This window comes from Fistularia commersonii, chromosome 12 (assembly GCF_037954325.1).
Source record: "Fistularia commersonii isolate RoL2024-O1a breed Wild chromosome 12, RoL_Fcom_v1.0, whole genome shotgun sequence".
Classification (NCBI taxonomy): domain Eukaryota; kingdom Metazoa; phylum Chordata; class Actinopteri; order Syngnathiformes; family Fistulariidae; genus Fistularia; species Fistularia commersonii.
The window spans coordinates 12,591,137-12,735,315 of NC_141295.1; the positions used below are offsets into that span (position 1 = coordinate 12,591,137).

Below are 144,179 nucleotides of genomic sequence, written 5' to 3' on the forward strand. Positions count from 1 at the left end.
TCACCGTTGTTTAAGGACGTATCACAATACCGTCGTTCACGTGTAAATAAGTTCTTACTTTAACTCGAATCTCACATCTCCACCGGAAGACACATGGGATTTCTGTATGTCCCCTCAAGGCACTCACACTTGACGGATAATCATAGCTTTTCATCCTCCATCACTCAAGACCCGCGACATTCCTCTCTGTCGCGTCAGCAACATATTCATTTCATGTAACATTTTGGGGGAAAAAAGATAGAAATAATGGCATCACGACGACGTTTCCCTGAATTTTGAGCGCTGCTTGTCATGAAGAATAATCCATTATGCTTACATCATGCATTTCATTCATATTTATCAATCATTTTTAATTTGTGACAAAGCGAATAAGATTATTTAGGATTGAAAGAAAGCTCTCTCAGCCTCTTACGTTTACCCGCAATTCACATTATCAGCGATCGTACGGTTGTTAGCCCTTTCAGCAAAGGCAGCCGCCATGGCATATTAGTATGTGCGTGGGAGATAAAGGCCAGTTCGTGACAGGAGTTAGCAGGTCATTGTACTCGATGACCTTTGGAGATAAGACGGCTTAATTTCTCCTCGGGAGAGGGTCCCCCAGCTTCGCTGCATTCACACGATTACCACGTTTCTGTGCTCGCCCAGGAGACATCAATACTGCATATAAACATGAGCGTTCACCCTAATTGGGGAAAAAGAAAATGTATTGCCCACTCTGCAAGAATGCAATCGCCGTCATATTGTTCAGAATGAGCGACTCCTCTGCTGAACAAACTTACAAAGTGGCCATCGGCAGTTTACTGAAGACGTCAGCAGACTGTAATTGCATGTCCGCCGCGCTCCGTCACGCCCTCCTTTCCGCGGTGAAACTGCCCGAGAATGTCCAAAATGTATGCGGTGTGAATGAGTTGTTTTAGAGTTCGTAATGAAAGGCAGCAGCGTGGTTGATGGGAACGCTGGAAAATAGATGATTTTTTCTTTTCTGTGCTTTACACTAATGAGTCCACAGCGATAAACACGATTAGCTTATTCACCGATACTGATGTTTTCCATGCAAAACTTTTATGCCTTTTTTCATTTTTTTCACCTCAATGTGCGCGCCTGTCGGTCAGAATAATTCGGAATCGACAGAAACACTCCCTTATTTGCGGTCGGCGTCCTCGGAAATCAATTTTCCCAGAGGCCTGCAATGAAGTAAAAACATTATCACGGTTGGGGAACCTGTCACAGTCATGTGTCGCAGCGGAAGTCAGAAAAAGGCGCACGTTTCCATAGTGTTTCCCCAGAAGTCGCGGCAGCTTGAAAAGTGGGGGCCTGAAGCTTCGGCTGAAATAACTGAGGTGGTGACAACTGTGTCCTCTAGAGATTTGTGTTGTAACCTGATTACACCGGGGTTTACAATAAGCCTTTAGTTTCTTTTAATTTTAAGATTATATTCCCTAGTCAGTGTTATTTGCTTGATCAGCACAATGAAATCTTTTTGTGGGACTGATATCCAAAGAACGTTTGCATTGAATCACGTATCAAAGAAGCGCAATCACTAATTTATACAAACGGAAATACGAAAGGTGATGAGTCCTTATGCAGAACTCCAAGAATATATAACATTTTAGATAGGAGAAAGTCAATCAGAATGCGGATATTTGGTTTTCTATTGTTGACAAACAAGAGTAGATAAGTGCAGGCTTAGAAATAAGCCGAGAGCCCACGAGGTAACAAACTGAGACGCTTTTCAAACAAAAAAAAGGCCACGCCTACCGTGACGGTGCGCAGACAGATGCGATAAAGCAAATCTGACAGATTGTACGACGTAACTAGTTCAAGGACAACTCCCAAAGGCTCAGCCAGAGCGAGAGCTTCTCTTCCAATGCAGATACTGTACACCTAAAGAATTTGTTTTCATCTCTCTGAACAACCCACAGGCAAAGAGTAGGTACATATCAAAAAAAAAAAACATCATCCACCCTTTCTTTGTGTTTACTGCTTATCTTGCACTTATGGTTGATTATTGGGCAAAGGCAGGGTTCACCCTGAACCGGGAGCCCGTCAATCACAGAGCAACGTAGACAAATAACCGTTCACTCACCTTGCCAATTCGAGGTCTCTCGTGAACCTCCTGTATGTTTTTTTTCGGACTGTGGGAGGAAATCGGAGGAAACCCGATGCAGACACGGGGAGGTGATGGAGGCTCCTCTCAGAAAGGGCTCCCTGTCGAAATCGAACCGCGGACCTTTTTGCTATGAGGTGAAAGCGCCAACCAGCGGGCTATATAAAATATTTAAAAAGCAACTTTTTGTCTGATATGATTTTTAGCATTTTTAGTTATCGAGAAGCTGCAGGTGTATCGGATTTTAAACTACGTCTTTTTGAATGTGGCTAAACAGCGAAATCAGCACTGGCTCGCAAACAATGTTGACAGAAACTATGCATCCATTTTTAGTACACTTGCTGCATCGAGTAAAAATACCCAGGTGAATTTATATTCCCCTGGAGCACGCAGAGGAAATATTCCCAGCTGTTTTTTTTTTTTTCTTTTCCTCTTATTTAAATCTTTGAGATGCTCCACAATGACAGGAAAGACACAGTACAATGTTAGCCCTTCCAGCGTTATCCACAAAAACACGATGATCAAATACAGGTCGGGTTTGTTTTCTAGACAAATGCTGTTCAGTGTCCAGATCGGAGATACTTCAATTCATCCGAGGGAACCAAAAAGGCAAAAATAGTGCTTCAGCTTATCAACACGTTCTAATGAGTAAGCGGGAAAGAGGCAGGATGTTCCCTTCGACCAATCACAAGTTGATTATCAGTCCACTCATCCAGAGTTCACCATCACATTCACACCAATAGACAATTTAGAGCAATCAGTTGAGCCGCTGCTTGGTTTTGTGTTTCAGGAAACCGGAGAACAGAGAAGGAACATGCTGTATCTCAACAAAGAATGACAAAGAATGACAGAAGACCGCAAATACGGCCCTCAGTGTGTCATTCGTCATGTAATTAGCCAAAGGTATCTGTATATAATGATAGAAGCAAAAATGAACCAAATAGGATTCCAACTGTGTTTCACACTCTGGATTTTGAAACAGGTTTATTAGATTTGTATAACTTTTGAATTTGTCCGTCATAAATAGTAGGTTCTGCTTCTCAAACCCAATGGACTTGGCTGCACTTCACAGCTTCCCTCCCCTCTGATCCTCTTCCCCGCCGGAACGATTTACATAAATAAATCTACTGTAAATCCTACCAACTGAATGAAGGCCATGGCCGGGCTTATTAAGCCAAAATGTAAAAAAAAAAAAAAAAATATATATATATATATATATATATATGTGTGTGTTTTGTGACAAATGTTTCATTTCATTGCAGTAGTTACTTTAAGGTCATGGCCTTATTTGACTCCGGTGGATTAATCAAATATAAAATGCTGTGAAGTCCAATCTGATAACTGTTCTTGCTTGTGTGAAATATGGATTCTTGACTGCATCAACTGATGTAGAAGAATTGACGTCGACTCACTTTCAGGTCAAAGCAGCCTGCTGTCTATTTGCCGTCTTGCAGTGACTTCCAGGCAAAACTCACTCCACAGTCCACTACGAATGGGATTAGACATTATCAGGAGAAACGCTGTCTTTTTTTCATCCATTCATTCATTATCTATCCCGCTAATCCTGCACTCGGGGTGAGGGTTCAACCTGGGCCAATCACAGGCCAATCACAGATAAAAAACCTTTCGCTCATTCATTCACACATAATATGGAGACATACAACCATTTACTCTTTTATTTATAAGTCATACAGAGACATATTACCTTGAACACTGTAATTCCCAGAGCATGTGGAGACATGCAACCATTGTTGAGCCGCATTTTGTAATAACAGTGCATTTTGTAATAAACGTCCAAAATGTAATAACTTTTTCATTTCATTTTGTAATAAAGCCGCATTTTGCAATATACTGCCACATTTTGTAATAAACTGCCCCAACGCATTTTGTAATAAATTTTGCCGCATTATGTAATAAGTTATTACATTTTGAGAAGATTATTACAAAATGCACTTGCAACTTTGTTATTCTCTAGGAAATGTAATAACATGGAATTTATAGAATATTCTCTGTTAATGCAACCTTTGAATAGTGTACTGATAATAATTGCTAAGTACTGCTACTAGGCTAATACAGTGATACTAATAATAGTCCTAGCTTTTACAAATACTTTTAAGTAAAATAAAATACAATTAACAAACTTATGCTTTAGAATTGTTATTACATAATGCACCATGTTATTACATTTCCTAGAAAATAAAAAAGTTGCAAGTGTATTTTGTAATAATCTTCTCAATATGTAATAACTTATTACATAATGCGGCAAATTTATTACAAAATGCGTTGGGGCATTTATTCACGTAATATAGAGGCATTTGACTGTTCCCTTTTTCATTTTCATGCCATTTAGACATTTAACCATTCACTCTTTTTTCTCATCATACCTGGGCAATGTGGGGTTTCCAATGAAAACCGGAGAACCTGGAAACCGGCACAGATATGAGGAGAAGATGCAAAACCACACACACAAAGACCTCCAGTAGGAACAGAACCGGGAACCTTCTTACTTTACAACAAAATCCCTTAGCCTTCTTCTCATCTCATTTTTTCATTTGTTCCCTTTTTTGATTACGTTTATAATTATACGGTACGAAGGCAACACAAGAAACTGCCAGCGCCCTGTTGAACTTATTCTCCATACTGGTTTCTAAATGAAATGCATTTCGCGTGTAGACATCACAAAGAATGGCGGCGCACATGAGACGGCCTTTCTGATTCCTCTTCTGATGCAATAAACTCACAAGAATAGCAATTTTCATGACGCGTTTGATTCTGGATATTTCAACAGTAGACGCCCTGATATTTAGATCCCTTTGGCTAAGTTTCAAATAGGTCGGAGAACAAGCGACAGACAGGTCCGCTGTTGTCGGCGCGAGCGAAAAGAAAATATTTTGTCGATGTGAAAGCCATTGTTTCAGCGGCAGACTGCCGGTGTCATCATCAATCACAGTTTAAATTGTTAGATATTGGCATTGACGCTTCGCCTTAATCGGATAAACAACCCAAGCAAAGGCGTGAAATGGAAGACAATGATAGATTGTCTGACTCTCTATCAGCGCCGCCACAATTAGTTCAGCCGTCTTCACTTTGCAATAGAAAAAAAAGAAAAGTAGATGCTGAGTTTGGGGTTAATATAATTTGGGATTTAGTCGAAATCATGTCAAAACGTGGGAAACTCTTCAAAGGTCAAAGTATCACCGTACAATGATGTCAAGTTACAATTGCAGCTGCGGACTGTACGCCATAGTGACCTCATTAAAGGGTTGTTTTTTTTTGGGTGACGCAGAGGTGGGTGCATCTACCTCACGGCAAATAGGTCCATGGTTCGATTCCGACAGTGGGACTTTCCGGGGACGGTCTGCGTGGGTTTCCTCAGGGTTCCTCCCATTGTCCAAAAACATGCAGTCGGTTCATCCGAGAATGAGAAAGTGAATGATTGTATGTCTCTATGTTACATGTGAATGGTTTTCTATTCATATGACCGGATGGTACTGCAGCTGGGGTTCAAATGACGTAAAACCAATTGGTATTACGTTGGTGCGTAAGTGAACAGTCACCAATGGGGAGGGATGAGAAATAAACTTTATTCCTGAACTCCTGAATCAAAACTAACAAGGAAAGGCATTGGACCAGAAAACATCGCAGACCTAAACCTTGCCCCCAAGCTACAGTCCTATCGGGTGAGAGGCACCGCGAAATATGCCTCAATAAGACATGTGAGTGAGTGAAAGGTTGTCTGTCTATTTGACAGGTGAATGGTTTTATATTTATATAATGTGTGAATGACAGAGCGAGTGTTGACTTTATTAATATTATTTTTGTGATGAATAGAGCGAATGGTTTTATGTCTCTAGGTTGTATGAATGAGTGAGCAAATGGTTATATTGATCTCTATCAGGGGTGGGCAATTATTTTGACTGGTGGGCCACATTTCTTACTTAATTTCTATGTGTGGGTCAACTAGGTATCAGGTAAATTGATGAAAGATGAAAGAAGATGAAAGATGAAAATTGCAATTTAAATATTACACTCTTTTGCCATTTTATTTCAACTTTAAAATCATTAATGATCGTATAAATGTACCGACATTATTTTACATGTAATCATCCATACAAAATGAAACAAAAGAAAAAAATAAGCAGTTTCTCAAGTCAATATTGATTGAAAATAGTTATTAAAATATTTAAAAAAATAAGGAGTTTCTCAAGTCAATATTGATTGAAAATAGTTATTAAAATATTTAAAAAAATAAGGAGTTTCTAAATTCAATATTGATCGAAAATACTTATTAAAATATTCAAAAAAAGTAGTTTGGCGGCCTGGATGGGGGCCAGATGTGGCATGCGTAAAATGCCCAGGTGTGCTGTATATGATTAGTGAACATTGTCATGTTTTAATGTGTGAATGAGTGAGTGAATGGCTGTGTGTCTCTGTCGTGACCCTGTGATCGACCGGCGACCAGGGTGAACCCCGCCTTTTGCCCAATGATAGCTGGAATAGGCTCCAGCCACCGTGACTCCACGATGCTGTGTATAATGAATGAATGAATGTAAGTTAGATCTGGCCATCACTTTGCTGACTCTTGCGGTTGGAAAAGTTGTAACCGTGTTGAAACTGGAGAGAGAGAGAGAAAAAAAATGACTTGATCGTAATGGAAGTGGCCCTTTGTCCCGGGTCCGAAGGCTGTATCCTGGATATTCGCCACCCCTCACACCTCAATATGACTGAACTGCAGCAAGATAAAATATATATAATAAAATCGCATATTTGACATAAAGGGGGAAAGTAGTTACAGAGAAGAGACCCTTTTTTTTCTACACAGGATGAAACTGTGTTTACTCGCGCCGTGGAGTTGGACTCGACACAGCGGCCCGTGGCTTTCTTGCTTTCGAGGATATCCTTTTTTCCCCTCTGCTTCTGCCTCGGCTTTTTCTTTCTCCGATTCCGGAAAGCTGCACCTTGACTTCAACCGCAGCGCCATCCAAAAGCACTCTCTTTGAGCATCGCTCTTTTTTTTTTTTTCCTTTTTTTTTCAAATGACACTCCGTATCGAGACGACCGGCTTATTTTTACCCGATTGTCAGGCGTTGCCGTGTTCTATTTTTCAAACTGGAGAGCACCAACGCCCGACGACACCCCAACCCCCCACTCCACTCCCCTACACACCTGAATTCACAATACGCTCAGAGCGTTACAAAGCGATTGTGGTCCTTCTTCTCAGATCCGTTATCTAGATTTATGAGCCTCGTTCTTGCCGGTGAAGAAGAGAATACAATTGTATAAATTCATGGTGTTGTATGAACCCCTCCACCCTCTATCTCTACCTAACACACACTCACACTCACTTTGTTCTCTTGCTTCAGTGAATAATTGCCGTCGCTGCTCGTCGCTGCCCCAAATTGCCAGCTCGCGGGTGAGATGACGCCAGCAGCCGAGACCTCCTTTCTCTTGATTCATTGCCCCAATCACGGCGGCTCGCCGACCCCTTACCGACCAATGGTTGCTTCCTGACACACGACTGCATTCGCGGAGCCGTCGCGCCATTTGTCCTATTTAGGAGTTTCCACACTGGTGTGCTATTAGATATCAGAAGCGGAATGGCGAGTGCATTTGTTTCAAAAAGGTTTGTTTTCAGGTAGAGATGCCGATAAAGTAGTCCCGATAAGATGATTTTTATTTTGCACATCGTATATTCCTTAATTTTGAGAAAGCTTATACCGTAATTTCCGGATTTTCACTGAAACAACGATGCAGCTAATATATGGATTTTTTGGGGGGGCTAACGAGCTTCACGCCGCTAAAGTATTTATCCTCGTCACATCGGACCGATAAAATGACCGGGAAATTCTGAGTCCGCTCAACTCCGACACTGAAGAAGACGATTTTGACGGTCTTAGTGCGCAGGAGGAAGCACAAGATAGCGATCGGCTAGCCGTTGCGGCTTATATTGAGGTGCGCTCAATAGTCCGGATATTATGGCTGTTAGCCCCCGAGCTAAGCTACCACAGACTGACTCTGCTGAGGGATATCCCATGATGCACCTTTCTCATTCCTCTCACTCTTCATGTCCTGTCTGCACTCTCGTCCCTTCATCTGCCAGCAGCCACCATTTTCTCTTTTATGAATATTGTAATGTTAGTCTAGGAAAACACTTGGTTGGCGGTAAAACGTCCGTTTACTAAGCAATGACTGTTGTTGGCCACAGCCACGCTACACAAGACTCAATACAAGAAACTGTTCCTGCTCAATTCCAGGTAAAAAAACAAAACAAAACAGAATTCCTTGCATCCCAAACCACACCCACAAATTTCCCAGCAACCCCAAAATCACACAGAAAACAACACTCATGACTCGGTACAATATTAAAGCGAGTATATAATGCTAGCGAGAGCCATGTAACTGTCAGCGGCAACGTTAGAACTAGTATCAGAGCATTTGTGCCAGTCCCTCCCGATCTCGCTGATCTTCTCTTTCTCTTTGCACGCCCAGGCGGTTGAGGCAGAGGGCCGCCAGCATTGAGCTTGGTTACTGCCAAGCGCTTGTTCACGGGTGAACGTTCAGACCTGCTCTGCCTGGACATTGTCATGGGATTTGACGCAGTATAAATAAAATCTGAAAAATAGCCCAACGGAATGATGTGACTTTGTAAAATAAGTTTAGTTGTTTGGTGCCATTCTGCTTTGTCTGACTCTCAAGCGGTCGAAAATATCGCATCCACATCGTGAAAAAAAACACCAAACAAAAAAAAAATCAAACACATTTCATAAAGTTGTATTGGTTTTTTACATCGTTTTTTTTTTTTTGTATTGTGGCGGCAAAAAGTGAAAGGTGACATAATCAGTCTTTTGCCACCTCAAGGCTGAGATCTCGGAGGATCTCCGCGTTTTATGAATAAATTTCATCATATGCCGAATGCGTGGCTTCTTTCATGTGAGCGAAGTGAGAAAGACTCCGGCTTTGAAGGGAAACTCTTTTTAAGCTCATCTCGATGGCGGATTGCATGAATAAAATGGCGTTGTGTCTATATTGCTGCTGCAACCTCACTGCGGCACAGATTAATGAAACCAACGGCAAAGAAAAAAAAAAAAAAAAAGGATGTAAGTAGCTCAGAATATAAAGACTCACAAACCTATCCTTGTACGCACTGAGGAAGTCATCCTGCAGGAAAAGCAGTTCCACATGAAGGTCACTGGTTAAACATGAAACCACTCTGCTTTCCTCCCTCGCTCCGTATTGTGAGCATTCATTCAGCGCTCGCCCTCAATGGAAGCAGTTCAGCACATTATCCACAAACGTACCCGGGGATTACGGGCGAATCCACGCGAGGCTCTGGAGATGTAACCCCTCCCCGTGGAGTTTGGAACTACCGGGGGGATCGGAGAGGCTTCGGTGTCTGCTTACGACTCCCGGTTTGAGAGGGAAAGCAGCTCCTTAGAAGAGAAAACTAAACACTCTACAGAAGGTTTTGAGTTCTTTCTTGGCATTTTCTTGGTATTTCTTAAATAACAGAAGCCCTTTTTTGCACCGTAGGAACTCTTCACGGTACTATTTCAGGAGCCAGGCCGTCTCTCCGTGCATTTAGGCAGTTTGGGAACCAGGAACAGTGGACCGCAGTTCCTAGAACCATTTTAGCTCCCGCTCTGAGGGGTCTTTTTCAGCTCCATGGGAACTCATAGGTTATTGGTTATTGATGGAACTCCTAAGCCATTGAGCGCCATTTTTATCATGGTCACCGATTGGCTGTTTTTCTCGCGATAAAAGGGACAGGATCGTCGAGAAATGGAAAACGAAGAGGTTTAACCCTCATATTATGTTAAGGGTCAATTTGACCCATTTCACCCATTGACCCAATGGGTCAAATTGACCCTTAACATAATATGTTTCAAACGGCACCGTTTTGGCTGTAATATGTATGGAGTTAGCTAACGGCTAACGGGTTCTTCACACAGCGAAGCAGCGCAGGGAGAAAACACTTCTCGCGGTCCATGATTACTATTTCCACCATGCAGAACACGAAGGCTGTGGCAGCTTCACCCTCCGTGTCGTCCATGTCGTCTTCCTGTTCTTCTCGGTGGTTTGGTTTTGAGTTTGGCGCTTGAGGGACACGTCGCAGGTGCTTTTGTTACTGTAGGAATGCAAAGGTAACAGTGTCCTCCTGGGGGAGGGTAGTTCCTGGAACAAAAATTGAGTTCTGTCTGAAAGCAGCTAAAGAAACATGAGGAGTTATTTCTCACAATGCACTTGGATTATCAATTTCTTTGCAGAAACATCAATATTTATCTTTAAATCTCCCAATCTTTTATGACTTGGACGAGATGTTCTGACCCGCGTCTTTGCGGCGGTAGCGGCAACTTGCATGAGCGAGATCCCCCGGTCACCGATGGAAGGCGATGAAATCGGGCCCTTTGTCCGAACATGAAAAAAAAATAAACATTTCTCTAAACCAGCGCTGTACTTGGAATGTGTTTTCTCTTTGTGCTCCCCAAGTGACTGATAAAATGAGAAAACCAGACGACAAAAGAGGAGCAAGAAAAAAAGACAGGCCGCCTTTCACCGACTCCGCGTGGATACACACATCACAGCGGCATAAAAGTTTTATTTTGCTTATTTACCACTCCCGGTGCGTTCTGCCGTGGCGGAATTTATGCAGCGCTGCCGCTTCCTGACCTCTGATTTGTGTGCGACGGCCACCCAGAGTGGAAGATTTCCATTTGGATCACAGTGCAGGGATCAGCTCTTTCCTTTCCTCTTGGGAGACGCTTTGAGAAACTCATCACTTCTGTATATTCTTAGCTCGGTGACAGAGTAGGACTGTGGGCCTGTCAGTCACAGCTCCAGCCCTCAGTGGTCCCTCTGTCACGCCACATTCAGATGACTGCTTCTATTAAACCCAGGGTTCCCGGCTGTCAAAAGCACCCGTCGAACATGCATGGCAAACCCAAGCAGGTGCACGTGTCTCGCGTGAATCGCGTTTTAAGAGCTGAAACAAACAACGCTGTAAAGATTAGCGGTTGTGGGTGTACTTGGAGTTCTTGACTTGATGCCGTTTTCCGGGTCAGGCTGTACTTCAGGGGACGGCCACGGCAAAAGGTTGGCGGTTCAATCCCGACTCCTCCCATCTGCACGCCCAAAGTTGCCCCCGATGGCCTGGCCAGGGCACACGGTTCTGTGGTAGCGGGTAAATGCTATCCAGAGTAGCACGCTCTGACACCGCGAGCTGTGAAAGCGTCATTGACGTTGAAACCATTTACCGTGACTTTCTTGAAGGGTAAAACTATGGCTGCAGCTTTAATTTCCCAAAAGTAGAAGTTCAAAAGACCTTTTCTTTATTTTTCTTGATGCCGCCATTATTGGGATAATTTGTTTTAAAATGGCTGAATAGAATTCAGAGTAAAATGCTTTGAGGCCGCAATGCGTGAAAATGCTAAATGAGACAATTTATCACTATTATTATTAGTAGCAGGAGTAAACAACTGTGGCTCCTTCAGATACACATCATTTTCTGTACAAATTTTTGAAGATACGCGCCGTGATTTGAGCAAATTTTATCCTTGAAATATGAAACAAAAAACTCATGATACGAATACAAGAGCGAGAAAATCAAAATTTGAAATTTGCAATTACACTTCATGCATCACCGCTGCATCTTCTGAATCGGCGCTGTTCACTGCTCTCACCTTGATGGATGTCTCTTCCAGCATCCCTCGGCTATTTTTCCAGGTCGTTCGCACAGTACGCATACTTTATGTTGTGTTCCTTTCTCTTGTATGGCACAATTTTATATTTTTGTGCTTATTTTATGTATTTTTTAATCATCATCATGGGCCCTAACAAAGCAAGTTTACAATAACCGTGATTGTTCTTTTTGATGTCTCTTACATTATTAATGTCAGGGTATTTCCTGCATCCTTATTGGATTGGGTCGGAATGAATTCATTTGTTATTTTAAATGGGAGAAATTCATTTAAGATACGAAAAAATCAACATACGAACCCACTTCGGGAGCAAATTAAAGTGGTCTCTAAAGGGACCGCTGTATAACCATTTATTTTGCTTGATTGTTTTGTAATTGCAGGTAAGGGTTAAGACAGTGGGTTTTGTTGCTACAGTACAAATCATCCTCATAATGCAAAATTAAGCTTTTTTTTTGGAGCTGTTACTGCTTTGCACCTCAGCTGCTTCTGGCTTCACCTCTTGCACCGTTCACGAGTTAGCGATTGTTATTTTGTAATGATGCTCTCTCTCTTTTTTTATCAGCCAAATGTTTTCACCGAGTCATCGTTTTAATCCAAGTCTGTCTGTTCTTGACAGATTCATGGGTTTCAGATAAGATCAGACAAGATTATTCTTTATTAATCCTCCCGATGGGGAAAATTCAAATATGACAATATTGCAAAAAAATGTTATTATAAAAAATATCACACATACAGGCGGCATGGGGATGCAGTGGGAGTGGAAGGTCCCTGCTGTTGTGTCTAGTCTCCATATTCCCCCGGTATCAGCGTCGGCTTCCTTCAAATTCCCCCTTCTGTCCAAAAACAAGCAGGAAGTCAGTTTGAAACCCTACATTGCTCAGGCAATGTGAATAAGTGAATGCATGCTTGTTTGAGATGACGTGCGAATGAGAGGGTGAATGAACGGTTGTGTTTATATGACTGCATGCAGTCGGTCAGGGGGAGTGAATTCCCTGGTCGTGTTAATGAGGGAAGCGCATGTTTTTCTGTCTTGACTGTGAATGAGAGGGTGAATGATTGAGTGTATCCACTGTAATTCCCAGACTATTCAGCGCACCTGAATACAAGCCGCACCGACTCAAAATAACCAAATAATTGTATGTGTACATATATAGGCCGCACTTGTCTATAAGCTGTAGGTGTCGACGTTGTAACATGAGATATTTACATGGGAAGAAGTTACACAGAAACATTTTTTTTTTTTACTTTTAATTAAATACATACCGGTAACATCCACAAATACGTACTGGAAATGCCTTTCTCCACACAGTGCCTGTAAAACGAATGATGAAAAAGATTAATCATAAATAAATAATAAATAAGGAAAAGTCCATCCCTTTTTTCCCCCTGCGCAATGAAACCATCAAAATCGTCTTCTTCAGTTTCCGAATTGAACGGTCTCAGAATGACATTGTCACACACTTTCTCGGTCCCTCTTTTGTGATGTGTTTGGGTATTTAATTGGTCTGATGTGACGAGGCTAAATGTTTTGGCAGCATGAAGGTCATTCGCCCTTAAAAAAATCCATAAATGAATTAGCAGCATCACTGTTTAAGCTGCAGTGTTCAAAGCGTGGGAAAAAGCAGCAGCTTATAGTCTACAAATGATGGTATATGAAGCATAAATGAAAGAGTGAATGGCTATATGTTGCAAGATGAAATGTGAATGAGAGGGTGAATGGTTGCATGTCTCTCGCCCAATAACACCTGGGATAGGCTCCTCAGTGCAGAATAAGCGGCTTAGAAAATGAACGAATGACTGAATATCACACATATTCTGCATATGACATCAAGCTAGGTGGGTCTGATCTTCACCTCACCTCACATGATGAGATAAGATGAGATGAACTTTAACAACCCCATGCTTGGGAAATGGTTTCGCAGCAGCAGCAAGACATACAAGGACAAGACAAGCTAAAAAGACACATAAAAAAATAAATAAAATAAATAAACACTGAGGTGTAAAAGTATGAAGTGTAATCTAAAAAAAAAAATACTGATATACAGGAATAAATAATGAGCAAAGTGGCAAAGTGAATTAGACTGATTAGAGTGAGTTATTGTATAGGGTTCGTTCTGGTTCATTTTGAGAAAGTTGTCTCCGTCGGCATTGCAGTCTCACACAGAGATTCGGTGTACCTGTCAGTCATACGGTGAGGGATAGTCAGCAAGTGTGTGTGTGCGTGTGTGTGTGTGTGGGTGTCTGAACATGTCATACCTACAGGCGAAAGAAGTCAGTCTGGATTGTAATGAAAATGCAAATGGTGTTACTTGTGTCAACTTCCGCTGCCAGTCAGCACCGCAATTACATACAGCCCCCGAACGCCCCCCAATCAATCCGGGTAGAACCTGGACAAATCGCTATCCCGACTCATTTCCCTAATTCATCACAGATGAATCGATCCCCCTTATCGTTATGTTCTCTTCTCGTGTTCATTCTCCGCTTTCCCCATTGATTCCTGCCTTCGTTCCATTCATACAAACTGTTTTTTTTTCTCTTTTCGTCCGACGTGATCTTTCCACCCAATGAGAGGCGGGCTTTTGTAATTGGCATAAAAGTTGGATTGAAAACCAATGAAGCAAACGGGTCGCTACAGTCTGAGGAGATGATTAATGGGACGCGATTAACGCCTATGTTCGATTTTTCAGTTTCAGTTCAAAGGTGGACGGATGATTATCTTACTTGTTCCGCGCGACACATCGGGCCGTCTTGACACAACTATCTCAATCAGCCTTGCGCGCAGGGGCCCGATGCGGGGCAACGCCGGGGGAACTCGAAATATGCGGAACGTCTATGGGTGAACATGAATAAATCCTGTTTATGTATTTTATATTTTTGTCCTTCTTGTTGTCCTTTTGGTCATCTATTCGTACCCTTGCTGTTGGTTTTTCATTCTGTTGTCCATTTTTCTACTTGTTGTTCATTTTGGTGTCTATTTTTTGTGGATGTCTTTTGCTATCTTTTTTAATTTTCTCTTTTTTTTATATTCATACATATATTTATTGATATTATCATTGTTGCGCTACTGTGACAGAAGTATTTCCTAATGGGGATCAACAAAGTATCATCTCATCTTATCTCATCTCATCTCATCTTATCGTATGATGAATACTTTGTCTCACGGTAGATTAGATCTGCGTCAAGGGGAGGGTAATTGTCACAAACAAATGATTGGGGGGAAAAAGAATATGGACATTTGTGACCAAGAAGGCCAAATCCAGAGGTTAGCTTTAGAAGAAAAGAAATAACATCATCATCACATTCAATTAAACATAGAGAACAACATCAACATGAAATTTGTCCGCTGCACTGAACCCATCATAGATTAACCAGACCAGAAGGCAGCAGAGGAGCAGCGCCAGGAAAGCAGTTAGGAGTTCAGTGTCTTGCTCAGCAACACTTCAATCGGCTAGGAGACACGCGGGAATCAAGCCACGCTGCCCTGGCTTTGCACCTTTGCTTAGCACCTTACCATTAATGAAGCAATGTTCATTGGTTAGCGCTTTCACTGTAGAAGGGAACATGTTTCCAGACTATACATATGACAATAAACACTTGCGTGGATTTCCTCCTATGGTCCAAAGCCATGCAGCAGGTTCGGTGGAGATCCTAAATTTCCCAGAAATGTCAAAGAGAGAGTGAATGGTTGTATGTCCGTATGACACGTGACGGTAAATGGTTGTATCACTCTATGTGATCTATGCATGCAAGAGGGAATGGTTGTCTATGTTATGCTCAATGCAGTGAGATGCAGTCAGGGGAGGCAGGAGAGGCTGTGCCTCACTTGCCAATCTTGGAATGAAAAAATGTGAAATGAAAAAAACAATGAAATGGTTATATTTATTAGTGATTTGCACTATAAAGGTATTTTTCATTTAACCTCACCTGTTTTAGTTTTTATTTAAAATCGCACATTTTTGTCACATTTACCGTTCAAATACTAAGAAGAGACATGCATTGAGGCACTGCTGAACAGCAATATAGATTGCGCAATGATAGCTGTCTACTAGCATGCTCTGCACTAAGACCGAATTGCTGTCTCCCTGTATGTCGCTATTAAAATGATTAAACGCTTTTGTGATATGAATTGCTTTTCCAATGTACAGTGTTTTTTGTCAACAACTGCATGTGTGTTACTAGTTTCTTGTGCCGAGTGATGAGGCACATCAATCAGTGCCTCACCAGCCTGAACCTCAGCGAGAGGGTGAGTGGTTCCACCCTGACTGACCGAATCTGCATTCTTTGCACGGAAGCGGCGGTAGCAGCGAAATTTCTTTGAACTTACAATCACAAATCACAGTTGTGTTTTTTTTTTTTTAGTCCCCATCCCCATCAATCCGTACGCAGTCAGCATCGGCCATGCCGAGCAGGGTTACAGAGAAGAGGAAGAACATTCATCACACCTCGGTGTGTAGATGCATATCTGTCCAAACACTTGTTTCACTGACATGAGCTCTATCTGAGGAGTTTAGAGTTTGATGTCTCTCCTGCTCCACTCTGCGAGAAAATAAAAAATGATCCCGCGAACTCCCTCCGTTAGAAGGATCTCCGTCGGCTCACCAAACACCATCATCCGCTTGATCCCTGTAGAAAACCTCTGTGAACATCCTTCCGGGGTGAAGAGGGATCGGTTTTGAAATCAGCGCCTGTCCGGGGAAGATGACTCCAATCTGATCCGGAGAACTTCGTACTTTTTTTCAACAGATTAGTTTTTGTAAAGTCTATATTTGGATAAGGTCGCCTGAGCTGCGGGTGTTTTAGCAGCAAAACCCAGACTAACCGCTCCATCCTTTTTAACTGAAAATTACATTTGTCATTATGTCATTCCCGTATTTATGTTTTTTCACATTCCCCCTAATTTGTTTCGATCGTTCATAAATGTCGGATCAAATTGGCTGCGGATAACCCGCCGTGCTCCACCCTGACATTTATAAAAGAGATTCCTGAACCGCGGCGAATCTGAACAGCATCATCGGCGGCGGTTATCAGCACCCCGGCAGCTCCGGCACGTCCGATCCAGTCGAGCTGCGAGCGAACGTCAAACCCAGCGCGGGCTAACCCTCGGCAAATCATTAATTTCCTGTCCCGCTTATACGGAATAAATGCGGTAAAAAAACCTTGTTCGCACAACTTAATTATCTCGTGGACACGAGCTTGACCTCATTTGAAACTGGGGTCTCTGAGTGTTCAGAAGCTACGAGACATGACGCGTTCCCACGCTGATCCATCAGCAGCTTCCAGATATAACTTGTTCGCTTGTGGGAACAAGTTATATCTTGATTACGATATAAATTAAAGTGGGAATGAGGTGTTTATCGACGCTACCGCACTTTTATGGCATGGAAAGTGTTGTACCTGGGAAAAAAGAAAAGCGGCGCAATCAGATATATCGAACTTACGATAGGTCCAGATGTATTCAATAGTGGCGGTATGTTCAAATTTTTAAAACTTGATACTTCTCGTGGACACAAAGTGAGAAAAATACGAAACAGACGATCGTGAGGCTTGAAAATAATTGAAATATGCAAACAGGTCTTATCGTCTTGTCTCATGTGGATCAACATACAGACTCAGTGTTGGATCTCTGTCCCTTCTTTACCTCTCGTTGGCAATTTATCTAAAATCGGTTCGTCTAGTAAGATGGGCATCTTCACATATTTGTGTCGGAGACAGATTTGGATCCAGATTTGGATTTATAAAAACATAAGAAATAAAAAAAAACACCAAACGTGCAGGGAGAGTAGTAAATAATAAATAATTTCTGTTGTTTACTATTACAGATTGCCTGGTTTTCTGCATCTGCTTTGCAAATGCTGGTTTTTGCTCAGCCCCGGGGCTAGATGTTGTCAGACCATATTGACAACAGCTGCAGAAGGGAGTTAACTGGGGGAGTGAAAGGAGGGAGGGGAGGAAGGAGAGAAGGAGGGAGCACGGAAAAAAAAAAGAAATGGCTGCATTTCATAAGAGTTACACCGCTTGTCACACATGGACTTGGTACCTCTGTTGATTTGAGTGGAGTATTACCATTCACTGCTGCAGTGGGCATCCCTTACAGTTTTACAAATGCATGTATAATTCTGCAAATGGAGGAATATTTTATAAAATGATTTCTTAAAAGTGAACCGGGGATAATATCTGTATTTGCCTCATGCTAATCTGAAGTGAGGTGAAGCCCTGCGCCATTGGGAATTCTACACTTCTGACAAAATGCTTTTTAGGCTTCGGTGGTTTCTACGATGGTGCATTCAGAAGCACCGCTGTTGTGTGTGTGTGTGTGTGAGTGTGTGTGATTGTGCATTTTTCAGGGGGCAAAACGCAACCTGTGCATGAACAAACACATAACCACACACAAAGGATAAAGCGTCAAAAAAAAAATCCAATGTTTGCCCGGTGGATTCCCGCTGATGGCGCAGAAGTGTTCTCACAGTCCGCGGGGAGGGACAGCTTGCGTGGGCGGTTGTCAGTCAAACACACACACACACACAGACACACACACACATGCACACACACACACACACAAACCAGAGCGAGCAATGCATGAGGCTTTTTTGATTTTTATGCTGTCATCTTCTGTCTGGCATCCTCTCTGTTCTGACTCCCTTCCTCCTGCAACAATGTACCAGCAACAAAACATTGTCACCACTTGTTGTAGTAATGTTCCAATTTATAACTGAGAATATCACATTTATAGGGAACACAAGAAGTGCTGCATTAAATGTAGATCCATTGTACCATCAATCTCTCCAGCACCCTTTTATTTCAAGTAAATTCCCTGTCATTGGATTGTAGAGGGTACTTAATTCCAGTGCTGTTCTAACCAGTTGTATTCCTACTACAATGATATTTATGGCCGCTCGATGTCGCTGGTGCGCCCTGATCGCAGTCTCCGGCGCTGTCCGTGGTACTGAAATCGTGAACTTCAGTTCAGTTGTTATATATAGGATTTCCCCTCTTTTTTTTTTAGTTTTTTTCACAGACGTATGAATGAGTCTGTACAGAAATAGTTACAATCATAAGAGTGCTGTAAAGAATCGTGGGGTGACAATACATTTAACTGTGTTTTACAGTTTTCATTGAACAAAAACCAAACTGCCCTGCCGTTGACTTTCGAGTTAGACTATTTTCAGCGAAGAAGAAAGAAAACAAGCAGCCCTAAAGTAGTCAGGTGCCACCCGGGGGGGGGGGGGGGGGGGGGGATTTGGAGGGGGAGAGAGAAGCTGCCGCTGCAGAGGCTTCAGACCGTCAGGAGCACTCCATCATTTTGCCGCTGGACTGCTGTCAAGTTACCGGTAGTAACAACAAACCGGAAACAGAAACTGTATTTAACAAAATAAAAGCTTATGGAATTTTTATGATGGGCACGGTGGCTCAATGGTCAGTTCGATTCCTTCCCCGGTTCTTGGCCTTGAATGCAGGCTCTCCATGGGTTCCTCCAAATAACAGCCCATTCTACAGGTCAATTGCACAGGTGTATGGATGAATGTGAATTGTGCTATAGATGTGATCGACCAACATACCAGATTGACAGTGAGTTCAGGATAATAAAGAATGAACTCATCTGAAACTTCATCTATTCATGCATTTATGGATGGATATTGAAAAAGAGTTTTACTGTTATGGGACATTTTTAGGCGTCTTACTTGACACTGAAGGACAGCGCACAGGCATATACATATATGCAAAATACAGATTTAATACTGTACAATCTTTAAATAGAAACAATAAAAAAGAAAAATGACTTGATAAATATTTGCTACTTTGAAGTTTCGTCTTTATAATGCAAATTGTTTTATTTTGAAAAGTTTCAACCAGATGCTGCGTGTTTTGAATCGCCGCCTTGATCGTTATAAGGGAGGGAATATCGGCGAGGGTATGAGTTACCACATTCGCGCCGGCACACCGGGAACCGGAGGCGCCAATTGAAGCCGGTACTCACAACGGAGAAATAAAAAAAAAAAATTAAAAATAAAAATAGAAAATAAAATATCGAGGATACTCCGATATTCTTTTAAATTTTATTTTATTTTTTGTGGGAAACAACCAGCCGCGGGTTTCCACCTCACATGGAAGCGCCTCTCTCCGCAGGACAATCCCCCTGAATGCCCCCCCGTCGCACCGGGGACCGGAAACTTGGGTTCGGTCGGCCGCGGTTCGGACGCCGCCGGGCGGGACGCGGGGCTTCGAAGATGTCCGGCCAGGTCGGGGGGTTAGCGGCAGAGCCAGGGGTCGCCCGTTTCGGAAAATGATTAACAGCAACAACGGCGGTAAAATTATGGTCAGAAGATGCCTAGTGACGTTCAAACCGTTCAGGTAAGACGCACTTCATCCCCATTCACCCACCTTCATTTATGTGTTTTTTTTTAATTTATTTATTTATTGTCACTTTTTTTTTTTTTTTTTAATTTATTTCAAAAATCACTGCTGCACGCATTTTCCCACCCTCAAAGTCTATTTTTTTTTTTTTTTTTGGGGGGTATGGGGGGTCTGAATGTGCGCCCCTGCTGGAGCACACCTGAATGCAATTGTCCTGATGGATCCAGCCAGGTGTGATTGATGGGAGGAGAAAGAAGAAGAAGAAGAAGAGGAGGAGGAAGTGAATGAGTGAATTGGCAGGGAAAAGTAGAAGCAGGCTGTCGCCCTGTGAGATTAATTAGACGCGGATTAGATCCGCGCGACGTTGAGATTAGGGCCTCGGGTCGAGCAATAACTTGGTTTTGTAAGCCAAATCCGAGCCTTATTTGTGTTTGTAGATGCAGAGTGGGATGAGGGGGTGCCGCGGTCACCTCAAAAATTAGGAAATGCAAAAAAAAAAAGGGTGAAGTTGTAGAACATTGCATGTTTTCGATGCAGGGAAATGAAAATTGTGTGTTTCAGGATTGTATGTGAGGGGGGAAAGTTGGGAGGAGCTGAGGAATTAATGGGGGGGGGTGTTATTCACTCATTTTCTGCACCGCCTATCCCGGCTGGCGTTTGGCGAGAGGCGGGGCTCATCCAGGGCGAATCACAAGGCCACGTGTAGAGATGTGCCACCATTCACCCTCTCAATCATGCTTCATACAGAGACATCCAACTGTTCATGCTCTCACACACACACTGCAAATAGAGCCATACAAGCCTTCACTCAAGGATTCAAGACTTTTTGTTGTCATGAGTGCAATGGAATTTCAAGATAGCAGTTCGCAGGTTCAGTGGAATCTGAAACAGACACAAATAACATTAAAAAAGGGGGACTCAACACAATACAACAATGGCGGCGTCTCTTGGCTACCGATATGAAAATATAAGACCAAAAATACAAATAACATCTAGAAGAATAATAGATAAATATGTAGAAACAAAAAAGTGAAAAGTGTGGAAAAAAAGGGTTTATTGCGCTCTACTGTGTGGCAAAAAAACGCAAAAAGCAGGACACAGCGTAACTATGCAATGATGGCAGCATCTCTGGGTTAGCAATATAAGACAGGGAAAAAAAGGACAAACAATAGAATAACATCGAGAAGAATAATTAGATAAAGAAATAAAAAAGTAGAAAAAAAAAGTGTTTATTGTGCTGTAAGCGAGGTTCAAGTGTTCAGGGTTTTGTCGAGTTTAGTGCTGTGACCGCTCCGGGGTAAAACCCGTCATCTAGACATGCAACCAATCACCCTGGGTGATTTCGAGCCTCCAATGAAGCTGCCACATTTTTTTATTCAAACTTGACAGTTTAAACCCAAACTACTCCAAGCTGAAAGTCTCCCCCTGTCGGGAATCAAACCGGGGACCTTCTCGGTGTGAGGCGGAAGCAGTAACCGCTGTGCCAGTGGGCAAAAAAATCAAATAAAGGAGTGAAGTTCTAGAGTAGGTAAGGAAAGAGATGGTTGTGTATTGGCTGCTGTGGTGTATTCATCTGTCCTGGCCGGAGCTGAGTAATAATCGCAAGAAGGAAAGGGGGCGTCCAGGAGAGCTGAAACAATGAGTCGGCTAAGGCGCGGGCCCGGAAACATCCGCGGTGCAGGGCTGCTGACTGGAAACCCTCCGTCAGGTGGAGGCACCTTCTGTCGACGGCAGCTTTTGCGCCCGATCGACGTGCCCTCGCATTCGTTTAATGACTTCTATGCTTGACTTTGAGACCAAATCACGGCGGCGTGTGGATTTCCTCGAGAGGCAGCTCCACACACGCGATAGTTTTGACCCGGGTAGAAAATTAAGATCTGTAACTTTTGTTGTGCAAGAATCTCTGAATCTCCAAAGCCTCGCTTGGAGAGAAAGTGCGATGAAGAAGTTTCTTTGAAAACCCCCAAAAAAACGCACACCTGCGGCGAACCCCGACGCAAAGCTCGGCCGGATCGGAACCCGATCTCATCCATATGTGTGAGGGAGCCAATTAGCCGATAGCGGATCTCTCCTTTTGATCCAATTAGAGGGGAGCGGAGCATTTACTTTAAGCCTGTTAATTAAAGACTTGTCAGGCAAGACCGAGAAGTAATCCCCTCGTATCACCCGCCGAACGCCACTTTGGAAAAACGACGAAATAATAAGCGGGGAAACGATCGCCCCAGGACGGTATGGGATCGGCCCACGCCGGCGCACTGGCATTTCCTGCCTCCTTTCCTCTCTCTATTAATCCCCGCGCTTCTCAAGTGGTCCATTTTCTATTCGCTCCGCGTGCAAGATTATTAATCCTCGGATCAAAAGGAGGCAATTAGGTAATTTGAGCGGGGCGGGGTCGGCAGATTAGCTGAAAAATTAGATTTACTTTGTCTAACTGACCCATTTGTTTCCGCAGTTAAATATGATAATGCGATGCATTTAAGAGTTAAATTACAATCAGTTGTCGGAAGATTGGGTTTTAAAATTTCCAGCTTTTTAGCTCTCGGGCTCACTGACCGCTCGATACTAGATTAAATGCGTAATCCAAGCGAGCGAGGAATTCTGAATAATTCCAGAACGTGGCGTTTAATTTAGAGGAAGACGGGAGTCGGGGAAAAATTTACATCGGCGACTTTGACGCCAGCCTCACGGTCTGACGGTTTTAAAGTTTTCCAGAAGCCGCGTTCGCCCCGGGACACCGATCGACACGCCGAACACTTCTCGTTTGCCCGACAGCCATCGTCGTCTTTGAGTTTGAGCCCCGGAGCGGGTGGTGACAGGATTGTTTTTGTCCTTGAGGCTTTGCAACTTGGGACTAGACCGCCTCATGTCTCGGAATATAAAGTTGGCCTGGGAGCCTGGGATTCTTAACGGTTTATTCGGCATCGTCCGGAACGCTTCGGGTCCGATCAGATCAGCAAGTCAAATTTTCCCCGAGTGCCATTTTTAACCGGATCCTGTTCTTTGAAAGCTCGTTCAGATTCAGGAGTTATTCTTCGCGACTTTGTGAGACCAGGATGTTTTCACAGCTCCTGTTGCCGGAAAAAGACGCCAAAACAAAACAAAAAAAAAAAAAACGATGAAATTGACAGGTGATTAAATTCTACCCCATGCAGAGTTAGCATTTAATTATAATAATAATGATTTCTGATCGCTCCTCATTTGCACTGTATTAGTTCAAAATGTTCTTTAAATCATTGAGAAATGACGCAGTTGCGTTCACTCTTTAGGTGTGATGGGGAAAGTCTGAGCAATCTACCGATGTCTGTTCATACTGCAGGGGTCCGCTGACTCATTCATATCTTTCTAAACATACGCAAAGACTCCTAAAGTGAACCTCAACATTTCACCGACGCCGAGGGGGATTTATCATCCGATGGATTTGAAACTCTGTCAGGTCAAATTTAGTATTTGAGCTTTTTGCCCAAAAGTATTGTCACCAAAATATTTGAGGCGATAGTTTAAGATGAATGTATTTATTTAGAATTATGCCATAACTTGGGTTTGTGCTGAATACGCAGTGCATTTGTTTGGTGTAAAATGAGGAAATGTATTCCATATCAGAAAATAAATCTCTCAAAACTTGAGTATTTACACAAGAAGGCTATCAGAGGTCGGGGGAAACCACTGACTGCCAGTCAGAAATTTTGCATTTTGTGCTTATTTAAAGTTTAAAATAAAGATAAATGTGTTTTGGGGGTTATGTCGGCAGCAAGTGCCGGCGAGATCTATTCTGGAAGTGTGTGTGTGTGTGTGTGTGTCCCAATTGTCCCAAATCGCAGTAAAATGTCTTGTTTTCTGGTTCCCCTCTGCCCTCCTCTTGTCTTTTCTTCACCATCCCATAATAACTATCCCGCCTCTGCTGTTGCACCCGTAATGTGGCGGCACGATGTTTAGCAAAGAAGGTCCCAGGCCAGATTCTGGCAGGAATGAGTAGAGTTTGCGTTCTCCGAATTCCTCCCATAGTCCCAAACCATGCAGGGGGTTCATCCGAGACCCTTAATTGCTTGTCAAAAATCCTCTTCTCGTAGCAACTTGCGTTTTTTTTTTTTGTTTGTTTTTGGTTTTTTTCGCTCCAAGACATTCCACCTCTTATCCGAAAGGCTTCTTCTCAATTTTTTTGCGGTGTTTTATTTAAGAAGCCTCTCATGAGAGGTGTAGCGTCTTGGTGGGGAAAAAAACCTAAGTCTAGTTGCTACGAGAAGAGGATTTTGACGAGAATGAAGCAGGACCTGGATGGCTCTATATGGAGAGGCGATCAGTCAGCTGGGATGGGCTGTCCTGAGCACAGAAGAAATGTCTCAGAAATGACTGGATGAATATGTACTGCTCAAATATATAAAGGGAACACTTAAACAACACAATCTCACTTCTGTGAAATCAAACTGTCCGCTTAGGGAGCAGCACTGATACATTTTGACTTGTTTTAAGGACATTACATCACAGTTTGATCAGCCTGTAGAGTGTTTTTCCACTTTAATTTTGAGTGTGACTCCAAATCCAGACCTCCATGGGTGAAAAAAAGTGATTTCCATTGATCGTTTTTGTGTGATTTTGTTGTCAGCACATTTAGCAATGTAAAGAACAAAAGATTATTTTCATTCATGCTGGATGTGTTATTTTAGTGTTCCCTTTTATTTTTTTGGAGCGGTGTATTTCTCCAGCTGCATCCTTCTTTGGCTTCCGCGGTGACATGAGTGCATTTGTTTATTCAAGCTTCTGGAAACTCTTTCTGAGTTTAGGGCTTTGGGAATGATTTCCTGACAATCGCTTTTCTGTCATGTTCATGATTTCTGCAACAAACCTGACCTCCCGCAATCCTGTACCCTTTCCACTTCTTCCTTTTTCAACAAAAAAATCCTCTAATTTTCATAAAAAAAAAAAAACGCCATTCCCGTTTTCCCCATGAATGTGTCCATGTTGCTCGACTGCCCTTTGATCCGTCCTTCGCTCTCCGTTCGCTGTGTTGCAGGATATTCGTCGTGGGGATCGGCTTCTTCAGCCTGTGCTTTCTAATGACCTCTCTGGGGGGCCAGTTTTCAGCCAAGAGACTGGGCGACTCCCCGTTCACCATCCGCACAGAAGGTACCCACTTTGCTTTGCAAGATTGCATGTGCGCCCGTGTGTGTGTGTGTGTATGTGTGAGTGTGTGTGTTTGCTATTTTTAACATTTCAGTTTCTTCTCTACAACTGCGCAACACTGTCTGTTTTTGCGCCGCCCTGTCAATAGAAATAGAATAGAACTTTATTTATCCAGGAGGAAATTCTTTTGCCGGAAGGCTCCAACATTACATCCATTCACTTGAAACATGATATTGATTTTATTGCAGTCAGGTTTCCTTCCTGCAGAAAGGGGAGGAGTTATAAAGTTTGATGGCTGCAGGTAGGAAAGACCTTCTGTCGCATTCTGTGGTGGCTGAAGATGCTCTGGTAGGACCTCAGTCCAAGATGCAAGGGATGCACGGCGTTGTCCCTGATAGCGAGGAGCTTCTTCAGCATCCTCCTCTTTCCCGATGAGTTTATTAAGTCCGTTAGCGTCGGCTGCCTTCAGCCTACAGCCCCGGCACACTGCAGCGTACAGGATGACGCTGGACACCCCCGTGTGATTAAAACCTCTGCAGCGTGGCTCTGCAGACGTTGAAAGACCTGAGTCTCCTGAGAAAAAAACAGGCGGCTCTGACCTTTCGTGTATATGCCATCTGTGTTTTTAGTCCAGTCTAGTTTATTGTCTATAAAAGTTTGCACTCCCAGGATTTGAGAGGCGCACAATGGGAGAGAATCGGAATGTGACACTAGCCGGAAAAGGCCAGTGATGGCAAATGTTGCGTAAACCTTTAGTGCAAATTCTTTATTGACCAGAGAACAATGACAGAGGTGGAAGTACCACAGAGCTCCTCCCAAAAAACAGTGATTCCAAGGAAAAACACGCTTCTTTATCGATTGATTTACAAGGTGCAGAAACTGGTTTAGCATGTATTCAGTATTCGCTCGATTCCCAGACACTGGCATGTTTGAGGGATTTTCTATTTATTTGTGATAGAAACATGTTTTTTTTTGGATTATTTCAACACGGCAATCACTTTTCACGTACCCGTACGAAGCTTGGATGCTCCTGATTTGACTCATCGTGGCGTGGGGCATCCCATAATAGCAAGGCTTTCTTTGTGTAATATGTGGCTGTTTTTAATTCCCTTCAACCGGGCTTGGGTTATTCAAAGTTAGAAGCAAAGTGAAAACAATTCTGTTGACTTCATGGAAAACATCGGTTGCCATCGAAGCGAAGGAGGTTGATTTTGATACACAAACTCTGGGTTTTGGGATATTTTGACCGGGGCGTTTTGGCGCAGGAGGTAGAGCGATCGTCCTTGGAACTGAACATTCCTGGTTCGACTTCCAGCTCCTCCTAATGTGTCGAGGTGTTGTTGAGAAAGACACTCAACTGCCAACTGCTCCCCTGGCGCCGCTAGACGGCATCCAACTGCTCATGGTTCATCCATGACGGGTCCATAAATGCAGAGAACGAATTTTCCCACGAGGGATTAATAAAGTATATCGTAATTTCTGGCCTATAAACTGCTACTTTTTTCACACGCTTTGAACACTGCAGCTTAAACAATGATGCGGCTAATTTATGGATTTTTTTTTTTTTTTGGCTAACGAGCTTCATGCCGCCAAGTCATTTAGCCTCGTCTCATTGGACCGATGATACTAACGTGAAATTCTGAGGCTGTTCAATTCCGACACTGAAGGAAGACAAAGATAGTGATGGGCTGGAGCAGGGCAACGCAGGGATAGAAAATGGATGGATAGATGTCTGTTATTTATTATTAATCTTTTTCATCAGCCGTGTTTTCATCGGTACTGTCCGGGGAGAGAAAAAAACATTTTCAATTCGTATTTGTGGATGTAACCGGTATGTATGTACTTAAAGGTTCTGTGTAAATATCTCTTGTTACAACTTGAACACCTGCGGCTTATGGACAAGTGCCGTCTGTATAGTTACACATTTATTTATTTTTAGCCACTGCGGCTGTTATTCGGGTGCATTCAATAGTCTGGAAATTACTGTAAATTATGAAGTGTTTTCATTTCACAGCATTGGTGAATGTGTGAGGGTCTCATTAAAGATAAAAAATAAATAAAAAATTAAAAAGCCATGGTGTGTAACAATGATGGGGATATTTATGGCCATAATTTAAATAACATGTCGCCACTGTTAGAACAACCTGAAAAACATTTCTACCATCTTTCAACTTTGCGCATGTTTAGAGGGCAGCGCAGCGCGAATTGTTGGTGCTGGAACCGAAGGTTCTTGGTTTGAATCCCTGTCGGAGGTGTTGCTGAGCAAGCAGGGAAACCCATAACTGCTCCCATCCTGGCGCGGCCCTCTGTTCACGGTCCATCCATGATGGATTGAATGCATAGTTCGATTACTTCAAGGTCTTCACAAAGTTTTTTTTTTTCTTCATATATATCTTTATTTCTGCTGTTCCTATTCATATACGTGTGTATATTAAAAGTATACAAGAAGTATACACTTCTCCTGTATCAGTGACATGTTGATTGGGTATCCCATGGCAGAGCGGGAAACCTTAGCAGGTCATTAAAAAGTGTGTGTGTGTGCGTGTGTGTGTGCGTGTGTGTGTGCGTGTGTGTGTGCGTGTGTGTGTGCGTGTGCGTGTGCGTGTGCGTGTGTGCCTCTTCTTGTATGAGGAAGGGGAAGCAATTGCAGGTCTAATTGTGAAGGTGTTTAGTGCACTTGAGAACATGGTGTTCAATTCCTCGTCAGAGCGAGCACTGTGATAGAAGAAATGCAAAAAGAAGAATATCTGAGGTGTTACATAAGTAGTTGTGTGTGTGTGTGTGTGTGTGTGAGCTAATAGTGGACAGATTACTCTTAGCTTTGCTGTATTTATGAACAGAAAAGTATTAAAAGGTGGCGTGCGCGCCCGGTGTTTCTTTGTCTTCGCACAGGAAGGAGATGCGGAGCGAGCTCATTAAAACTGCATACAGTCCGACTGTGCTTCCCTGCAGGAGATTATTTTGTGTCGGTGTCTTTATGTGCAAAAGACGTCTGCAACTACAGTTTACCACGTGCATGGACGCGCTAGTTTGCATTTACCTTGTTGTTCCACCTCTCTGATCTTTTTTGGTTCGTTTTTTTTTCTCTTCCCTGCATCGGTCTTGTTTTTGTTTTTCTTTCTCTTGCTTAATGTTTGTCGGATTAAGATCAGCCGGGAGTAAAACTCGTTTGTTAAATGAGCGCGGCGGTGGGCGATGCGTGTGAGAACCGAGCGGCCGATCCATCTGCTCTTTGGCAAAACAACCCATTGCAACAAATCGACGTTTTTGATAAAGCCTTCAGTAACCAGCTGCAGAGAGCCGGTCGTACCGACGTGTTTATGCACCGGCATGACCAGCCAACCAAACAGATTAGAGGTTTGACCTTTACGACGCTAAGCTACTTACCAAACTACTGAATATGTTTTAAATGCTGTTCAGTCGGTGTGAATTTTTTGCTACTTTGGTGTTTCCTGGGCGCGATTTGGTTCTGCCGTATTTTGTTTGCGTCTGACTGCTGCCGAGAACCATCGGATGAAAGTGTTCCGCTATAAATGCTAAATATTAGTTCTGCTGTGTTCAAAACCCAAATGTCTTTCGGCCGGTCGGTGCTTGACGAAGACAACGCACTGCGACAAGGGCTGTTATTTGTCTGTGATTCCATTCTGTGAGGAGATTTGGACCATTTCATGTGCCTTTAACAGATGATTTTAAATAATTAGATATAATGGCTAAATGTTATCAGCTGAATAATTAATGCATGAGACTTTTGTTTCGCTGCTGTGTGCTACTTCTACCCATGGTTCACCTGAAAATGCACATTGTGTATTTGGTACAAGGGGGGAAAAAAAACAATTTCTATGGCTGTAATTTATTTTAATGAGGGTGTCAGGGAAAATTTGATTTTTCAATTTTAGCCTTAGTCTCGACCCGTACAGCTGAGTTAATCATTAGAGGATCCTGCTTCTGTGGAATGAGCAACCCTGCTAGATGTGTTTTGAGTTGCTTGCTTGATTGAATGATTGCCAAAAAAAACAACTAATATTGACTATTATTTTCACTTTTCTAAGCAACCACACAAGTTCGGCGTGTTCTCCTGTGGGATAGCTTCCCATTCCCCAACCAGGACTTGTTGTTAACCGGCGTGATTGTGTTGTTCGCTCTAGGCCGTTCCCTCCTCTCCACTCCAAACCTTTGGAGGATCCTGGCTCAGTGTGGGGGGTCTCGTTGTCATGGATGGAGTAAGGTCCACCAATTCTTGAGATATTGGATCGCCACCAGATCGACTCCAGAATCTCACGCCATGCAGCTGACAGCACTGAAAGCTCAAAAAGAGAGTGAAATTTAGCTTTTTTTTTTGGTTGGGGGGGGGTTCTCACAGGTTTAGTTATATTCCCCAGTCAAGCTATATCTGGGCAGCACTGTGTCTCCTTCAATCTGGGGTCCTCTACCAAAGGCCTGGGAGTCTGCGGTTGCCTCCCGTAGTCCCAAACCAGGCAGCTGTTCTCAGGGTTCGGAACAGAGTTCTCAGATGTTCCTCTCAGAATCTGCTGTCGCCGCTCCCCCAGCTTGGCGGTTACTACTGCAGGCGTCTCGATCACTGCTGAGACCGCTTTTACATTCACGCCCGCATCTTCTCCAACTCCTCGTGGCCCTGATTGTTCCACGGCTTCCCGTATTCCAGATGTTGCTGTCACTTGAGATACATCTACATCCACTCATATGGCTGTCTTCTGCTGCTTTGCCACCACCACTGTCTGGTTGTCCGTCAGGGACTGGAAGTCCCATGGGATCTGGGCATGGTCATTCTGGACCACCTTTGGAAGTGTCTTCCACCTTGATCCTCGGACCTCCAACCCATGCACAGTACAGATGTTCCTGCGTACGATTCTAGCCCCCTGATTATGACACTCCATAAATGCCCTCCCTGCCAGCATCTTACAACCCACTGTTCTATGCTGTTTTGTTTCAGGGGTGTCTTTGTGCACCTGTACCTGGGGTCTTGTCTTGTGTGGTCGAGCCTGACCTCGATCGACCTTGCGTTCAAGGATCTTGTGAAGCCACAATCAATGCCTCTGGGCGGTCTTTCAGTTCGCCCTTTTCCAGTTGGTGGGTCCCTTTGTATGGTCTGGCCCCTCTCCATGCTGTCTATGGTACTTCCTAGTCCATCCATGGTACATGCCCGCCTGTTCATGACAGCCCTTGCGGCTCCTCCTTATTTCACTTTTGCTCCTGAAGCACTCACTTAGCAGGTCATAACTTGGGGCTATCTTCCTAATGGACTCCCTGATTCCTTCTGGATAGAGGCTCTGATGCTCACTCGTCTACAGACTCCGGTTTTTCACTTTGCACAGCCTCAAGATGCTGGACTTCAGGTGAAACCCTCCATGTAAGGAGCTTCCTTGTCCTGATTTTGGTGGCTCTCAGGGACCAGGATACTACATCAGCTGGTTTTCTGATCACCGGAAACGTCCGGGTATTTATCCTATGGCTATTGTTCTTGCCATTCAGCTAACTTTTCAGGACCTGCTTCACCCTCTGAAGGTAATTGGCCGTGGCTGGCCTCCATGCTGCCTCCTCTTGATTGCCATTTGTCCGTGGGATCCCCGAGGAGTTGTAGCTGTCTTGAGATTTTAGATCGTTCAGCTGTGATCTTCCCTCTTCTGCACATCGACTGTCCACACCTATCCAGTCCAATGACCTCCTGGTGCTTTGAATCAAGGAATTGAGTTCATGCTCATTCTTGGTGCACAGCTTGCTGTCATCCATGTGGGGGAGGAGGCTGAATTATCTCCAAAGCCACTCTTGGTGATTTTTATCTCTTTTATCCAGGCTCTAGCTTCATTACGTCATATTTCAAATTAAGGTCCACCAAGTTGTCCTTTTCGGGAGCATGTTGAGAGTTTGACCCTTACAGAGTTCCCAGCATGGTAATGAGATGGCATTTTCACTGGATGACATCTTACAATATACCGTAGTTGACACAGATTTTAACTTGATATGAAAAAGAAAATACTAATTTGTGAAGGGCTTCGTCACGTTTTACAAGGAGCTCCGGCTGAGAGACCTGGCAATTATCTGCACATAAAGTCATCCCTGGATTATCAGATCCATCCAGCGTCATGCAGCTCCCCGTTTCTTCTTCTCAGTGACTCACCATCACCTCAACCGTTGTGAGGCGGCGGAGAGGCTTTGAAAATAAGACAAGGAAAGGGGAAGAAAGCAATTGAAGTACAAAATTGTTTGTTTCAGTAATTGCAAGATATCCGGAGGTTATTTTTCCTGAAGTGGACGGACAAAATGGAAAGAAAAGCGGCCTTTAACTGGATTTTCATGTAAAGATTCAAACAAATCTGACACTAAGGAACTATTGGGTTAATCCCAGCGGAGGCTGATCACACTGCATTTGATTACATTAACAAGAACCCATAACAGCCCCTTTGCTCTCATCATGCTCTTCGCTTCATTGTTTGTTTTTTAGCTGCAAGACCTCAGGCTTTCTTATTTGTGGCTCCTTGATTAAGGGAATCAGCGAGTTTCTCCTGAGTTTCTGTCTCTGCAGGTCTAGAAAATACTGTCAGGGTGCAATTTGTTTTCGTTCCTAAAGAAAACACTGCTTGCACTTGGATCCTAACATGGCTCAAAAGAAAAGGTTGTTTTTGTTGCATGAAACTTGGATGTTTCTACCACCGTTCTTTAGAATTCCATTATATTTTACATTTTCAAAAAACTGACAATTTTGTGTCCTTAAGACAGATATGCATATTTAATGTATTCTAGCATTGTAAGTTTGATAAATGCATCTGTGGCCTCAGTGGTACACAGTTACCTGCAGAATCTGCAGCACACACACACACACACACACACACACACACACCCAATCTGCTCTCCGCCTCAAAGTTTTTCCAAACTGGATGTGAATGTCCATCACACATTCTCCCCCCCGCAGTTCAATTTCCCCCCCCGCCACTTTGTTGGGAACAAATGTTGCATGACAATCTCCAACATGTTGCTGGTGCTAGGTGAGCTGGAAGCAGCATGCAGGGGAGTGCACTTGTCGCTCAGGGAGTGTCATCAGTGTGTGTGCTTGAGTCTTCCTGGATACCCTCAACCATAGAGTACAAAAAAACAAAAACAAATTAGTTTTTAGATTGTGTGAGTCAAATATGTCATTGTGTTGTGCAGCAAGCATACAAAGCCAGATCAAGAGTGCAATTTGTATTTTTCCACATTCCTACGCACGGCTGTCAGTGATGACTGTTTTTTTGTTTTGTTTTTCCAATAATTGCAAAACTCCAATTGTTGTGTCCGACAGTTGCCCGCTTTAAGGAGCCTTTTTTTTTTTTTTTTTTTTTTTTTTTTTTTCCACTTTTTCAATTTTAAATATCTTATTAGTGATCTGGCTAAAACATCTTGTGTGCTCAAAGTTAAATACGCAAACGGACGCAGCTTTCTGCCCCTCCTATACATTCCTGTTGCATATATTTCTGTGGGGTTTTGGGGGAGCTCACGGATGCCTCCGCAATCTGAGCAGTACTGCTTCAGGTGCTGTGCAGTGTGCTAAAGTGCAACCATAGAAAGGGACAGAAGGAGATCTGTCAGAACTTTCTGCAGAGGCTTTGCGAATCTGAATGGACCTTCAAACAAATCAGACATTTTCCTGTCTGAAACCGAACTTGGAAGGGAACTTCTTGACAAAATCTTCTTGGTGTGGCAACTGGACTTGAGTTTCTTTACTTGAAGATGAAGCTTCTTCGGTTCGGAGAACGGGTGAAGCCTCTCGGATGAGGGGGGAAACGTCTTCGAGTGAAGAAATTCAAGTCCAGTTGCCACAACAAGAATTTTCCATGACCCGGATGACTGAGAACTTCCGAAGACTTGGAAGGGAACTCTGAACTCTGCACCATCCTCGCTCGACACCTGTGGCAAGATGTAGCATGTGGGGAGTAATGTTTTGACACCATGTGAAAGGAAAGTACCTGCCTTGCGTGGCCTCCCTGCCACCATCGCTGTGTGTGAAATGGTGAACACTATCCTGTGTAAAGCGCAACAGAACGGCAGGTTTTCCATTATTGCTAGCATGAACAAGCCTTCAGAGGGAGTGTAGACAATAAGCTGTTTTGATGCTACATCTTTTATCGCACAGTAGAAATAGGAATCTTTGCACTTAGCATCAATCTTATGGTGGACTCGGACGTATTCACACACAGGAAGTGAAAAACAAAATTAAAATGACATCACTCTAAAGTTTACAGGGTTTGCGACGCAGCTGTGCAACCAGATTATTTCTGATATTTCAAATATTTTCCAGAGAGCTCTTTACCTAACTGATGCTTTCTGCTGAAGAGTTTTTTTTTTATATATGCTCCTACATTTACGGCTAAACTTGCATTTTAAAACTGAATCAGAGAAACATAATAGGCAAATAAACAAGCGGGAAGCGCAGCAGACAAGCCAAACAAGAGATTGGGTCTGAATGCAATTTTTGATAAAAGTAGTAAATAAAAGTCTGCTTTTGTAAAACCAATGAATACATTTCTGCACACTAGACCTTGGCTAAGATTTAAAAACAACAATAACATGTGCACGTCGCAATGGCAATTGTAGTTTGACACTTAGATTTTTAACTCCTTTTGAAGATTTGTGTGTATTTTTGACAGGAATACACAAAAACCCCATTGTATCATGTTAAACCTAGCATGTCTGGAGTCCAATTCTGAGTCTTTTTGGTGACAGGAAGTGCCCCAGACTGCTCTTTTGTGAGTTTTATAGATATAATACCATGAACTGTTGTTTATTAAGGTATGTGGAGATGACTTGTAAAATGAACTGGAACTGAATCAATAACTACAACTGGATTTGAATGAACTTCAGCTTTTTTCTGAAGAGGCACATAAATCTCAAACTCTTCACAACAACAACTGCTCAAAGGGGGTGAATTGGGGAGGAAAATGTGTTTCACGCTCAAATAGCCTGGAGGATCGAACGTGTCGAATTACTGTCACTGCAGAGGGACTTTCAGGAAGATCGCACAGCCAGAATTGCTCTGCGGTTAAAAAAAGAAAAAAGATTTAATTGAATCGTCATTTGGGCTGTCGAATTTCAATAACAATATTAAAATTGGCAATCAGAAATGAATGCTAGGGCAAAATGCTTTTTGTTTAATGTCATACACCATTTGTAATGTAGTCCACAAACCACACGCTGCTAAACATGGGCTTAACTAATAAATGAACCGCTTGCCGGTTCCAGAGATTGAGTAAGAACACCTTTTTTTTTTTTTTTTTTAGAAGTCGAGGCAATTAATGAAATTTGGAAGAACAGTGCAAGGCCAGGAATCTGCTGACACTTTTACGGTCCAGGAAGTGGATAACCGGGCTGTAGGATCTCATCAGCCGTCCCGGATCAACTAATTGTCAGCTGACTTTACAATTGAGCTTGACAGTATTTCCTTACAGAGTCCTTGAATTTACAACTGAATCACACTTTTTTTTTTTTTTTAGATAAGATGGATAAAACGTCTGAATTGTGCTATTTGCCGCACAAGCTGACACGCTTAGCCGGCTTATAACGGGGGTACCATATTCTATTCTGTCATTTACAACTGTAGTGGGAGCAGGTGGAGGAGCATCTAGACAGGTGGAAGTATGTCCAGGAAAGGAGGTGGAGATGGAGAAGGTGGAGGGTTCTAAGCACCTCGAGTCAACAGTCTGGTGTGGTCTGGTGTCGAGGAAGCCAAGGCTAAGATGTCGAAGCTCTCTTTGGAAGTGAGGAGGATGGATGGGATCAGGGACAAGACCAGACTGAAGGAAGACTGAGATGATTTGGACATGGACAGAGGAGGGATGGTGGAGATCTGGGTGGAAGGATGCTAAAGTTGGTGCTGCCAAGCAGGTGAATTAGATGGGAGGTGAGATGGAGGGAGATGATTGGCTGTGGCGACCCCTGAAGGGGGCAAAAAAGAGAAGAAGACTGCTGTCATTTACGAATGTTATGATGACTACAACTTCAAGCCAATTCTTCAAAAAAAAAGAGAATTAAAAGGAGCTAATGAAATCATTTTTGCACCAATATGTTCAGGCAGTTAGGTGTTTGTCCGATTTATTTATCTATTACCAAAACACAAATTGACTGAGAGACGTGTCGGGAGATGAAAACTGTTTTCATGTTCTCAAATTTTGCAATTTCATGGTTTTTAGTTTTCATTTTGGATCAAGAAACAAGAGCCTGATAGTCTAGTCCTGGACACAAGGTGCCCTGCAGTATTATTCTTGTCTATATTTCAGAGCCCAGAACCAACTTTGATATTTGCTAACCGCAGTCACGGTTTGTTTTCCGAGGTGCGTCTCCTAGCCAGTTTCTTCTCTGTGCCGACTCCATGATGTTCTCCGTGCTCTCTCACCCTCTGACCGTGTTAAACTGGAATGCATATTAATGAGAAGGCCTTTCAAATATCCAATTAGAGTTGCCATTGTCTTGACCAAAGTGCTATTACCCCGTCATAAATGTGAAATCTCCCCGCCGCACATTTTCTAATGGTTGTGTCCCCTGGAAGGTTACAACACAGAAATATGCTTTTAGAATTACCCGGTGCATTTTAAGCTTCATCTAAATATTGCTGGCGAGCCGTTAGCCTGTCGCACACTGGTTATTTGCCGGGTTCTGATAATGTCAATCAAACCGGCCTATCCTCCCTCTCTGCAAATGCTAATGGTGTACGCGGAGCCAAGGCCATTTTGGAAAGACTGCACATCATGTCTGTCTGGATGAGCAGAAAAAAATATGAATTTAAAGGAACCTGAAATCTCCAAGCATCACATCGGGTCTCATTTTCCAAATTTTTTTTTCTGTACTCCCGCCTCCTCGATCTGGCATCTGTCACTTGGAAAATTAAAATTGGGAGTGACTAATGTGAGATCAGGTTGCGTCACGGTGAGAAGGTCACAGGTTTGATTCCCACGGGGGGCCTGTCTGTTCGTTTTTTCCTCCCACACTCCAAAAACAGCCATTAAATCGCCCAGATAAGTGAATGGATGTATGTCTCTATATGATGCGTGATTGGTGAATGTCTCTTTGCAGGCCTATGACTGACTGGCACACTGGTCCAGGGTCCGCCATTTATGAAAAGAATGATCCCTTGGCAAAACTTCACTTCACGGCCTCATCAGAAAACATAGCCTTATTAAAAGAAGCCTGTTCCATACTGTACTCCCAGAGGAGTATGTTAGACTGGTGCAGGACATGTATGCTTGCTGTGAGGTGTGGTCTTGGTGTAACGGAGAAGTATTGAGAGCAGGGTACAGTTTGAGGAAAATCTTGAGAGGGTTGGGTCGTGTACAGAGGCGGGATAGAAGATGGATAGAAGGTAGACAGAAACTGGAAATGGAGCTGCCAGGCAGGAGGTCCAGAGGAAGAACAAAGAAGATTTATGGATGTAGTGACCGAGGATATGAAGTTAGTTGGTGTGAGGGTGGAAGATTCAGAGAAGAGGGTGGAGAAGGTTGATTCACTGTGGCGATCCCTGAAGGGAAAAGACGAAAAGGAGAAGCAGTAGTCACATATTGTAATCCCAACAACTTAAACTGGAACAACTATATTTCCTTTTCTGCTGTTGTGCAAAGTGACGGCGCTGATGTCCTAAAACTCACACACTCTTTCTGATCAGCTGAATCTCATGGGGGCTGAAGCTGGACCTCCTGCAGTATACGCCACGCCGATCAGCCTCTCTAAGAGGAACCTCCAAGAGGCAATGACGGTTGCACGTAGAGGGAGTGTCACAAACTGTAGCAGAAGATGGCAAACTTGATGAATATAAAACTGTTAAGCACAGAGCAGATTTATTTCACAATACAGCAATTTCTGTCTCGCTCCCTTATCTGCTCGGAGAAACATTTTACTTTCTCCTCGCCGGATTTCCCTAAATAGCACCTGTGCCCTTGCAGGTGTTACATCAAAACCTATCCAGGAAAGCACTTCAGGCGCAGCATGTGCAGCGTGTAGCATGAGTCGCTCATGCGGGATCAGCAACATATAATTTATTGACGAATGCTTATTTGCGCATTTCTCACACTGGACTACTGTGCAATCGCCTGTTTATTGCAAAGTCTGGATTTCTGACTCTTCCTCTTGGCTTATTGTTTGTTTGAGCAGGCTAAAATGGTCTCATGGTCATTTGTCTGATGGGAGAGTCAAGCTTGAAATATCTTTTCCTCTAAATCAGATAAAGATAAATATCTAGCGTGATTTATTCCCATTTAAACAACCGGCTCACTCGAGTTGACCCGGATTATGTGAATTCCATTTGCCTTATAAGAAAAACTGCTGCCTGCCATTTAGATCAATCAAATACCAATGGTCGTATTTGCAAACTCCGCTTGTTGTTTGTGCAACTCACCCTGACCGTGCAGCTGTGGCTCGGCTGGCAGAGCGCCTGTCCCTCCAATCAGAAAGTTGGCGAGACAAATGGAGGGTGTGAAAGCACCATATAGGTTCAGACCATTTAACCCTGATTCAAAAAAAATAATAATTTGGACACTGAACAAAAATGTAAATTAAATCAGGATGCAGTGCGTAGTCCAAATCCCTCCTTACTTAGAATTCAAGGTCAGCAGTAAATCCTTGTTTACGCAGCCGCTTTTAAAGATGTGACGAGTGTCAGCGCTGACGATTTAACGATATATAATCAAACCCTGCGCCAGATGCTCCTCTGCAGTGGACAAGATAAACTGGTCCCAAAAACAAATAAACAATAAGAAATATCAAGACACCACTCAAGAACAACAGATCACAATTCCGAGCGATGCCAATCAATGACAAAGGCTGGGAAGCATAAAATTGTTAAAGCTAATCCTAATATTACCTGACTGGAGAAACATTTTAAGTGAATTGACAATGAAGGGTTTGATAATAGGGATTGATAATGAAGGCTCAGTATCGCCATTGTCAATCTGTTTTTTGTTTTTTTTTACCCATTGCAATCTCTTCATGATGATGGTGAGCGGCTCCCAGGTTTAGGTCTCAGGAAGTCTTAGTGTGAGAAAGGTCTTACCAAAATAGTCAAACAATTCTTAATACCAACATTTTTACTTTTCAACAAAAGTCAGAACTCCCATTAGGTGATCATACGTATAGTACAAATATATGTAAAAATGAAATCGTAAAAAAAAGCAAACAGAAAAAATTAGGTCTTGAATAACAATTGAAACTGTACATTCTGTGCAAGGGATTTAAAAAAACAAACACTGCACACACAAGTGAGAAAGCGGACAAAATGTGTTTATTTATTGGAATACAGACGTAAAGTGGAAACGTCACAAGCCCTTTTCGGAAGCTTCCTGTTTTTATTTCCATATTATGTTTGACAACGTGACAGTCATTCAGGGTTACGCAAAGCTGGTAGCAATAGAATCATGCATTCAAACGCACACGGGGACACCGGCAGACCACAACACAAACACTTGGCACGCTCCAGCAACTTTTAGCTTTTTCAATATTTTATAAGGACATTATCCTCAGCACAGGGGAATTTAATCAATAATGTATAAACTGCTCTGTGGGATTTGATGAGCATGTTCATTATATGCATGGTCATTTCCATGTTATAAATTGGTATGATTGTTAGCATGATGTGTTTGTTTTTTTTCCGTAAGCCAGCTGCAATAACCTTGTTCTATTCACCTTTCAGTGGTGCAAAAATCAACACAGCTTGCCTTTTGTTTTTAATTCACCTTTCAAAAATATATACTTCCCTGTGAGACTTTAACGATAAATTAATAAAGTAAATTATTGCTCACTGTTTAACTGTGTATTTTACAGCTAATTTGAACTTTATTATTATCATTATTAATTTCATGTTACCACGGGATTGTGAGAAATGTATTCTCAATTCCTCTGCATGTCCACTACATGCAGAGAAATTGACAATAAATCTGGCTTTATTGAAAATCCCCCCAAATAACTCCTGTTGGAAACTGAGGTCACCTTGAGGTCTCTGGTATTTAGCCTCCCTACTTTGTGTGTTGTCTTTTGGAGCTTTGCCTCATGTTGACGTTGTCTTTTCTTTCACCGAAAATCGTCGTAACTCAAACTAAACCTTTTTTGTAGAGGCCCGCATCACTCGTTGTCGAATTCAAAGTGTCAAACAACATTCATTCAGTCAAATAAGAGCCTTGAGGCTGTTGCAAAGAAAACAGTTGCATTGTCACGGCCTCTCGGAATACACCAATTTCAAAAAGTCAATATAACATTCAGTTTATTTTTCATCCACTCATCGTCTATACCGCTCATCCTGCACTCAGGGTCAAGGGGGGAGGGGGGGCTGGAGCCTATCCCGGCCGTCATTCACACATCTGGGCAATTCAGGATCTCAAGTGAACCTCCTGCATGTTTTTGGACTGTGGGTGGGGAAACTGGAGAACCTGGAGGAAGCCCACGCACACACACGGAGGACATGCACACTGCACGCAGACTGGACACACTGGTGGAAAATTGAATCCGGCATCTTATCACTGTTCTGCAGAACCGCTAACAACCGCATCACCATGTTGCATCAGATTCTTTGTTTTTCAACTGTATTCATTTTAATTTTGCAAATATTATAAACCCATAAATGTATTTAATGAACATGCTGACTAAATCAGTATTTCAATTTAGGAGAATTTAGAAGTAGAATTTTCTACATCTCTTAAAGCGCCACAAATGGAGTTTATTCCTCAATTTAGACTGTCACTGTTATGCAACATAAATTTTCGTCATCCTTGCATCATCCTTGAGTCCAGTAGGGAATTTACAAGGCCTCAACATTTGAATCTTATTAATAGCAGCACATAAAAAGCCACACACAAAAAAATAACAACCTTATTCCAGAAATGTAACAACAACAACCTTTATTCATTTCTGCTCTATGAGCTCCTCTCATCGTGTTAGAAAAATATATGTACATATTTTCGATTTGGTTTAATATTCCCCCTCAGACTTTGTTAACAATGTCGGATTCAGTTGTTTTTCCCACATCCCGGCCAAAAAATTCATTATTTATCTGAAGCCTATGGTTTGTTTTAGACGGCTTTAAAAAGTATTGCGTCATTGTTTGAAAGTGCATAAAAGCCTGCAGGACAATGTCGTCTGCAGCTCAGCTGCTCCGAGGCGAAAAGTTATTTTCCCTGATTTTTATTTATTTATTTATTTTCTTTTAATGTATTTATATTTTTCATATTCCCAGGTCGCAGTTTGCAATCCAAACACTTGGTCTTACTCAAGCCGATGTTTATGCCTCATACAAGGGTGGAACATGGTTACTCACTGGTAGTCGCCTAATTTCCCGTGTGTGTAAATAACTATGATTAATACAAATAATTATATATATATATATATATATGTGTGTGTGTGTGTGTGTGTGTGTGTGTGTGATAATCTGTTTTATTATCTATTGCTTCTGCTATCAAACAACAGGAGGATTGGTGATAGTAGCCAGGGGCAGGTATATTTAAATGTCTTAAGTGTTACATTGTTGAATTCTAAAAGGCCAGAAGGTTTTACTGCGTGGTTACTCCAGGGCCGCTGTACAGCCGACATGTTCCTGCGAGATGGTGAGTGACGGGTGGGCCTCGGGTGACCCGGCGGAGATAAAGGACCAGAGCCGACACGGCACACTGAGCGTTGTTTTTCACCAAACCCCCGCCAACTGTCAGATTGGAAGCGCTTGCGTTAACAAATGAATTATGTTCCAGCTGAAGGAGCTGTGATTATCTCTTAGAAAAAAAAAGGATCAAAATAGGTGAATTCATTCATCCTTGTAACACACATACACACACATTCACACACATATATATATATATATATATATATACTTTTTTTTTTTTCTTTCAATAGAATCTATAAGAGGCCTATGAGAGGCTTTAGGACAGGGGTGTCAAACTAATTTTCACCGAAGGCCGCATCAGCATAATGGTTGCCCTCAAAGAGCCACATGTAACGGTAACAGTATAGATTTAATTAAATGTAACCAAATATAATGTAAAAATAGATTACTAAATGTTAAATAACTCTGAACTTATCGCTCATTCAAATCCAAAATGGCATTCGGCTTGTGTGCCTTGAGTTTGACACATGTGCTTCAAGAGGTAGGATAGATGGTTAACATATATGCTACTTCCCAATTAAAAATAATTTAGAAAAAAAAACTGATGAAGTCACCATAAGGATTCTATATCCCAGAAAACAGACTCGCTCCTCTTTGGCTCTCTTACAGTTTCCTTAAAAAAGAAAAAAAGTTCAAAAAAAAAAAAAAAAGAGAGATTTATAAAAAAAAAAAAAAAAATTGGAAATGGTCATTTTTATACAGACAGGTCATTTTTGCTTGTTTAATTTTGATTTGGTTATAATATGTGGACTATTTCAATATTTTTCTACGTCTGCATGATGCTTTTAATCTTTTAATCTTGACAATGAGGTTGGAATTTCCATTTTCAATTTCAAGGACCAGGCCTTTGTGTGTGTGTGTGCGTGTGCGTGTGTGTTTGTGTGTTTGTTCATTCATTCATTATATCATTGTCTCTAAGAATGAAAAAGACCAAATATGTAAAACCTTTTTCCAGGTAGCAAAGATAAGTTCTTTGAAATGGCCTGCTGTGTTTAGGAGTTATTGAACTATAGATTACATGGTGACTTTAAAAGGCTCAAGTAATCCTCAGCCCATGTGGTTGAGATGACTGTTTAATTTTATTTGTATTTAGTTTTCGCCAACCTGAGCTTTATGGTGCTTTTTTTTTTTAATTTAAACAGGAATTTGTATAACATTTAGCAAACACAGATTTCGATTCTCTGAATTCTGTTGAATAGGCAGCTGTTCATTTTCAGTATTGGACAAAAATAGTTGCACAACCCTACTCGTCCCGATGAACTATTTCCACTGTCCAACCAGAGGGACTTGAAGTATCTTCTTCAAACTTCCAAACACTTGAGTCTTTTTTGGGCACAACCACAAAAGACTCAAGTGACCTAATTCTGAAAAGAGTGTTGTACTGAGATCAGCGTTTCAAGTAAGTAACTTAAGTATTCATGTAAATGTTGACAAAGAAAAATTGTTCTTGATCTGATGAATCTTTCAGCTGCCGTTGTGCCTTCGAGCCCTACAGTTTCGAATTCCCCGTGTCCTAATCTTTATCTATGAATAAAACATCTTCAATAGACGGGAGTATCAGTAAGGAATATTATTATTATCATCATTATTACTGGGCATGGCCAAACTTGCCCTTCATGCTGAATGATAGATTTGTTGAAAATATTCTCATACATACACACACATTCATCTCTGTCAATGTCTACAACCCACTGTGTTTTGGGATCACCGTCTAGTCAAAGACAACCACATCACATAAAGCCTCAGCAGAGGCTGTAAAGGTCACGGCGCCTGCGACGCATAAATGCGGGGGAATTCTCCCAGCTCAAAAAATAAAAAAGTTACTACGGATTTTTAACCCATGCGCTATCATGATTCAATACTGTTTTAAGAAAATCCGCATTTTCTTTCTTTTCGAATTTGCCTCTCAAACTATATTTGTCACCCCTTTCGTCTCCGACACAGCAGCCCCGTTTCCTGGTGCATTTCTGCACACGCAATCCCTTTATTTGTTCTTCCACATTCACTGATTTATTGTGCTCTTCTGTGCTAGCAATGCTCTATCATCATGATCATCAGCTTCTCCTTCTGGCTGCTCCCTTCGGGGGTCACTCCAGCCCATCATCTGCCTCCATCTAACTCTCTCCTCCTCATCCTCCAGCTAACTTAATGTCCTCCATTGCTACCACTCCATCCATAAAACTCCTCTTCAGCCTTCCTCCAAACCCCTACCCATATCGTCACCTCCAGAACATCTAACATGTTCAGTCCCTCTGACGGACTTACTGATCGTCTCTCTCAAAAACATCCTCCACATCATCAGAATTATAATAATCATTCAAAAAAAAAACAAGCTGACCAAGATGATAGAAGGAATCCAGTGAATCACAGATTGTGTGAAACCGCAATATTTGTCTCACCTTTGGAAAAAAAAAATTGAATAAAGTGCTCGCTCCATTTGGTCGGAGACGTTTATTTGACCAAAAGCCCTAAATTACAGCTGAATACAAGAGACACCTTTTCAGTCCTAATATTCTCAGACTGGTTCAGAATCGGTCCAGTTTTAAACCATTATAATCTCTCCTCTGAGAAGTCATTTAAACGAGGATATTACAAACATCACAGTTTTTGTTTGCAGCAAAGATCATCTCAGCCTTCACATCATACCTTAGATTCTCATGTCTCAAAACTAGATTATTAATATTCATCACTAAATCAATTTGTAACTCACTGCGCGCATGACTTGACTATGTGTACATCAATTCCAAATGCAATCTTAATTTTTTTATTTCTTTTTTAAAAGCTCTCGGAAAGTACTCCGCTCTGCATTTCCCGAGCTAATGAACAGTGGAACCCCCACGCCATCGTAATTAAACGGCGTGTAATTGGACGTGGGTTTGGAAACGAGGACGTCGCCTACACCGGGGACACGCCGGAGTGGTGGCGGCCTGTTAAAAATCATCTCGGTCTCCGTGTGTGTCTGCTGAGGAAACGGAAAACGGATTTTCTTCTGGTTATTTACGGACCCGCAGAGGAAAAAAAAAGAGCGTTTAGGGGAGGGGTGGGGGATTCATTAGGGAATGGATCCCAATGAGAGAGAGAGCAAGGGCTTAAAACCAAAGGTGGACTAAGGCCACCGTCAGGGGATGTTTCCATGTGGAGCCAGGAGCTGTGAAGGGGGACCCCCACCTCGGGAAGGCCGGTCGCTATTACACAAGTCCGACACTGCTTTCTAACGTTCACACCAGAAGTCCCTTTCGGTTTATATCACGCCTTAGCGGCATTCCTGGTTGGATTCCCGGCTAGTCGTAGCGTATTGAAGTGTTGTTGAGCAAGACACTGATCCCCTAAGTGCTCCCCTGTGGCAGCCAACTGCTCATGGTTCATCCGTGATGGGTTGAAGGAATTTCCCGCAAGTGATTAATAAAGTATAAATTATCATTACAGCAATGAGGGGGGAGAAAAAAAAAACTTTAGACACTGACAGACCAGCTCGCACACTTATCATCATCGGTCTTTTCCAAATTTAGCTTGGAAAACAAGAACTTTGTATTTAGTAGATTGTTTTTGTGCGCGTGTGTGAGTGTGTGTGTCCAACAGTGCATGCATTCAATCTGGGACAACTCCCAAGCTAATTCAGGCCTTTCTCTCCCTGTTCATCAAAATGGGAATGATTAATTCTTTATAACTACGTAAGCACCCCTACCACTTTCCCCCCAAAAAACCCTTATCCAAGCGCCACCCTGAGCGGACGGTCTTAACAGAAAACGTAAACCTAATGATATAGATTTGTGCTGTTGGCTGAGCCGACCCATGATTCACTCTGTCATATTCCACCACCCTCCATTTTTATAAAAAAAAAAACAACCTGTACATACTCTGTGCCGGGAGCTCTCATTGCAAAATGTCACTGTGCTTGCACAATGACAATTAAAAATCTTGATTCTTCTTGAATTGTATTAAAAATAGCATATTATATTTCTATATTGCAAGCAGTCAATGCAAATACCCCAATGCTCACTTAAGATTACATGCCTTATTCTCAAATAAGATGAGATACACTTTGTTCCTTCGTCACAGCAGCATAACAGTTATAATGTCGAAAAAAAGGAAAACAAATATGAATATAAATAGACAAAAGACAGAACATAGCAAGACAAATGTAATTGTATTTTAGTTTTTTCAATTTTAATTTAGAAAACTGCAAAAGTCATACCCAACCTCTCTTACTATAGCAGACTGAATTTTTTTCTTTTTCAGAAACATAGGGTACAGCAGCACACCTTAAATGGAAGAAACCTCACTAATTGAAAGCCACTCAACCAGTTGTCGTTCTATTTGCACAAGAAAAAAACTCATTTATAATTATAAACAGTTCTGTTATGAGTGTGTCGTAACACTTTCATGTTTACAAAATAATTTCACATGCATTTATGGGTCAAATGCATTTTATTAAGTTGCACGGGTAGGGAAAAGTTGAATATGGAGAAGTCGCTTTGGAGCAGATGCATGTGGTATTTTTGCACCACTGCTGATCGGTCCCTCCGATTCAGGTTCCCGTGACCCTCACTTCTAAACAGATACTTAAATGACTTCATTTGGGGGTATTAAGTCCCTTCCAGCCAATCGGTAACAAGCCACTTGTTTTGGAGACAGAACCATGGCCTAAGGCGAAAAGAGGTGCCGACCCTCATCCTGACATCGTCACACTTGGCAGGAAACCATCCGGTTATTCCTGCTGAGGTCAGCAGGACTTCATCATTGATTCTAAAAGGAGAGAAGCAATCCTGAGGTCCCCATGTTAAACACTTTATCGCCCATGAGGATGACAGAGGGCAGCACTTAAAGAGCTCAGAACCCACCAGTAGCATGTCGGACTCTTCACCCTCTGTGGGCTCACAGAGCAGACGAGCCCATGAAACCGCAAGGGTCCCCTGAAGAGTGATAATGGCGTCCACACTTGGCAGAATCCACATTGTTCATCCCTAATGAAAAGTTGGTTGTGGGTTCTACCAGTTGGTTCTAGTAGTTCTATCTGGTGCCTCTGGTAAGCTTTTCCTAAGATGCCGTGCAAGTTCACCATCCCCAATAAATGGAACACGTCCTCCGCTTTACCTTTTTTGAAAATAGTCACTGCTAGCCTGCTCTGCCTCTTTTGTAGGCACTTTCCCCGGCCTCCCTGGAGCCATTGAAGACATATGATAGCCAAAATGGCTCCACAGTGTCCTGAAGCTTTAGCATTTCTAGATGGTACCTTGCCACTGTGGAGGTTCTGAACTAACTCCGTAGCCTCATGTTTTTGGGAAGTATGACCGGAGTACCATTGCATGCCACAAGAGTTTGGTCATTCCTGGAAATGTACTTTCCACCATCCAGAGGCCTCCCTATTGAGGGTCAGCATATCTTGTCTCCTACCAACTTCTTTCCCTTTGGGCTGCTCCCTTCAGGGGTCGCCATGACCGATCACCTGCCTCCATCTTGTGCCAACTAACTCCATGTCCTCATTCATTCCATCCTATAATCTCCTCTCTGGTCCTCTGCTAGTCCTCCTGCCTGATTGTTCCAACCTCAGCATCCTTCACCTTCACTGTTCCTCCTCTGTACATGTACAGATCATCTCCATTTGACCTTCTCTTTGGATCATCTCTGACAGACTCGTATCCATTCTCTTCACCCCTAAAGAGACCCTGAACATCTTGAACTCTGCCTCCCACTGCCGCTATTTCCAAACCAGACAATATGGCTGGTCTCAGCATCTACCTTGACACCTTTCCTTTCATTCTCGCTGATACTTCTTTAGCATGAATCGATCAGTCTGTTCCAACTTGCTTGCACACATTTTATACGTCTTTGAAATATCGGGCGAAAAAGAGAAAGGTTGATTTTTTTTTTTTCTCTCTTTTCGCAGCCTTATTTCAAAAAGCAATACTGTGTCGAAGAGAGAAATTATTTCTTGCCGGTGCTGCTGCTCTACACGCACATTCAGCCTCCCAACTTTGCACACCTGACCGAATGCCTCGCCACATGTGTGCTGAATAAACGGGACATTCGTGCGTGATGCACATCAGATGCGTTGTTATCTTTACGCCCATGTCTCGGCAAAGAACAAAACATTGCCAAAGAAACCATCCTTACTGTGGTGACCCTAAGTTTGACTTCCTATTTAAAAAGAATAAAAAATCTCTGACTTTCTTCACCCGGAAGCTTTTGTTTTCTGGGCTCATGAATGATTTGTCAGGTCCTTTTTTGTCCAGGACTTCTTCTCTTACCTATAACTTTTACACACACACACCCCCCCCCCAATAGTTTAAAACAAATGCACAAATATAATTCATTCCACTTTAAGATTGTAGTATAAAATTTTATACACCTTCAATGTCATCTTTAAATTTAGACCTCCACGACATCCTCCGTGACTTAGATGTCATCGCCGTGAACCCGTGAGCACAATCTGACGCAGCAATCCGTCACAAACAAAGGACACGTCCCTGTCATTTTGAGATGAATGCTTCTGCCGCTGAGAAGATAACATACTGAACTTGGAATTCCTTCAGCTGCTGGGGGGAGGTGGAGGAAAACAGTGACCTTGTGCCACTGCTTAGGAGTTGGTTCGCATCGGCTATAATTGCCTGTCAGAAAACATATATAGGGTTTCACTGAGTGGTCAGAGGCCCAAAGCCAGGTGTGTGCAATGTCACTGAGGACTGTTACGCAGGATTAAAAAGCTGCACATTTGAGTTTTGTTGCTTTGAATGAAGCTACGGAAGCAGTGTCAACATCTTCTTTTTGTGGCAACTGTACTTGAATTTCTTCACTTGAAGACATGTTTGCGGAGGTTCTCAGTCATTCAAGTCGTGGTGAATTCTTGTCAAAATCTTGTCGTTGGCAAGACCTTGTTGCAGGTCATTAGAAGTGAAGAAGCCTCTCGGATGAGGGAAGAAACTTCAGCAAGTGAAGAAATTCAAGTCCAGTTGCCATGGCAAGAAGAGCTCGGCAAGAATTCACTGAAAGACATTTCACCCCCAAGAAGGTTCTTCAGCTGTTATGACCTGTGGGGAGTTTCTGAAGGTAACTGCCAGGGTTTTGGGTGGGTCTGTGTTATGCTGGCTTGTGATGTAAATGCTAAGCCTAAGGGAATCATTATGCTAATGGTGGTGTTGTTCGTTGGGGACAAAGGAGCAACTTTTGGATATTACCTGGATTGGAATGTGAAAACGTAAAGCGAAACAAAAGATGAGCCCTGTTGGATCACATGGACTGAGGCTCAGGTGGAAGTTTCCATGGGGCTGGTTCAGGTGGTGGCTCTTTCCTGGTTGGTTTTGAGGGTGCAGAATGTCCTGGCGCATGTAGGCTTATCAATCTTGGTATTGATCCCAGTACAGCATTATGCATTTGTAAAAGGTTGTGTCTGACCCCCTCTTCTGTTCAGACATCTTTTTCTGTTTTGACAAAGATGGCTTCTTTGACTTCTCTCTTGAACCATCTGTCTTCTCTGGCCAGAATACGGACCACTCGAATGAAGGGTGAAACGTCTTCAAGTTAACAAATTCAAGTCCAGTTGCCACGACAAGTAGATTTTGAGAAGAATTCACCATGACCTGGATGACTGAGAACCAGCAAAGACACGCTACAGAAGCATTAAACGTTGATGTGGGAAATGTTAAGGTTGTTGACCATCATCAATTACCCAAAGAGGCCAAAAAAATTCAGTCTTAAGATAAAAAATGGTGACCTTAAAGCATGCTATATTTTGCAATGTGTTAACAAAGCATTTACAAAAATGGCATGGAAGCAATCCTTCCTGTTGCGAGGGCAGTAATGTCATATTGTGGAGCCAAAATAATTGGACAATATTCATTGTGCAGTCAAAGGTTGAGTTGAGTACCTTTTACATTTTAGTAAATCCATTCTATTATTGGATTAGCTGTGTGGTTTTTTTTTTCTTTTCCTAAATTCACTTCCGACAATTAAGCGAGCACGGAGAAATGGAGAAAGTTCTCTCAGCTGCTTGCATAACAATTACCAACTCACCTATACAGCCATAATCTCATTATTTCCAATGCCGCTTCTTTGTGAGTGTTAATTTTCATTTTATCTAAGATGCATAGAATGCAATGTTTAAAATCTTAACTGTGTTTCAAGTCCTCCTCTTTGTAGTCTTTATGAATATTTTCATTGACACTTGTCACTCACTCCAAATGCCCCAATTAGATTTTGAATGTTTTTCATCCCACTACACTCATTCCCAAACTATCTTTTCTGAATCTATTAATGCTCACTGTTCACCTCTTATGGCTGATATATTTAACTTTCCAGACACTGAGTCCTCTGTGATTCAGAAAATAAAATAATCTGGGTTATACATCAAGTCCCCTCTTTTTTTTTTTTTTTTTCTTCATACCTGTCATCTTGGACATCTCACCGTCATATCAAAGGGCATCAGGTTTCAAAGATATCCCCGCACTCAGAGAGCAGACTTGAGTATCAGGTTGTCTGGCGGCACAGAAATCCCACTAAGTGACAAGTGATGACAGTACAGCGCAGAGAAAAGGTGCACCGCTGAAGGCAGAGGAAATTATAACTCAAGTTAATAAAGCTGTTGGCCTTTTGACTTGAGGGGGATAGAATGTGAACGGGAGCCGCTTTTAATGGAGTTTCAGTCACATCACGGTAAAGGGTAGAAAGTAAAGCGCTTCACTTAAATAAATGAAAATTCAACTCGAAATTGATTTTGTGTTTTCACGAGATGTTTTTAGCAGCATGGCTTCGGAAGCGGTTGAGGGGAATATTATTGTGCAGTGGTTTGTAGTGATATTCAGTAATGATGATTTTCTGAATATATCTGATCATCTTATGGTCTCACAGCAAGAAGGTCCCTGGTTGGATTCTGGATGGACTTTGCATGTTCCTCTCATGCCAGCTTAGGTTCTTTGGTGTTTCCTCCGACTGTCCAAAAAGCAATGGTTGAGTGAATGGTTGAATGTCTCAATATGTGTTGATGGTCCACAATCAACCCTGCCTCTCGCCTAATGTTATGCTAACTCATTAGCATAACGGCCCCCTTCAACCTAGTTTCTGCTGATCATCTCTTTGGTTTACGTAACAAGCCACCAGAACCTAGAACCACCCAAAACCCTAGTGGTTAAATTCGGAAGCTTCCGACAGGTCATTAGAAGTGAAGAAGCCTTTGGGATGGGAGGGTGAAATGTTTTTCAAGTGTAGAAATTCAAGTCCAGCTGCCATGACAAGAAGATTTCGACAACAATTCACCATGACCTGGATGACTTAGAACCTCCACAGACTTACTTTGTCTACTTTGCTTTACTGATGGTCAAGTAGGCGTTCAAACTCAATCACTCACCAGTTTCACTTTTAATGTCTTCAGGGGAAGAAATTCAAGTCCATTTGTCATGACAAGAAGATTTTGACAAGAACAAAACAATAGAGACTGCATGATTTTGACAATTGCGTATAATCATGGAAGGTACAGGTGGTATATTGAGGACTTTTCCTCCCAAGAATCTCAGTAAACTAACAAACATGACCGTGTTGTGTCTACTAGTAAAGTGTTATCAGACATGATGCTGATGAAACGCTTCGCTCGGCGGGCCGGGGTCATGAAAGATGATGGAACAGAAAGCGCCTGCAACGGCTGCTTTCATAGCTCCTCAATTCGCCTGTCAGATGAAAGAGTCTGCAGAGAAAGGCGGGGAAATATACCAGACCTTGACTGACTTGCTGCAATCTGGGATGTGTTACATTGCACTTACACTGGGAGGCTGATAAGCAAATGATTGACAATCCAAATAAATTTGGAAATCTCTTGTAATTGACCAGGAGCTGATCGCCGTAAAGAAATGGCAAGAAAAAAAAAAACATGCCAAGCCTTTAACAAGTAGGAAAAAATTGTCATTTTTGTAAAGCAATGTAAGTACAACAGAAGCTATGGATGCAACTCCTCTCTCATTCACATGTCATTTCTTAATTTCGTTGTCTTATTTATATATTTTCAATCCTTGTTGGTGTCACTCAACTTGCATCATGCTTATTTTTGTCATTGTTATTGTCAATATGTTTCTGTTTTAATCCTTCTTGTTGTCGTTCTGGTAGTCTATTCTCACCCTTTTTGTCTTTTTTTTTCCATTGTTTATTCTTATCCTTGTTGTTCTCTGTACTGTCTATTTATTTTTGCTATCTTTTGCTATCTTTTAATTGTCTTATTTATATTTATACTCATATTTATTGAAATTTTCAGTGTTGCGCTGCTGTGACAAGTAAATTTCCCCTATGGGGATCAATAAACTATAAAGTATATGATATCTTGCAGTACAGTTCTAACATTTATATTACACCTCTTAATTGCGGCGTCCCTTTGAAAATGTTTGAGTGCGCTGCAGACATCGCCACAGGTCCGAGGTTTTGTTCGCACCCAACTCCCAAGAAATGGTCAAATTGAGGAATTCTGTATTGATTGGCACAAGGTGGACGGGATTTGCTTTTGATGGGCATTGAAACGAAAACACGAAAAAGACAGGTGGCCCAATAAGAGAACCCAGCCAGCAGGAATAGACGTTGGAGAGACAGAACAGCTGCCGGACGGCTGATTTATGCAGAGGCTGTTCTTCAAGTTTTATCATGCGCTTCTCTTCGCGAGGCTTCCGCTGCTCTTCATTCATGCCCTTGCTTGTCTCTCGCTCTCTCTCCAATCAGTGCTGGGGGGGATGGAGTCACGTGGCGTGCTGAGGAAGATCAGTGACATGCTGGAGGTTATTCTGAAGAGGATGGACAGCATCTCCAAACTTGACAACACCTCCACGGCTGAATCCCGACGCCTGGATGAGCTCAGCTCTGCCATTAACAAGTAGGGATTTTCTTATTTCACCCCGTCCCTCTTGATGGTATTGAAATAAATATCTAAAAGGAATTAATGATAAATGGAGCATTAAAAGATAAAAACATTGCAGCGCCTTTTTGACTGACGGCACTGTTACACAGTGGTTCCACCACACACCGAGACACTCCAAGGTACAATTCTGACAGGAGACCTTTCTGTGAGGAGCCTTCGAGGGCTTCCACCGGATTCTCCGCTTTCCTCCCACAGTCCAGAAAACATGCAGTAAATTGGAGACCTACAGCCCCACTGGGACCCTTGCTGCAGGATCGGAGTTGACGAATGAATGACTTTTCTTTGGGTCTTTTATTTCCCTTATTTTTACAGCGCTTCAATGCTTTGTGCTTTGTAAATACAATTTAATTATAATTCATTCATTCACTTTCTTACCCTTCGCTTACCCTTCAGTCAGGGTTGTAAGCGGGAGCCTATCACAGCTGTCAGTCAATCACAGGGTCACAACAGCCATTCACTACACCGACATTCACACATCTGGGTAATATATCATCTCCAATGAACACACTTCATGTTTTCGGACTGTGGGAGGAAACCCAGTGCGACACCGTTACGCTCCTATCATATTATTATTATCAATAATAATAATGATTCTACTTCTTTTAACCTCTGAGATGGCAGCATTTCTGGAAGTGTTTTTGCAGAATCCTACACACAGACCACTTGTGCTTATTGTTGAATCATTATTATTATTGTTGTTTTTACCAAGCCGCTCCTCTGTCGATCCCGTCCGTACGCAGTTATTAGCGTAGTATCCATTCCAGCTCTCATCGTTATCAAACAGTGCAACCAAACCCGTAATATGATTCCCAAAACATTTGTTTCATTGGGTCTTAGGACAGAGGCAGCACTGCAGTGCAAGGATGGACCAATTAATACTGTGTTACTGCAATCAATGTCAAGTAATGGGTTAGTTAATGGGATGGTGCCTTTCCTATTCCTATACAGCGCACGTGGGGATACATTTGCTACTCCAGGTCTGTTTCCTGGGCCCCTTGTGTATGCATGTGACATAAATCAGGAGCCAATAACCCAATAACCGTGTCACTTTCAGGATGCAAGATCTTACATCACTGCCAATTATTTGCACATTCAAATATTTTGATATTCCATGTACTGAATTGAAAGCCAGTGTCTGGCAATGCCTTGTTGAATAAAATCTCATTTAAAACAATATTCCATCGTGAAAAATGAAACGTAGGTAATGCTTCTAACTATTTAATTTACTTAAAAACAGAGGAGGCTCATAATGGCTTTCTCTTTTTGTCCCTGATCACACAGAGACAACAACCAGTTTCACTCAAACTAACCCTCCCTGAGGAAATACTGCGTATTATATCACTCAACTCCTTAAATATAGAATAGCAAATGTCGGGATACAGTCAGGATCTAAAATGCTACAGTATTGTGCTGTTGTTGTGTTTAAGAACAGCCTTACAGATGTTGTGATTCTTCATTTTGAAGATAGGCTTTGGTTGTGAGCTCTGTATACTCAGCACGGTCAGCTATGAATATCTCTGCACCGGCATGCGTTAAAGTAATGCCCGCAGGCGAAGGGCGGACAACTTTGAAACTGCGTGGAATGAAATCTTGAGGTGGGAAATTCAAATTCTGAACAATGAGATGTATGAAATGATAAACCAAATGGCACAGTAGCAGCTTTTTAGCGTGATGTGCATAATGTGATGTTTGATTCCTTCTGGCTGGTTCTGCATCCATTCTGGTGATGCCTGAGGAGACAACAGAGTGGCGCTACAAGTCATCACCCCCTTTCTGGCGTGTCACCTCCCCTACTTTTTGCATCTCTTTCTCTCTCTCTCTCCTTCTTTTCCCCATCTTGATTGGGTGTTTCCGAGAAAATCCTCTCGAGTGCCGCGCTCACATTTTCAACCACCTTGACCTTCGTTGCAGCACAGGGAATTCAACATAGATGAGATAGTTTCACTTGCCTTATTTGTGTCATGCATTGATAAGCCTTCCGCTGCGTAATATGGGAAGCAGAAAAAGCATCCATAGTATATCATTTCTATTCCATCACTGGTTTGCGTTGAATTATGGAGGTGGAGCGTACTGGGTAACTTGATTGACAGCTGCAATAGCGCTAATAAACAAAATGGGTGACTGACGACCGAGGATACAAGCACTACGACTTGTGATGGTGCACCTTTTTGACGCCTCTGTGCTGAGAAGGGAGAAAAAATTGTGTCAAAACAATAGGGGAAAGATGAGAAATCTGCATTTGTGTGTGTGTGTCTGTGTGTGTGTGCGGGCACGTGTTAGGAGAGGGGTGGTCATTTGAGGTAACAATTGTTAAAACCAATCTGGGCATAAGACCAGGGCACAGAGGCTCGACAGAACACATAGCCCACCGGATTAATGGCCACACACACACACACACACACACACACACACACACACATACTGGGGAAAACATAACTCTCTCTTCAGTCCAGTGATTTTCATTACATGGCTAGTTTCCTAGTTTCCTCTTAGTTCTTGCCACTGTCTCACTGAGTGTGCGTGTGTGTTTGTGTGTGCGTGTGAGTGTGCGCGCGCATCCACAGATAGATGTACGCACTGGGTGGGAGAGTTTCATCTCCCTGTGAGCTTCATTGGGGCTGACACACTTCCATGTAGCAGAGAATGGGACTTGATGTTTGAGGCCCAGCCTGCAATTCACCCACAGGGTAGCCACTCATTAGACCATAAGATGGAGGGAATATAAAAGAATATAATGGGGTGGGGGGGTGGGGGGGTAGAGGGGGCTGAGAAAACGAAGTAGGGAGGAAAAGAAGGTGAAAGGGATGCTGAGCTGATTCATTCCGTTTAACTGTGCAGTGCGGAGGATGAGAGGGGAGATTGGTAATTCTGGCCCGGGGCATACGCTCCCTGAAGATTACTGTCGGGGCTTGACTTCACCTATTTTTCCTCTGTTCAGCACCCGTCGGGGCTTAGTCGGCAGCAACCTTCAGACCCGAAGGCCTCGCTCTCCAAAGACCTTGCATCAGTGTCATCGCTTGCTCAAAGTGTTCCGCGATGAAGATCCATGAATCTTTGTATTTTCATTTTGGTTTCACTTGCGCTGCATGTTTATCATCAGGACAATAGCTGCTTTTGCACTGTAGGTATCTTTCTGTGGCTCCTAGAAGCTTCTTCTGGAACTGGGCCCTTTTTCTGTGCATTTGGACAGAACAGGAACCAGGAACTGGGACCTCAAGTCCAAGTTAAGGACTACGAGGCAGGTTGAGCTTGGTTGACCGTATAAGTCATGCCTGTTACCAGATACGTCCTGTGAACCACCAAGCACCGGTTTTAAAAACTGTTGTGGTCCCTGGTCAGTTGTTTTCTTGGCCCATGCTCCTCTGGCCTGCTATGCCACAGAGGGGTTTCCAGGGCTGGCAGCAGAACCTAAATGTTTTGGCCTAAATCAATATGGAGTTAGCTAACGGCCCCCGGTCCCTTACCGCTCATGTCCATGCAAAACTAAAAGGTTTCCCCTGGAAGAGGGGAGTTCCTAGAATGAAGCTCAAGTCGGACTGTTCCTAGAACTGTTCTTCCCAAAAGCACCTAATGAGTCAGTTGAGGATATGTCCAGTGTTTTACCTCGATTTGGACAACCTTCACCATCGGGTAACCCCCCCCCCCCCCAAACAAAATATTTTCTCGGTTTGTTCAAAGCAATGAAATACTTCTGGATGGAAATCGATGGTAGATTCCATCTTCCATTGGTCTCCGTTTCAATTTCCTTTCCCTGCCACTCTGATCTTCTCGTTGCTCTTTCTAATGCCCGTTGTTTCTTCATTTGTGAAGAGTAAACTCTCAGACATCATTATCCAAAGAGAGGACTGCCACTCTATGTATGGTCTTTGATAATAATCAATATCTCATGCTTCAGTCAGGCTATGTTGACTCCAGCAAGGAGGCACACAGAACCTTTTATCCCTTCATTTTAGAAGCCAAAAATTCCTGCAGTGCTCTTACTCTGCGTCATGGTTGGTTGATCCCTACCGCTCTAACTGTTACTGGCTTCAAGGCCATTTTCCCCTCAACATACCCTTTGCCTGTATCTGCAGCCTCGCTCATTGTCGATACGTCATTATATCACCCTGATCTATCCATCGTTGAACTGGAAGGTTCACTTAGAAGGCCACTTTCAGGACTTTTTGTCTTCTTGCCGAAATTTTTTTGGCATGGCAAGTGGACTTGTATTTCTTTCCTTGAAGATATTTCACCCCTCATCCCAAAGTCGTCAGTTCTAATGACCTGTGGGGAGTTTCTGACAATAACTGCCAGGATTTTTGGCGGGTCTAGGATATTGTCGCTTGTTATGTAAATACCAAGACCTCTGGTCCAGACATGGACCAGGACCATCCGCACCCTTCAAACAACCAGGAAAGATCCACCACCAGAATCAGCACCCGGTAATTTCCACATGAGCCTCGGTCTGTGGGACCCAACAAGTTTCACTCCTTTGCCGAGCTTTACCTTTTTACATTCCAATCCAGGTAATGAACAGCACCCCATTAGCATAACAACCCCCTGGAACCTAGTTTCTGACGATCAACCCCTCTGTTTAAATTTATACATAAAAAGATGTTTTTTTTTCTATTGCCATAAAACGGTTGTTGAGGGGTGGATTGATAAACGGAGCACTAATGAAGGCCTAGGTGTGACATGCAGGGCCTGCCACTGATGTGACCCAACAGGTTTCATCTTTTGTCTTGCGTTTCCTTGTCACATTCCATTCCAGGTAATCCCCAAGAGCTGCTCCTTTGTCCCCAATGAACAACACCTCCATTGGCATAACAGCCCCCTTCAACCTAGTTTCTGCTGATCATCTCTTTAGTTTACATAACAAGCCACCAGAACCTAGAACAACTCAAAACCCTGGCGTTTAAATTCGGAAACCTCCTACAGGTCATTAGAAGTGAAGAAGCCTCTGGGATGAGGGCTGAAATGTTTTTCAAGTGAAGAAATTAAAGTCCAGTTGCCACGAAAAGAAGATTTTCATTAGAATTCACTATGACCTGGATGACTGAGAACCTTCACAGACATCACTCTCCTTGTCTACTTTGCTTTACTGATGGACAAGTAGGCGTTCAAACTCAATCACTCATCACTTTCCCTGCTTGCCAATTACCATATCACACTCACAGGTCTGGTGTCATAGTAACAGTAATCATTAACTGCTTGCTCCATGTGGTAATATCAATGTTTTAATATCATTTTATGGCCTTACATAACCTCTAGTCTTAATAAAGCGATGCAAGGCAACAGGTCCAAATAATAAGCGCAAAGGTTTTTCTTCGCACAATCGAATGAAAGTGAAAGTAGTTCAATCAATGGTTGTTAATGTTACCCATATTATATGAAGCCATTCTCTTCCTCCAGTCTTTACAACGCACCACTGCCTCCAGCGAGAGTCCATTATCTCTCGAATTTTAGATGAATGATGGTAATATTGGGGGGTGGCGGTGGCCTGGTTGCAGGAGCGGCCATCCCTCCGATCAGAAGGTTGGCAGCTCAATTCCCGGCTCCTCCTGTCTCCAATTCAAAGCGTCCTCGGGCAAGAAACCGAACGCTAATTTCATCCCGACAGCCTGGTTAGCACCTCCTGCTGCCATCAACGTGTGACTGAGTGAATGCTAGGTAGTTTAAAGCGCTTTGAAACTGCAGGGTGTGAAAACGCTATATAAGTGGAGACCATTTGTACTCCCAGGGTTCTACTTTTGACCGTTGACTGATACTGTTGGGGGGGAAACAAGAGGCGGGTCGACCAGCCTTTCTCAGAAAGGGACAGGCAATAAATAAAGAGACCTGGAAAAGTCCCCATCGCTAAAGATCTAAAGTTGATTTTGTATGTGTCGTGACCGATTCCACAATTAGGCTCTGTAATTTAATACTTTTAAAGTGAGGAAGCTGCATAGCAGTTACTGCTAAAACTGTTACCGCTAAAAGTGTTATTCACTGCGCTTCATGTTGCTGTGCATCTACAGGTTCCAGCCCGCAAACTTGGTGGAGAGGATCCAGGCTATCGCTCAGAATGTGTCGAACATGGCCGTCAGGGTGGAGCAGATACTGCAGAACAGCATAATGCAAGGAAAAGGTACGGACTTGACACCATGGTAACGAAACCCCTCAACCTCTTACTTAGAAATAAAAATAATTAGAATCAGAAATTCTAATTATTTTTCTAATTAAATTCTAAAATTCTAATTTTTAAATTCTAATTTTTCTAATTAGAATTAGAAATAAAAATAAACTATAAACTATAGTTTCACTGAGACACTTTATAGTTTATAGTTTATTTTTATTTCTAATTCTGCCTTTTTCTTTTTATTATTTATTACTGTTATATTTTCTGTAACTCTGGCACAACAATTTCCTTTGGGATTAATAAAGTTGTTCTTATCTTAATTTTATCGCAAGGGGCATAATCAGTATATGGTAGTTGATAAAGACACACATTTGGTGTGCAACAATGCAATGTAATCACATCCTTTAGTACAAAAGAATGGCACCGAAAAAATAGCTTATTTTTATCAAGCTTTAAGCAGAAATGGAACTTGACCGTAACCTTGTGTGGAAAAACTGTGTCTCAATTGTTTGCTGAAGACAGTTTTGTCCTCGGTTTTGTCAACGGCTATACGCTCACGTTCCAACCAATTTGAGCACCTGAGATTTTACAACCTCCACTAATCACACATCATATAACTGGTCCATAAAAATGATGATTCACAAAACGCATGAAAATGAGCATGTGCAGTTACAGGCGTAGGCGGATGGAAATCTCTGTCTTTTATAGTTCTTAATCTTGGGAAATCATGAATTAGACAGTTTGGGCCTCCGCTTTGTAGCAGTGGCTAGTGCACCACCGTGGGAAGGTCTGGAGTTCAACTCCGATAGGAGGGGTTACGCGTGAATGGCACATATTTGCACGTCTCGATAGGTTGCCCTGTGATTTCCCGGCAACGGGTCCAGGGTGATCCCCGCCTCTCTGTGGAAAAACAGCTGGGATCGTCTCCAGCCTACCCGTTACTCTGAACGCACCGCAATGGTAACGAGTAGAGGCAATGAATGAATAAATAGACAATCTGAATTTGGCCCTGCGTATCCATGTTACATCCATGAATGAGCACTGAAGCAGTGCTTTGGTCATCGCAGGATGTCTGATTTCTGTTTGCGTGCGTTCATACATTCAGAAAGAGCTCCTGCACATTTCTATTAAACTCTGGTCATTGGAAGAGTGTAAAGATGCTAAACACTCATGGATACACGTGTGTATTAACCGTTATTATTCATTTGCCCTCTGCGCCTCCCCTTTTCTCTTCGGGGTAAATGCTCAGTCCCTAACATGAAAATAAATGAGCGTGATATCTCTTTCTTTCCCCGGTGCATCGGCGCGACGCAATATGGGAAGAAAAAAAATTAGCTTTCTCCAATCGCGGATGAATTTGAAACGCTGCCGGCAGACTCCGACATCAGCTCAGTGACCGTTTATTTATCTCACGGTCAGGCATATGTGAGCACTTGAAAAAGAACGAGAGGAGGATTAATTATAATTTCCTACCCCTCATTGACTGCAAGGCTTTCAAGTTACATATTTGAGGACGCGAGTCAGGTTTTTCCCTCCCGATGACTGACCTCATTCAGATCGCGGCTGAAGTGGATGGAGAGCATCGATTCATATCTCGTGTTTGTGTGCAGAGACAGAGACGCCCGAGGGGAAGACTTATGTACACAAATGTCTCTCTTTCATTAGGCAAATGGAAATAGACACAATCTAGACAGAAGGCAAATTTGTCGGTGCGGTGGGGGAGGGAGGTTGAGAGACCGCTTTGTTACCTCGTCGGACAAAATCGATCAAGCTGTCTTTCCTATTTTTCCAACTTTTTCCAATTTCTGTCGAGTGGACGTAAGGCAGAGGTGGGCAAACATTTTTATCCTTTGGGCCGCATGGAGATAGTATATTAAGACAGCGGGCCGCAATAATCAAAACTTTCGCTTTATACCATACCATTAAAATTAAAAAAACATTCATTTTTCACTTTAAATCAATTCATTTTGAATCGACAATGTTGAAACACCAAAGAAAATAATATTTTAACCTTCTCCAGGCAGATGTTGCAGATTTGCGACAGCCAAATATCAGATTTTTCCTGCAACTACAACTTAATTTGAGCCTGAGAGGGTTAATGATGAGAATAAAGTGCATAATGAATATTGACTAAGATAAAATTTTGCTGATATTCGTAGTAAAAGAGCTCGCGGGCCGCACTGGAAACTCGTGAGGGCCAAAATCGGCCCGCAGGCCGTAGTTTGCCCACTTCTGATGTAAGGGTTGTGACGCTACACAGGCCTGCAGTGGAAACACTGAAGCATCCATAGGTTACCATCTGACAAGACTCATGAAAATACGCAGGTCTCCAAAAATTCATTCATTCATTATCTGTGCTTCTTATCCTGCACTAAAGGTGGCGGGTGGGCTGGAGCTTATCACATCTGTCATTGGGCGAGAGGCGGGGCCCACCCCAGACCGGGCACCAGTCACAGGGCAACATATAGGGATTTAAAACCATTCACATGTTATATAGACGTACAACAGTTCAGCCTCTCATTTGCATCTCCGGGCAACTTGGGGTCTCAAGTTAACCTACCGAATGTATTTGGGATGTGAGAGAAAAAACCTATGCTGACACGAGGAGAACATGCAAACTCCACACGGAAATTGGACCAGGGAACAACTGTGCTACCTTGTCTCTAAACGTATTGTGAAAATGAATTGCTTTAACAGAGAGGGGGGATCTAACACCTTTTATGTGTGATTTTAAGTTTCTATTTAACGGTTACATTGGCTGATTTTTGTTTTAAAATCTTTACTCAGCTGGAAAAAGGAATTCACAATAACCTGGGGAAGCCTACTGAATGTATCATTCACTTATAATGTTATCTTTCAGTAGAAATGTATGGAAAAACTTGGAATTGCAGTTGTGTGACACTGGAAATGATACAGTAGCACCTACAAAATGAATTCAATTTTTGACTGTTCACGAACAGAATTCATTTTTCCCATTGATATTAATGAAAATCCCATTGATTCGTTCTCCAAACCCCAAAAAACATCCTTTTTATTTTTATTTGAACTTTGTTAACGAAGTCACTGCTTTAGCCACATCAGCCACCTTATGCTCATTTTGTTCTTTAGGATCGTGCAGAAGGTAGACTTCGCTATGTCCTGGTGTTTGGGGAGATCAGTTACACGAACATCACGCTCACATTTAGCGATTATTTCCTCCTTCAGATTGATTGTAATACGCTTGGACTTCTGACTACCACTATTATATATAGCACATTTCACTTTCTTGGGAGCCAGAATGGAGGCTAATTTGATGCAAAGAGCACAAAAAAAGCGCATATTGAGAGAACACAACGCAGAGTTCAACGCTACAGCCACCACACTACAGCGCCACATCGCAGAAAGCCTGTGAGTTTGTGTGTTTTGAGGGTTTGTTCGCAGGTTGTTTCAAATTGTTTTTAGAAAACTCAATTTTTTTTCCCATCATTAGGGGCCTCTATCAGCCAATTCAATTTTTTTTTTTTTTTTTTTTATCATTTATTTATTTTTTAGTTTTATTATTTGTTTTTGTATTTTATTATTTTGAGTATTCATATGAAGTGTTATTTAATTGCAGACTGTCATACAGAGCGTGACAGTCTGCAATTAAGTAACACTTCATATTAATTCCTATCAGACAGGTTTGTATTCGGAAATAGTAACTTTACTTTTTGCAACTTTGAAGAAGGATGAATATTGTGAAACCAAAACCGACCAATGTGGCATCAGCTACAATGAGGTGACTGGAGGTAACATTCCTTCTTCTGTGTTCTTCCAGCAATGAGAGACGGGGTATCAAGTCAGTGTGAAGTTCCCAGAGACCCCCGTTTTCCCGAATGCCCTGGAAAAGTAGATGTGAGTTCTATTGTGGTCGGGATTCCCAACCTTTTCTCAAAGTTTGCATTCATGTAGTCGGCGTCATTTGCCGATGTATCTGGCGAGCACTGTCTTTATACGGGAATTTGATGTGCCAAATGTTTCTCTGATGTCGAGCTGCGTTCCGAAGCTCATACTTCTTTAAATCCTCCAGTGGATGCGTGCGCGCTGGACGTCGGATCCTTGCTACGCCTTCTACGGCGTCGACGGTTCGGACTGCTCCTTCCTCATCTACCTGAGCGAGGTGGAGTGGTTCTGCCCTCCGCTGCCTTGGAGGAACCACAGCAGCCACCCCGCCCAGCACGCTCAGCCGGCCAAGACCCCCAAGCGGCAGGTGAGTTGATTTCTACCTTCAAGTGTTTATGCTGAGAAGCTGCTGCGAGTGGTCTGGATTTGACCTGAATTCAGTTTGACAGCGGATGGACTGAATATTCATCGCTGTCCTCCACGCGACACCAACGCGACACCAAGCGCGGCGGCCAAATAGTGACAAATGAATACATTGCCGGTTGTTGTCAGCGAGGAAACTTTATTTAAAATTGGATTTCTATCCAAGCCTGATGGCATGGTTGTGGAATTTGAGCATTTTCCCCATTAGTCCGCAACCAGTTCGCTCTTTTCTGACCCCGCTCGATCTCCGCTAATTAAAACACGGCCGCTCCATCCATCAGTGTCCCTTTACCCTCTATTTTTCCTCGACTCTGTCTCGGAGGCTGCAGAGGAACTCGGACATTTGGTTTCAAACGCTCACATCTGGCTCCTTGTCAATGGCCAAAGGAGAAGAGGGCGTGGAGAGGAGATTTTACCCGAGCAAGCGAAAATTCCCGCACCCATCATGCACATCTTCTACCATCGAAAGACCAGCTGTATCAGTGTGTGGGGCAGGAGCTGCACGGACTACAACGGAAAAGCTCTGCAAGCGCATTGCGAAAACAACTGGAAGCCCACTCCCCTCCCTTAAAGACATCCACAACACCCGGCTCCCCCGTAAAGCGTCCAGCCGCCCCGCACATAGCCTGCTCAGCCTCCTGCCTTCATGGAGAAGGTTCTGTAGCCTCAGCCTCCATCAGACTCACCAACAACTTCATACAGCCGGCTGTAAGGATGCTGAATTCTCTCCCCACTATCCCACTCCCTCCATCCTACTGCCCAGATGCTGAACTCTTCCCCCAACTCTCTACTGGACTCTGATAATATATCAAAACATTACCACTTTTTTTTTTGTTTGTTTTTTGCGCTACTGCTACTTTGCACAGCGAAAATCATCCTGCTGCTATTGCACTATTTACAATGATGGTACAACTTACTGACCTGTGCACTTAATGTGTACAAAAACAAACTGCTGCTACTTTATCAGTTTGTATCTGCGTGCATTTTATACTTCATAGCTCATATCATTCATTAATACACAGGACAAGGTGTTACTGTCCCTTGTGCCAAGATCCAAGGTAAAACACATCTAGAAGCCCAATTCAGGCTGTAGAGAAGTTATATATAACAACAACAAGCCAGCTACCAACAGACTAACACCTTACCAAACAGACACCACTTACTTACGTTAGCCAGCTGCAGCCTGAAGCTTCGCACTGGGGTTTTCAAGTGGGCATCATAAATTGATGTGTCCGGTTTAATGTAACAGTGACTTTGACTTCATTTGTGCAGCAAAAACTATTTTTAAACCGTATCTCTCACAACCATGCAAAGGCAAAACAATCCAAATCACTCAGCATCTTATAATGATTCTCAATCAACATCCCGCCTGCTTGTTATCATGTCCATTAAGTTTTCCCCGCAGGTATAAATAGCTTTCGAAGCCTGATTGACCCGGCAGAAAATAGAACAACAGGCTCTATTCATGAACCCGCCACAAGTATTTTAACACGTGACCAAATTGCGTTGGAGAAAACCTCTGGTAACTCATTCATTGGTCCTCCAGAAACATGGCACGGTGTCTTTTCCAGATAAACCGTTCAGTTTTGATCCTATAGGCGCAGAAAATGTGAACTTGGGTGTTGGAAAAAGGGATCAGTCAACGGTCCGAGCAGAACTCTGCCAGTACAAATGGTCCCAGCTTATTGAGCGCTTTCATACCTTGGGGTTTGGTAGCATTTCACGCTGGATTACGTTCACCCATTTGCACACAACACAGAGCTGCCGTAGATCCTGACCATCGGGAGCAACTTTAAAGATTCAGTGTCTTGTTGAGCTTAAGGACAATTCGACATGCAGACAGGAGGCACTAGAGCGGGCAGTTCTTCCAGAGTCCTCATGAATTATTAACTCCACTCTTAAGTTAATTGATAAGGACTGCCGCCATTTACCCAGTGTGATAGTTCCTCCAGACATGGCCCTCTCCACCACGGTGACCCAGTCACAGGTGAATACGGGTTTCTCCAGCACGTCCCAAACCATGACAGGCTGTAAATGAAATCAGAAAGTCCAATGAATCTGCTGGCAGCGGCAGACGTCTCAACGATGGTGCTGGAATCCGGAGCGCTGAAGGTGGAGAGGTGCGTTCTGAGATCATGCAACTGTCCAGGCTTTTAAAAACTCCCTGGATTCGTTGTGCTTGTCATTTGTCAACGATACATACATCCTGCCCCACCAGTCATCTGCTGACGTCAGAAGAGCACAAGCTTTGCCCGATAAACATCAGACACAATTGAAACGCTCCCTCGCTTTCCCCGAACACGTTATCCAGCGCCTTGGATGGGAGCTAGCGGAAACCGTGAATCACTTTTAGATCTCCTGAAACTCGGAGACCAAAGGGAAGATGGCAGGCGGGCCATCCATGCCCTGGTGATGGCACACACTGCACAACATGCATTTATTTTTTTTGTTCATCCCCCTCTTCTGCATTAGCCTCCTCCGCCCTGTTAATGGCATATTCTTACACTGAGCAGCTATCCAGCATCTAAACGACAGAATTTGCGTGCTTTGCCCATTTCTCCTCTTCATTTCAGTCCAAAGAAAACATTTGTGCAAGCACCCATTAGGGCCTTAATCGGAAACTTTCTGCCAGCAACCCGAGCGGAGATGCCTGGCAAATGAGACACACAGATTTTTGGCTTGGGTGATCCCAACAAGTCTCACTTCTTTTTTCCCCCCCGTTGTATCAGCTGAATATACAGGATCAGGATAGTGAATGTACAAAATGTATTGGAGACTCCGATTTTTGATTAATTCTCAATGATATCCCACTAATGGAAATATCCTAAGAATATTTGAAAATACCATCCTTTGTTATGTTTCTCATGACCAAGTGGACTTGATTCTTAACAAGTAATATCTTTTAATCCCGGGTGTCCTAGTCGTGTACAAAAAAAATACTTCAGGTGGATTTTTGGGAAAACTCCCCATGCATCTCCAAAACTAATGGATATGGGATAAACAATCCCAATATTATTGTTGATGCCATTTGCTTTTTTTACACTCCATAAGCACAATATAGTACAATTGCTCATCCATGAACTGCAAGCTCTCTGATAGCAGAACCGCTGCCCTCTGCATTACATTTGGCAGGCGGCTTCGTGGCGTGCAAGCGAATAAGCGTCTTTGGTCAGACCCTAAAGTAGTTGTGTTGCCACAGGATTGAAGGGTCAGGTGGCACAGAGGTGAGGGAAGAGGGTGAGGGAGAAATTCCACGTTTTACTATGTAATTTAAATGTATTTCTTTTAAAATAATAAACAAAAAGCGACCGGTTGTCACTATTGTTATGAGGTAGATGAGCAACCTTGAGTTTTAGCCATGCATATTTCTGAAATTTTGAAATCTGCTAGCAAACTGTTCATATTTAGAGCCGTGATGCCAGAGCCTGTGGGCCGTTTCAGGATGCAAGAAAGATGTGACTGTGGCAACGAATATTGACTATTGGGAATTCTGCTGTTTTTATATGGATTGGGAAATTTGCCTGCTGCGAATGTCTAAATCAACTTTTGTTATTCCATCCCTTTGGAAGCTGTTGATAACATCGCAGACCGTTATGTTTCTCCCCTCGTGTCAGTGAATCAAAGATAAATAAAGGGGCAGCTGTGGGGCTCAGGTGGTTGAGCGAGCACCCCTACAATGGAAAGCTTAGCGGTTCGATTCCTGACTTCCCCGTCTGCAGGTGGAAGTGTCCTTAGGCAAGACACCAAACCCGGTGGCCCAGTTGAAGCTCTGGTGTCATTGGTCTGCGAGTGAGTGAATTTAATCCAGTGGAAAGCGTTTAGAAACCACAAGGTGTGAAACACTCATAAATAAGATGGAGAATCATCCTTTCACCAAAGTGATTTGTTCAAGATGTCATAAGCATGCATAAAGAACTGAAGAAATCTCTGGAGTGCAGGCTGAAACGTCTAAAAGTGAAGAAGTTTAAGTCCAATTGCCAAGACAAGAAGACTTTGACAAGAAATCTCCATGATCTGGATGACTGTGGAGCTCTAAGGACATGAAGAAGTTAAGAAAAGAAGTTAAGCTTTGACCAAAGTGATCAAGGGAACCCTGGCCAGCACTGTTGGCGTGAGCTTGCTCCAAACATCTTCTCATCTCTATTGTCATGGCAACTGGACTTGAATTTCACTTGAAGACATTTCACCCCCCCATTTCATGTGAAGAAATTCAAGTCCGGTTGCCACGACAAGAACGCACCATGACCTGGATCACTGAGAGGCTCCTCAGATCTTTCCTTTCCCTGCAACTTTCTTAGGCTGCTTTTCGCACCGACCTCTCTGTGCTGCTGGACCAGGTGGGGACGGGGAAAGAATCCCTCAGCTTCATGAAGCGCCGAATCCGACGCCTCGCCCAGCAGTGGGGCTCCGCTGCCAACCGCCTGGATTCCAAACTGGAGCAAAGATGGAGGGACCAAAAAAAGGTAGGAGGGAGAATAAAGAGATTTATAGTCTTTCATTCCTCTTACTTTGTACCAGAAAAGTGCACAAACCTTGCTTTAGGTGTCAATTTGCTTTTGTAGTGACTTTTCTGCAGTGTTTATTACATATTTTATCATCCGATAAGAACTGTTTATATTTACACATCCTGCAACTCCACAGTCGTTTAGCTCCAAAATTCCAACAATAAATGTCAACCGGAAAAACAACACAGGGGGGAAAAATAAAGTGCAGTTTTTGCAACAGTTCACTTTCAAAATGTTCAAATTAATGGAACAAGCATTTACTCACATTGCTGGGTCACCTCATTTTATATACATTTCCTGTACTAAATAACAGAAAACGGTTGTAGAGAAAAGAAATCAGTCACCTAAGAAGCACAAACTATTAGCTTGAAATTCTCTGGATCCATATTTCCAAATGATAATAGATACAACCTGACATGAGGGAATATTAAAGAATACATTTATGTGGCAACAGTCTGCTGTCCACCAGTAACAGCCAACTTAGCAACCGTTTGTTTCTTTAGAAATGCAGAAACATCTTTGGTTCATCCTTCCAAATCATTGTTCTCAGAGAAAATTGAACTCGGAGCTTTTGTCTTTGTGTTTTCGGGCAATATATTGAACCGCCAGATGGCCTGGTTAGTGCCTTGCATGGCAGCTCTGCCACCACCATCGTGTACGTGAATAGGTGAATGCAGTCTTGCATGCAAATATGTATCTTGTTGAAAACGCAAAGTGTGAAAGCACTTGTATAAGCTGAGACCGTTTACTTACGAGGCTAAACGGAAATACTGCAACGTGATGAGATGAGTGTCTCATCTGGTCCAACTTCTTGCACTCGAACCATTTTAGCTGGTAGCGACAGAAGCACCCTTGATTGTAAATGAATGCCTCTAAACCCTGTTTTTAATCATTTGCATGCCTAGAATAAACCCTGCCCTTGTATTAATTTTCAAAGATTAGTAATGATGTCACTCAAACTTGGATAAGGGTCAACTTGGAGATTCGCTGGGAGCTAAAACTCAGAAAATGTTACATTTTAAGCACTTGGGCAGGGCTAGACGGTGGCGTCTCACAGCAAAGGGTCCTCGGTTAAATTCCACCTCTCGCCCAGCGACAGCTAGGATTGGCTACAACCCCATCGCTACCCCAACAGCAGGATAAGAGTTCCGGTTAATAAATGGATGTCTGTGGAGGTTCTCAGTCATCCAGGCCATGGTGAATTCTTCTCAAAATCTTCTTGTCGAGGCAACTGGACTTGAGTTTCTTCACTTGAAGATGTTTCATCCCTCATCCCTGAGGCTTCTTCAGTTCCGGGAGTTTCCGAATATAACTGCCAGGGTTGTAGGCGGTTCTAGGTTATGGTGCCTTTTTATGTAAACAGCGGAGTTGATCGCTAGAAACTGGGTCTAAGGGGATTGTTATGCTAATGGGGGTTTCGTTCATTGGGGACATATGAGCAACTCTTTTGGGGGATTACCTGGATTGGAATGTGAAATGGTAAAGCTAGACAAAAGATGAAACTTGTTGGATTACATCAGTGGCAAGCGGTGCATGTCACACCTGAGCCTTCAGTAGTGCTCCGTTTATCAATCCCCCCCTCAATAACTGTTTTATGGTTATAGCGGGATGGCATGGTGCAGGAGGTAGAGCAATATTATTATTATTATTATTATAAAGACATCTTAAAAACATCTATTTTTATTATTACTATTATTATTATCAGTCTTATTATTATCATTCTTATTCCTTTTATTATTATTCCTTTTATTACTATTATTGTTATTATTATTATAAAAACATCTTATGCAGAAATGCAGAATAAAAAGCCATTACATCACAGAGATGACTCGTGTAGCAACTATAAATGCTGATGATGAAAAAAACAAAGTGCACGCGTCTCCTTCTACTTCAGCTACAATTGCGACACACCTACAAACAATAATAATACCTGAATAAAATTGTAATATTATTTGGGAAAATGGAAACACTTTACTCACCAAAAAGTCATATTATTTGTAAACAAAATCCATTCTCCTTTCTTTCCTCAAAGAGAGTTCAATTCCTGTGTCGTATAGATTAGATCGTATAGCGCCTCGGCTCCTTTTCTATTGCCATCAAAGCTAATGCTGAAAGTCGAGCGTGCCCTGTCATATTTCTGGCCTAAGTTTTATTTTGTTTTAGGGATGAAAATATTTGCTTGACAGAAGCTGTGGACACCGTGATGGTCTGCGCCAAACACAAAAATGTGCACAGTTGCTCTCACCTTAACTTTAGCTTGCACTCCATTTAATCCAAAAGTGACTCCTGCATGAATCCTGCGTGACTCACCGTGCTGCGTTACTCACTGCGCACTTGCTCACTCAGCTGTTGATCCACTCTGGTATCCCCAAAAGTTTTGGACAACACCGTTGCTTTCAAGTGTCAGGCAGTGCTCAGGTGACTTGTTGCTCCCTTGGTTAAGCAAATCAAATCTACCAACCCTGTGTGGCTCCAAACTCAGCAAATAACACTCACGGCAACACAATCTGCAGTGTTCCTCAAAGCTTGTGAGCCAGGTGTACCGCTCAAAGCTAGTGGACTAAAAGTGACGGACAAATCATTTTCCTCACTGTAACAGACCTACTAGCTTCAGAATTGCCCGACCTCTTAACATTGTCCAGCTTTTCTTAAGAATTCAGTCTTGAAAATAGCTTTGGAAATAAATTTGCAACCACATCAATTTCTTCTCTTCCTGCAGGCATCATAGGGGATGACAAATTAGCCATTATATCAACGCAACTACATTTGTGTTTGTGCAGCTCGCTACAAATGCAGCCTGCTCGCTCTTGCTAGTACACGCTCTGACTATCCAATCATAGGGTGTGTGACACCCTGACATTACCGTACCCTTTTACAAGGCCAACTCCAAATCTGCTAGGTTGATGCAACAGTTTCATCAACACTTGTTTTTTGCTAGAGTGCCTGTGAATCTGATTCTGCAGGCCTCCAGGCAGATTTATTTGACTTTGACCCTACCTGGCAACAAATAATGGCTGAAATGTGATTGGTTAAATGTGCTAATATGAGAATACATATTTGGAAGTAGCGCAGCTAGGGAAAATGCTATGAAAGGAACCAGACAGACCATTTGTAATTATTTTATAGTGTTCATGGACAAATTATTATTGTGATATTCTTTTAGGTCGGCAGAGAAGGCCTTGCAGGCCCTGACCGCCCACCACTGGATCACATGGACTGAGGCTCATGTGGAAGTTACAGGGGGCTGATTCTGGTGGTTAATATTTCCTGGTTATTTGGAGGGTATAGATGAGCCTGAACCGTGTGTGCAAGTCAGTCTTATTATTGATACCAGTATGGCGTTATATGTTTGTGAAAGGTTCTGTCTGAGACCCTCTCCTCTGTTCAGAGATGGTTTTTCTGTTTTGACAAAGATGGCTTCTTCGGCTTCTTCTCTGGAGCTATCCGTCTTCTCTGGCCAGAATACGTACATTGCTGTCTTCAAAAGAATGTCCCTTCGTCCATCAGGTGTAGATGGACCACAGAGTCCTGTCCTGAAGTGTCCTGAGGATAATGAATGGATGAACGAATGATGAGTACTCCGGCAAACAAGTAATGTTCAACTTTGTCCCAGTGACTCAAAGATAAAATAACAGTAAAAGATGCGATAGCATTGCATAGCGTTGCTAGCATGACATATGTGGCAATAGCAATGCATAAAAGAGGCATTGCTATTGCATAATTGATGTGTTATTGAACCAATGTGTCCCTTCAAGATACAAATCTTTATGTTGTTGAATTTAATTATCTTATCTATGTGGTATTATCTTGAGTTATGAGTTATTTTATCTCATGCCTGAAATTAAATTTCTGAGTAATGCATGTCCAAACACTAAGGATGTGAAGTTGGCTATTTGGGATGAAGTGAGGCGGGGTCGGGCGTAGGAGGAATAATGGCGATTGCGACAAGCTGTACAAGTGATAGAAGAAGAATTCGATAAGAAAGAAAAGGGCAGCGAGGGATAACTTTGGGGGAGAGAGGCGAATGCACTGTGAATTCTAGATAAGGGAGTGAACGGTGTCAATAGGCTTGGCGAACATGAGTGAGAACTGGAACTGAATTTATTTCTTAAAATCTGCTCCTTACAAATGTCAACCAAATGAAATATTGAATTAAAACTTTAGCAGCCTGAAGCCTCTGTGACCCAGATACCTGCTATATCACTGTCCGAGCCACTCACTCAAAACTCTTTATGAAGAAGATAATACGAATTCATGGGTCCAAATAGATCAAGCACAGAGTTTCTCTTTTTTTACTCCCATCTCCCAAAAGAATGTCAACAAGAGCAGAAATAGTCATCTGCCATTGATTCAAGCAGACAAAGGGGGGTTTGATGTCCTCTCACTCTATAACCACATGAATAGTAACCTTCCGGCACGCCGCAGCTATCTCAACAACAGGTGTCCTACTGTCTGGGAGAGTTAGTCGTGCTGCCAGCGGCTGGTTACGACGGTGTGTGTGTGTGTGTGTGAGTGTGTATGCCACACACAAATGTAACATTGACGAATTCATCTCCGAAATGGAAACTATCCAAATAAGACTTTGCACAAAGAAAGTGACAAATTTATCTTGGCATTCTTTACGATGCTAAGCAGATTGGACACGTGGATGTAGTGTGAGTGTCAACACTCGTCGTGAACGTTCTGTCAAGTGTGTTATTGGATACAAGCCTTTTTAATATTCGAGAAAGCCTTTTTCATTTAGTGATGAATTAGCCGATTTGCAGCTGCTGTCGCTCGTCACCTTGAAAAGAATTTTGGCACTGACTTCTATCAAAAACGAAGGTTTGACATGTCAGTGATTTGCTTTTTTTTCTACCCAACGTGGTCGAGGCAGAAGGCCACAAGGGGCCACTGTTGCCAAGTGCTTGCTCATGGGGGAACGTTGGGTTTCTGTAAATCATCTTTAAAGAGGTCTTGTCGTAATCTTCTTGTCATGGTAACTGGACTTGTATTTCTTCATTTGAAGACGTTTCCATCTGTTGGGCGTCTTCAGCTGTAATGACCTGTGAGGAGTTTCTGAATGTGACTGCCAGGGTTTTGGGTGGGTCTAGGTTCTGGTGGCTTGTTATGTAAACCAAAGAGTTGATCAGCAGAAACTAGGTTTAAGGGGGATGTTATGCAAATGGGGGTGACGCTTGTTGGGTACAAAAGAGCAACTTTTGGGGATTACCTGGATTTGAACACAAAAAGATGAACACTGTTGGATCACATGGACTGAGGCTCATGTGAAAGTTAACAGGGGCTGGTTCTGGTGGTGGAGCTTTCCTGGTTGTTTGGAGGTTGCAGATGGATCTGGACAGTGTGTGCAAATCCATCTTGGTATCGATCCTAGCACAGCATTACACGTTTGTGAAAGGTTGTGTCTGGGGCCCCCCTCTGTTCAGAGAGGGGTTTACTATTTTGACAAAGATTGCTTGTTTGACTCCTCTGGAGCCATCTGTCTTCTCTGGCCAGAATACGAACATTGCTGGAATGGCCCTTACCCTTCAGTTGCAGGTGAACCACAGAGTCCTGTCCTGAAGTGGTGACTCTCCCCACAGCCGCAGGTCATTAGAACTGAAGAAGCCTCTTGGATGAGGGGTTAAACCTCTTTAAGTGAAGATTTGCCACAACAAGAATTCACCATGACCTAGAAGACTGAGAATCTTCACAGACATCGTAAATAGTGTAATCCAGACCTGCTCTATGTGGAAAGTAACATCAGACATCAGTCCAGGTTCTTCAAACGTCCAAAAACGTACAACAGGTTCACTGAAGGCCCTCAATTGCCCGGATGAGCGGTGTAGTTAATGAATGAACCTCCATGCTCACTATGTTTGTCAGCATCAATGAGGAGCTAATAGGCTATAAAAATGCAACCAATGAAGAAGGTTAACAGGATGGAAAAAGATGGAGGAGTAAATATCAAGACTGAGCTCATGAGGAGGCATAAGAGTTGGGGGTCATCTCTATGAGCATGAAGAGAGTCAAACTACAGAAGGAGAAATGGAAATGTCAAGTAGAGATGGTTGACAGCGTGAGATCATCTTGCGACTCCATATGCCCTCAGAGGGCTGTGACCTGCATAAGATGCATGAGTGGACAGTACCACGAACATATGCACACACACACACGTGCAGGCTTCTGTTGGGAAACCATCGTCTTTACTAACTGGGCTACTTGAGTCACTCACCAAAGAGAATCGTGAATCTGGGTCATTTGAGCAACTGAGTCGTTCAACCGAGTTACCGGGAGTTTCGTTCGTTATGTGAGCGACTACAAGCGCCTGGTGAGTTGTTCATTTTGCGAGTCGGGAGGGCTACTCTGAGCTAATGGGTGATTCATTCGTTGAATTACCAAGTGAGTCTTCCATTTGTTCACAGGGATGGAAAAGGGTGTTACACTTCCCTGAGGGCTCATACACTGATAAGCTGGATATATTTTTACAAATGTGGTTGGGGTAGCAGTTGTACAACAGGGACATGCTGTCTAGTTTCTTATTTGCACTTAGCAAGGCAGTGGTGGTAGGGATGAATTAGTGAACGACTCAGTAAAAATAAAATGGTTTTGAACTGTTTGTTAATGACTCTCACATCACTAACACACACATGCACACGATTCGCCGCGAGTGATGAGCAAAGGCGAGTATAACCATGGAGTGGCAGCAGATGGCGTGGAGTGTGGACATAGATCAACCTTGTGCAGGTCAAACTCCCCATCACAACACATGAATAGTTTTTGAAGCATTTCCCCTGTAGAGGTGAAACATTTACATACTAAAAACAAACACCAGACAGGGTTTTGCGCCAGGGATCAGATATTTTGAGTTTAAGGTTGCAGCCCCTGAGACATAAACACCAGAGACAAGCTGTGGGTTCCTTTGATAATCCATTTTACCCACAGCTAGTGGGTAAGTATCCACGCTAATCATACAAAAATCGACAGAAGAGTTAAATTGTCTTGCGCTTCAGATGTGTCCAAAAATACACTAAAACAAACAAAAATTTTAAATTCATCCTCGCACGCCATCTGGGATTGTCACAGCTCGGCGATGTGAAGCTTTCCGATTCTCCCGTGTTTCATCGGATTCCCCCTGCAGACATTAAGTCGATATAGATGAATTCATGAGCAAGCGCAGATTTAGCGTCAGAGACGAATTCCCTGCGTGTACTTTTCTTCCATCCACAAGTTAGAGCAGGAGGAAAATATGCAATGCTGTAGGTGAGAGTGTGTGTGTGTGATGTGCATGATTAAACCCAGTGCTAGCATAACCACACTTACACCCAATGTCCATCCTCTAAGGCAGTGGCCCCCGACCTTTTTATCACCGCGGACCAGTTAACACTTAGGATTGGGGACCTCTGCTCTAAGGCACATGTCAAACTCAAGGCCCGTAGGCCAAATGTGGCCCACCATGTCATTTTATGTGGCCCGCAAGGTTTTGTCTTAAAATCAATAAGTCAAACGCGGTCACTGACCATAGACTACATTTTTCAAAATTCATGCCATTTATGTTACCCGCAAAGTGACGGCATCCCTCTGTTAGATCGCAGTGTATCCACATCAATGTCATTTTTCAACAAGTTGAATTGAGAAATACAAATGATCCCTAAATGTCCAGGAAGAAAAATGTTGGTGCAGATGGAAGGCTGTTTCAAGAAAGATAGGAAGGCGAATACATATTGTGCTTCAAGGAGAAAAAAAACAGTATGTCTTTTGTGTTATGAGGCAACATCAGTTGTCAAAGTGTACAATCTACATCGGCATTTTGAGACCAAACACAGAGCTAAGTATGCCAAAGTTAGCCTTCCAGAAAAACAACAATTTCTCCAAGAATTAAAAGCCAAACTACGATAGCGGCAGAATGTGCTCACGAAAGCCGCATCCAAAAACACTGCAGCTGTGAAAGCTAGCTTTGGAACAGAGCAACTGGCAAACATAATTATTTTCTACATCTTTTACATCTAAGAAGTAGTACCATTTCTTTCACATTACATTTGGTTACATTTAGTTACATTAAACAAATTATTTTTTGTTTTGTTTTTTGCAATACTGCTACTTTGCACTGAGAAACAATCATGCTGCTATTGCACCATATACCATGATGGTACTCCTTACTGACCTGTGCACTAAATTGCACAAAAAAAAAAAAAAAAAGAAACCTGCTCCTCTCTCATGCTATAAACATCACTCTGTAAATGCGTGCACTTTACACTTCATACCTCGTAATTTGTTTACTCTTTACTGGTAACTGTGCACTTTACTGGTAATTTGCACTCTATTATTATTATTTTTTCTAAATTTATGTCAATGTGGAATTGTGAGAAACGTCTTCTCCATTCCACTGCATATTCAGTACATGTCGAGAAATTTACAATAAAGCTGACTTTGATTTTCTGCGCTTCTGGCCAATCTGTGAAACACAAGGCTAGCTTTCCATTGTTGCTGGGATGTGTTTCATCGAATGGAAATACGGGCCGTTAGAGAACGTGTCAGATCTAGCATGGTTCGTGCAAGATCACGGGTATTTATGAATCTTGCTTATCCTCATGTTGCGTTCGAAAAAGAACGGTCCAATCATCTGATGAACCGACTTTTCCATTCCTTTGGTGTTGGAAGTTTTCCCCTCGACGTTGTACAGCGGCGAATGATTCTATGACACAACCTCACAACTGCTGCCGCCACCAAGCCAAGAGACCGCTTCAAATTACTTCTGGTGCCATGGATATTCATTCTAGCCATCTGCCACCCAAACTGTAATTAAATTTCATTTATCTTTTATTATGAAGTAGAAGTTAATAGAACAGGCTTATTAAATCCGGGCTTTTTTTCATGCCAGCTGGAATCTCAGTGGAGCCTTACCGCGCCGTACACACATTATTGCCCAATGTTCCGTACACATTTCGAACAACTTAACCTCACAGAGCAAGGCTCAACGACTGCAGCAGTGGCACAAAATTCATAAGCGCTTATGATTATTACAGTCCAGTGCCGCAGATGAATATTCACAAACCTTAGATCATGCAGGCACACAGAGAGATGAGATGTTTCCGCGGGAAAGACACAACCCGCTAAACCGTCTGGCTAATTCCACGCGGTGTCCTCTAAGCTCATTGCATACGATGCACGGTGAAGAGGTGGGCTCCATTTGCAACCAGGCAGCTGCAGGAGGCGTTGGTACTACTTTTAGGTAATCGGGATTACTCAGCAGAACATCCCGGAATGGGGCTGTGTGTAATCCTGGTGGAACGCGGTACATTGCCCATTATTACTTAGTGTTGATGTCCTGGTTGTGGTGGACATATAGAGGGAGCAGCGCATCTATACTGCTTTGTTATTGCATTTATCATTGAGTTTCTTAAACCAAATGGTCTTATTTGACATGTAGTGACAAAACTTCTCTGCATAAACGTGCTGCGTTTGAGCTGCTCCGTGTGGATTTCTATAATCACATTCTGTTGCAAGGAAGCATTGGGGGGATTTTTAAGAATTACTTTTCACTTGCCATATTTTTTTTCTGTGGAAGAGTTTGAAATTTTAATGATTCTAATCCTCGAACTCATTAAAACAGTCAGTGCGGCGGCGGCGGCTTAACTTTCAAGGAGCTTAACTTAATTCAGTACAAACAGTTTTAGAATCATTGTAAATTAGATTACGTTTGATCCACTATATGATACAAATCATATTGAAAATGTCCATAAATTACTGAAAGGCATGTGGCATGTACTAGTGTGATGAGCAAGATGGAGTTTTCTTCGGTCTGCTTTTAAATTGTAGTACAGCGGCGCAATATGGCTAACAGGAATTTACAAACAAGATGCACGGCGTCAATTGTGTCTCCGCCATTTTTCTGCTAATTCCGGATGTTTTGAATGACGCCCCCATTAGCATAACAAGCCACTTAGACCTAGTTTCTGCCAATCAACTCTCCCATTTTTGTAGCGAGCCACCATAACCTAGACCCACCCAAAACCCTGGCAGTTATATTCGTAAACTCCCATGGGCCATTAGAACTGAAGAAGCCTCTGGGGTGATGGGTGAAAAGTCTTCAAGTGAAGAAATTCCAGCCCAGTTGCCACAACAAGATGTAATTCTGTTTGTGTTTTCAGAGGATGAGTCATTGCGTTAGATCCGTCCAACACGGGATCTACTCCTCCTGAAGTTTTAGCATCCCAAGTGCCAAAGTTGCCCAAAGGTGCATGGAGCAACCCCCATTTCTAAATTGTGTCATTGTTCTCTTCAAACACCCAACGTCACCACCTGCCATCGTGTATTGTCTCGTGGCCAAAAATTGGCGATCATGTTAAGACCAAGACATGCAGGAGTTGGAGTTGATCTTTTTGGGCTAAAAAGTACAAGTGTGCACGTTTACTACTTTTGAGAAGGGTATCTTTATATGTGCCCCTGGATCCAGTTTTACAGCAGCGTTCTATGTGGACGTGAAGTGATTTATATCTGCTTTTAGTGACAAGAAATGGGATGTAGTAAGATGGCGGCTTTTGCTGAGAACAATACCATCCGAGTAATAGATATAAGGACAGATTTTTGTCACTGCATCTCTACAAATGTAGCAAAGACTTCTCCTTCCGTGTCCAGCATGGGATTTTCTCCTGACACAATCACATCTTAGCGTTTGTCTCCGCAGGAACAGCTCCTGTAGCTGCTGTTTTTTTTTCCACACCCTCTGCAGCGTGTCTTTGCCCATGGAGAGCTTTTAAATAAGTTTGTCTGGTCAGAGTTGCTGATTTATTATTATACCAAGGTCTTTTGCAGAGGAAAGTTTTATACAACAGAATGTTTTTGTGAGATTGAAGAATTTCCGAATTCATTGCGCTGCATCCCAAAGACAAAATAACTTCATTCATTATCTATTCTATAACTGCCAGTTAGGATCATGGGGGTGCTGGAGCCAATCCCAGCTGTCAGTGGGCAAGAGGTGGGGTTCACTATGGATCGATCGCCTGTCCACCCCAAAGCCATAGATCAAGACATACAACCACTCGCTCCCTTATTCGCACATCCGGGAAATGAACCTGAGAACCCGCAGGAAACCCACGCAGGCACAGCGAAAAACATTGAAACTCATAGCAGAAAGGCCCTCTGTTTGAATCACACCAGGGAACTTCTTGCTTTGAGGCGGAAGTGTTAACCACTGCAACACCTGTACCATTTGCAAAAGAAGAAAACAAAGTCCACTTTTAGTGTGTTTGGCCCTGTTGCTGCAGACACATCAATGTATTGTATTCCACAATTGATGAGTTAGTAGTCGCCTTGTTTTGTGCATGAACTAAATGCGATGGTGTTTCCGCCTCTTCTCCTCCTGCCCTGATCGTTGCACTCTGTTAGCTTATAGAAAAGAATGGCCAATATGTTGAGTGTTTTTCCTCTCCCGGCCAAAGGGAGTAAAGGCCTCTTCTGTCACTGGCACTCTGGTAACAAGATGTCCCTGTACTTATCAACGACCTGTTGTTTAGAAATGGCGAACAGACGACTCTTAAACCGATGTTGCTACCAGCTGAGGTATTCCTTTAAAATGCAGCACTGGCTCAGCGGCACAGAAAAATAGGATCTTCAGTGCCAAGAAAAATATTTTCCTCCAATGGGCAATAACATTTGTTGTAATTTTGTATCTATTACGCAGATTTTTTATTTCAAGTCCTCATCCTGGGTCTGTGTGTCCTCTTTTAGATCCTTGTCCACGTGGGCTTCCTAACAGAGGAGTCAGGGGACGTTTTCAGCCCCAAGGTACTGAAGGGCGGTCCTCTCGGAGAGATGGTCCAGTGGGCCGACATCCTCACCGCCCTCCACGTCCTGGGTCACAACCTCAAGATCTCCATGTCCGTCAAAGAACTCCAGGGGTAAGTAACCTTATTCTTCTTCAGAAAAGCCGGAGAGCGCGATAAGTGATTTTCGTCCGACTGTTATTATTCACATTAGCAATTAGCTGATTAGCTTCAAAATGCATTCTCAGTGCAATATTTTGCAAACTTTCTTTAAATACCTAGAGCTAACATCGTCAGCTTAACCTCAGCTGCAGCCTGTTTCTCTTCCTCTGCAATTAGAACAGTGCTTTTTGTCAGAAAATCAAGTTGGTGTCATATGATTACGAAGTCCAAAGTTAATGAATGGGGATCCAAAGGTGTCAGTTTGAGAAGAATTCGCCATGACCTGGATGACTAATAACCTCCACAGACAAGTACAACTTTGTGCAACGTGGAAAGGTTCCCAAATGAAACTTTGTAGAAAGTAGTGTTTCTCTAGAGCGCTTTGTGTGGTGTGTTATGAGCTCTTCTTGTAGTTTATGTGATGTTTAAGATCTGGAGCAAATAGGAAAACAGAGTAATGGCTTACTTGGAGACCCTACATCGGTGACCCTACATTTCCCAGACACATAAAATGAAGAAGTTAATGGTTAGGTCTAGGTACAGGCTCCAGCCATGCCATGACCTTGAGTGCAGAGTGAGCTGTATTCTTAATGAATGTATGGATGCATTTGGGTCTTTTACAATGATATCTGCCTTTTAAAATTCCAAGAAGCGATAATCAAGATTTGCCTTGATGGCTTTCATGAAGTTCCTCTACATCTTAAGTGGCATAGTGTTTGTGCGAAGAAATCCCCCCCTTCCTTTTAGCTAACAGGGCTTTTATAATACAAAGAATCCATCACCTTTTATTTCTTCTTACTGATAGAAAGAGGGAACATTTTTCCAGTTCGAATGGAGAGATAATTGGTTTTGGCCAGCAGGGAAAATCGGCTCGATCATTTCTGGCTGCATTAGCAGTCATCTTGTTATTCCTCTGTTTTCGACTTTGGACAGGCATTCATTTATGCAGCAAGTAGAGTTGTAAACCACTTTACTTCCACACCATCATCAGGGTACATGAATGATATGTTTATTCATATATATATATATATATATATATATATATACATATATAGTTGTATGATCAGGATCATGTTCAACATTTGGTTCTTTCTGCTGAATGTGCACTCCTCGCCGTGCGGGATTACCAAGTAGCTTGATGGAAATGAAGTTGAATCTTGTGAAAATTAGATTTCCAGACACCTGAGATGTATTAGTGGGAGAATGAGAGAGGACAAGGCTCAGGCTCCTCTCAATTATGCACCAGCTGCTCGACTCGACGAGAAAATGGATGATCAGCACCTTTTTATATATTTTTTTTTCCCACTAAAGTCAAATTTAAGCGAGGAGTACGTCCATGTATTAAAGACTGATAAATGCTTTCGTCAAGACACATTGAGTTTGTAGGAACTGGCCGAATGATGGCTGAGGGCTAAAGCAGAGCCAAAAAAAGGAGAATGATGCGCCGTTGATAAAGGTTCACTCCAGATTGTCTCTCTTTGAGATCATCCAGCAGTGAGAGCAGAGAAACAAGCCTCCCTGCAGTTTTACAGTAGCTGAAGGTCCCCGGTTGGATTCAGACCGGAGGCCATGCCCTGTGGAGTGTCCATGTTCTCCCCATGCGTGCGTGAGAGTCCTTAAAGGTGTTAATGATCAACTGATCGGTTGTGTGTTTGAATGTTGTGTGACTGAAAGAGCAAACGGTTGGAATCGTGGCCCTGTGATCAAGCGGCGACCGGTCCAGGGCAAACCCTGGGACGGGCTCCAGACCCTCGTTGACCCAGTGCAGTATAAGCGGTAAAGATAATGAATGATATTTCATGAAGCAAAAGTGCAGGTCCGAGAGTGCTCGAATTTATAAGTGAGCATAAACATTGTATAAATGGACGAATCACGATTTCTTTTTTTATACTCCGTAACAATAAAAAGATAATTCCAGCTGGATGCTGTTTTATTCCACCATTAAAACCCGCTGTAAAACAGTATATGTGTCCAATTTTGGACAGAGGAAACAAGGAAATAAAACTCAATTTTCCTCAAAATTGACAAACGACAGTAATGTTAGATTGTTCCTCTCTCCGGATGAAGGACAAACTCAACTGTTATGAAAGTAGTAATTGATAAAAACAAATCTGAGGTCTTTTAAAACATGAAGTACCGTAACTTCTGGACTATTGAGCACATCTGAATATAAGGTGCACCGGCCAATAATAACAAACATATGTGCACATATGTAGGCCACACTTGTCTATAAGCCGCAGGTGTCCACATTGTATCATGAGGCACAGAAAGATGTTACACAAAAACTTTTTTTTTTACTTTTAATTGAATACTTGCTAATAACATCCCTAAAATACATACTGGAAATGCTTTTTTTTTTTTGCCTGTAACACGTCTGATGGTAATGCTTAATAATAAATAACACAAGGAAAAGTCGCAGTTATATTCAGAAACTCCCCATAGGCCATTAGAACAGAAGAAGCCTCTCGGATGAAAGGTGAAACGTCTTCAAATGAAGAAATTCAAGTCCAGTTGCCAAAACAAGATTTTGACAAGAATTCACCATGACCTGGATGACTTAGAACCTCCAGGGACATGGAAAAGTCCATCCATTTTCTATCCTCACTTTGTCCTACCCTAGCTGATCGCTACGTCTTTCTTCCTTCTGCACGTCGTCTTCTTCAGTTTCGGAATCGAACGGCCTCAGAATTTTATGGTAATTTATTCGGCCCAATGTGATGAAGCTAAACGTTTTGGCGGCATGAAGCCCATTAGCCCCAAAAAATCCACAAATTAGCTGCAATGTTGTTTAAGCCGCAGCGCTCAACGCGTGTGGAAAAAAGTATCGGCTTATAGTCTGGAAACTACGGTACATTAGTGACCATTTATATTCGCCATCATTAGGAACGCATGCATGAAGTAGGCCTTCTTAAGACGACACATGGGTTAAACGTTCCCTACCTGCCGTGGATCTGCCACAGAGAATGGTTGAATTTTTTTAATGCAAAACAAGCCTGGAAGTAGTCTCATCCCCTGAGGACAAGCACATCTCTGAATCACGGCCATCGAGTTTTAACACTAACTCTTGAGTCCTTGTAACATTCTGGTCTGAGACGACCCTCCAAAACTCAAGACTGAATGAGAGCCCGCTCAGATGCTCTCCATATTTGTAGCCAGAAAAGACGGTTTGGCATTTCCAGCCGGTGTTTTGGCCCCTCCGGGGGCTACCTCACAGGGGCGGAGCCCGTTGTCTCTGACCTACTTCTTCGGACATAGCTGGCCCGGCATCAGTCATGTCAAAGTCCTCCAGCACCACCTGGGACCTGGGCTCCGGAAGTGTTAGGACGTGGCTGAAGCCGGATTTTGTCGTTTGGATGGCTCACACCAGGGACATTCTCCTGAAAGCTATCCTCAGCAGCGGTCAGGGCACGGCAGAAGCTAACGGAACGACAAACCCCATCCCCGAGTTGTTTGTTAAATCGTGATTACCGCTCGGGTTCACCTGGTCGCCCTTTCATTTCTGTTGGATTCACAAAACTCCAGCACACCGTGGTCAGTTCCCTCAGGCAGGTTTAATTTGCAGACCGGCCTGTGGTTGCCGGAAAGTAAAAAATCAACCAGCAGGCCTTCTCTGTGGCATCTTTTGTAAACACAAAGTGGCCTAAATGGGATCAAGGACCCGGCCGGTAGAATGCTTTTAAAAGGAAAACGTCGGCTGGAATTCTAGAGACATGCGGTCTCTTTGGATCTCAGCGGTATTGCTCGGTGGAACTTCACGCATTCTCCTACGTGTAAACGATGTTTGGGGTGTAATTTATGCACTGTGTTTTGGGAAAGGGAGGTAGCAGCCTGCTGAGGTTATCCAGCTCTCCGGGCATGTTTACGGCACAATGGTTTTTGTGCCTCATTGTCGGAATACGCCACGTATTGGCCTTTCACCGCGTTGACAATCCCTCCCGCTCCTGCAGTAATCAATCCCCCCCCACCGCCACTGGCTCTTCCCCTCAACCAGGTAAACTCTTCCAGCCAGCTGGGCTTAAAACAAAAGGAATCTTAATCAGCGTCGACATGTTTTTTTTTTTTTCCCTGTCTTTCAGGCATTGTGTCTGCTTTCAGCGCTCTCTTCCGCCGAGCTTTTTGTCTAGCACAATTATTACGGTTCACTCTTGCCGTAATAATTGTACAGCCCTGAGGAAAAGCGCCAGGGACATTTATGCATGGAGAGAAAGGGAACATGAAGTTAGTCGCTGTAAGTGAAGAGGATGAGGAGGAGAGGGTTCGCTGGAGGCGAATGATCGGCAGTGGCAATCCCCGAGGGGGAAAAAGACGACGCTCACGATATGTTGATACTCGTTCACATGCCTATCGTGAGCAAGTGCTTCCCATGTGGGCTTTCCATTGCGGCGGTTGTTAAATAATACGACCGGTAGAGGGCACTGCTGAGTTCCTCATTGCATTTTAGCCAATAACAAGCATGGCGACGGCGGAGGTGCTGGCAATGCGGTAGACGACGTCGGTCTTTGCGGACGGAGAATTCGTTTCTTCTGCCGCGTTGTTTTGGTCTTCGTTCCTTTCATTGGTAACGTTATGGCGCAACACTGCCCCCTGTGGCCCCAGCTGGTACTGCACCACACCGACGAGCTCCCCGAAAACGTACAGAATGCCACGGGAAATGAACGTTAAGCGCAAGTGAGCACTTAAACCTTACCAGTCTGTAAAAACCTCATTCTGTCCTACTTTATAAGTATTATCCTGGTTTTATTTTTTTCGATTTATTGTCACAACTGCGTTGGCATTCTAGACCCCTTAAACTGCTTTACCATCTGCTTTGTAATATTCTTGAGAAGAAGAGTGCGGAGTTACGTATTTGATTTATTGTATGCCTCTTTATAAATGTACAATTTCAATAATCTCTCCACTTGTGCGGTTAAGAAAAAAAGAATTATATTGTCCGAATTGCGCCGAGGAAAGCTGTCATACTTGCACAGATAAGCAAAGGTGTTTGCAGTGCCCTGTAATTAATCTATGTTTCCGCTGTGACGGCTGGTTGGAACTCGTCTTAGAAAAAGCTTTTTATCTGCAGCGAGAGACCACGCCGCGGCAGGGATCCTGGCCCGCTGCCCGATTCCCTGAGCAGATCCAGTCCCGCGCACCAAGGTCGGGGACATTTGACTTGTGTTTGCCTTCGACAGGATCATCAGTCTCAGAACATATGGGGCCTTCCGTGTCCCGTTGGAAAGGAGGATAACAGTGGGCGTTACCTGCGGACCCCCGGCCCCTTGAGGGGGAACGCTGTATAATTTGTCCATATGTTTAGCTTCTCGGGTCCCCCCAGGTTCAGAATCATCGCGGAAACATTAGGAAAAAACAGACTTTATGTTCTAGCCGTGCTTGCCTACCCCGAGACATTATGCTTTTGCTTGTATTTATAATCAGGTGAATATTGAAGGATTTTATGATGATGATTATCATTATTTTCATTATCATTATTATTTTCCCCCGGGGCAGCACAGTGGCGTAGCGGTTAGCGCTACGGCCTCACAGTGTAAAAGACTCGATTTGAGGGTTTGATCCCAACAAGGGGACCTTTCTGTGTAAAGTTTGCATGTTCTCTCCGTGTCTGCATGGGTTTTCTGCGGGTTCTCCGGTTTCCTCCCACAAAAACAGCAAGTGAACTGCAACGGGTTAATTGGAAAAAAATGAGAAAATTGCCCCGAATAAGTGAATGTTGTCCGTCTTTGTATGTGGCCCTGCGATTGACCGGCGACCAGTCCTCTTACCCAATGACCACTGGGATAGGCACTAGCATCCACTGCCACCCTGAGTGCAGGATAGGCGGCAGAAGAGGAATTATTGTCCCCTGTGGTTGATTGGTTCCAAAAAGTAGTGATGAATTAAAGATGCCACTTGTGTGTCATCAATCTTCGCCTGCCTTGGTTCAACCCTGACAGGGCGGCTCTTCTGTGTAGTGGGTTCTCCGGTTTCCTCCAATAGTTCACATGGGACCCCAAATTGTCCACAACGGATGAATGAGAGATTGAATAGTTGCATGTCTCTGTTTGCTGAGTGAATGAGAGTGTGAACAGTTATTTATCGTCACACGATGTGTGAATGACTGACCGTCTTGTCTTGATGGGTGGTTCCCACCTTTCGCCCGACGACAGCATTGGCGCCGGTTTGACGACCCCGAGTGCAGCATACATGGTACGGGCAATGAAGGATTGTGAATGAGTCAACTTACTGAAAAAGAATTGTCTTTATGTCGTAAACAAATAATCTGGTGTTCTTTCTCTAACTATATCCAAATGTTGCTTCGACCTTTTGGACTTTTCTGTTTGATCTACAAATGCTGGTGTACTAAGGACAGCGCGGCGTCAGCAGTAACCGTCCCCCCCCGGCGGGAGCGTAGGTGAGAAAGACAAAATTCAGCAATTTTAATGCAGAATCTAAAATAAAAAAAAAGGCACGAGAACATGACCAAACTTGTTTATTATTAGCACGAGCTATCTGAAATGAGCTGGACAGAAAAAAATACTTTATTATGAGTTTCCATCTTCCCTGAGGGCCATGGTCCGGACCTGCTTCACACGTATGTTTTCGCATGCATTTCCGCGTCAGCGTGAAGGTGCTGAAGAATTCAAGCATCACGAGGTTGAGAGCTCCAGCCAGGACATATCTTGCATATTCCGAGAGATGAAGCGTCTGTTTTCCTCCAGCTCTCTCTCTCTCTGCCTTTTCTTTCATCTCCTTCCTTCAGCTGCCGTCAGCCTGCCTCCCTCTCCACACGCAGACATAAAAGTGAAGCCTACGGAGGGCCTGGAGTCGGTGGCCTCGGTTCACCTCCCCCTGCCTCCCGGGCCGACCAAGCCACCATCTCATGTCGCATCACGACTGCGCGTTTGTGCGCCTTTTAATGCACGTGTCAAACTCAAGGCCCGCTGGACAAATGTGGCCCGCCACGTCATTTTATGTGGCCTGTGAGAACGTCTTAAAAGGTCTGATTGTCTTAAAGTAAATAAGTCAAACGTGTGCATTGGACTACATTTCCCACAATTCATGCCAATCATGTTACCTGGGAAGTGACAGCATCCCGCTATCAGATTGCAACGTATCCACATCAATGCCATTTTCAAAAAGTGGAATAGAGAAATACAAATGATCCCTAAATGTCTAGGAAGTTGATGCAGATGGAAGGCTGTTTCATGAAAGATGGGAACGTGAATACATGTTTGTGCTTCAAGGAGAAAAACATTTGTTCTATGAGGTAGAGTTGGTTCAATCTTTACAATCTATGGCAGCATTTTGACGCCAAGCACAGAGCTAAGTATGCCAAAGTCAGCCTTCCAGAAAACCAGCAAATTGTCCAAGAATTAAAAGCCAAAATGTTACATACGCATTTGTATAGATTCTGTGCAAATGCAGATGGAACAGTTTGGATTTAAATTAGTAATAAATTTAGAGTTACCTGTAACAGTAACAGTAAATTCACTGTTACCACTACATGTGGCCCTTTGAGGGCTACCATTATGCTAATGTGGCCCTCGGTCAAAATGAATTTGACACCCCTGTTTTTATAGCCATCCTCTCACTTTCTTCTCTTTTCCACCAATCAGCAGGTGGTTTTTATTTCCCCTCTTTTTTTTTTTTTTTCTTTTTTGTTATGTTATGTTAAAACGGCAAGCATTCATTGGGGACCAGCTTGTAAATCAAGCGTCAGTCGTAAATCAGGTGAACATTTTTCAATGGAAACTTACCGAGGTTTATTAGATTTTTGAATTATCTGCTGCTTCTTTGGCCTTTGTCATTCATTCATCATTCATTCATTATACATATCGCTTATCCTGCACGTAGGGTGGCAGTGGTGCTGAAGCCTATCCCAGTGATTGGGCTCGAGGCGGGGTTCACCCTGGACCGGGCGCCAGTCAATTGCAGAGCCGCATTTAGAGATAATATTTAAACATTCATTCACGTCTCACATAGAGGAACACGTTTTTACTCGCGGTGCATCAAGGCGGACGAACAGGGGAAGGTTCCCTTGGTGACATTTACTGACGCATTATGGGATTGTCAGAAACATCTTCTGTCTAGTACATGTGGAGAAATTGACCATAAAGTTGACTTTGACTTTCATTAGACAACCCTTTCTTGTTATTTTTCCATTTTTCATCAAACCTGTAGCGTCATCAATCGACATCAACATCCATGTCTATATCTAAATGTAACGTAAATAAAAGAGGCACTTGTGTTTTTCACATCTCTCTGTTCTAAAATCGCGTTCCTCCACTGGAGCAGCACCCCGAAAATAAACGCTTCCCCAGGTTGGTTGAAAAATGACGTGAAACATGTATTGTGGAGACATACAACCATTTGCTTGCTCATCCAGGCGTCATATTTGAACATCTGACCGTTTGCTCACTCATTCGCACATTACACAGGAACATCCAAACCATTCACTCCCTTGTTGAAATGTCCAGGCGCCAGTGAAAGTCCTGCATGTTTTCAAACTGTGGGAGGACCTCTGAGAACATGGAACTCCACACCGAAAGCCCGCTGCAGGAAATGCTCGCGTCCACTTGTATTTTTCAGTGCGAAATGGAAGGTGGCCGATGGCAAGAATCCCAAGTTTGCTCCCTTTGTCAGAGTGAGAGCAAAGCACTCACAACGTCTTCTGTAATCCCCTCTTCTCCTTCGTGCGCCCTCACCTTTCCTCCTCTCCAAACCTCGTTTGATTCTCCCTCCCTCGTCGTTTTTCCAGGTGTTTTTCCCCCCAAACTCACATCGGAGTGCTTGTTAACACCCCGTCATCTTCCCCCCTCACGCCAGGGGTGTCATTTTCACCGAGGGCCACATCAGCATAATGGTCGCCCTCTAAGGGCCACATGTAATGGTAACAGTATAAATGTAACAAAATGCGATGTAAAATAAATGTATTTACACCTTCATGTTAAATAACTCTGAATTTATTACTCATTCAAATCCAAAATGTTACATATGCATCCCCATCTTTCTTGAAACAGCCTTCCACCTGCATCAACTTTTCTCTTCCTGGACATTTAGGGATCATTTGTATTTCTCTATTCCACTTTTTGAAAATTGGAATTGATGTGGATACGTTGCAATCTTAATAGCGGGATGCTTTCACTTCGCAGGTAACATGATCGGCATGAATTGTGAGAAATGTAGTCCAATGCACACGTTTAACTTATTTATTTTTCAGAAAATCAGACCTTTTAAGACATTCTTGCGTGACGGGCCACATCATTAAAATGACTATTGGCCGACGAGCCTTGAGTTTGACACGCGTGCTCTCGCACCAACATCCTATCTATCACAATTGCAAACACGAAAACACGTATAAACAGTATCGACTTGGTCGTCCCCTGATTCCCTTTAACGGTCCAGGACTTTTACTGGCTCTCATGTTTCTGCTGTTGCTTTGGCTCATTTACCCGTGCAACGCTACAATATAAATATAAAAGCATATATATATATATATATATATATAAGTAAAACAAAGCCGTGATAACGGTTAGTTGACAATCTGCTGTTTGCATACTGCTTAGGACATTCTGCAGGAACCCCATTAGGCTTTTTCCTCATTATGTCCGTTACACACGTTTTAAATGATGCCTCCATCTTTACTTTGGGCAAAAAAATGTTATTAGCTAAAACCGAGTCAGCCTCAGTGCTTTCCCCGCTTCCAGCATTCAGCGAGAGTTTGTTTTTAGCGAAATTACCTCAGGGGAAACTAATTGACTCGTTTTGTCCTCCGACACTTTTCCCTGCGAGTTAATAATGAGAGTCAACATCGGTCCATCCAATCACGCCGTGTTGTGGGTTCGTCGCTTCGGCTCCATATCGATCCGCTGATGCAGATCCGAGACGGTTTCTGCCTTGGCGCCCGGATTCCCACCTGAACAAGCGAGGTTTTACCCCGAATCGATCGGTCACCCCGTTATTTTGGCAGGCGTCAAATATACTGCATGCATTTCTAAGAGGTACGGCGAGGTTGTGCACGACGAATGCATTTGTGTGTTCGCTTGTGTTGTTCTCGATGAAAACCTCGCAATATCTGTGACTGGTGTGCGCAGCATGAGGGAGAGGTCGTCTTTTCACACCACTGACCTTGTCTTGGACTTTATTAGTCCACCAGGCAGGCAGTATTAAGACATTTCCCAATTTCCTTCGCACTTCAATAGAAATGTCACCATTTTTATTGTAACATTAATATAAATGACACACCTGGATGCCAACAGTCATTTTTTTTTTCTGTTAACTTTGCATCGACCTTAAAAGATCACGGTTTGCCTCTCCAGTATAATAACCCCGGGATCGTGGCCGAATTGATTCCATTAATATTTAAAATATAATTGCATATTATCACAGTGAGCCAGATGGGAAGATGCTGTTGATAATGTCATGAGATTATTTTAGTTTATAGTCAAATAAGAAAATAAGGGCACGTTCTCGGTTAAATGTGTGGTTACAGACAGGCGGCTTGAGGAATGCAAATGCCTCCCATAGCATTATATCATTTCTCCTATTCTACTCTATTTTTTCTTCCCCAGATGTTATTTCCTTTTTTTTTTAACTGTTTTTCTTTATTTTATTTATTTTTTATTATCATGTATCTCTTTGCTCCCTTGCAGCTGCAGCATGGCAAATGCCCCCGCCGTGGGACAAATGAAGGTCTATCTAATCTTATCCAAAGCGTTTTGAAGTTATTTGGACAGTGGTCTGAATAACTGCCTAAAATGGCTCATCTAATGTCGGATTATTTGGACATGTGGTGATTTTAGTGAAAATCAATACAGCTCAAATCCTGGCTTTCATAATGGAACTTTTTTAGTGGCTCGGGAACAGATTTGGATTTAACCTTGGCAATAAAAAGGATCAAAATTTCCCTAAAATGTCTTTTGTTTTACGCTTGATCACCCCTCTGAGTCTAAATGAGACTTTTACTCTTATGAGCACAGAATGAGGCGGCAGCACCAGTCCTGGTCGACTCGTTCACCATTAAATCATTACTCCTGCCCTCACGGCTACGACATCCCGGGTTGAATTCCCACTTGAGGTTTTCTGTGTGGAGTCTCCACATCCTACTCATATCTGCATGGCAATGAGATGAGGGATGAGATGTACTTCGATTAATTATTGAAATTCATTAACTAATTAATTAATTAATACTTTATTAATCCCTCACGGGGAAATTCATTCTCTGCATTTAACCCATCATGGATGAACCATGAGCAGTTGGCTGGCGTCTGTCAGCGCCACGGGAGCGGTTACGTGTTCAGTGTCTTGCTCAACAGCACATCGAACCAGGTTCGGTTCGGTCACCCTAATGATCCCGTGCTTGGGAAATTGTTTCGCAGCAGCACCGAGACTTGCAAGGACAAGACAAGCTAAAAAGACGAGTAAAAATTAAATAAAATGAACAAACTTTGGGGCGGCACGGTGGCATAGTGGTTAGCGCTTCGGCTTCACAGCACGAAGGATTACGACAAGGAGAACTTTCTGTGTGGAAGTTTGCATGTTCTCCTTGTGTCTGCGCTGGTTTCCTCCCACAGTCCAAAAACATGCAGGAGGTCAACTGTTAAAAAAATCGGGGAAAAATGGCCCGAATGATTGAGTGAGTGAGTGAATGGTTGTCCGTCTCTATATGTGGCCCTGTGATCGACTGGCGACCAGTCCAGGGTGTACCCCGCCTCTCGCTCCAACACCCCCCTGCGACCCTGAGTGCGGATAAGCAAAAAAAAAAAAACAACTCCATATTTACCAATATACAGGAATAAATAATGAGCAGAGTGGCAATGTGAAGTAGTGGAGTAACTGTTAGAGTGAGTTATTGTCTAGTGTTATGGCATAAGGTGAGTAAGATTTCCTGTATCTTTCCAGTGTAACAGTCAGCTGGAGAAGCTGTCAATCAAGTGTGAGGTGAAGGTGTGGTTCAGGTTGTCTTAAGCGTCCTCCTTTCCGCCACAGTCTCAAAGTTTTCCCATCTTGCGACCAATCACAGAGCCAGCTGTCCTGATGACCCCGTCTTGTCTTAAGGAGTCTCCGGCTCTGATCGGGTTCTCCGGTTTCCTACCGCATTTCAAACACGCACAGTATATGAGACCAAATCTCTGCATGTTGCGAATTGTCGCACCTCTCCGGTTTCCAGCGCTCCGTTCGGTGGCTGCAGCCGAGAGATTCCCTCCTCGGACGCAAACGCGGAGTGTTTGAGTGTTCCGCGCTTTTTTGGACTCAGCTCAATTCAGACAGACGCCTACGTGTGCAGGCTGATGATGTACATCAGGCATCTATTAAAAAGAATAGTACAGCTCTGCTCTGTCAGCAAAATCTGTGCCTGTGTGTCTCCCAACAATTCCTCCGTTAGTTGGCTTGACGTAGTTAGCATTTATTCCTGCATATTCATTGCTGTGCGCGCGTTCAATCACACCGAGCAGAATGCAGAGTCTGCTGGAACGCCGCATCGGCCTCTGTCTCGCCCCTCCCCAGGCCTCGCCGTCGGCGCCGAATTGCAAGGGAGACTCCCTCTGATGCCCGGAGCGGTGGCGCGTGTGGCCGACGCAACAGTTTAATCACACGGCATCAAATCAAAGCATTTCCTTAGCTGTGTAAATGTGTACAATCACGCATTTGCGCGCGCACGTGTGTGTGTGTGTGTGTGTGTGTGTGTGTTTGTGTGTGTGTGTGTGTGCATTACCAGTCTGCAGCAAATCCTCGCCATCAACATTGACTCCGACCCACAGTTTAGTGGGATTGGGTCAAATGTTGCTGATGAAGGGGGAATAAAAAAATCACGATCCGCCCGAGGTCATGTGAGATTGTGTGTGTGTGTGTGTGTGTGTGTGTGTGTGTGTGTGTGTGTGTGTGTGTGTGTGTGTGCGCATCCCCAGACCATTGTCAGGCCTTGGCGTTCACAGAGATGAATTCCCGTCGTTGTAGCTCCTCCCGCCCTCCTTATCCCCTCGTCATCCATATTGCTCTCTGTGTATTTTTACCTCCATCACTCCTCCACCTGTCTCCATCTCTTTAATATTCAGCTCCAGCATGACCCCCCTCCACACACACACACACACACACACACACTCACACACACACCTTCTCCTATCGTGTTGGATTCTTCCCGTCCGTCTCATCGACTGCTCGGCCCGTCTCACCTCTTATTTAGCCCCTCACCTCACTCCATCATTTCCCTTTCTTCCCCTCCGCCGTCGCTCCCTTCACGTTCTCTCCCGCCGTTGGAGAATTTAATTACCTCTGACAGGGGTGTTGAGTGTTTTCCTCTTCCCTCTTTCATCTTTGATCTCGCCACCCTGTGCTTTCCTCTCGCCTGAATTTTTGGCGCCTTTTCGCAGCCTCCTGATCTGGTACGCCCTGCCTCGCCTGATAACCGGAGCCTGTCAGCTCCTTCGAGCAATACGCGTGTGAATAAGTGTGTGTGTTCGCGTGTGTGTGGGTGGGTGTGGGTGTGCCTGCAGCTGCCCCAGTTTGTTTGTGCCCTATTATCGTTTGATTGGGCCGTTAACAGCCTGTTTTCAACGTTTTTAATTCCAGCTATAGACTGCATTGTGTTCACACACTCTCATTCCTCGGGTAACGTAACGTGATTGGGTTTTTTTTTTTTTGTTTGTTTTTTTTTTGCATCGATGCACATTCTTCTTTTCCTTTGCCGCTCCCTTTTCGCCGCAGCCGATCACCTGCCTTCGTCCTCCCGTCCTCTTTCCCTCCGTCCTTTCTGGTCTCCAACCTCTACATCTTTCTATCCCTCCTTTGTCCTCCTCCAAACCATCTCATTCTGACTTTATGATAATAGTAATAATACAATATATCGAAACATTACCACTTTTTTCTTTTTTTTCCACTGCTGCTATTTTGCACTGAGAAAACCATCATGCTGCTATTGCACCATACACCATGATGGTACTACTTACTGACCTTTGCATGAAACTGTGCAAAAAAACACTGCTCATGCCGTTAAATATCAGTCTGCATCTGCATGCACTTTCCAGAGTGTGGAAAAGAGGTAAAGAAACTGGTTCAAGCAGGTTGGAATGGGTGGAGAAAAGTCACAGGGGTACGAAGAGATAGAAGACTATCAGCCAGAATGAAAGGAAAAGTGCTCTCCGATGCTTTATGGTCTGGAAGCAGTGAAAATGACCAGCAGACAGGAGGCAGAGTTGGAGGTCGCAGAGATGAAGATGTTCTCTTTGGAAGTGACCAGGATGGATAAGATCGGGAATGAGTCCATCAGAGGAACAGCACATGTGAGATGTTTTGCAGAGAAGGTCAGAGAAGCCAGAGACGGTTGGGTCATGTGCAGAGGAGGAATCGTGACCATATTGGTGGACGGATGCCGAAATTGGAAGTCTCGATGAAGACCAAAGAAAAGCTTTACGGACGTAGTGAGCAAGGATATGAAGACAGTTGCTGTGAGAGAGGAGGATACAGAAACTAGGGTTAGATGGAGAAGGTTGATTTGCAGTAGCCCAAAGGAAAAGAAGCATCCCCTCCGTCCGCTCCGATGTGCCACATCTCGGCGACTGTCCACCCCATCACTCTGAGCTTCCGGCTGCCGATCGAACCGGTCTCGGCTCTTCTCAATTTTGGCTTCTCAGTGGTGGAATGAACTCCCGGAAGAAGTCAGAACAGCGAGATCGCCGCCCATCTTCTGCCGTGAGCTGAAATCATACCTCTTTACCAAGCAGTACCCCAATAATCGCACTTAGCCCCCCCCCACAAAAAAAACAAAGAAATTAATGTATGTATTTATGTACAGTATATGGTTTTGAGATAGCTATTTGGTAGCGTGGTGACTTCTGAATAACGACTACTGGTGCTTTGGATCTTCGGTTATTGAATTGCAAATTTTTGTTAATCCCTTTGGATTAAAGCGTTTGCTAAATGACTAATGTAATGTAATCTGTGTGCACTTTATACTTAATGTTAAATGTAACAGTATGTTACTGTTAATTTTCACTCTTATTATTTTGTTAATTTCACGTTATCTCGGGATTGTGAGAAACATCTTCTCCACTCCTCTTCTCCACGTCCGGTACATGCGGAGAAATAGACAATAAAGCAGACTTTGACTCATCCAGAGCATCTAATACGTGCTGTCCCTCCGACGGCCCCCGACATTCAACATTCAAACCCGTCATTGAGTTTCCTCGTGCAAGTTCTCATTTTAGTTTTTGCTCCCGGATGCCCATCATGCATAGCAAATTCCAGGTATTTGGAATGCACATATGTTAATGTGTTTATTCATTACTTTCTGCAAAACACCCCCAACAAATTAAGAAAATCCGTCATGTTATTTGCCATTTTTATTTGTTATTTAACTACCCTCTTTTCTCTTGACCTTTGAAAGCAACTGCAGTGTTGAATTTGACATTTGTTTTAATGGCAGGGAGTGGAAATTAAACTCGCTAACATATTTCTACACCTGTGGCAATGGACACGGGCGGGGAATTGGATAACCCGTCGCAGCCCCCGAGCCACCGGCGCGTACTTACAAACCGCATTGGCAAAATCGTGATCTTTGTGGAATTTTTTACCAGATAATGCTTTGCAACTTAAAAAATGTCCACGTTTGTGTCACAGCCACGACAGGCATCCGCATGGCAACATCAAAACAGCAGCCTGGCGTTGGTGTGGTGGCTTTTTTTTTTTGTTTGTTTGTTTTTTTATGCCATTAAGTCCAAAAACTGTGAAATTGACCCTAAATTGGTCAATAATGTGCAGAAATCGCAAGCAAACGATGCACAAATAACATTATATTCACATCTGTGTTTGGAAAATCAGCAGGGTTTTTTACTTTCTTCTCCACTAGTTGTTTTTACACTGTATGTTAACAATCTCGCTTGTAAAAATATTGGGAACGTGTACGCAGCGATCTCTAATGCTGCATTTCATTATACTCTGTTTCAGGAACAACCACCTTGAGTATGCATGATTCTAATGAGTTGATTACTAACGATATTATCATAATACAGACAAATACACTGATTATAAAGTAGAGAACCGTGAAGAGTGTGTGTGTGTGTGTGTGAGTGTGTGTGTGTGTGTGTGTGTGTGTGTGTGTGTGTGTGTGTGTGTGTTCACATCCATAACAAAGGGCAGGTGTCAAATAAACACCTTGCAATGACTTGTATACTGCAAGTCCTCATTCATTAAGCCAACTCGGCTTTCACAGGAAGGAATCCATGCAATTGAAATTCACGGCATCTGAATGATTGCCGTCAACCCTCGTTAGTTTTCCTCGAGCTTCGTTGATTTTTTATTTTTTTTTAAGCATGTCACGCGATGTTCGGGTGTCTGCAACTGCAAACGGACGCCAGAGCTTTGTCTTGAGCACAGTGAGGGTACTCGTGGAATACGGTTTCTCTCTGATCTCTTGCCGTTGCCTTTTTTTTTTTTTTTGCACAGCCTATTTATTCAGTATATTGAGTGCATTTCATGTTTTGTAGCTTTCTAGTTTTAGCACTAGAGCCTTTCACGGTCGTCTCTGAGACTGTCTGCTCTGTTCAAAATGCAAAAATAAACATGGTTTTTCACACCTTTTCAGGTGTTCAAAACAAACGTGTTCGCCGTTACTTGTTCCAAACAGAACAAGATAAATATACAAAGATACATTCTAGATAAATGTAGTATTTATGTAAGTGCAAAAACCATATGAAGGCCTTTTTAGACTTAATTTAACCGTCTATCTCTGGTGGTGCACTCCTGCCGCGCTGTGCTGCCAAATGGTCTTTTGAACATGCAGCGCGGGTAAAACCAGCAAAGCATTGATCAGCTTCACTGGAAATTCGCATGACATTATCCTCAAGCGTTTGTCTTCGTAGTTTTTTTTTTTCTTTTTTTTTTTCATGAGAGTGAGAGCTTGGTACGACCTTCCAATCCACCCACTGGGCTGCTACCCGGCAGCAGAACTGTCAGCACGGCAGCATCCCTCAGCAGATGAATCACTCACACAAGAAAGAGAGAGAGCAGACTGAGAACAACGCTTGAGAAGAAACTACTTTCATGGTCTTCCTTTGCTGTGTGTGTATGTGTGTGTGTGTGTGTGTGTTTGTGATTAAATGTGGTTTAAATGAAATTAAGGACACCTTTTTTTAAAATGTTTGGATTTCACTTAATAACTTGAATTCAACAAGATTTAAATATTAAATTAAAGATCATACAAAGTTATTTTCATCCTTTTTTTTTTCTAAATGACCATTGGCCTCCTATTCTCTGGCTCACCTGTAATTTTTACAATTTTTCTTCCTTTGAGTAACACCCTTGAAGCTTTCTGAAATGACGGGCTTGTGTTTATTAAACACCGACACAATTTGGTTGTTTGCTCCGAGAACACCGTGGCACTTTTGGTCACCGGAACCTGGATAACAGCGCCAATCCGGAGTAGCTAGAGATATCTGGCCGAAACTCAAGGAGCCTCCACGCCTTATTGCTGTATGTCATCCATTGCCGTGCACTGTTTAGAGTTCAGCTGTGCACAACATAACCCATCACGAGCAGCTACTGAGGGGCTCAAAAACACTTCGACAGGGAACTCGGGGGCTCCACGCAGGAACGTCCGACTCCGAGATAGCCGCGTTCGACGTGCCCCTTCTTGACATTTTCCCATTTCTAAATCAGATGCGGGGTTTTTGTCCGACTTAATAATGAATGCCTGGGTGCCTTGGGGCCCAGCGCAGGTGCGCCTGTTTTTCTGTCCGTCTCTCTCTCTTCCCCGTCCGAACCCAGCCTCTTACTCTGTGCCTGTTTTTATTCCAGCTTCCTCGGCGTGCCCCCCGGCAGAGGCAGTTGCCCTTTAACTGGCCCGCTGCCTTTCGACCTCATCTACACCGACTATCACGGCCTGCAGCAGATGAAGCAGCACATGGGGCTCTCGCTGAGGAAACACAAGTTAGTGGGCGCGCCGTGTCTTTGTCGCCTGTGTGTCGTACGTCTTATTTCTGGATTCATTTATTGCTGTGACTATGTCCCCACCAGTTATAAAAATGCGACCATGCTTGTGAAATTCAAACAAACCCGCTCTCCACGCGCACACCGCCACACACCATTTTCCACCGCGGTACCCGGTGAGCGTCATTACTCTGCGCAGCAAGAATAAGATAAATATTACACATGGCACCTGCGGTATTACCACACACACACACACACATACACACACAAGGGGTAGTTCATGTGTGCCTCACTTTCAAAAGAAAAACCTCACGCATTCGGTGTAACCATCAACAAGGGGGTGTTGTTTAAAACAGAAAAATAGACAGCGGAACAATACGAAGGGAGGTCCTGTTGTAACTGTGACAAAAGAGAACCTAATGGCTTCGGGCTCTGCCACAAAGATGGAGCAACCGGGGAAACTAGGCCACAGCAGTCACGGGGCGATACACTAATGGAGTATCCAAAACAAGGATTAAAATTGCCATTGTGCACATCAAAAAGCCACAAACTCTGCAGAGCACCGCATCGTACACCAATTATGTCTTCAGCTCTTCCGTTCGGGTGCTCCAGAGACGCATGATGCTGTAAACCCCTGGCTGAGTCTCGTCCTGCCCGGCCCCTTGAAAACAACAGCTTGGCGTCGCAATTTGTCGAACTCGTCCCTCGGTGGGCTTTTAAACTGCCATCTTTGTCCACTCCCTCTGGACAAGAGCAGCTATTGCCCTTTTCTGTTCCTGTCGATTTGGCTCCAAACAAAATGACAAAGAGAAGTGACAAGAATAAACATGTCATACACTTTGTGGACAGACGTGTCAGGACACGCCTTATCGGTCCAGTTAACTGTAAGAGCTAATGCCACAGTTGGCAACAGCGTTACTGTTATTATTAGTCAGAGATCATTTATTGTGACAGGCTAGGCGAGCGGACGCCGCTAGGCGATGGTGGATCAGGCCAATAATGCAGAGGCAGCGGAGAGATTCCTGTAAAATGTTTTATTACCAGAAAAACCCAGGTCACATTGTCACCATAGCCCAAAAAGAAAAATTGCTAAATCGCCGATATAAACAGAGAACAACGAGGCAGCAAGGGTAAATGCACCGGGCAAAATCAAATACCAGACTCAAAAATACCAGGCTAAGTCTCAAACAGAGAGCAAAAAGCAGCAGGGACAAACGCACAAGGCAAAAAGCAGAATCTCTCTCCCAGACATAGGACTAGTCTGTCATACCTACAGCAGGCAACCGGCACCATTATCACATAATTGACAAAACACAAATAACGACATAACAGCTAGCGGTGCATCGTAAGGACATTTCATGATCTTTAAACAGCAGATTGACCAAGGATATTAAAATGTAACTCGATGCAATGATGCATTCAGAGATAGAAACAGAGGCGGCTTGATCAAGGGCATCTCAGTCATCCCCATCACACTGCCATGTTCGACCGGACCAATTGTGGCGGGAACCCAATAAATGTACCCTGGTTTGCCGATGGCACCCTTTTACCACCGGAGGGGCTCATCGACAACAAGGGGCACCACTCTGAAAGGCTACATTTCTATTCTTCCCTACGAAAGTTTGCAATTGCTTAAAGTACAATAAAGAAGCTAAGCCTTTTCACATTGTCCGTCCAGTGCGCTCATTTCAAGTAATACCCCGAGCTGCAAAGTTTGTTGGCAGCGCCCCGCTCTGCGCTCTTGCACATAAAACCGATTGTGTCGGCATGCTCGGCGTTTACGCGGGTATCCATCCATGTGAGCGTGTTTGAACAAGGGCTGACTTGCAGCTACCGAGGCAGGGACATGTGCAGTCTGTCTATAACCGTCACAATTATGCCAGCCACTGCCAACCCACAAATCTGGGCACTTTCGTTCTGACCTAACTGGTCGAGACAGAAGGCTGAGATGGGATCTGTCCAAGGTTCATGCCTGGTAAAGGGCAGTCTCTCCTATGGTCAAGTGCTGTGCTCATGGGGCGGGACGTCGGGCTTCTGTAAATCATTTTAAAAAGACCACTGGGACAAAGACAGGACTGTGTTGTAATTTGGTGCCATAAAGATAAAATCTGACTTGATTTGAATTAAACTCAAACAGATACATAGAAATCTACATTTTAAAAATTTGTGAAAGTGGAACAGAATTCTTCTCTGCCAGAAGTCTCAAGTGTAGCAGTGGAATTGGACGGTAGAAGGGTTCTTGGACAAAAGCAAGCCAGCCACAGAGTGACTTCATTCGTAAAGTCACAATTAGAGTATTGGATGCCGAAGCCTGTAGCGCATAATCGTACCCAATTATCTGTAGCCTCAGTAACTACAGCTGTCCACCTTTCCCTGGGCATTGGCACAAAATCTGTGCTCCTAGATTGTCATGGGAAATTCTCATGACCCCCAACAGCGGTATGCCAGCCTTACAGCGCCAAGCACCATGCCAGGGGTTATATTTAGTGCTGGGCATGACACTGGAGGAGTTGAAATGACAACAGGAAGCTTCTCTGTCTGTCAGCTTGACAGACAAGCATTTCACAGATGCCACAGAGTCTTATCAGACTTGACTGCATTGTTTCACTGCTGAAGTATAATGATATGTTTTTCACTGGACTGAGTTTGAGGCTTTATTTCCACTGAAGAGAAATAGCAATGCTTGGCCAAACCAAGACATTTGGACAACTCTCTTCTTCTAACTGGGGGTATATTATGGAAAGGTACCTATTCTAGTAAAGTGTAATTGCGTCCGACCCCACCAAGCAAGTTCCATTTAGGCATGGTCACATGGGGTTGCGGTAGAAGTGGACTAGCCCACAGGTAGTCCACAATCTTTGGGACAAGTGTCGATATTTTGAGCCTGGTGGGAAGCCCTTTTTGGTCGTTAGAGCTGCTGTAGGTGTAAGAGCCATGTGTCCCAAAGCATTTGTCCAAATAACATGTACAAGTAGGAGGCCAAATGAAGAACCTTACCAGGAAGTACAATGGTCTGCACTTAGTGCTTTATTCACTTTCCGGTTTCAAAGGGCTGGACTGCATTCACCTCTTCACACATGCACGGCTGCTAACCAGGCCATCTGGAACAACTGGGGGGGTTCAGTGTCTTGATCAAGGATGCTTCGTCATACAAACAGGAGGGAACCAGGAATCAAACCGCCAACTTCCTGATTGGAGGGAGACGCCCTCTACAAACTGAGCCGCACCAGAGCCAAGAAGGGCAAATGATAAAAGTAGGGCAACATGGGTGAAAAAATAGAGATATCTGAAATCAAAATGCATTTAGAGATGCACTGGGCATTTTCAGACTCTCCTATAAAGAGAATGGGAAGTCTCACACACAAAAACAAATTAGAAAAAAAAAATCCCACATTTCCCCCCGACAAGATGTCAGTTCTCCACTAGTCTACCCATTTAATTGCCCGCTGAGGTCAGCAAATTCCCTCTTCCATTACCGGTGCAGTCTTAACCTCAGCACAGCCTAACAGGACGTGACGGATAGTATTTATAAGAGGTGGACTTTTGTTTTGCCGGGGGTTTGTTGTCTCTTATCGTCCAAATGTTACAGCATTGCAGTGAATAAAAGAAACACCTTTTCCTCGTTTCCACAGAAAAAAAATGCATTCAAGGATTTCAAAGATGTGATGAGAAGAATAAAAGTACAATTTCCATTCATGATGCCCCAAATAAGAAGTCTTTATCATTTTTCCAAAAACTTGTTTTGTGACTTCAGGAAAAAACTGCCTTGCTTTATCATGTGTGCTATATTTAAGGTGTGTGAAGAGGTAGAATCAGAGAGCAGATAGGATAAAAAGGACTCTTACCTGATCTTTCCAGGGCTCTGAATTTACAAGAGACTTTTGGGTTCAAAAATCAATAATTCCAATGAGTACAGGATTAATTTGGATTTGGACCCTAATTTCAATATAGGTCAATGTCTTTGTGTCAAATACATTTTTTGGGACATGTTTTTCAGAGTCCCTTGTATGTATATGTATGAACTGCACTTTTTGTAAGTCGCTTTGGATAAAAGCGTCTGCCAAATGACTGCAAAGTAATTTACAGTCGTGTGTGTGTGTGTGTGTGTGTGTGTGTGTGTGTGTGTGTGTATACTTGTGTGAGTATGTATGTATGTGTATATTTATGTATATGTGTATACATGTATATATGTGTTTATATATGTGTGTGTGTGTATGAATTTTTATGTATTTTCTATATATGTATAGATATATAGATCTGTGTGTGTGTGTGTGTGTGTGTGTGTGTGTGTGTTCGAGATTCGAACAGGTTCAGACTCACGACTTACGTGATATATAATTCGTGTCAGAAAATCTAAAAAGTAGCATCAGTCATTATCAATTCATTGTAAGCAGCAGAAACTTATCACCGTTGCCGTGACGAGATCTGCGGAGATAATTGTGTTCCCCATCTGTCCGGCAGATAAGCCCACTTTAAGTAGCTTCTGTTTAAGTTCCATCACTCAATTTATGGACTCTGCCACGCCTTCGCTTCTGGACAGAAACATCTGAGGAGTGTCTTTGCGCAGGTTCTGATTCTAGAGGTCGAGATTTGCCGCAAAATATTCAGTCACATTGTCTGCATTGAAATGTGATTGCCTGACGTGATTTCAAAATTGCCTCCAACGAATGCTCCGGGCCGCACGCCATTCTTATTTGACATGAAATTAGCGATGCTCCATTAAAATGCCAGAACGATAAAGTTGTGTACATAGTTCACGTTCGTCTGAATGTTTCGTTAAAGATGCACAAAATCATGGACAGAGTCCGTGAGAGAAAATCCAAACCTATATTGCAAGCTTCTTTAATAGACAATTGAATGTAATAGCAGTAGAAGATATTTTTTCCAGGCGTTGAGCTTTCATGTATTGTTAATCAGCCACGTCTTGAGAAACCGCTACATTTCGTGTTTTATTTATTCGGACAAGTCGTCCTCCTGCCGCTGAGGAACTTGAGTTCTGTTTGTTTGGTGATATAAAAGTAAATGCAGACAAAGATGATTATAAGACGTGTTTACCAATCAAATCAGAGTGGCATAAGCTGCCCAAGATTGAAGTTGCAGAGCGACTGGTTCCAACCAATATCGCTCTTGTTATCTGGCAAACAAATGGACCTATGCCCATATTTGCAAATTATGTTTATCTTAAAATAAGGATGGGTTTCAGCCAGTGTGTTCCAAAATACATAATACCATAAATATGCTATTGTCCTATATACCCTGCTATTATACAAGTATATCATGTTTCAGTGATTCAGTGATATATGCGTGTGTGTGTGTGTGTGTGTGTGTGTTTTGTATTGTATTTTTTTGTATAGTGTCTATATAAATATATGTGTGTGTGTGTGTGTGTGTGTGTGTGTGTGTGTGTGTGTGTGTGTGTGTATCTATATATATATATATATATAAATGTATATACACGTATATATGTATACATATATATGTATATGTGCATATACAGGACTGTCTCAGAAAATTAGAATATTGTGATAAAGTTCTTTATCTTCTGTAATGCAATTACAAAAATGTCATACATTCTGGATTCATTGCAAATCAACTGAAATATTGCAAGCCTTTTATTATTTTGATATTGCTGATTATGGCTTACATCTTAAGAAAACTCAAAAATCCTATCTCAAAATATTAGAATATCATGAAAAGTAATTTTTGTTTTTTTAATTGCATATATTTATATATATATATATATATATATGTGTGTGTGTGTATATATAAATGTGCATGTGTGTGTGTATGTGTGTATATATATGTCACTGAAGTGCCACAAAAATATTTTTTTTCATCCCTGGGATGTGTTCAAGCAGTGTTGCCAAGTGTTTGTATGTGGTCTGCAAGCTCGTGTCCAGCTGCTTGCATGTGTGCTTACTTCAATACCTGGGGTAACTCTTCCAAAGCAGAAACGATAGGCACGTCGCTGCGGTACGGGAGGAAAAGCCGGCGCGAGGCGCAGCGACACAACCCCATGTAATAGTTGAAATCCTTCACGGAATCTGTGATTTGGGAGCTTTCTGGAGTTATTTCTAATTGACGTCACTTCAATTATCCACATCCTATCCCGCCTGCAGCACTCAGGGTTCGCAAACACGTACACGCCTCCTGTGACATCCCTGAAGCAAACATTGTGTAATACTTTGGTGGCCAAATTAAAATTAGACATAAACCAAACGGTACCGTGGGTTCGAGGGTAGAATATTCTTTTCTCTCTCCTCATTTGAATTAATTTGACACCATCCCGAAGGCACTTGTCACGCTCTTTATCCACATATCCCTTTAAAAGAGCCTTCTGCAAAATACGTGTTGTCATAAAGCTGTGGAAGTTTTAATATTATTTAAATTTAAACTGTTGATAATGCATTCTATCTCGTTCATATGTGCATTCAAACGGTATTAACTTCATTTTGCACTCGATTTAAATGTATTACAAAATGAAGTACTGTGGAACCTGGGCTTACGAACACCTCGAAACACGAACAAATCAGGTCACATATGCTAGAAGGCTTTACTTTTGCTGATTTAGTGAAGGAAATGCTGAGTACAAGTGCTGACAAGAGGAGAGACAGTAACAGTTGAGGTTATCTTTAATTCCTCTCTGTATTTTTGCCACAATTAAACCCATAAAAAAGTTTCAAAAATAGTGCAGGGTGTTTTGGGGGCCGGGGGAACAGATCAATGGGATTTACATTGATTTCAGAAAGGAGATACTGATTCATTTCGTAAACGTTTTGGTCCACAAATAGATTCAAAGACCAAATTAATTTTGTAGGCCAACGGTCTACTACTATATGGAATAACTAAGTTAATACCTGCAGTGAAATAGATCTAAAGTCTTACAATAATATACAGTGTTAGGAGGCAGCTGTAGCTCAGTTGGTAAAGTGCTTGTGCCCCAAGATTAGCAATGAAAGCTATCCACTGGAAAGCTACATCAGTGGAGCCCATTTACAATTGGGAGCATCGCAGTATACGAATGTGAACATATTGGAATGATGCAAGCGAGTGGCTACTGCCCTGTTTTTGTGAAAATGGAAGTACGGTACTCCCTCGCCATATCACGGTTCACCTTTTTGTTGGATCGCAGATTCTTAACTTTTTGTATATTTTATAGCACAGATTTTCTCTTTACCACAGGTATTTGCCACATGACGTATTTGCCCGTATGTATTTTTACATATTTTGTTATCTCAATTATTTTTATAGTAAAAAAAGCATCTTCTAGGATGGCAACCAACCAGAGCACGGTGTTCTGTGTCCTGGGATCTGATTGGCTCAGTGACGGTTGCATCATTCTCTGCATCTCCTGCGCACGCATTCAGCATCTTGCTTCGTCTATTTCACATCGACATGCGCCCGCTACTCCTCAAGTTAATCCATGTTTAAGAGTATCGGGAGAGTTTATAATAGTTTGGGAAAGGTTAATAAGAGTGTGGGGAGGGTCATAAAGTTTTAAAATATATATAAATAATACAATAAAAATATGGTCGCTGCATCCTAGATTTTCAATCATCCCCGCGATAAACGATTGACTAAAGTTGTACCTTTAGCCAAATATCACAAGTTAGTACTGCACCCGAGACTGTGCTTTATAAACATTTTTATATTTGCCACTTTGTGTGTAATAAGTTTTTATAGCAGGATAGGGGAAATATTGTGGATGGCGGGTCACATTTCTTATTAAATTTGTATGCGCGGGCCAACTGGGTATCATGTAAATTGAAAATTGAAATTGCAGTTGAAATATTTACATTTTTTGGCAATTTATTTCAACTTTAAAATCATTCATGATCATAAAAATATGCCAACATTATTTTGTACGTAATCATCCATACAAAATCAAACAAAAGGAAAAACTAACTACTTTCTAAATTCATATTGATTGAAAATAAAATAAAAATATCAATTAAAATATTCAAAGAAAATAGTTCGGCGGCACAGATAAAATAGCAAAACGGGACAGATGTGGCCCGCGGGCCGTAAAATGGTTGGTTTGTAAGAAAAGGTTAATAATAGCGTGGGGAGGGTCTTAAATCTTAAAAATGTTATAAGAAATCAAATAAAAATATGATTGTTACTTCAATTTTTCATTTATCGCGATTGTTTTCGTGGAACGTAACTTCCACGATAGACTACTGTATCCAATAATGTTTTCTTCACTATTATAACATAACATTAGCAAAAATAACATACATTTGGTGGGACGGTTACCATAGCAAGTGTTTATTTTTTTCTCCCAGATGTCACATCCGAGTCATAGACACCTTCGGGACGGAGCCGGCTTACAACCACGAGGAGTACGCCACGCTGCACGGCTATCGGACCAACTGGGGCTACTGGAACCTCAACGCCAGGCAGTACATGACAATGTTCCGTAAGAAACGATAACAAGTATTATTTATGCATCTATTCTGTGTGTGTTTTCTAATATAATAGTGGAAGCTGTCACCTACAAGGAGGGCTGACGTAGCTGGAAACTGATTTCACGACTCCTGCTTCCACGGCTTGGCGTTCTTTGACAGGTTCAGACTGGTGGAGCGTTTGATGCAGTTATTTTCAGCCGCTTACACACCGTCTTGCTTTTGCCTCGGCCGTCTCGCGTCGCACAGCTTGCCCGATCTGCAGTTTTCAAAGCCCTCGTGGTTTTTCCCTGCCCACTCCACCCTGACCGCTGCTGACCGAAACATCCGCGGCATAATTTACTCTTGACAAGTCCAGTCACCGTTTAATAGAATCATTTCTTTATGTCGATACGGGCTCCCCAACCTCCTTTACGTTCCCTAATATCGATTCACGAGCCGTCTCGAAAGCATCCACCGCGACTAGTCGCGGAAAGTACGTTTTTGCAAAGTTATCCATCGCTCGGAATCCACATTAGCAACTGATGCTAAGAAGCATGCTTTATATAAAACTAGACGTATAATTCATCGCTCCTAAGCCGAGAGGTTTACACGGAGCTGAACGGAGCTGGCTTACTGTCAGTGCCGTTCTGTAAAAGGGGGGACGTAATCGCCCCGCAGATGGTCGCCTTTGAAATAAAACCAAGCAGGAACACGGCGGTGTTGTTCTGTCTTTCCGCTGTGCCACAATGAAAACGTCTCCCTTCTTTCTTCCCCTCGTTCTTTCATCCCGTTTCATCCCCCCCGTCTCTCTTTACCGCTACGCCGCTTTTCTTCCCCCCACCCCCTTTCACCGCACACGAAAAACAGCTCACACACCAGACAACTCCTTCATGGGGTTTGTCTCCGAGGAGCTGAATGAGACTGAGAAGAGGAGCATCCAGCAGCACAAGGTGGACAACATGGCTGTGGTGTACGGGAAGGAGGCCAGTATGTGGAAGGTACATTCACATATTAGAGGTAGCATCATGTAATCAGACTGGTATTAACATAAAAATAAATGGCAAAATATAAATAAATCTAAATGCATATACCGCATTTCCGGACGATAAGGCACAACTTTTTCCACTTAAACAACAGTGCGGCTAATACATGGATTTTTTTTTGTTTTTCGGGGGGGGGGGGGGTTATGAGCTAAAACATTTATCCTCGTCACATTGGACCAATGAAATGACCGAATCTGTTCAACTCCGACACCAAAGAAGACAACTTTGTCGGTTTTAGTCCGCAGGAGGAAGCCCAAGATAGCGATAGGTTAGCCGGTGCGACTTGTATTGAGGTGCGCTCAATAGTCCAGAAATTACGTTATATATAAATATGTATGCAGTTCCAGAAAAAAAAGGGCCACCAAAATTATCAGTTTCTCTGATTTTGCTATTTAAAGTTTGACGTTTGCATAAAATGAACATTTTTGTCATATTAAAACTACTTACAACATACCTCCCAAAGTTCAAATTCTCAAATATATTCCTATAAATAGTAAAATTATAAATTATTATAGAAAAAAAAGAAAATTTGGTTTGCAACTCCAGGGTGCAGTATTTATATAAAAAAAACACACACACAGACGCGTACAAACATCAAACGCATTGTTTTCACAATAATCTACTCTATAATAAATACACAGTATATACACATTGAAACGAAGTGGAATAAATAAGCTGGAAAATATTTAAATAAGCGCCAGTGCACCAGTGAATTTATTGCACTTGGACTGGTTTCTGGTTTGCATAGCGGTGAACGTTCTTGTCCGTGGGAAGAAATTGCTCTTGAAAAAGAAATAAATGAATAAAATAAAGCACATGTCGCATTAACAGTTTAGGCATCACAGCAAACTATACAAACTGTAAAAAATGATTGCAACCTATGCTCAGGGGGAAATGTGCAGTCACCGTGGAACAGCCGTCTGAAAACACAACGTGCCCTCCATTCAGATAACTTGTCGGCCCTTTAAGGCAGAAAATTTTGCAGTTTTTATTGCTCCTTATGCTAAAGCGCGACACCTCCCTCGGTGTTTGACCATCCATCTTGAATGATTTTCTCTCTCACGTCTCCCTTTTCATTTTTAGACTAGCTAATCTTGGTGTCGCCGGTCCAAAGACTCCAAATCCAGAACCTATTCGGACGAATGTGTGTCCCCCATTGAATGAAGTGTCATTGAAGGCCACCAGATGCAATAAACTCAAAACCATTTGTTTGCTTGAATTCGGCCGTTTGAATCAATTTTAAGCCAAAGAAAAAAAACACCGGGCCTTTGAATGACAATCGCTGCGACTTTCAAATTCATTCGATACATTCTGTTAAACACCTTGGATTCAGCCCGAAAGTCTACCGTTCTATCAAATCTTGTTTGGCTTGTATCAAATCCATCTCGGATCTCGAAGAAAGAAATGTGTATCTGTGCAAACGCTTCTATACCCGCCTGCACAGACACATGCGCTCCTTTTCTCAGTCTCTCTCCCTTTTCTTTGTCCATCTATTTCCCAGGTCGCCTGCTGCGTTAGAATCTAACACTGGCCAGCCTCTCTCTTTAAGCTGAAGTGCCGTTAGAAGTGCGAATATAAATCTATATTCTCTCCCCTCCTTTCAAAATGTTTGTGCTGTTTTCAAACTGAAGTCTCTTTGTTTTTCTCCCCTTTCTTGTGCCTGCCTATCATTTCAGCTCCAGGTAAGATATGATTAGTTTTATTCATTTTTTTAGATATTTCATCACGTCCATTTCATGCTTGCAAATTAGCTATAGTTGTGAACAAGTGAGTTGTGTGCCTCCATTATTTGCCACTAACTGTCCTCACCAACAGCAGCCGTGTCTGTAGAGGTTCTCAGTCATCCAGGTCATGATGAATTCTTGTTCTGGGAACCGGACTTGAATTTCTTCACTTGAAAACCCTTCATCTGAGTGGCTCCTTCAGTTCTTCAGAACTGCAAGTCAAACATTCCACAAAGCCCTACAACTGCATTATTAGGAGCAACCCCTATGGGTGTAGATAGAAAGAATGAAAAACACCTCCCAAACATATTGTTCACAGCAGCATTAAAAGCTATAACTATCAGGTGGTTAAAACCGGATCCCCCTACATAATATACATGGATCCAAAAACCATTTACCTGATGGAGCGAGTTACATATTCATTAAGATCTCTGAAGCCTGTCTGTTCTAAAAAAAATGGGCTCCTGCCATGTCTTTACTAATACAATGAGGTTAGACCTAGAGTTTTTGACTGGCACCAGACAGGAGTATCATATCCTTTTAGATTACCTATGTGGAGTGGATTTATTTATCGAGTAATTTATTTGATCATGATATGACTTGAAGATGTTTCACCTCTCAGGAGTTGCCAAAGAAGCCATCTTTGTCAAAAAAAAAAAAAAAAAAAAAAAAAAAACTCACTGAACAGAGGATGGGGCTTCAGGCACAACCTTTCACTAGCGTATAACGCCATACTAGGATCAATGCTAAGACAGATTTGCACACAGGATGCAGGCCCATCTGCACCCTCCAAACAACCAGAAAAGATCCACCACCAAAACCAGATCAACTTCCACATGAGCCTCAGTCTGTGTGATCCAACAGGTGTCACCCCTTTGTTTAGCTTTACCTTTTCACATTCAAATCCAGGTTATCCCCGAAAGTTGTAGCTCCTTTGTCCAAACGAACATTCATTAGCATAACAACCCCCTTAGACCTAGTTTTTGCAGATCAACTCTTCCATTTACATTAAAAGCTACCATAACCTAGTTATATTGAGAAACTCCCCACAAGTCATTAGAACTGAAGAAGCCTCTGGGATGAGGGTTGAAACGTCTTCAAGTGAAGAAAGTCCATTTGCAGTAACTAGATTTTGACAAAAATTCTAATGGTGGCTGATTGTTTGCTTGAGTCCCCTGTGACCCCGTGAGGATAAAGGGTACAGACAATAAATGAATGAATGAATGTGCATCTCATGTTTGATGAGCATGCATGATAGCACTGTTATCTAGTTAAAATAAGATCTGAGCGTTACAGCTGCTTTAGAAAAAGAACGTTTCTAAGAACGATCCGACTCCAAGTATGTTCATAGCAAAACTCCCGCCAAGAAAAGAAACACGAAAAGGACAACGTGGAGAGCGAAGCCCCCACAGTGTTCTTGTTCCGCATGGCGGGGATAATAACCCCGATAATAATTACTCACAACTATGGAGTGTTTTTATTTTCCCTCGCGCAGCTTCGCTGTGTGGAAACTCCTGCTGTTATCTCACACCATGCTTATTTTGGCCAAAATGTTAAATGTTTTGCCGCGGAAACTCTGTGGCGTAGCAGGCCAGAAGACCTCAGGCCTCTTTGTCGCTCTATTTCCTCACCGGTCGTGTCCATTTTGTTGCAAGGAAACATCTGACCGGTGACCACAATAAATTTAAAAAAAAAAAGGCGCAGTGTCTGATAATGGCTGTAGCTTATGAGTCCCACCAATCCCTTACGGTACCTCGTTCCCATGAAACTGTTAAAAATCCTGAAAAGCTGCAAAAAGTTCCAGCAGTATGAAAGGGGTTCTTTAAGACTCCTGTGGCACCAGTTGTGCATTTTATTTTCTAGTCATGATTTATGGCGTTTAACGAATCCAAGCTTAGTGTATAAATGTATATAACAATTTAGAAAGACGTGGTTGATTTAGTTCCTCATCTCATCGGTATGCTTCTCCTACCCGCCCAGATGTCTCCATGATGAGATGCAAATGACCCCACCACCCATCTGTTGGAAAATCTCAACCCTGAGTAAATGTTACAGTTTTTGTGTCTTAGCACGTTATGCCATTGGTAAGGCGTCCCGTGGCATTTCTTGCATGGCGCCGTCTCGGCCGCAAAAACACTTAGCACTCGAGCTAAAACTTGTAATTGCCCGGGGGAATCCATGGGGGGGGGGGGGGGGAACAATCGATCGGTCAAGCCTCTAATCGTGATGTGGCGGTGGTCGCACCGCAGCACGGGCTTGCAGTAAGCCTCTTAACTCTGAATGCTCTATCGTTTCTCTGTCCCAGAGCTACACCTGACTCACAAGTGTGTATTTGCTCTCACACCCATCCCACATAAGATTGAAATTGAAAGTTCGCCCGTCGGCCACCTTCGAAAACTTTTCCTATCGTCTTTTGGGTCTTTCAGCGGAGAGCACTGGGAATCATGGGGGTCGGTCGGTCTTACTCAGTTACTCGCTCATCACAAATCTCAGCTAAATAAGCACAATGAAGGGCAGTGAATGAAAGATGGAGCCGGGATAAAACTTGCAGCGGTGTGAATACAGAGAACTGTGAACCAGCAGGTAAACAGTCCGTGCAGGTGGTTCTTATTAGTTTTGTTGAGTGCAGCAACTAGACCCACCTCCTAGACAACATCTCCAAGACCAAGGAGGTGGTCGTGGACTTCTGGAAGAATCCGAGGAGACATGTACCACGGATGGAATCACCATCCAGGGTGAAGAGGTGGAGATTGTGGACTCTCTACAAGTACCTTGGGGTCCACATCAACCATAAAATGTACTGGCAACACAACATAGATGTAATCTACTGGTAGGGTCAGAGTAGGATGTTCTTCCTGAGGAGACTGAGGTTTTTTTGCATCCGTAGCGGGCTCCTCAAGACCTTCTACTAGTCTATGGTAGCCAGCGCACTCTTCTTTGCTATAGTGTGCTGGTGGGGCAGTGCCAGGGCTGGTGAAGTCAACAGGCTCAATAAGCTATTGAGGAAAGTCTGCTTGATGGTGGGACTGAAATGGTGGTGACAAACTGGGAGCTATCCTGGACAAGCTGTCCCAACCCCTGCACGACACAGTGACGCTGACGCACAGCTCCTTCAGCCAACGGTTCATCCCACCCTAGTCCAGAGCTGAGGGCCTCAGATGCTTCTTTGTGCCCACGGCCATGGGACTGTATAAGAGCAATCTGGACGGCACAAAACTCCGACCAGCCAGAGGTGCATCTGTGCTACCACAACCTCCCTACCTCACCCCGTTCACTACCTCATCCATTCGCATGTCATGCCCTAACTCTGCTGCCTTTCTTATCCTCGTTGGTCCCAGCCCACCAGCTTATTTTTGTTTACTTATTTTATTTTCATTGCTATGGTCACTCTGTTTATATTGTCATTTAGTTCTAGTTGTCTATTTTTCCCCCTTACTGTTCCATTACGTTGTCTCTCTATTTATATTTGTATTCATATCTAAATATAACTACCAGGGTTTTGGGCGGCTCTAGGTTATGGTAGCTTGGTATGTAACTGGAAGACTTGATGGGCAGAAACCAGGTCGAAAGGGTTATGCTAACAGGGGTGTTGTATGTTGGGGACAGAGGAGCATCTTTTGGGGATTACCTTGAATGGAATGTGAAAAGGTTAAGCCAGACTTCTCAGAATGTTAAATAAAGGAGTAAAACCTGCTGCATGGACTGAGGCTCATGTGGAAGTTACCGGATTGGAATGTAGGGCCAGCCTGGCGCAGAGGGTCGAGCGATTGTTCTTTGAACCATCCTGGTTCGATCCTGGCTTTTCCTTGTGTGTCGAAGTGTTGTTGAGCAAGAGACTGAACCCTTAACTGCTCCCCTGGCAAAGCTAGATGGCTGCCAACTGCTCAAGGTTCATCTGGGAAGCAAAAAGTCAAGTCCGGTTGTTACGATAAGGAGATTTCGGCAATAGTCATGGCTTTTTTTTTGACCCGTTTGACCACCATTCTACCATGGCAGCAAATATTGGGCAGTCCTCAAATTCACAATGTGCATCCTTGTCAAAGATTTCACAATGTGAAATGAAAGATGTTGATGCTGCAGGGGCAACCTACGTTGTAGAGCAACAAGTAAATCAAATGGAAAGTAACCGCAACTGTGATTGCTACACAATGTCTCTTCACATGTAGCCTGATTGGACACTAAAATCTCTTTTGTCCTTTTCCAACTTAAAAAAAAAGAAGGATGTCAAGAAAAGACCCCGGTGAATCCCTGCCGTCCCCAACTTGCCCCTTCTGCAGCATGTGTTTTGGTCTGGGCCCTGTGCCACCCCCCTGTATGAAAAATAATGATAGCATACATCTAAGTCATGAGCTCACAAAGGAAAGCGGTACACAAGTCTGGACTTTTAAACACCCCTTTATTCCAGATAGCCTGCTCTGCTTACTCTTCAGGCTACATCCTCAATCTTCCAAGCCCATGTATTCATTATCCCCTCTAACCAGGGCAAGGAGGGATTCCTGCAGATTCTCCATAGATACATGGAAGTGCATGGCACAGTGTACTATGAAACCCAGAGGCCGCCGGAGGTGCCACCGTTCGTGAAGAATCACGGTCTCCTGCCGCAGCATGAGCTGCAGCAGCTGCTGCGCAAAGCCAAGGCAAGATATTCAATATTCCAAAACCATTTTGATGGCTTTGCTGTTAACTTTGTCTTTTATCTGCCCACATTTGGTGGACAATAATACAATAGCCATCATTTATACAATCGTAATTCCAAAAATGTAAACTGGTATGCACGAATGTTAGAATCAATGCCATTAGCTAACTTGATATGTCGAAATTTGCCATAATAGATATAACGTTTTCATTGTGTCCTCGTCAGCTCTTCATTGGGTTCGGCTTCCCCTACGAAGGCCCCGCTCCTCTTGAAGCAATCGCCAATGGATGCATCTACCTGCAGCCAAAGTTCCGCCCGCCGCACAGCTCACTCAACCACGAGTTCTTCAGGGGGAAGCCCACATCCAGAGAGGTGAAGCTCACAGCCTCCTTCACCACCATCCGCTTTTGTGACCCAGAATTTTGACTTCCAGAAAGTCCTCAAATTTGGTACTGGGCTTGGATAACATATCAAAACATTGCCACTTTTTTTTTTCCCCTAGTGCTACTTTGCACTGAGAGTCCACTATATACCATTATACCATGATGGTACTACTACTGACCACTGCACTAAACTATGCACAAAGAAAAACCTCTGCTGCTACGCTTCCATGACATTAGAGATATGAAGAAGTCATAAGTTGGAACCTGGAGTGAGAAATTTAAAACATTTAAAGGGGAAAAAGACCTTCAAACATGACATTTGTGAGTTTGCAACAAGACTTAATAAATCTATACAAAAAGAATAATCCAAAATGGCAGCGTGTGCGGAAGCAGCGGCCCCTCGCTCTCCTGACCGACCTTTGCACTAAACCTTACACCAAAAAAAAAAGCTTGCCATCAAATATCAGTTTGTATCTGCATGCACTTCATACTTCATACCTTCTTGTATGCCTGCAACACAAAACCCCAAATCAGAACTGTGGCGTGATCTAATCAACTTTTTCCAGCAGCGAATTCTCTTCTCATCCAGAGCGGCGGCTGAAAACACCATTTCCTTAATGGGGTCCCATCGGTTGTATGTAAATATTTTTCTCGAGATGATGGACAGGTGGGTCGGAACGGACTCGTCACAACCCGAAGCCCCGCCACCTCCCCGTTAAACAGGATGACATTTCTTTGGCGTCTATGAATCTAATGTGGCGTTCGCACTTGTCATTCATCATATTGGGCGTCAGCCAGATTCCGACGATCGGCCCATATCGCCGTGTGACACCCGACGTGAAGCGCTTTGGTGATAAATAAATTTGAAAGACGGCTTCCAACAATAACACAGCCAACTGAAACACACCCGCTCATTAAGTAACTTAAATTCAGTTTCCAGTTTTGAATGACTACTGTAACCAACGTCCAGCTGCCGTAAGGATCGATCATTCTCCGCAACAACAAAAAAAATATGTTGGAAGATACACAGTGAGATGGGGAAAGTCATAAGTGGGAACCTCGATTTGAGAAATTGAAACATTTACGCATTATAGGGGAAAAACAACTTCAAACATGACATTTGTGAGGTTGCAACGAGACTTAAAAAAAAAAAAACTCTACAAAAAAAAAAAAATCCAAATGGCTTCGGGTGTGGAAGCAGCATCCCCTCGCTCTCCCAACTGACCTTTGCACACAAAAAAAAAGTGCTGCCCCTCTCTCATGCCATGTTAATCTAACAGTGCACTTCACTGCAAATTTGCACTCTGTTAATATTATTTTGTTAATTTCATGTCACTGTGGGATTGTGAGAAACGTCTTCATCATTCCTATGTTGGGCCAGTACATGCAGGGAAATTGACAATAAAGCTGACTTTGACTTTTTGCAGCTAGCCTTCCAACATGTGAAATGCTAATTTATTCACTTTTTACCTCCTGCCCTGCGTGTCGTGCGTTGTCTCTAGGTGTCCTCTCAGCATCCGTACGCGGAGCAGTACATCGGCAAACCCCATGTCATGACGGTGGACTACAACAACTCTCTGGAGTTCGACGTTGCCATCAGAGAAATCATGAGAACCAAGGTAACAAGAGGGCAATTCCGCTGCATGTGTGCTCCATGTGCCTTTTTCTTTGAGATAAATTTGTTTTCTTCTGAGCGTCCAGATTACAGATTCATCCAAACAAGTGACGGTTTGTTTTGAATTGCCAACAAATGTACCCGTGATATAATTAAATTGTTTTTGGTTTTGTATTGAAAGTTAAGGTTAAATCGCTGGGCGGTGTTGACATTTACGTACATATGCTGTGAAGGCACACGTGCACACACACACACACACACTCACACGGCTGAACCTGTTTATGTAAATAGGACCCAAACGCCTCTGTTTCTCTCTCCTGTTAATGCCATTTCTTTATTTGCGGATGGATTTTTCTGATATTTGGCCGTGTTCCTTCATTCGGCACCCACGTCTCAGTCCCTTTTTAAGCACAGATTTCGAGATGCTGCTCCACTGTTAGTCAAGGTTCCGCTAAAATGTATTTAAAAGCTTAATTTCACCTTTCGGGCAAAAGCCAGGATCATAAATCACACCCTGCGTTGCCCAAAGGGTGGTTGCAACATGTGCTTGGACGACATTTGTGTTGTTTCTCGCTTTGCTTCATCATGAAACCGTGACAACCTTACTGGACATGGAGTCGCTGTTGTCGTGGTGACGCAGGCCCCGGTCGCTACGCAGCGCTCTGGCTCTCTGTTCTGACTCCGAGCTGAACGGGCCGTGTCAAACTGCTTGACGCTGGAAATGTGGGCTAATTGAAAGTATCCAAGTAAATACCAAGAGCAAGTTTGACTGAGGAGCACATGAGGGGAAATTCAAAGAACCAGCAGAAGGCAAAACAGAGAAATGAACGTACAGATAGGATGTTGTAACCGTTACTAAGCCTGAAATCAGGATTCTCTCTGGAATAATTACGGCGTAAAATTACAAACTATGATGGAGAGATCAGCGCTTCCACCTCACAGCAAGAAGCTCCCTGATTGGGCCTTTCTGTGTGGGGTCTCCATGCACTCGCCAGGTCTGCTTGTAGTTCCTCTCACAGTCCAAAAACAAGTAGAAGGTTTACCGGAGACCCCTAAATGTGCCCAGAAGTGTAAATGAGAGGTTGGATGGTTGTTTGTGCTGGTGAAGTGAATGTTTGCATGCGACATTTGAATGTGTGACTGAATGTTTGCGTGCCAGTTTGCGTTCCTGCAATCGACTGGAAATCGGCCTCTGGCCCAATCACAGCAGCACAGATAATGAATAAATAAACGGATGTCCCTGTAATCCCACGTTTCCCAACATCTTGCACCTTTCGGCGAGGAAACACCGATTCCCTCTCACAATGGCCTCGAGCGTTGGGAAAGGTAAACCAGATATTGAAAGGAGGATCTGCGTTGAATAGATTGTCTTTGCAAAGACCTTGTTTGTCCCTCTCTGCTTATTTACTTCCTGCTTCTGTGCACAAAGTCTTTGATCACATTTGCAAAGTGCTGAATGTTTTTTTTTTTTTGTTTTTTTTTTGGAGCGCGTCATCACGTATTCGCTTCGGCTGTCACCGAAAAATGGGCCGCGTCTGATTTCACGCGCAGTTTAACGTTTTGACGGCTTTGATTCCCGAAAGCGGAAATTAGGATTCAGTTTGGTCGCGAATCATTTACGAAGGCAGGTCTTTTTAAATAATGCAGTAAAATGGGGCCGTTTGATGTGTCGAAGGTCCGCCTCTCGCCGACACCGCCGGGGCAAAAACGCACCCTCGTTCTGTTTGACTTTGCCTAGATAAAACTTTTTTATCCGAGAAGAAATACATCTTGTCTGCCAGTTTGTCAAAGTTTATTATTTTAAAACAGAAAGGAGATTTGTCACTGCAACTAGATCTGCAGAAAAGTCCCAAATGATTTTCTGGGTGGTAATTTTGTTTCTTTTTCTTGTGCAGTTTGAATGTTCTTCCAAAGTCTTCATATTTCTGTTATGAAATATCAGGAATGCCTGCGTGGTTCTTAATGCCGCCCCCTGATTGGCCGGTCCAGGACTTGTCCCCGCTTCTCATCCACGTGTAGGAGGCGTGGCGTACACGCATGCAGGGGTTTAACCCCCCAAAAAGTTTTGATATTTTGCAAAATAGCTGCAGGTAACACACAGAATCCTCTCAATAATTTATCAATGTTAAATATCTTAAAGTACGAGGGGAGGTACTCGCATCATTCGAAGGAAAAAAATGTAAAAATTCATCTGTTTCCCTTTTGATATCAACAAGATAGAAGACGGAAATTTAACAAACACAATATGTAAATTCAGAGGAATTTTAAAAAGCCAGAAGAATCGAGGGACCCATAAGATGCGAGGTTGGTGTTTCTCCCCCGACGGTGTTGCTGAATTGTAACTTTGTTTAAAACGCAGTTTTTTCTGGCTAATTGGTTTCTCGCAAGGTTTCCAAATTCAAAGTGGCGCTTTGTTTTTCCCGAAGCGGGACGGGCAATCGCCACTTGAACGTCACAACGTTCGGTAGCCCGAGCAACAGCATCTTTGGAAAAAGCGATGCGATGAAGTGGAACTACTTTACTTCCAAAAGTGATGGAGGACCTGCTCTTTGCTCCGACTGGTTTGTCTTAGTAGGGCTCAGAACAAATATCTCACGTGTTTTCAGGGAGCAGTGGGCGCTGGAATGCAGAATTTGATGTAATTTCCTTTGAGCTGCTCCCTTGAGGGCTCGCCAAAGCCTCCATTCAAGCCTCCGCTCTGCATCCTCTCCTCTCACACCATCTCATGTCCTCTTTCCTCCAACCTCAGCATCCCATCCTTCTTCCCAGATCTTCACCGTCCTCCTCTGTCCACGTCCAAACCACCAGAATTTCGAAGCCAGACCTGGGCATTTTACGGCCCGCGGGCCAAAACCGTCCCGTTTTGCTTTTTTATCCAGCCTGCCAAACTGTTTTCTTCGAATATTTTAAGAAGTAATTTCAATCAATATTGAATTTAGAAGCTCCTTATTTTTTTCCTTTTGTTTAGTTTTGTACGGATAATTACATACAAAATGATGTCAGTACATTTATATGATCATTAATGATTTTAAAGTTGAAATAAAATGCCAAAAAAATGTAATATTTAGATTATAATTTCCATTTTGTTCCATTTACATGATACCTAGTTGGCCCGCGAATAAAAATTGAATAAGAAATGTGGCTAGCCAGCCAAAATTATTGCCCACCCCTGATCTAACCTGTAATTCTTTGTTTTTTCTGCTCGGTTTCTGCTCCTATGCCTCCTCCTCGCTCCCAAGGAGAACCTCCACATCTCCGTCTCATCTTCCCCCAGCGATTGTCGCCACTCAAAATTGCTGATTTTTCATTGTTCGTTTGCAAACAGTCTTAACTTACAGAACTTTTTTTCTCGAAAGCATTTACCCGTCCGACACACGTTGCGACGCTCCTCCGTCTGTTTTCCAGGTTGAGCCGTACCTGCCTTACGAGTACACCTGTGAGGGGATGCTGGAGAGAGTGCATGCCTACATCCAGCATCAGGTGAGGGGAGCCGAGCCGGCCGATCAGACATCGCGAATAAAGGCCTGTAGTCATAACATATGCAAAAATCCATCTCTTTCGCCTTCAGGACTTCTGCGCGCCAGAGCCGACCTTTGTTCCGACCAACTTTTCCAGACAGGGGTCCGCCGGAGGCAGCAAGAACCCGGGATCTTTGTTTGTGCGCCTGGCCAACTCCACCAGCCTCGGCTGGGCGTCCCGGGCGGTGGCTCCCGCCGCCTGGCCGCCGCTCAGCTCCCTGCGGCTGCTCGTATCTCAAGAGGGCCAGTCCTGCGTGGAGGCCTGCCAGTCGGAGGGCTTCATCTGCGAGCCGGCTCACTTTCGCTTCATCAACAACAAAGAGGCCCTGCGCGGGTACGTCGGCTCGCCGTTCGCGTTCTCCTCCGGGGGGCGTTTCTTTACCTGTCACTAATTTCCAAGGCAACGATGACGTTTCCCACAGCGTTCGAAGACAAACATCCCGCCGCCTCGGTCCAACCCTTTGCTCGGTTGCTCGGAGCCGTCGCTCCCAACTACATCTTGAATAAAAAAGCGACTTCAAATTCCAAATGATCTTGAAGCTCATCTTCATTGGCGGGGAGGATGAGGCTCTGGCGACTGCTTTTTGTTCATCTATAAGTATGCGCTGTTGCCATGGCCGCTAATGTTCTCACCGATTTCTCTTCTTGCAGCTCTCCTACTCGTTGTTTCAATCTCCTCTTGATAAATGCTCTCTCTCCAGGTTTTCGTGTCGCCTGGTGGTTTAGTTGTTAGTTGCTCTCTTCGTCCTCCGTCTCCTTCCTTACCTTTGGGTACTCCACAGCCAATCATCTGCCTCCTCTTCTGTCACGCCAACTAACCTCACATCCTGTTTGGCTCCATCCATAAATCTCCGCTCTGGTCTTCCTCCAGTCCTCCTGGCTGGCAGTTGCCACCTCAGCATCCATCCACCCAGATCTCCACCCCTTTGTGCACGTCTAAATCATTTCATGTCTCGGTCACTAAAACAACCAGACAAATAATCCTTTTTTTTGGGGGAAAAAAAAAAAAAGCATGGAAATAGTTTCCAACCATCCCGTTATGGATCACAGCTTTTGTTATCTGTATCATTTCTGAAAACAGGAAATCATTTATTAATCTTCAGAATACATCCACGTGGTATGGATTCACAGATTCCACGCGTGCTGGTGTTTGTTTTGGCTTCTTGCAGCAGCAGCTGCAGACAGTGGAGTCAGGAACTTTTGCTTTAGATGCCGCCTTCACTCGAACGCCAAAACCCCGCAGAGTGTGCGTCTGTGAGTTTTTGCCTCCTTATTTATTCTCGGCGTGTTTCATCCACCAGTTTCATTCGTTTCGGTTTACAGAGCCGCTCTTCTGTGCCTCCTCCTCGGTTCCCCGTCCTTGTAGCGCCAATATGTTCTCCCAGACACCAATCATCTTTTCCACAATGACATCTCCGGCGCGCCTCTCAGCCCTTTTGTCGCCCGATTGCCGTCTCCTCGCTAAACCTCTATTTTCCCGTCGAATTGGCGTCTGCGTGAAACGAGAGCAAGGCGGAAGAAAAAAAAAAAAAAAGCCCCTGGCCTGAGCAGAGCTGTGCTTTTCTATTTGACCCCGCAGGCTGGAGGTGCAGTGCGAGGTGGTCGACAGTGAGATCAACCATGTGCTGCCGGCGTTCTCCGTGATGCGGCGGGAGTGCGGACTTCAGCGGGATCCCCTGCTGTTCAGCTGCGCCGGACGCTCGCCCAAATTCAGACGCCTGTGCCCCTGCAGGGACTTCCGCCGTGGCCAGGTGGCGCTATGCAGAGACTGTCTCTAACAACGGTACACAAAAGCGCTCACGCTCAAGTATTGTTTTGGGAGAACGGGACACCAAGAAGGCAGATCCCGATCTGCACGGGCAGCTTTCCGACAAACAGTAAACGCGGGAACGGTTCGTATGGATCGATGGGAGGAGGTTTGCGCTGCGGTAGGTGAGGAATCGGGCCCGATCGGGCGAGAACGGCTTCCATACTGCGGCGGGCGAGGAGGTTCGAGGATTTCTCGGAGATGTCTTCCCAAGAGGCGGCGAGTGTCACTCGAGCAAAGTCCGGGTGGCGGGAGGGTCATGGTTCCACTTAGCTGGCGGGAAAGTCACGAGCGTTCACATTAACGTAAGCCTGCGGGAGTCGATGTGACCAAAAGTGAGAGGATGAAGAGAGAAAACAACGGCGGGCAGAAAGACACAGATGATTTTCCCAGAGGGAGCCTTCCCGATATTTCGCCTCGAACGACAGCCGCCTCGATTCAATATTCAGTCAGCTCTCTGTTGGACAAAGGATGATGGACATCAGGTTATCTTCCCGGCTTCTCCTCCCCTCTTCCACTGACGGACAGAGTCGATTATTGGACCCGGTTGAAAGTCTAGAGGCGACTGGTCAATTGCGTCACCTGTGGTCACAGGAGAAAGCGAAAGATGGAGGGCAAAGATAAAGGGTGCAGAATTATTTTTCAATTACTTGGAGTCCTTGAACACGGTGATGGATTTTTATTGGGTTCTCGGGAGCTTTGTGATGAAAAAAAAAAAATAGAAAATAAAAAAATCAGAATGAAGTGTTGGATTGTTTTTATCTTACACCCTTAACCAGCCACCTACATTTCTCATCCCATCAAAACTAAAACCCAAAAGCGGTTGGGTCTGTTGGGGTTGGGGAGGTCATTTTGAATTCTATTGACTATTATGAGAGTGAATGGTTGTGTGTCTCTACATGTGGCCCCTCCGACCGGCGCAACAGCCGAAGGTGAGCCTCCGCCTCTCGCCCAATGACAGCTGGCTCCACCCCCGCACCGCCGCCCCTACCCATGATCTCAAGGTAAGCGTTGTGGACAGTGAATGCAGGGCCAGCCCGAGCAAGTGTGGCGAGATTTTACACGTTGTCCTCCCATGCCTGGCATCTACTTACAAAAGAAATCAAATTGTTTTACTGCTGTTTTCATAACCCATTAAAAAAGCACAAATCCAAAAAAAAAAAAAAATCCAAAATACAATATAAATAAAATAAGATTTATTGGGTCTGATCATTTGTAGGATTATTAACTGATAATTGCTTTATGTTGAAAGAGTTAATTGTAGAGTTAATACTATTTGATTGAAATTTTACCGCTTTTGTGGCGCCCCCTAGATGCCGCAACACCCTTAGCATTTGCTTATATTGACTAATGGCCCAACCAGCTCTGAATGAATGAATATTTTAATATAGTCAAAGAGGAAATTCATGTTGAATAACATGAAATTGCAAACGTAAGTGCCGCGGCGATGACGAGTGAATTCATGTCAGAATAAAACCATGACAACCCACCGACTTCTCCCAACAAGCCCGAAGTTCAAATGCAAACAGTAATTCCATCCAATTCATAATCAAAAACATTGATTTTTTTTCCTTTTTTTTTTTGAAACTTTAATTAATGCCGCTCTCAAAGCGCCAAACCCTCAGCAAAGCTCCGACAGCTCAGATTAATCGATGTGTGCGTTTTCCAAAACCACACAGGCATTTCAATTTTCAACTATTTGAAGTTCTCCAAGAATTATGTTTTGCTCATCGTTACATTTCTCCGTTGGTCTAGACTTACTAAGTAAAATATCTGCCTTTGGAGAGATATTTTTAATGATTTTTCAGTGATGTTTCTTAAGAGTCTTATTCATATTGTGCCGTATCATATCCTATATAACAAGGCAATATCAGATTGTACTGTATGAAAGGATGTTCCGCTACCCGGAGCACTTACAGTTTCAATGTTTTGTGACAGTTCATAAAAAAACATGTATATCTCTGATTGTTTCCATCACAGCCTGGTTTTTTGTTTGTCGTCGATCGTATTAAGAGCTGGTTCTTTGTGAGGATTAGGTGGAGGAAAAGGGGATAAAACATTTCTGGTACTCTTTCCCATCTAAATAATTGTCCTGACCATGGTATCAACAATAAACAAGAAAATAAGAGCTGTCCAGTAGGAGAGCGTCAACGCCTCCAAAACATAAAAAGATTGGAGAGAATGTGCGGAAATGTTTCTTCCAGCCGTAAGATCGGCAAGAAAGTTGAAAATGGCAATCTCTCTTTGTCCTCTTATTAAAATAATCTTGAACTACGAGTGTTGAATTCAGTCTGATCCAGAATGGTGGCTGAAAATAACACAGCCTTGTAAAGATAACAGTGAGTTTGTGAGAGAAAGGTAAATATTTTGATTATTCACCATATTTTTTTGCACTATAAGGCGCACTTAAGATCCTTACACATTCTCAAAAATCAGTTGTACGCTTTATCGATGAATTTTTGTTGTGCTTACTGACCTCGAACCAATTTTATGTAGCACACTGCGCTCAAAAATCTGTCAAAATGTTTTAGTGCGACTTTGGTAAGCGACGAAGCCGCTCTGTCGGATTGTCGGACCGTTCCCACCTGACACGGGGATATTGTATTAAAGTCGGTCCTTGGTTGAATAAGGGTTGCAACGTCAAACAACGTTAGATACCTAATAATGTAGTGCTGGAATAAAACGTTGTTCCAATCAAAGATCTCAGCTGTTAATGCAGGTGTCATCTGCATAAAGAGATATATGATATGCCGATCCTGTTATAGGGAGTGGGAGGTTTATGGCATGATTGTCCCAAGCTGTCCAAGACTCCATGTTCCAAAGATAGAGATAGTTGACAGATAAACAAAGATGTCAAGCAATGGCAAAGGAGAGGGAAGAGTACTGAGTCCACAGATATGATGGCAGAGGAGTGGCCCTCAGAACAACCCCTACCTGGTTAATGCTTATTTTTAACAAACATATGAGTGGCCCCGTGATCAATCCAGGGTAAACCCCGCCAATGACATCTGGGATAGGCAACCCTGAGTGCAAGGGTATGAGCTATGTTTTAATTGGCCCTTTGTGTTTTGTTTTTATCCGCTGCGACGTCTTGTTTGTGCGAGAAGCTCATTGCACTCGCTCTCTGCTGCGCAGTCATCGTGACCCGCTTTACAAGCTGCTTAAACCCCTGCCTGAAAATGGTCTTTGGACATTGATTTCAAGCAAGAAATCATTGTAGTTACTGGAGGAGGCCAGTTGTAGATTGAAACATCTGCACTGTTAGACTCGTCAGTTCTATCTTGTTTCCTAGCAGGGGGTTTAATGCATTAGTTAGTCAACAGACAGCTTTATTTCCCTGCCTGTACTGGACGTACAGAGGACTGGAGAAGATATTTCACACAATCCCACGATGACATGAAATTAACAAAATGATAATAATAGAGTGCAAATTAGTAGTGAAGTTACATTAAAAAGTAAACTATAAGGTATGAAGTATAAAGTACACACGGATACAGACTGATATTTGACATCATGAGAGAGTAGCGGCTGAGAGGTTTTTTTATGTGTGCAAAGGTTTTAAGTCTTGTTGCAACCTCACAAATGTAATTTTTTTTGTTGTTTTTCCCTTTATAATACCTAAATGTTTTAAATATCTCAATCAAATTTCCCACCTATGACTTTTCCCCATCTCACTGTGTATCTTCCATCATATTTTTTTTTTTTTTTTTGCCGTGGATAATGATCAATTCTATCAGCAGCTTGACGTTGGTTACAGAAGTCATTCAGAACTGAAAATTTAATTTAAGTTACTTTATGAGTGGGTGTGTTTCATCTGGCCGTGTTATTGGCGGAAGCAGACTTTCAAATCAATTTATCACCTCTTCACGTCGACCCGGGTGAGATATGGGCTGGTCGTTGGAATCCCGCCGACGGCTGATTCGATGAATGACAAGAGCAAACACCAGATTAGATTCACAGGCGCCGAAGAAATGTCATCCTGTTTCGACAGCTCGGGGTTTGACGGGGAAGCGTCGAGGCTTCGGGTCGTGACGAGTCCGTTCCGAACCTCCTGTCCGTCACCTCGAGGAAAATATTTACATACGACCGATGAGACCCCATTAGGGAAATGGTGCTTTCAGACATGGTTCTGACTGAAAAAAAGAATTCGCCGCCGGAAAAAGTTCATTTGCGTAGGGTTTTTGCATTGTGGGCCCGTCTGAAAGCCACATATTTTTCCCTCGGTGGAGAAAAAATTCCTTTCCGTGTGACCAGTGAAAGAGCTTTCTGCTCGAACCGCCGCTTTCTGTAAAGAAATAGAAGTCTCTGTACACGGACGTTACAATTTCCCCAATTTCAATGGGCGGCCTGCAATTTGGAAATGGCTGCTCACAATCCATGGTTCTGAAAGGACCGGGTCTGGCTGAGGTTCTGCTGTTCGTGCTCGCGGCATTATCGTACTTACCCCCTTACAGCAACACGCACATGGTTGTCGGTGCCGGTCAATGCAGTGGTTCTCCAGTTTCCTCCCACTCCATCGGAGATCCTAAGTTACCCGAATGTAGGAGAGTGAATGGTTTTATGTCTCTAGTTGCGGCCCTGTGATCAACTGGCACCTATTGGATGGAGGTGCTTTGAATCAAAGGATATAAGATGGCAATTTAAAAAATTTCAGCGGTGATAAATCAATTTTTGGAGGCTCGCCGCACTGCAGAGGCAGCTGCCAGCCCTTTATTCCTCTAACATGGTGTTCCCTTTCTGTCAAGAGAAAACGATACTTGTCCCCATCTCCTCCACACTCATGTGCATGATGTACGTGGCTGTTCGTTCCTACGTTTCCGCGACTCTAGCTCGTCTTTTCTGCAGCTTACGGTGCGTCTGGATAAGCTCTTTTACCCTTTCGGATTGGCGAACGGCTGTTTTTTTTTTTCATTGTGTTTTTTTGGTAATATTTAATGAAATATTTACGCGGTATGTTTCCGACTCTGTTTGCTTACAGTCGCAAGCTGTGAAAGGTCATTTTCAAAACTGGAATTGAAAAAAATATATATCTGAGGTCTTTTCAAAAGTGAGGTACCGTATTTTTCGGATTATAAATTGCAGTTTTTTCATAGTTTGGCCGGGGGTGCGAGGTTTACTCTGAAGCGACTTATGTGTGAAATTATTGAGATATCTTGCTCTGATGTGTGTCTGTCCGTGTCTGCGTGTGTGAGTCTTTAATATATCAGCGATCGTCACACACGCACACGCCAACTAATCAAAATTCAGCGGGGGGTCATGGCAGAAGTGCGTTGTGAAAAAAAGATGCTCCCTGCTACTTCTGTACCTATGAAAATTGATCATTTCAACTTCGCGGTAACTTATAAAAACAACTGAGAAGGGCTGAACAACAATGGCACCGAAAAGAAAATCATATTCTGCAGGTTACAAGCTGGAAGTAGTGAAATATGCAGCCGTAAACGGCAATCGAGCAGCAGAAAGAAAGTTTGAAGTTAGTGAGAAACTTGTAAGGGACTGGCAAAAAGCGGAGGTTACTCTTACTGAAATGAAGAAAACTAAAAAAGGCTAATCGCGGGCTAAAAGCTAGCTGGCCACGGCTAGAGGAACGAGTTCACACATTGAGCAACCTGCTGTTTGGAGAGGCTTGTCAGCAGTACAGTTGCGTCTTCACACCCGAGTAGTTGCCAAGGAGATGAATATAAATGACTTTGCGGGAGGACCTTCCTGGTGTGACCACTTCATGCAACGCAATCGCCTCTCTATCAGGGCAAAGACGCCGTCCTGTCGGGATTCAGAAAAGCTGGAATAATTGGAACTGCAAGTGACGATGACTCTGACGTAGCGACGTAGCGGTAGAAGAGGAAGCGGCACGTTGTCTACCTTCGGAGTTGGCGGAGTTGTTCAGAAGTGACACCGAAGAAGAAGATTTCGTTGGATTTAGTGATTAAAAGTGACACCAATTGTTTGGCTGTAGCATGTGCTATATGCTACCGTTATTTGAATGACTCTTACCGTAATATTTTTACGTTTACATAGCCTACCAGGCACGTTCTCTGTTCGTTGTTTATGCGTCATATATGCTATACTTATCCAGCCTGTTGTTCTCTATTCTATTTTTATTTTAAATTGCCTTTCAAGATGAAATGCCTATTCTTGGTGTTGGATTTTATCAAATAAAATTCCCCCAAAAAATGCAACTTCTACCCCAATGCGACTTATATATGTTTTTTTTCGTTCTTTATTATGCATTTTTGTCTGGTGAGACTTACAATCCGGAGCGACGTATAATCCGAAAAATACGGTACTGTAATTTCCGAACTATTGAGCACACTTGAATATAAGTTGCACCAGCTAAAAATAACTAGATAAAAATATGTGTGCATATTTAGGCCATTTGCCTATAAGCTGCAGGTGTCCACATTGTAACATATTTACATAGAAACATTTTTGAAAAACTTAATTAAATACATACTGTGAAATTTTTTTTTTTTTTTCCAAAAAGTGCCTATGACAAGGCTGCTGAAAAAGTCCATCCATCCATTCATTTTCTATCCGTGCTTTGTCCTCCTCCAACTGATCGTTATCTTCATCTTTCTCCTGCGCACTAAAACCTTTAAAGTCGTCTTTTTCAGTGTCAGAAATGAACAGCCTCCGAATTTCACGATCATTTCATCAGTCCGACATGACGAGGCTAAATGTATTGGCGCCATGAAGCACATTCGCCAAAAAAAAATCCATAAATAAGCCGCTTAGTTGTTTCAGCCACACTGTTCAAAGTGTAAAAATAACGGTAATTCAGGTGTTTTGTGACAGGAAGCATCATTTTGGGAAAAGAACTGAATACATTTGATTGATTTATATTAAAATTGCATTATTTCTCATCATTTTTCACAGTATATCAGGCCTTATAGATGATTCTGTGGGGCAGACCTTCAAGATTTGCCCCGGGGCATCAGCCAACCTCTGCACGCCACTGCCTCGGGTTTGCAGACATTGAACGCCCCGGTCTCATCAGTTCGGCCGCCATCACTGCGTGTGTGTGTTTGTGTGTGTGTGTCTGTGTGGATGTGTGTGTGCGTCTGAGAGAATGGCTGAATGAAATCCAGTGCAAAGTGCTTTGAAACCGCAAGGTGATGAAAGCGCTATATAAGTGGAGACCATTTACACACACACACACTCTCACACACACACACAGTTCCCAAACCTGTTACCACCACCTATCAAATTCTGCCAAGACTCTGCCTTCCTATTAAAGGGGGTCGGAGAGTTTGGGGGGGTCGGGGGGTTAGTGGGTCCCCCCCCCGTATTCATTCCCCGGCTGGGACATCTCTCATTGATTTGCTTCCCGTTAAATATTTGAGCCGGTCTTTTATTTACACAGAAGCTTATTTATTCAGGCTCATGTTGACGCTCACGAGGAGTCGGCCAATTACCTTTGCATTATTGATGGAGATTCTGTCAACCTCTCCTCCTCCTCTTTCCCCACCTTCCCCTCTCCTCTTTCCTTCCTCTCCACACGCTTGGTATTTTGTTTGCGTATCGTCAACATCCTTCCCCGTCCTTGCTGTTCGTCTCCGCTGTCAAAGTCGCGTATCTCCTCGCCCTCCCGCCTCTCGGGAGGTGATGGAATTCGGAAAATATCGGGGATCTAGAGCTTTCTGCGGAGGTCTGAAGCCTGATCCTGTGTGGGTGTCCTCCGGTTTCCCCCCACAGTCCAAAAACATGCAGGTTCATTTGAAAACATTGGGAAAATTGCCCCGAATCAGTGTGTGATTGAATGTTGTCTGTCTTTGTATGTTGCCCTGCAATTGACTGGTGATCAATCCAGGGTGTACCCCGCCTCTCGCCACTAACAGCTGGGAGAGGCTCCCAGGTAACTTGTGCTGTCCCAAAGAGATCCTCAACATCTTCATCTCTGCAACCTCCAGCTCTGCCTCCTGTCTTCTCGTCATCTGCACTATTAGAAATAGAAGTAGAAATATTAGCACTATTAGAAATAGAGACCACTGTCTTGTACACCTTTCCTTTCATTCTGGCCAAGTCTTCTATCTCATAGTACCCCTGACACTTTTCTCCACCCATTCCAATCTCCTTGGACTCATTTCTTTACCTCTTTTCCACATTCCCAAATGTTGACCCTAAGTTCTTGAAATCCTCCAATTTCTGAAATCCTCCAATTTCTTAATCTCCACTCCCAGCAGCCTCACTGTTACATCCGGGTTCCTCTCATTCACACACCTATACTCTGTTTTGCTGCGACAAACCTTCATTCCTCTCCTTTCCAGAGCATACCTCCACTTCTCAAGATTTTCCTCAACCTGTACCCTGCTCTCACTACAGATCAGGATGTCTACAAACATCTTGGTCCATGGAGATTCCTGTCTAACCTCACCTGTCAGCCTGTCCATTACCACTGCAAACAAGAAGGGGCTCAGAGCTGATCCCTGGTAAAGTCCCACGTCCACCTTGCACTTCTCTGTTCCACCTACAGCACACCACACCACTGTCTCACAGCGAGCATACATGTCCTGCCCCAGTCTGACATACACCATACTCTGAGGTGGCTTAAATAAGATAAAACTTTATTGATCCCCATGGGGGAAATTCCTAGAAAAGATTCAAAAGTAGATAGATAGTTTAATACAGAAAGAGATGAAAGAGGAGTAAAAGGAGTTTGAGCTGCTGCAACAGGCCGCCGTCTTCCAGTGCCATCTTGAAAAAATAAAAGTGTATAAATAATGAATGAATGAAATACAACGTTTTGAAATACAGAACATGAGCTCTGAGGGGCGAATGTGTACAGGCAGACGTGCACGACGATATAATCAGAGGCTCGGTGTTGACGGCACAGCGGGGAGGGCGTTAATTAGAAACGCACACACATACACACAATGTTGCAGGGAGGCCCGAAAACAAACAATCCATCGGCAGCGCTGCCAAACACACAAATCTGACCTCTCGGACGCACAATGGATATCAAGCATGTGCAAATGCACGAAGGAGCAACGGGAGAATGACATTTTATTTATTTTATTTACATGTTGTTTTGCGAGTTCAGCTCATACGCCCGTTTTTCCGTCAAACACAGATCGGTGGTAACGTCGTCTTCAGACAAACCCCCCCGCAGCATTTATTTATTCAAAAATCTTTATTGGCTCGGCAATTACTCAACTGTGTACCTCAATCTGTCCCCGCGCTGATTAATTTTGTTTAAACAGCATAAATAACACGCTCAGATGTGGCTCTAATTCAAATTTATAAACAGCTGACGGACCAAATAGGACCGTAATGAGCTCATTAGAGCCGGTGTGCAGACACTCACCCACACGGCCCGAGATGCTGTAAATAAACAAAAAGAAGAGGAGGTAGAAGAAGAAGAAGTGTTCCCATCGGCTCTGATAGTAATTTTCAAGCTGTCGCACCCCTGGTTCTATTTACATCCCGAATGACAAGCTCCGACTCAATGTTGTCTTTGTCTTTTAACCCCGATCTCATCAGCCTGATCTCCTGCTGACATGAAATATCTCCTCTTCCAGCCTGGGATCCCTGAGTCCTCAAGAACCCGTCTAGATCCAGATCCAGATCCAGGTCAGACCAGGTCCTGTTTTTTTTCCTCCTAGAATAGTAAGCTGGGTTTGAGTTGTGAAGTGCAGTACAACAAAATTTAAGGCACGTCTGCGGCATGTGTGTGTGCGTGTGTGTGTGTGTGTGTGTGTGTGTGTGTGTGTGCCTCATACACACACGGCTCAAATAAATAGACCTAATCAAAAAACTAAATGCATATGCAATGAAATAAAGCACAGCCAGACAATTTCCCGTCTTTAAATGACACTACACTGGGGTACCAATATTATTACATGTATTTAGATAGCACAAGCACACATACACAACCATACACACACATATATATATATATACATGGCAGTTTGGTGGCGCCGTGGTTAGCGCTTTAATCTCACAGCACAAAGGACCCTGGTTGGATTCAACAAGCGTGGCGTTTCATGAAGGAGCAGATTCTCCCCATGTCTGCGAGTTCTCCGGCTTCTTCCCACAGTCCAAAAACATGTCGGTTAAGTGGAAAAAATTCGGAAAATTGCCCCAAATGAGAGAGTGAGTGATTGTCTGTATATGTGGCTCTGTGATTGACTGGTGTACCCTGCCTCTCGCCCAATGACAGCTGGGATAGGCTCCAGCATCCCCTGCAACCCTGAGTGCAGGATAAACGACAGAAGATATACGTGCGTGTGTGTGTGTGTGCGCGTGTGTGTGTGTGTGTGTGTGTACATACACACCCGATGACTCAAACATATAGAGAATAAGACAAAGTGACATGTTGTCCAAATTTAGTTTTCATGTGGAATATTGTACACAGGGTTACGGTATTATTGCATGTATTAAGGTGGTGTGTCTATATAAATATATACATATTTATATGTCTATGCACATATATACAATGTGTATACAATGCACTCATATATATATATATATAGGTAAGACAAAGTGAAATATTGACCAGCTTACACATGTTATGGTGGAATATTGCTAATATGTGGGTAGTATTGTCATTACATTTAGTTAGATGCTAGATGAATGAATATAAATAAAAATTCATGTGTATGTGTGTACATGTACGACAACTTGAACATATAGAGGTAAGTGAAATGTTATTTAGATTTCATATGTTTGTATACAATATTGCGCACAGCACTGGGTGTATGTGTGTATACATGTGTACATATCATGGCCTTCTTAAAATAATTGCCTATGTTTTCAGAAAAAAAAAAAAAAAAACCATATATTGAATAACGAGTTGATTTAGGCGGATAAATCATTATCGTTGAAAATATTACCGAGGCAGGTATTATAGAAGGTCACATTATACGGTTAGCTGAACAACAGAGAAAAGACAAAGTGAAAAATTGTCCAATTTTCACAATTATGTAGAATAATGCACATTGTGATGACACTATTTTTGCAGGTTGAGTGTTACAAATGAGGCTCTGCGGAGGCGCTGCTCGTGTCAAGGTCGTGGAATTTTACAAATCTTGTGATCATAAAGTTGTTGCACCTTAAACATCCCGAACCACAGTGCACGTCAAAGGGTTGTATCGTCTCCGCCGAGAGGATGACGTCCTGACTAGAAATTGCGACTAGAAATGTTACATGTCTGTGGAGGTTCTCAGTCATCCAGGTCATGCTTAATTCTTGTCAAAAGCTTTTTTTCCTCTGCAACTGGACTTGAATTTCACCTTCACCTGAAGATGTTTCACCCCCCTCAGTTCTGATGACCTATGGGGAGTTTCCGAATATAACCGGGTCTAGGTTATGGTGGCTTGTTATGTCAGTGGTAGAGATGATCTGCAGAAACTAGGTATAAGAGAGGTTGTTATTCTAATGGGGTGTCGTTCATTGGAACAAAAGAGCAATGTAGTGGAATTACATGGATTGGAATGTGAAAAGGTCAAGCTAAACAAAAGAGTGAAACCTGTTGGATTACATGAACTGAGGCTCTTGTGGACGTTGCTGCGGGTTGATTCTGGTGGTGGGTCTTTCTTAGTTGATTGGAGGGTGCAGACGGGCCCGGTCAGTGTGTGCAAATCTGTCTTGGTATCGCATAGCAATAATTCAATACCCTCCTTACACCTAGTTTCTGCAGATCAACTCTGCCACTTACATAACAAGCCACGATAACCCAGACCTGCCAAAAAATCTGGCAGTTATTTACAGAAACTTCCCATAGCTGATTACAACTGAAAACCCACTCTTCAAGTGAAGAGATTCAAGTCCAGTTGCCAAGAAGATTTCGTCATGAAATGTTCACTTTGTCTTTATAACTGAGCGGAGTACACAGGCATGTTTTACAAGCCTTCATCACTATTGGTGCACACCAACAGCCTCGTCACACAAGTGGACAACAAATCTACCTCTTTGGAAATCAGACCAAAGGAACAACACATTTTCAGTCATTAGGTTTGGAACAGCAGTGGGTGAGTGCCGGAGGACGGCTGTTTAGTTTTGCTGTCTTCAATACTGTATAAGCAGGAAAAACAAGATGTATGGTGCATTTAAAAGGAATGGCCTCATCAATTCGGGAAGTTTCAGTGGAGGTACGAGACACAGTGAAGGGAGAGAGGGAGCCGTCTTCCTGAAAGTGAGCACACGTGGTCGGTTCTGTTGCTCGGCTCAAAGGTCTGAACGACCCGACATCCCGGCATCTTTGGATCTGACCCCCGTCAACCTGAACCATAACCCGCTCGCAGTTCGACTCAAGAGCCATCAGCTCATCTGTCCGATGGCCTCCATTTAATCGCCATGCCATTGGCTAACTTGCAAATTCAAACATGCAATGGGAGTTTAAATCAAGCCCCCTGGCACATTTCATAAATATGATATTAATATTATATTGAACACTCCACCTTGTGATCAGTCAGTGCTGCTCGTAAACAGAAACCCCGAGGCTGCGGTGGCCGCTATCTCATTCTTGCACCTTCGGTTTTCTGTATTTGTCTGCAGGATCTCTTCCTGGTTCAAAGCTTATCACCACTTCCACATCTTTCACAGCTGCAACAGTATTTAGTGCATGTCCTTCCCCCATCCAGCAGTTCTTACATCATCATATCGCCCACTTCCACTTTCACGGCGATGACGCCCCACATTAAACATCTCCGCTTTATTTTCCAGCACGGCAGCTCACTAACAATCTTCAAGTTGCTGGATCATGGATCTGAGCCATTTCCTTCCGGTTAAGTCGGGGTAAATCTCATTGCATCACCACCACCCAAAAAAAAAAAAACCCTTGCACAGCTCCTGCTCCAACATGTAGTCTTCCTCCCAACCCGTCTTCAGACTTTCTTTTGCCACACTGCATCTCTAATTTTAAAACTACAACAACTGAACCACCGATATGGGCTTTCCCCGTCTCGGAAAGAGAGATCCTCTGCACCCGGCGGATGTTGCGTCAGCCGCTCGTACTAATCCCCGCTTTCATCAAGTTTAGAGCTGACAAGAGCGAATCCAATTCTTTTTGTCGGTCTGTTGATACTCCCGTGACCTCCCGTTTACTCTCCAGCTAATCCCCGCAGACTCCGTCTCGGACAATGGGATCGTTTTCGGAGCGTCTCATAACCAACTCCCTCCTTCTCTGACCCTCTCCCACCACCGTTCTCTGTGGACCAATGGGAGACAGACCTTTTAACTCGATGGAGTAATTTGCATGCTTCTATTGTTCAGCTGGCAGCAGGGTGGCGCAATGGTTGGCACTTCCAAGAATGTCCCTGTTTCGATTCCTTTCTGTTTGGAGAAAGAACATTCTCCCCCCGAGAGCTTTATTCCGGTTTCTCTCAGTTTTATTGCACACTCATGAATGGTTATACTTGTCAAAATCTTCTTGTCATGGCGACTGGGCTTGAATTTCTTCACTTGAAGATGTTTCACGGTCAGAGGGCACCTGACCCAAATGCAGGAATACTCTAAGGAGGTAAGGGTTTTTTTTACAAGGGAATTGAGCTGGATCCGGGTTGCCTCTGGGGTCGTGTAACAAGAGTCTCAGGGACTTGCGAGGAAGATGAGACTTAGACTTCTGGACTTGGGAGTGATCAGAGTCTCAGGAACTAGGAACTTGCGAGGAAAGGCGAGAAGTAGAATTCTGGACTCTGAAAGAAAACAGGAGTAATGGATCTTACTGTGGAGATGAAGATCCGTCAGGAAGGGATTACTGGAATCGTGAGCGAATGAGTCCATGTGAAAGTTGCCGTTGTAGGTGAACGCTCTCACACCAAAGGGCTGGCAGCAGCCTCCTCTTATCTTCAGTCTGACAAGGCTTGATGATCTGCAGGTGTGCATTGCACCCCAGCTAAAATCCACCCTCCTACAGGGCAGCTACTCAATCAGGCTCTCTGGTGAAGAACTGAGAGGTGAAGAGAACTGCATTCAGACTCCTTGCCCCGGATCCTGACATTCACCCCACATCTAAGAGGTTTCTCCCATGCAGAACATGAATGCTTTAGCACCTTCGCTCTCCTTATTGTCCGTGTGGTCTTTCTCTTCTTTTCTGTGGTTTGTTTCTGAGCATACCGTGGGCCCTGTTCCATCAGAACACGTGATGGAGATGCTTGGTGGAGAACAGAAGACCCAGCTGTAACTACATACTTCCTGCAGACTGTGGAACGATATTTTCAGAAATGGTCTTGATAACTGTTCAGCTGTTTTCTTGCAACGAGATGGACAGAACCAGCCAGAAATGGACCAAAGAAGAGGTTCAAGCTCTTCTGGCTTGCTAAGCCACAGAGGGAATTCCGGGGCTCACAAGTGGAACATGAACATTTTTGCCAAATACGTATGGAGTTAGCAAACGGCTAAATACTTCAACCCATCTGATAGTTCATGGATGTTCTTCCTGCCATGCAGAACATGAATGCTGTGGCACCTTTGCTCTCCATATCGTCCATTTGGTCTTCCTCTTCTTTGTGGTTTATTTCTGAGCATACTGTGGACCCTGATGTGGTCTCCTTACACCCTAATTTGGCTACTTCTTGGAACGAAATTGAGCCGTTCAAGAACTGAAGAACTTCAGAACTGAAGAAGCCTCTGGGATGAGTGGTGAAACTCAAGTCCAGTTGCCACGACAAGAAGATTTCGACAAGAATTCACCGTGACCTGGATGAGCTCCACAGACATGAATGCTTGTATGTCTTGGCGGGTGTGACGCAGGGAGTTAGAATGGTCCGTGCTCTTCCTGGCTTGTCAATGTGTTATTGAGCAAGAACCTGAACCCCATAAGTGGCTGCTTTCTGCTCATCCATGAGGGGAAGTGGTCAGATTTTGCTGATGTCCTGGAGTTGACGGATTAAGGGATTTCTATTCTATTTTATATAATGTGGATGAGGGAGTGAATGATCGTATGTCTCCGTACGTGACTCTGTCATCAACTGGCGCCTCTCGCCCAATGACGGCTGGGATCGGCTCCGGCACCACCTGCGTCTCTGAGTGCAGGATAAGCCGTGTGGATTATGAAGGGATAATTGTTTTGCTTTCAGGTCATTTCGCTTTGCACAAAGTGTCTGAGTAGCCCGGATAATGTTCAAGGCATCTGACATAATGTTCTTTTTCTTATCATCCAAATATAAGATTATTTTCACCCCCCAACACCTGCAGGATGAAACTGCTAACATATTCATGCATAAGCAAAAATAGGTTTTCTATACAGGGTGACATTGGTAAAAGGGAGTTTTGTCTTAATAATGAATTCTTCCCCTCAGATCATTTCCGAACGCCGACGCTCTTGTTGTTACAGTCTTTGAATCCGGGGAACATTTCTCGAGATACATTTATATTCTCATTGTCTTTGCCTAGGACAAAAAAATAAAAATCCAAATCCAGTCGGGGGGCCTGAATGATGAATCGTCTTTTCCTTGTTAGGAGCTACAAAAGGGAACGGTTTGCTCATCTGAATCACAATAATTACAGAGCCGCAGCCATTTGAAATTAGCGTGTTTCCACTTCCCCGGCAGGAAACAAAAAGCAGCCTCGGCCGGGGTGTTTAGTGAGTCATTCCCGAGTCGGTCTCGAACAGAAGGCAGGCTGGCTGCCATTTAGCGGCAGCGCCATCTTTGTGATCAGCCATTCTCTAAATAGGTCTTTCCTCCTTTGCAGATTTATCGAGCATTCCCCATCTTCACACCAAGCTTTGAACACTGAACATAAAGTGAATTACTCACAGCCATCTGCTTTCAGATATTCCCTGGGTTTAAATGTATCTTCTTCATTATGTCACCGAAGGAGCCTTTTGCTGTTCCTCGAACCTTTCCAGGAAGTAGGCCGTTTCCTCATGAACTGGGACAGCAGAGGAATCAGGGATCATATAAGCTCCTACTCCAAGGCTGGGTCTTTTTAGGGTTCCATACCAACACGTGATGAAGGTGCTTGGTGGTGAGCAGACGACTCATACCAGATACTTCCTGTGCACTATGGAGCGATTTTTTTTTAAGAACCGTCTTGGTCACTTGTCAGCTGTTTTCTTGCAACAGGATGTACAGAACCAGCCAGAAATGGAGCAAAGAGGTTCAAGCTCTTCTGGCCTGCTAAACCACAGAGGGGATTCCAGGGCTTGCATCGGAACATGAACATTTTTGCCAAATATGTATGGAGTTAGCCAACGGCTAAAGACAAAAACACTTCAACCCATCTGATAGTCCATGATCCGTGCTGTGGTCTCCTTACTACCTTGTTAGGCTACTTCTTGGAGCGGGACAGTTCCTCGAATTGTTCCATCGGAAAGCGCCTCATCTGTCTTTCAAACAAAAATTCTTATTCTGGATCTCATGGCTGAATTCGGATGACGTACGTGTGGTCTTACTCTTCTTCTCGGTGGTTTGTTTTTTTGAGCGTGGTGCTTAAGATGCAGGTCACACCTGCCGGTGGGAATGCAACCTAAAAGGTTCCCCTGGTGATTCTTGGAAAAAAATTTGCACCAAACTGTTCTTGGCTCATTTCTGTCAGAAAGCGGCTTAGGTTTTCACACCTGCTGCATTCTTTGAACTTATTTGTGTTTATTTTTCCCGGTCAGGGTGACGGTTTCTGCAAATACGAGTTGCGAAGGGAGAAAACAAATTACCTGAATAACAGCCTGAAGGAATATTTCATATTTAGACGGGCGGTGGGAAGAGCACACACAGACACACCCGTGCACATGGAGTGTGTGTCCTTGGGGTGTTTTTTTTTTCTTTTCTTTTCTTTTTGATGGGGATACCACAAAGCAGCTGCAAATAGAAGAAAAGCCCTGCGGTTATTTGGTGGTTACGTTCGGAAGTCACCTTGAGAGTCGACCAGGAGTGTCAGGGACGAGAACATTTGGGCCTACGTATCGGAAGTAGATTCTTGTTGTGGAGAATAAAACATGCTCGGTCTGCAGTGGCCTCCGATTCCTGTATTTAAAGGCAGCAGCACCGACTTCGGTGCATCACCGAAGCGTCGGAGGGTTGGCCATTAGTTCAAGAACTGAAGACGTTACCAAGATATCATATCCCAGAATATCAAAGTCAGGTTTATTGTTAATTTCTCTTCATGTACTGGACATACAGAGGATTGGAGGAGACGTTTCCCACAGTGACATGAAATTAACATAATAATGATAATAGGGTGCAAATAGCAGTAAAGTACATTAAACAATAAACATTAAACGATGAGGTATGAAGAATAAATTGCACACAGATACAGACTGATATTTATAATAAAAATACATATACAAAACATATACATACATATGTACTCTATATATATAATCAGTATAAACTGATATTTATTTCTAAAACTTGACTTGAACTCACCCAACTCGCCGTCCTCGGAGGGATGTGACCAGATGTTGCTGTTTTTCCAATTTTTCAGTATTTAAAATGTTGCAAAGGGAATCGCCAAACCGAAGTTCTTCAAACAGTGGCGGGAACAAGCTTTTCAATGTTTAGTTTTGTGTCCACAGCCTTTCTGGACCCAGATGGGGGAATGTGTGAGTGAATGGTTGTATGTTTCCATATGTGGCGATGGATCAGCGACCATTCCAGGGTGAACCCCACCTCTTGTCCGATGATAGCTGGGATGTGCTCCGGCACCCGCTGCCGGTCCCTGTGTTGTCGCCGATGTCCTCCGTCGTCCTCCCTCTCTGAATTTTCCCTGTTTTGTCCAAGCTCAGCTCCAACGTCGGCTGAGGCGCCAGCGTTATCGGTAGATCCGCTGGCTCAAGTGTGAACAAAGTATCTGTGAGATTAAGGAGGCGGGGTGGACCGTGTGTGTCAGGACGGAGCAGGAGTTTGAACTTGATGTTACCAGTATGCGAGCTGTGCAGATGGTTGTGCATGAAGTCATAAAGCAGTAGATGTGGTCTGTTTAAAGAATAAGGTTCTATTGGCCTGTAAAGCGCTGTCACCAGCTAAGTTTAGTTTGATGAATTTCTTCCAATGTTATAATTTCAACAGGGTTTCGACAGCGAATTTAACCTCCACCCACACCTCTCCTCCGCAACAGAGGTGTCCCTGGGGTCTCGGGCCAAACTTCAGAAACTTCACTCCAAGAAAGTGTTGAAAAAAATGTTAACATTTTTATTTCGAAAATGCACAATATCATCATATCAATATCAAAGCGAGAATATAAAACATGAATTTGCCAGAAGGATAAATTCATTTTGGCCAAGCCATTCTAACGTTTCTCTACCAAAGACATACCAGTAGGTGCTAGAGAAGGGTCGCGCCCCGTTTGGGAGTTCCGCCCCTGCCGATCTACGGCCCGCCTTCTGCAATGAAAGCTCATTACGAATTCCCCACGTGGTTTCTCTTGTAGTGATTCAATGTTGTTCAAGCCCTTTGGGTGGGGGCTCCTCTTCATGCCTGGAGTGATTGCGTTGCTTGGGGAAAGGAAAGTGGCACCTCTGGGTACACAAAGAATCCTCATTTAAAAGCCGGAAACAGCCACACAAAAAAAGAGATCATATTAAAATCCACATTTATTAATTTGTTTATTATCCATACCACATGTACTGCACTCAGGGTCATGGAGAGCGGCTGGAGCCAAACCTAGCTGTCACAGATGTACAACGATTGAGCAATTTGGGTCTGCGGTGAACCTGCTGCAAGTTTTTGGACTTTGGGAGGAACTTGGAGACCCTAGAAATCAAACCAGGTGGAGATGGAAGCGCTAACCGCGGCGCCACCGTGCCACCTCAGGGCCATGGCAATTCAAAAAGCAAAAGGATTGTCCGATTCATTACACTTATGTTAAGCTCCACCAAATTTAGCATATATATATTTGATATAATCACATACACCTAAAAAAGTAGTGCAGGAGCAACAGTACGATTATCAAGGGTAAAACTTTCTGTCCCTTGCAACCAAATCCTCACGTCCATAATCCCAACGCATCTGAAAAACAATGAGATCTAACAAACTTATATGTGCCTGCAGAGGCTGACGAGCATTCAGCATAATAAACAAGGTCAGAGTAGCCTTCAACAGCGCTTCAAGAATAACAATTGTCTCCTCTCCACTTTGAAGAAAGTGTTTTGAAAAGGAGGGTGGGTCGAGCGAGACCCGTCCGAGAGGTTGGCCTTGTGCCTCTTTGCCCGGTGAGTGTGCCCAACATTCGGGCAGAGCGGATAAAGGGGCGGCTTTGAAAAAAGGATGCAAGACGAAAGCAGCTTTTAGCATTCAGCCAATGGCTTCTGTCTGATCTGGGGCTCGGCTGCGGATGCCCGCCACTTCACACGCCGGCGGCGCATCAAGGGGACACAGGAGGACGACCGCATTTGAGCAAGGAGGCTCTGAAACACAAAGTTGCACTCGCTATTGGTGAGACTTGTTGTGGGAAAACCTTACAGCGGGCTGTCGGAATTAAACCTGCAAGACGGAGATCGGTATCTGGGGCGCAGGCGGTTCCGTTCCCGGTTCCTCCGGTCTGCGGTCTCCAGGTGTGTTTGGGCAATACACTGAACCCCCTAGTTGTTCCTAATAGCATCCAAGTACAGGAGATGAACGTGCTAGCTAAGCGGAGTCCACTGCGATCCTTGCAAGATTGTCGACCAATCACTTGTTCGATTCAATTGCTTCAATAACACCTTCACTCTTTTTATTTTTTTATTTCTCCTTTATTTAACCAGGAAAGTCCCATTGAGATTAAAAACCTCTTTTTCAAGGGAGTCCTGGCCAAGAGGCAGCAAAAGAATACAGTTACATTTAAAATTAAATTAAAATTACATACAAATCATATAAAACGGTTACAAATCAAGGAAGTCGTCTCAAGTGCTCTCAATCTGGACTTAAAGCCGTTCAATGAAACAAGTTCCATGAGTTTCCAGTCCTTTTGCAACATGTTCCATGTTCCGTGCGGACAAATGGAAGAGAAGGAAACAGCTGATCATTAGAACGTAAACCATAAGAATCAACACTTCTCTGTGTGATTAGGTTACAAATTTAAGAAGGCAACAGTCTCAGCATAGCCTTGTAAATGAAAGTGCACCAGTTAATACATTTCCTGGTGGACAAAGAAGACCATCCCTCTTGAGAATACAGCTCACAGTGATGGGTTAAGGCCCTACAGTTAGTTACAAACCTCAAAGCAGAATGATACACCGGGTCAACCTTACTCTGTCACGATCTCCTCTCGGTAGCCGAGAGGAGACACGGCTGGGTCAAATTAAGAATCGGCGCCACCTGCAGCAGCGACCAGCTGCCGCTAATCAAGATCCCTATAAAGGGTAGCGGCACGCTCTGCCTGGTATCGGGGGATTGTGGATCCACACGACCCCCGGCACAACCGGACCGAGCCGTGGTGCCTGGGCTTCCCCTTTGTCCAACAACCCTGACCTTGTGAGACCCCCTGGTGGACCACCGGACCCCGACCCTGCCAGAACCCCGTTACGACCGGACCCAGCCGGCCGATGTAACATCGGACCCTGACCCTGCGAGACCCCCTTGTGGACCAGGCCCCCCTAGACCTTCGGACCCTGACCTTGTGAGACCCCCTGGTGGACCTGGACCTTCGGACCCTGACCTTGTGAGACCCCCTGGTGGACTACCGGACCTCAACCCAGTGAGAACCCCATTACGACCAGACCCAGCCGGCCGGTGCAACATCGGACCCCGACCCTGTGAAGACCCCGCATCCCATGGTTAAAAATAAAACATCCGAACATACTCTAGCCTTGATGTGGTTCCCTGCTCGAGTCCACCTCCCGTCCTGTGACATATTCAGACATTGAGTTGAAGCATTCATATACAAAAGGTCTCCATAATCAAAAATGGATTCACTTGTTGCAGTGACAAGTCGCTTTTTGACCTCAAAAGAAAAACATTTATTTCGGGAAAAAAAAACCCAGTTTCAATTTGAGTTTCTTGACAAAATTCTCAATATGAGGCTTAAAAGACAAAGTGTCATCAAGCAAGACACCAAGATATTTGTATACATGAACCACCTCAATTTCACTTCCCCAAAAAGTGGACACTGTTGAGATAACTTGCGGCCTCTGTCTAGAGTTTGAAAACAACTCTTTACTGTCCACGGCATCAAACATGACCATGGACCTCCACCCATCCGTCGTCTGCCTGACTCTGCTCTCTACGTCCTGAGTGTACACCTCACCAGGGAGGTCTCCTGACCAGATGCCCAAGATTCAGAGGGGTGGCAGCTCCCGTCTGAGCCCCTTTCAGATGGCCAATCTTGTCTCATTATCTCCAAGGTAGAGCCCGGACCCCCCTCAGGTGGCGACTCATCTCAGCTGCTTTTGTCCGAGACGTAAGTGTAATCCAGTGTAAACCTCGCCTCAAAGGTCATTTGAGGCGAGGTGACCCTGGCAGGGGACGGGAAAGCGTTCTTTATGGAAATCCATCATTTGTAGTTTTAACCTAATTGTCACGGTGGTTAGCGCTTCTGTTGTGACGATCACACGGACCGCTGGAATTTCATTTTGTTTTTTTTTTTCGTTTTTCGGTTGATCAGACCCAGATCTGTCAGTCAGGAAGCGGGTGTTTTGTGTATCCTCTTTTGCCGAAACTTGTCCCCACCCCCCTCGTCCCTCGTGTTCCCATCAAAACGATCGCTTTCCGGCAAATATGTTTGTATCTATTTTGGGCGACAATGAATGACGAGCATCTGTGCTTTTTAAAGTGAAAGTGAAACAGTAACTTTTCCTGAAAATAGAAATATGCGTATCCATAAATCCAGATAACTTGAGCATAAGTAGTCATAATCCATGACAAATGAAAAGACTCTTTAGCATTCTGTTAAGGGAGAAATTTTTTTTGCACTAGGATGAAAACTAATCATCTAGTACTCCAACATATGCTGGGATGTTCACCGGTGATAAGGAGGTTTGCAGAAGGATCACAGATCATAGTGGTGACTGGAGAAAAGCGACTCAGGTCATGGCGATTAAGTCACCAAAGTCAATTTTAAAATCCTCTAAAAGGGTATTTAAGTTCCCTCTAAGTGAAGTTTAGCAGACAAGATGGGGCCAATAGCATCAATTCAATTCTTCTTCCTGTCCTTGATTCATTGCCGTCGTCTGCAAAGGTCCGGCTCCCTAATTCTTGAGCTTTTCCGGGGAGTCGCCCTAAAATTAAAGGAAAGCCCAGATTCAAAGTTCTGCAGTAAAACCATCTCGGCCGTGACAGGAAACCATTTGAAGCAACTGCTGGAAACCAAAGAGGATAAAAAAAAAGAAAAGAGTCCTTCCGACGTATCTCCGAAATTGCTACGCGGCATTTCCCATGTGCGGCGGGCCTAGCTCTGTAAAAGAGGTCATCGTTGCTTTAGCGATTACCATAAGCTTGTTCCGGCAGCTGTACGGGTGGGGTGGGGGGGTATTACCACCAAGTTGTCTTAAACTCATATTCCAAAACCTTCTGCAGAGAATTTTCCAGAGATTATCTTTCCACGGGAAGGACATTTACCCAATGCAGAGCGTGAGCCTCAGCTCTTCAAAGCTATTATTGTATCATGTCAGCTAGAACCATGTAACCTGTTAGCGCCACTGTTATTATTAGCATGAGATTACCGTGCCTGTCCCACCCAACCCTCTTATCCCCCCCTTTGCTTTTTATGTCTTGCTGTCTCCTTTTTTTACCCCGACCGGTCGAGGCAGAAGGCTCTGTCCAAGGATCCTTCCCCGGTAGAAGGCAGTTGTTTCCTTGCCGCTGTCCTGGAAAAGCTTCCTCCTGGATGAATGTTCGGTTGGGTCCTTTTACAGACTCTGGCCCGAAAGAAAAATATAATGTGACTGGACTGGACTTGACTTGAATATCCTGAATCTTGAAGGTTAAAGTCCCTGAGAATGACATGTGGTGATTGGATAATATGGGGTAAGAATGGACATTTCCCCAAAAAGGTCTCTCACGATCGCTAACTTGTTAGCCACCCCATGCTATTTTCACTGCATTCCACTTCAAATTGAAGGCCCTATTTTGATTTTTGTTTCCGGACATTTTGCTGCTCTTTCATCTGAGTGAAAGTCCTTTTATAATAGAAGTATAATATCAATGGAAAACTCATCACGCACATGGAGAGCTTGGCTGGCAGAAGCAGCTACGACTGTAGATGGGAACATTTGTCAAACAACACCAAGTGCGCTGAATGGAAGCCAACCAGGATCTTCAATGTCACCTACCCATTGGTAAGACTGTACTAAACAGGCAAATATTCATAATCTCAATAAACATTCACATATGCAGGACATGCAAACAGAAGGTCACATGATTTGGCTGATACTTAAAAGGTCTGAACTTCAGAGTGTCCAGTCAGCGCGCATCGGGGATTTGTTTTGTTGGTCGCGTTCCACATAAGAATAAGAATAAGAACAACTTTATTAATCCCGAAGGAAATTGCAGTGCCAGAGTTACAGAATATAAAACAGTAATAAATAATAAAAGAAAGGCAGAATTAGAAATAAAAATAAACTATAAAATATAAAGTGTTTCAGTGAAACTATAAAGTGTCTTAGTTAGCAGTGATAAACCTATAAGTGTCTTAACATTATAATGTAGCAGTTATGAGATGAGATGAAATATTGCACAGTGTAGCTGTTATGAGATGAAATAATGCACAGTTTCTGAATATTGCACAGAAATGAGATATTGCACATTTTTGTTTGTGCAGGTCTCCATATGACGTGTGAGAGTGTGAGCCACCAGTTTGTGACACAGAATCGCACAATCGTGCACTGTGTTATGGATGTCGAGCCTTGACGGCGGCACTGGATACGAGGGCCGGGACCGACGATACACTTGCGGTTAGAAGCATCCATTCCTCGGTGTCCCTTATCCCGCTCTCTCGTAATGTAGACCTCCGTCTGTTTTCATGTACCCTGTAAATTCGACTTGGAAATAAAACTTGTTAAGTGCAGTAGATGCACAACAGTCACTGACAGACACACACACATGCACGACAGGAATGTGAAACTGCCACCGGGGGATCTGATGAGCTAACATGAATGACAGGCAAATACATTGCGTTACCATATTGCATTTCTCTCTATGGGCTGTTTATGAATTCTACGAGAGATTATACTTTTATTCTGTCAAGTGTCGTTGCGAGTTTTCCCCTGAAACGCGCCGCTTATTGTTCACACAAAGGAAACATTCATATGAGGAATATTTATCCTGTCAAGATGAGAAAGTACCACATAACCCTGATGGGATGGAAATCATCTCAATCGTATCCTTCGGAACATGAACCGGGTTTCTCTTTTTTTTTTTTGGTCAAATATTGTCCATCCACCTCCAGGGGTTTGAGGTACATCTTCCATTACAGCAGGGACCTCAGATGGTGAGTTTCCATAAAATATTTATGCATTGTGAGTACTTGCAGCATCTTTATATGCAGCTAAATGGTTTTTCATCTGCACCATAGGCAGCAGGTGCTCAAAGCAAGAAGGTCCTTGGTTCAAATCCAGGCATCTCCGCTGTCTGCATTGGCTTCCTCCCACAGTCTAAATAGGTTTATTTGAGCTCCTGAACTATCAAGAACTTTGAATGAGGGAGCGACAGCTTGTCTTGGGAACCGGACTGGAATTTCTTCACTTGAAGACGTTCCACCCCTCATTTTAGAGGCTTCTTCAGCCTCTGGGACGAAGGGTGAATGTCGGGT

General features: G+C 43.4%; 1 protein-coding gene across 1 annotated transcript; it reads left to right on the forward strand.

Annotated features, from left to right (window-relative positions):
• The first annotated feature begins 19,720 nt into the window (after positions 1-19,720).
• LOC147228864 (alpha-1,6-mannosylglycoprotein 6-beta-N-acetylglucosaminyltransferase B-like) lies at positions 19,721-120,323 on the forward strand. The gene is made up of 17 exons (XM_086157167.1): positions 19,721-20,151; positions 25,163-25,275; positions 51,581-51,731; positions 57,773-57,882; positions 61,670-61,746; positions 61,922-62,101; positions 66,456-66,620; positions 78,372-78,541; positions 96,335-96,466; positions 104,752-104,885; positions 105,721-105,851; positions 112,102-112,257; positions 112,482-112,628; positions 114,142-114,258; positions 117,660-117,734; positions 117,823-118,106; positions 119,352-120,323. The coding sequence occupies exons 1-17, from the start codon at positions 20,084-20,086 to the stop codon at positions 119,548-119,550; spliced, it is 2,409 nt and encodes an 802-aa protein (XP_086013293.1). The 5' UTR covers positions 19,721-20,083; the 3' UTR covers positions 119,551-120,323.
• Positions 120,324-144,179: the final 23,856 nt, after the last annotated feature.

Bases quoted from the DNA above. Each gene is read 5' to 3' on its own strand.
- LOC147228864 (XM_086157167.1), top strand. From the start codon at position 20,084: ATGATTAACAGCAACAACGGCGGTAAAATTATGGTCAGAAGATGCCTA. The intron at 61,747-61,921 runs GTGAGTTCTATT...TAAATCCTCCAG, and splicing joins AATGCCCTGGAAAAGTAGAT to TGGATGCGTGCGCGCTGGAC. The intron at 66,621-78,371 runs GTAGGAGGGAGA...GTCCTCTTTTAG, and splicing joins GATGGAGGGACCAAAAAAAG to ATCCTTGTCCACGTGGGCTT.